Source organism: Sciurus carolinensis, chromosome 4 (genome assembly GCF_902686445.1).
Source record: "Sciurus carolinensis chromosome 4, mSciCar1.2, whole genome shotgun sequence".
In the NCBI taxonomy this organism is placed as follows: domain Eukaryota; kingdom Metazoa; phylum Chordata; class Mammalia; order Rodentia; family Sciuridae; genus Sciurus; species Sciurus carolinensis.
The window spans coordinates 7,572,036-7,714,461 of NC_062216.1; the positions used below are offsets into that span (position 1 = coordinate 7,572,036).

General features: G+C 48.2%; 3 protein-coding genes across 9 annotated transcripts; 1 reads left to right on the top strand and 2 right to left on the bottom strand.

The window, feature by feature from the left end:
- Positions 1-4,477: 4,477 nt before the first annotated feature.
- Neil2 (nei like DNA glycosylase 2) lies at positions 4,478-16,463 on the bottom strand. 2 transcript variants are annotated; one of them, XM_047549023.1, is made up of 5 exons: positions 16,349-16,463; positions 14,480-14,619; positions 9,526-9,878; positions 7,081-7,277; positions 4,478-5,535 (listed from the first exon to the last, which is right to left on the bottom strand). In XM_047549023.1, the coding sequence occupies exons 2-5, from the start codon at positions 14,615-14,617 to the stop codon at positions 5,222-5,224; spliced, it is 1,002 nt and encodes a 333-aa protein (XP_047404979.1). In that variant the 5' UTR covers positions 14,618-14,619; positions 16,349-16,463; the 3' UTR covers positions 4,478-5,221. The 2 variants fall into 2 exon arrangements, with proteins under 2 accessions (XP_047404979.1, XP_047404978.1); XM_047549022.1 differs by having other exon boundaries at positions 16,210-16,442.
- Positions 15,876-22,745, top strand: LOC124982264 (translation initiation factor IF-2-like). The gene is made up of 6 exons (XM_047548588.1): positions 15,876-15,947; positions 16,231-16,501; positions 16,735-16,875; positions 17,216-17,271; positions 19,101-19,182; positions 21,343-22,745. The coding sequence occupies exons 1-6, from the start codon at positions 15,876-15,878 to the stop codon at positions 21,465-21,467; spliced, it is 747 nt and encodes a 248-aa protein (XP_047404544.1). The 3' UTR covers positions 21,468-22,745.
- Positions 22,746-24,818: 2,073 nt separating this feature from the next.
- Positions 24,819-103,511, bottom strand: Gata4 (GATA binding protein 4). Of its 6 annotated transcripts, none has more exons than XM_047549379.1 (7): positions 103,414-103,511; positions 71,243-72,333; positions 35,931-36,100; positions 34,993-35,118; positions 29,063-29,150; positions 27,446-27,591; positions 24,819-26,438 (listed from the first exon to the last, which is right to left on the bottom strand). In XM_047549379.1, exons 2-7 carry the CDS (start codon positions 71,853-71,855, stop codon positions 26,256-26,258), a joined length of 1,326 nt encoding a protein of 441 aa, XP_047405335.1. In that variant the 5' UTR covers positions 71,856-72,333; positions 103,414-103,511; the 3' UTR covers positions 24,819-26,255. The 6 variants fall into 6 exon arrangements, with proteins under 6 accessions (XP_047405335.1, XP_047405333.1, XP_047405332.1 ...); XM_047549377.1 differs by lacking the exon at positions 103,414-103,511 and adding an exon at positions 87,331-87,474; XM_047549376.1 differs by lacking the exon at positions 103,414-103,511 and adding an exon at positions 86,840-87,068.
- Between the last annotated feature and the right edge of the window lie 38,915 nt (positions 103,512-142,426).

Consider the following 142,426-nt stretch of genomic DNA (forward strand, 5'->3'; position numbering starts at 1 on the left):
ACCCTGCCCGGGAGTTGAAGTGCACGCCGCGAGAGAGTTGCTCGGAGACCAACCTAGGCCAAAGCCGCCCCGCTCCTGCTCTGCCCCGCTGTCGTGCTCGCGGGCGCGGAACCCGCCGAGGCCTGAGCAGGAAGCCTGTAGAAGGTGGCCCGCCCCCAAGCTGTCGGGCGTGCACCGCCCGCCGCAGGCCTGGGGGACGCGGCCGGGGCCACCCGCGCACGCGCACGCCCAGCGCGGCTCGCGCCGCTCCTGTAGGCCGGGTCGGGCGCGCGCCGCTCGGGTCCACCTCGCGGCTGGTCCCACTCAGCCCCGGAAAGGCAGCAGGAAGGCAGGCATTGGTCTCTTCCTGGACCTCTCGAGCCCGGACGCCACCGGCTGCCGCAGCCGCCTCCGGTGTCCCAACACCACACCCAGGGGTCCTTTAAAATCTAAGGCCGAGAGGCCGGCAGGTTCGAAGGCGGCCTCCGCAACCTCATGAGGCCCTGCCCGGAATAGGTAAAAAGGGCTGGGGCGTGGCTCGTGGGAAGCGCCCCGGTTCAGCCCTGGCCCGCGACACGCGCACAGGCCAGCCTAATTAACTCAGTGGACTCTGTCCCTTAAAAAATACAAAAAAGGGCTGGAGCGTGGCTCGTGGGAAGCGTGGGAAGCGCTCCTGGGTTCAAACCCGGGTAATGAAAAACATCCTGAGGGCAGCTCAGTCCTCCACCGTCCCTCCCCCATTTCACTCAGCGGAAGGCAACCCTAGGTGGGGTAGCAGGTTCCGCAGGATTAGCCCTCCCCGCCCCTTGTCCACCTCCTGTGACTTGCTCTGGCCCCAGGGCTTTTTGCCTAGCTGTTCCCTCTTAGCAGTGCTTCCCTCCGTGGTGTCCGCTGGGCTGACCACCTCGAGCCTTTGCTCAGACCTCACCTCCTCAAGGCCCACTCCAACCCCGCACCTCGGCCACTGCTGATCCCACTCCCCTGCTGCAGTGTTTGCCAGTGTTACCTCATTCTGATGTGACACATAACTTACGATATTTAGTATGTCTCTCCTTGCGAGACATTTGTTTTTGATACCGGGGATGCAACCCTGGGGGCTCTACCACTGAGTTACATCCCAAGACCTCCCTCACTTGCCGTTAGCTAGCCTTGAGCTTGTGATCCTCCTGCCCCAGCCTCCCAAGTCACCAGAATTGCCGGCATGTGCCATTCTCCCAGTTAGAATGTCATCTTTAGGTGCTGGCATGCCCACTCTCCCTCTCGCTTTTCCCCTCAACTACTCATACACGTCTTCACATTATATGCATCCTTGGAAAAAGTTACTCTTCTCCTTGACCTTCCCTTTTCCCTTTTCCTCCAAGGCTAAACTTCCGGAAGGGAAGACCTCCCTCCACTTTCCGCTTTCTCAGCTCCTATCCAGTTCCCAGCCCCTCTAGACTGGCTACCACTCTGCACAAAGCGCTCTCTTGAAGGTCATCACGACCTCCGATTTGATTAACTGCTAAATCCAAAAGGCCTCTTCTCAGCCATTCTCCTTCATCTCCTCAGATTCACATTACTCTCAGCTTCCACTGGAATTTCTTTTCTCCCCACTCCCTCTTTTGTCTCATTGGTTTCTTTCCCCTCTGGTCCTCCAGTCCTTTAAACAGCCTTTCTCCAAGATTCCACTGTGGTCTCCAACCTTCCTCAAGCTGCATGAGCACCTAGGTGACATCGCCACGCTGACCATCACTGCTGTGAGAAGAGCTGCCAGAGAGCCTTTGGAGAGCCAGGCCTACTTTCTGAGTCCATTATCCCGCCGCACAGGTGGTGCAGGTGCCTGGGGCTAAACACACTTTTGTTGTTGTTGTTGTTGTGCGGAAGGATGGGATTTGTTGTTACCTATTCGTACATGCACACAATACAACACTATCCTCAAACTCAGTCCTACTCCGCCCTTCTGGGTAGCTGGGATTACAGGCATGTGGCTGAGGTCCGATGAAAGCCACCCAGCTCCTGCAGCAGGGGGTGGTTTCTTCCTACTCTCACACGGTGGGCTTTGGCCAGCTTCAGCTCTTGTCATCCATTTCCCGGTCCCCACGTCTGGTTACCCGATGACGATGAAGCCCCTCACTGTGAGGACCCTCTCTTCCAACGCCTACTGCTCTACTGAGCGCTATCGTTTCTCTTCTTACCAGGGGCATCCGTTTTTCTTTTCTGCCCATCATAACTGGGGTCCATGTGTGAAGACCCACCTATGGGCTGCGGCCTCCCACCCCACCTTATATTATGGCCCCACTATCCTGTGGTTGTGGCCCCACAGGAAATGGTCCACTTGGCACCAGCTTTGCCCCACTTGCGCCGGGCAGTTTAGCATCATCTAGTAAGGGTTAGGAATGTGAATTTCAATAACGTTTTTATACATCACACATTTTATATTAATGTGCATAAATTGCTCTTCTGGAATGAAATTATCAAATATTCATATCACTTGGTTCAGAAGTGGGTTTTACAAACTAAATTTAAAAAATGCAGAGGGATGGCCTCAGAAAGGTTAAAGATTTTCTTGAACCCTTCAGTAGCATGTACTGAACTGAACTGTGTCACCCTAAAATTCATGTATTTGGAGACAGGGCCTTTAAAGAGAAAATTCAGTTTGTTTATTTTGAGACAGGGTCTCACTAAGTTGCTTAGGGCCTCAATAACTTGCTGAGGTTGACCTCAAATTTCCAATCCTCCCACCTCAGCCTCCCGAGTCACTGGGATTAAAGGTGTGTGCCACCAGGCCGTGCTGAGGAAATTGTTTAAATGAGGTCACAAGGGTTGGCCCCTGATCCAACAGGGACAGTATTCCTAATATGGAGACAGCAGGTGTATGTATGTACAAAGAAAAGTCCACAAGACAAAGGAAGTGAAAAGGATTTAGATATGGGACTGTTGATTCTAGCTGCAGGCAATGGTCTAAAACACAGAGGCACCTTACTTAGTACAGTGACTGGAGCATCCAGTCAAGTGATGCTTGGAAAGTCTGGGGTCCCATGGGTCATAACAGCTATAGTCTACACTGTGTTCCAAGGAACAGTAGAGAGAAAATGAGTTCATAGTAAAATTGGGTTTGGAAACACCAGGGAGAGCAAATAAGAGCCTGCATTCCTGTGAGGGGATTTCTTGGAGCCCTTATGAGCTTCATGGAGCCCCAAGTGGGAGAGACGGCATGTAGTATTTCTCAAAACTCATTTCACTTTCCATATGTAAGGCATGATTCTTCCTTGGATCACGTTTTCAGAGCTAATGAACAGAGAACCTGGTTATCTGGAAGGGCACACCCCTAAAGTTCTGGTTAATGTGAGCCAGGACTTGTTCTACGCCTGTGATACAACTGAGTTGCCCCACAGAGGGTCTATGATGTGGTGGGCAAAAAAGTGGGTGGCTGTTATGAACTGTGTCTCTCCAAAACTCACTTTGAAGCCTTTGACGTGGCATTTAAAGATGGAGCCTTGGGCTGGGGAGATAGCTCAGTCGGCAGAGTGCTTGCATTATAAGCACAAGTTCCTGGGTTCGATACCCAGCACCGCAAAAAAAAAAAAAAAAAGATGCCTTTGGGAGTTGATTAGGTATTAATGGAGTTGTAGCTGAGGTCATGATATGATCCCATTGTAGGATTAGTGTCCTTCTAGGAGGAGGATGACATCTCGCATTCCCCTCCCACACGTGAGGTCACAGACAGAGCCATCATCTGCAAGCCAGGAGGGGGCTTAGCCAACCTAATCCACTTTGAGCTTGGAGCTGCGGTTTCCAGAGCTGTGAGGAGTAAGTCTATTAAGTCACCCAGTCCATAGTGGTGGTTTTTTGTTTTTATGGCAGCCTGAATGAAAGCAGCAGCTCTGGATCTTAAACTGTGTGATCTCAAGCAAGTTCCTTAACCTCTCCAGACTTCAGTTCTCTCATCCACAAAATAAGGACAAAGGAACAAGTACCTATCTCCATGGGTTGTTGCACAGGAACTATGGTGAGTGGCAAGCAGCCAGTGTGTGGCGGGTACTCAGTGCAGAGTGAGCACGCAGTGGGGGCTGAGCACCCACCCAGGGGAGTGCCTGCCTGGTGCAGGGAGGACTCAGCACCGTTCAGGTCACGTTAACTATCACAGTTTGCTATGATGTGGCTTCCCCTTCCACTGACAGCACGCAATAATTTGAGACAGATGAGGGTAAAGAAAAGCCAGACACACCTGCTACTCTCTTCAGTTTCACTGTCAGGAATCATCTCCCCTGTGCCACAAGCAAAGGTATATCTCTGCTCCCCTGGGGCAGACAGCAGGTGCATACTCACGTCCCTCCCTGTGTTAAGTGGATTCATCAGTGCAACCCAGCAAGCTCTGAGAGGCCACCTTCATAAGCAGATGCTATTTATAGAGTAAAAGACCCTTTACTGGGTCTGGGGTCTAGCTCACTAATGGAGTGCTTGCCCAGCCCAAGGCTCTAAGTTTGATCTCCAATACCGCAGGAAAAGACAAAACACAAAACAAAAAAACAAACCTTTACTGCCAAATAAAGATGACACAGAGAATAGCAATGTTGCTGCCCCAGCTTCATCTAGGTTCCGAACAACCTGAGGGAGTGATTCTCTGCATCCTTTGGTTCCTGAGCTGTTGATGCATGGACAGTTGCAAACACTTCAGCTTAAGGAGTAAACAAGCAGCTTCTCTTCAATGGCCCCTGGAGACCCTGGGAAGGTGGCTGGCCTGCTGCCGGCCCAGCCCCAAGGTCTCCATCAAGTGGGAGGAGGAGGCAGGAGACTGGGCCAGCACTTCTCTCCTGTGGCTCCATCCTCATTCCCAGGACCCTCCACAGCCAACAAGGAAAGAAACTTGTCTTCCTGTTTCTCAGAACCAACAGCCTTAAAATCAACCAAACCTTCCAAAATAGAACACTTGCACAGCAATACTGGGAACACGGTTGCTCCCTCAAGCTGTGGTTTTAGGGCTCCACTGTCCTTCTGGGAGGCTTCCCTCACCTGTCAAGATTGCCCTCCACTTTCACTACAGAAGTAGGCAGGAAGAATTAGAGGAACTAGAAAAGAAAAACCTACCCCTATGAAAGCTGTGCCTCGGACGTGATGCAGTGAGAAGAACATCAACAATACTGCTGTCTCATACCCACACTGTCCTGTGTGGCCACCTACAATCCCTGCCCTCACCTTCCCTTCTGGACACACAGGCACCACAATCCTCAGGGCAAGTTCTGTGAAGAAGGGCCTGAGCGCTTTAGGGGTGCTGGAGCTGCTGGGGCTCCTCAGGGGGCAGCCGGGGCTGGCACTGCGGGCACCACCAGGTGAGCCTCTGGAACCCACCTGGGTGCCCAAGGGCCTCCTTCAGGACCTGGTGGCCAGCAGGACACTGGTCCTTCCGGTAGATCTGCGTGTGCTGCGGCATGCCCTGGAACTTGCCCCGAAGCCAGTCGGTACTGAACTCCACCACGTGGTCCACAAGAGCCTCCAGACAAGAGGCACTCAGGAGCGAACCCAGAGAAAGCGGGTGGATCCCAGCTCTGTACAAGGCTTCGTTCTTAATGATGTTCCCTGAAACAAAGCAGGGAGAGGATGAGGGAGGAAAAGCACAGCCACCACAGTGGAGCCACCCAGAAGTGAGCAAGAACCGGGGCTGGAGTGATGGCGGCCAGGCACCAGCTCTGCCTCCTGGGGGCTCCCGGGCAGGGCACAGTCTGCGTCAGTTCCCTGTCTGTGAAACGCACTTGAAGGTCGTTGTGAAGGCAGAGAAGTGACACTCCTCGTGCGTCCCACGTCATGGCCAAGAGGCCGCAGGAAGGGCCTGACCCCTGACTGCCTGGACTGGAACCCCAGCTCCGTCAGATGCTAGCATGTGGCCCGGCGAGCTCCTTGCTTCTAAGTTCCAGTTTCCTCATCTGTGAACTAGGAAGGCTTTGCCGGTTTTTTGAGCAGTCAGTGGGAGAATCACCCAAATATGCGGCTGGCAGAAACATGAGCTATTCCGATGCCCGCTCCATGGAGAGTTAGGAGGCACTGTTCAGTTACTGTCTATTCCTGCCTCATCTCTGTGACGCCAGCCTCGACCCTTCTTCCAGAATCAGTACAGCTCTTCGAATGCTCCCGCGGTTTCTTTCTTTAACCCTCCTAGGCATTTCCATAACCTACCTCATCCTGCAGGGAACTGAGTCTGGTTGCGGAGCCTTTGAACAATGACTGCGTTAAGCTGCAAGGGCATGTTTACCAGAGGCAGGTGTGCAGTGGGCTTGGGAGGGTGGATGAATGAGGTGACTGCTCTTTCCTGTTAGTGAATGGAGGACTTCCAGCTGCCCGCAGACCCTGACCTTAGACCTTTCAGTGCCAGGACTGCACTAGGCAGTGGAGGACGCCAGGGCCACCTACAGGACCCCCGCCCTTTAGGAGGTCACGCCCTAATGCCCTGTCAGCAGGCACAGGATAAGAATCTAGTTAGGGTGTGAATTCTGAAGCAGAAGTTAGAAACTGCCTATTTAACTCCCTCCTTTTTTGGGAGTGGTACTGGGGATTGAACCCAGGGGTGCTTAACCACAGAGCCACATCCCCAGCCCTTTTATTTATTTATTTACTTACTTATTTTTAGTTGTTGATGGACACAATACCTTTATTTATTTATCTATATGTGGTGCTGTGGATTGAACCCAGTGTCTCACATGTGCTAGACAAGTGCTCTACCACCAAGCTACAACCCCATCCCCTTTATATTTTATTTCGAGACAGGATCTTGCTAAGCAGCTTAGGGCCTTGCTAAATTGCTGAAGCTGGCTTTGAACCTGCGATCCTCCAGCCTCGGCCTTCAGAGTCACTGGGATTACAGGTATGAGTCACCACACCTGGCTCTGAGGACTAAATACTAACTTATGAAAGAAATTTAATGCTAAATGACCAATTATCCATTTTACATCCTGGGATTCTGTATAATTTAAAATACAAGGGAAACTAAAGAGAGAAAGTGCTCACTTCAAGACCAACAGTACTGGCCAATAGGGGAGGGGAGCCTCAGGTCTCAAGAATCCCAGACGAACGACTTCCGTTAAAGGCCTCGGCCAGATTCACCCCTTACCCCTCGCCCATTAGTCATACCTAGCCCTGAGAAGTATCTCTGGTCCAAGAGTGTATAGCACACGGGCTGAGCCTGGCCCAGAGCCTCCAAGGCTTGTCCTCGATGGAACTTTTCAGACAAGATGTCACAGGTAGGTTTGACCACGGGGGAAGGGCTCCAACACATCTGGCAATTATAAAATGCTAGGAAGCCTCCACCACCGAAGTGCAGGACCAACCTGGAAGAAAGAACAAACCACATGCACAAGAGCTACCACTGTGTCCGGTCACACCACACGCCGACTCTGATGAGCCCAGGGGAAACTCAGGCCTCGAAAGAGAAAATGGAGAGCTCTGCAGAAATCAGACATCGCAGGGCTAAATGGAATCATTAACACAAACATACGAGTGTGTTTATTTTTTCTTATTATCACAATATGTGTTCATAGGTAAAAACCTGGAAAACAGAAAAGCTGGAAGTTCAGGGAGTCTGACTACTAGAGCACAAAAAGGGGGCTCAACAGTAAGAAGACTGAGAAATGGCTGCAGTGGAGGCTGCCTCCAGCCCCAGGCTAGATTTGCCAAAAAGACACAATGACCCTGGACTGTCAGGGACAGAGCACAAACTTACAAACACTGATAAAGAAATGATGGTAACCCTAAGGACAGCTAATCAGAGCAGAACGGCCTCCACATTTGAAGAAGATCCCTGAGCCCATGCCTTGGGTGGAGTGAGTGTCCCTGGGGAGAGCTGGGACCAGGAGAACGCACACTCAGTGCCCAGGAAACCACTCCAGGAAAAGATATTACTCAGGGAAAATCACACCAGCAAGGGTCTCCTTATGGGAGATGAGGAGGAGAAGGAGCAAGCCAAGTGGAACTTGCTAACAGGTGCCATGAGATATAAATGGATCTTGATTATGATGTGCACCTGAAAACCCCAGTGTCGGGAAAGAATTCTTGAAACAAAAGATACCCATTTCAATGTTATTTAATGTGTAATTATAATTGCTATGGTTTGGATGTGAGGTGCCCCTCAAAAGCTCACATGTGAGACAGTGTAGGAAGATTCAGAGAAATGATTGGGTTGAAAGAGTCTTAACCCAATCAGTGAATTAATCCCTTTTGGGATTAACTGAAGTGGTAGGGTGTGGCTGAAGGAGGTGGGAATGGGGGCATGGTTATGGGGTATATGTATTTGTATCTAGAGAGTGGAGTCTCTCTCTCTCTCTTTCTCTGCTTCCTGATGTGAGCTGCTTCCTGTGCCACACTCTTCCGCCATGATGTTCAGCCTCACCTCGAGCCCCAAGGAATAGAGCCAGCCTTCTATGGACTAAGACCTCCAGAACCGTAAGCCCTCAAATAAACTTTTCCTCCTCTATAATTGTGCTGGTCAGATTATTTAGTCAGCGAAATAGCTGACTAAAACAAATCATAATATAATGATATTATTTAATAACCTGGAACTGAAAATTCAAATTAGCTCAACAAACTCTGGAGCTGGGGTAAATATGATTAGTAACCAGTAGAAATACTTTAAAAGACTGATCTCAACAGTGGGAAGAGTAAGCAAAATAGTTTTAATTTTGAAGTTATTAAAAATTTGATGAACCACAGAAGGGACCCAGCTCTAGAGAGCCTCCCTCTGACCTTCTAAGGAAGAAGCCTCCTGAGCTACCTGAGCTGCCCAAAGCATCCTGTGGTCCCTACATCATATTGTAAACAAAGACAAAAGTTAGAAACCTAAAAATAAAAATTGAAAATAGAAAAGTCAATGGGGCATGGTGGCACACACCTCTAATCCCAGCCCCTCAGGAGGCTGAGGCAGGAGGATCACAGCCTGGGCAATTTAACATGACCCTGACTCAAAATACAATAAAAGGGGTTGGGCATCATAAACATAGTCAAAGGACACAAGACAGCCTCAAAGCAATAGAGGCCGCTCATGTCACAAAGGCTACCAGACTTAACGTCCAGAAGCTTCAACAAACTGATAAAAAAGTACACAAGGGACCCAATGCTAGTGGGAACACACTAAGCCAGCACTTCTGTACAGCCGTGAAAACGTGCAGTCACAGAACATTCCTTCTCTTCAACCCGCAACTCCTCCTCTGGCACCTAACCCTGAGGAAATAATCCTAAACAGAGTTGGAGGTCATTTTTCTCAACGTTCAGAGATTAAAAACTGGGTAAATCCTGTCTCTAAGTTCAGAGAGCATCTACCCTCAAGTGCCGTGGGTGTTGAAAACTCCCCTTCTGCAGGCCACCCCGGGAGTGACCACTTCCCTCTTGGCTGCAAATCACAGTCTACTTTCTATTATGGGTAAATACTGCAGCATCTTCTGTTTCCTGGACAGCAGGTGCTAGGGTCCCACAGGTTGGACCTCCACCTGAGCATGACACCCCCAACCAGCACCACGGTCTGCCACAGTGGGGGCCACAGGCACACTGCGGACCCTGCAAAGAACCCAACGGCCACACCATTACCTGGGCACAGGATCCCTCCAGTCGCCTCTCTTGTTGGCTTTCTTCGCTCTGGAGAACTCATTCACCCAGACACTGCCAAACAAACCGAAGCTGACCTGCAGCCACCTCTGGGCACCTGTGGCAGGGCTCTCTCCCCACAAACTCTCAGGAACATCCAATCCGTGGGGCTCAAGCTCCGTGGGCTGGGAGGGTTCATCAGAGGTTTTTTGTCTGTTGGGCCCCAAGGCTGGTTCGGGGGCCACAGCCTCTTCCTTCTGTGCTTCTTTTTGTAAAGGCTCTGGCAGTGGGTTGCTGGCAGGGGGCCCCATTTCTTCATCTGGATCAAATCTAAGGAATAATTTTTTTCCATGTACCTAGGAAAAAATGAACATCTAAGTCTTACAGACCCAGAAAGGGGCTGAGGACTACACAGTCATCCAGCTGCCCACTGACTCCTCCTTGCTCTGAAGCTGCCCCGGATTGGATATTTGGGTCCTGCCTTTTGATCTTTTTGCCGTGGCGGTATGGGCAGTTAGTCCATGGTTCTCAAAGTGACTGGACGATCTGGAGGAACTGGGTTAGTAGTAAGACAGATCGTGCCAGACAGCACACCGCCCTAGAGTATCTGAGCGGGACTGTTCCCAGCGTTTTCAGGGACTGACTAAGATATAAACACAAATTACCATTCTTCCACTCAATCCAAACTCATGTCTCCGTTAGGGTTAGTCAACATGCGCACAGCCATGGACTGCAGCTGAAGACAGCACACTGTGGCCCTGCCCAGCCCTCTCCAGCAAGAAAGGCTTGACAGAAGTGATAGCCACAGCTGAACTCACAATATATACATAGATACAAAACCAGCTGCTGTGCTCACCCAGATGCCAGGATGCCTCTTCCACTCAGCCTGAAACCCAGGAGGCCCTTCAGCGACCAAACCAACACATCTGCCTTTAATGCTGGAAGTGCTCATGTTACTTTTTTGACCATCAAAAGTACATAGAGATTTCTGTTCTGATATGACCTACAATCGTCAGTTAGTACAGAAACTACACCTGTAGCCTCTCTGCAAACAGCATTACCTGTCTAAATAGCCCAGAATAATTTATCTGCAAATGTGAGCACAGATTATTTCCTACCACATATTAGAAAAGGCATAACAGGGCATGTGCATACACACATTGAGCAAGGAGTTAAATGGTTGTATTTGAAGTTACTACAGAAAACAATTTCTTGGTGTAAATCTGCCAGTATTAAACTAATTCTGATTAAAATATGTTAGTCATACAGAACTCAGGAGGATGAGGCAGAAGAATGGCAAGTTTGAGGGCGATCCTGGGCAACTTAGTGAGGCTCTGTCTCAAAAAATAAAAAGTGGTGGTGGGGGGAAGGCACAAAAAATAAAATGGCACAATTTAAAAAATAATAAAAAATGAACAGGCTAAGGATGTAGCTTGGCAGCAGAGTGCCTGGATTCAATCACCAGCACCACAAAAATAAATAAACCAAGTGTTTGCTAAATGCCCCTCAAGGTCAAAACACCAGTCAAAAAGGCCTGGTCAGGATGTACTTGTAAACTCTGTGACCAAGCAATTTCTGCTGTCCCTTTTTTAAGTGGTGGGACACTGCTGTCACTTCATCTCTAATCATTAACTGAATCTGCAGTGTGCCAGGCAGTGCAGGAGACTCCAAGGACACACAGGTGACCAAGACTCCTGTCCTCCCTCTAGGGGTTTAACATCTACAGGAAAGATAGCTTAATTCCCAGCTGTGAAAGTGGAAGCAACCCAGGCATCCACCAAGAGATGCATGGATAATATAACACAGTATGTCCATAATGGAACATCATCACCTTAAAAATGAAGGAGATTCTGTGGCTGGAACTGTGGCTCAGTGGCAGAGTGCTTGCCTAGCACATGTGAGGCACTGGGTTCAATACTCAGAACCACTAAAAATTAATAAATAAAATTAAATAAATAAAATAAAGCTGAAGAGTATCTAATTTTTAAAAATAAATGAAAAGCTTTTAAAGTGAAGGAAATGGACGTGCTACAACACGGAGGAACCTTGAAGATGCTATGCAAAGTGAAATAGTCACAAAAGACAAATGCCGCCTAACTCCACTTACATGACGCATCTAAAGTTGTCAAATTCCTAGAGGTGGAAGGCAGAATGGGGATTTCCAGGGGCTGAAGGAGAAGGAATGGGAGGCAGTGTTTAACGGGTTCCAAGTTTCTGCTAGGAAACATTTAAAAAAAAGGTCTAGAAAACTACAACAGCATGAACATAATTAACTGAATTATGAACCATTCACTTATATAAGGTTGGTTAAGATGGTAAATTCTGTCTTGTGTTTTTTTGCCACAATAAAAGAAAAAAAAAAAAAAAAAAAAACCTAAGACACCAACCAAAGGCTAGGAGAACTTGGAGAGAAGTAGAGTGAGGACAAGGCGCCCAAGGTACAGAGGTCCACTCTGTGCGTTACCTGAGGCCCAGCAACTCCACTGCAAGGCACAGCCCCACAGGAAGTGAAAACACACCCACACGAACACTGCACATCAGTGTCCAAGCAGATTACTCCATGAATGGACATCATCAATCATAAAATGTGGCACAGTGGAATGCTACTCGGCAACCGGAAGGAAGAAGTACTGATACCTGCCATGACATACATGAACCTGGCATCATATTCAGAGGCCAGTCATTAAAGAAACACATTACATGATTCCACACATGTACAATGTCCCAAAGAGGCAAATCTACAGAGTAATTAGTGGTTGCTGAAGGCTGAGATAAAACGGGGTGGCTGCTAATGGACACAAGAGTATTTTGGGGGGTAACATAAACATTCTAGGGCTGGGGGTAGAGCTCAGTGGTAGTGCACATACCTAGCATGTGAGAAGCCCCTGGTTTAACCACTAGCACTGCTAAAAAAAGGCAAGATTACAAGAGTCTAAATCAATCATGGTGATGACTGGAAAACTCAGTGAATATATTAAGACACTGATTTAGGAACTTTAATTGAGCAGATTGTGTTTTGCAAACTATATCTCAATAAAGCTGTTAATATTTTTTAATTGAAGGATTGGTTAAAAGTCTAAGTACAGGATGGGAATGTAGCTCTGCAATAGAGTACCTGCCTCTCACGGACAAGAACCTGAGTTGGATCCCCAGCCCACAGAAGAAAAAGTCAAAGTATGTAGTAGCATTTGATTGCTAAGTCCACCTCCAACTCCACCAAAACAAGGGTGGAATATGGACAGCGACGGCCACCCAAGAACCGTCTACCTCTGAACTTCCAACCACATGAGCTGTACGTGTCACGTTCTGCGACCGCTGTGAGCAATCAAAGACAATTCCTGTACAGAAAGCTGAAAGAAAAATTGCTAGCAGAGTAGAACCCGTCTTTTTCCTTGTTTATTCCCTGTCCCCTTTCCTGTATGTGATTGCTTCTCAGACCGAAATGCCAGTTTCCCCCTCGAGTCCGTCTAAACCCTCCAGTCTTCAAAGTTCAACTCAAGTCCCCCCTCCTCCAAGCCGCAGGATGCCCCGGACATTGAGGTCATCACTGGGCCCTTAATCTTGAGCTCCACTCTTCCCCATTAAGTGCGGCTGGACACTTTACCTGTGTAATCTTTCCTCCCTCCTCTGATTCTGCATTCCTCAGGGGCAGGGATGGGACAACAGAGAGGGGTAGGAAAGAGGGTGCCCCTCAGAGCAGCTCCCCAAGGCCACCTTCTTGTGCCTTTCCTGGGTTCCCACACTACAGATTCTGCCTTTGTTTGCTGGGAAACCAGCTCTGCATCCACCTTCAAGTTCCCTTGCCACACAAGCTTCTGTCCACACCGCCATTTGGTAATATTCTCTGAGTCACAGCTCTGTGACAAGTCTTGTGATAAATGCTGGGGGTCCAGAGACAAGGGACCACACCCTGTAGCTGCAAACAATCTGTACAAAGAGACCATAGTCAGGAGGTTGGAAGACCTGGGCTCCAAAACTTGGATCAGTCTCTGAAACATGTAACACATGGGTGAAGATGGAGGGATGACATCTACTCGCCATAGCAGCAAGCAGGTGCCTCATCCCCACTACTGAATCAAACACTCCAGAGCTAAGAGACTTGCTTAAGAGCCCCGGCTAAAGAGCAGCAGAGTCCACTGAGTCAGTCTGCAAACACTTACCCTGTGCCTCCTCTGTGCTAGCTGTCCATCTAAGCACTAAGGGCACAAGGTTGACGAGGGCTTGGCCCCCTCCCTGTTTATCTGTCTCCCTCACACCATAGGCAAGACAAATTCAGCAATGGGTACAACAGGAGGAAGTACAGGCATCCTCCTGGAGAGGAGTCTCACCCAGTGTCGGGCTTCTCAGAGGACAGAATGGCTAGGTAGAATCCAGAAGACAGACTAGGAATTACCATGGTAAAGTGAGGGGGCAGCTGGGAGAAAACCAAAGACCTGCCCATGCAGAGGAGCAGTATGTCGAAACCCTGGGCAAGCACGACCTGAGCTGAGGCAGCTGAGGATGATCAAAGACAGACCTGGGCTGGGTACAGAGGCTAGAGAGGCACGCAGGGGTCAGATTGGAGAGAGCCAGTGAGCCCTTTGGAGGAATTCTGACTCCTGCTCAGGACAACGATGAACAGTGTGAATCCAGATCTGCAGCAATGCTCTTTCCTTGCATCCCCTCTGGCCCATAGGATCAAACACGGTTCCCAGCCCAAAGGTGCACTTCAGACACAGCTTGAGCAGTCAGAATGTCTCCAGACTCTGGGCTCCAGCTCATGCCTCTGTGCTCTTCACAGCCCATAGTCCATGTGATGGCTGAGAAATGACAGACTGAAAGACCAGGAGCCATGTGGAGTCCTAGTGTGGTTGTCCTGGGCCAATGGAAGGGACAGCATGAGACCTCTTGGGGCAGATTCCAAGGGAGGCACAGGATGTGCTAAAGAAGCCTGTCTTCCAGGGGATGCAGAACTCACCTGGGTGTCCTGCAGCCACAGAGAATGAAGGGTGGTGGGGCATAGCTTCTTACTGCTGCCCCCTGTCTTGACCACCTGCTGACCCACAAAGGGGGAGACCAGATGGTGAAATTTCCTCACAGATGGTCCTTCTGGCATCCCTGCAGGCAGAAAAAGGCAAAGGAGGCCTTAGCCCATTCTCTCCAGCATTCTTCATTCTCCAAGTTCTATGCAGCCAGTTTCTGCCACCAACTTTAACAGTAAATATGGTCAAGAAGAGAGCTCAGCAGGCGCAGGGGCAGAGAAGGACCATCCACAGAAGGGTACAGCCCACTTCTCAGGAATGACTCCCAATTCCTCTCACCGCTTTCTCATCTGGCACACATTCATGAAGCACACACAGTGTGCTAGCCATCACATCCTGGGGGCCGCCCACTTCAGAGGGCCTCATTTCTTTTTGCCTGGACTACGTGCTCCTAACTCATTTCCAGTTCTGCCCTCTTCCCCCTCCCCACTTCCCAAAACAATCACTCCAACCCTCTGCTGCTGATGTATCCCCCCCACTTTCAGTGGACAATGGGACCTGGTCCTCCCATGACCAGCCCTCAGGTAGGGGAGATGTGCATGAGGTAACCACAATGCAGACAGAGCCCAGAACCAACAAGTGCAGAACTGGCCAGGCGAGCTGAGAGCAGTGTCCAGTTTAACTATCACAATTATCCCTGACCACTAGGAAGAAGCCGCAGTCCCTTGTAATGGCTAGCAGGCCATCTGTGACCCCCTTCCCCATGAGACCCCAATCATTCATTCACTGAGAGCCCCCCCATGTGAGGCAGTCTGAGGGGTCTGCACACCCCTTCTCTGAGCAGGAGTCCTCTCCACTCCAGCCTTACCCGGGGCACTACTTATCCACCTGTTTCCTCACCAGCACAAGTTAGGTGCTGCACGTTGTGGTGAAAATTATTACTGGAGGTGACAGTTATTACTTCAGTGATTCTTAAAAAAAATCAGGGAGCTGGAGATACAGCTCAGTCGGTAGAGTGCCCGCCTCACAAGCACAAGGCCCTGGGCTCAACCTCCAGCACTGCAAAAAAATAATAAAATTTAAAAAGCCAAAAATGTTTTTTAAATTGCAGAAATAGGGATGCCTCTTACATCCCAGGCATTTTCTTAACTTCCTTAGCAGCACATTGGACAATATGCATCTTCAAATCGATGGCACCTGATATTCTCTGAAAGTGATAATGTTTCCCCTACTCAGACCCTCAAGGGAAAACTGCTGGGTTGGAAGGCGGCTTGCCAGACACAACCGACCTCAACCAGCCCTGAGCGCGGACGCCCCCAGAGGAAGCATCTGCAACTCACTCACATCTTAAACCACTGGTAAGTATTTTGATGGAGAGGGAGGAGTGGCAGCATGATGACAACCGAGGGCCGCCCACCCTGGCTACCCTCCCGCCGGGCAGGACCGCTGAGGTCACGAGGCCGGGTAAGAGAGGTGAGAGTAAATGATCTCACCGCTGTTCTCGTCCAAGGCAAACTGCTCCCCAGGGAGAGTTAAGACAACTGCCTTTCCAACTCTTTACGGGGTTGGGGGGAGTGGGGGGCGCAGACGCGGAGAGTCACTGGAACTCCCAGGACAAAGGCGCAGAGGTCAACACACTAAAAGGAATAAAAATATTCGACCAGGAATGCGGGGTCCTAGAAGACGCTGCGTAATTTTTCTGTAATTGCGTTTCACAATCACGCACCTACGTGGCGCACGAGCGCAGGGAGACAGGACCCGAGGCCTGGGCTCTGGCGGGGGAGGCAGCCCGCTGCGGCGAGGCCGGGTCCCCTACGCCACCCTTCCGGCCGGCGGCGGACCCAGGGGCGGCCGGCCGGACTCACCCGTCTGGGTCGGCGGCCCTTTGACCGGCCGCACCTCCGAGACTCGCAAGTCCAACCCTTCGGTCTCCTTGGACGAGGGCGGGGAGGATCCGGGCCCAGGAACATGGAGCGCCGCCCCGGGGTGGGCGTGGTGTTCTGCGTTCTCCGCCCCGGGTGGGCGTGGAGCTCGGTACTGGGGACGAGGGGCGGGCTCTTCCCCGCAGTGGGCGTGGGGTTCTGAGGTCTCCGCCCCCGGGTGGGCGTGGAGCTCGGTACTGGGGACGAGGGGCGGGCTCTTCCCCGCAGTGGGCGTGAGATTCTGAGGTCTCCGCCCCCGGGGTGGGCGTGGAGCTCGGTCCTGGGGGCGAGGGGCGGGCTCTTCCCCGCAGTGGGCGTGGGGTTCTGAGGTCTCCGCCCCCGGGGTGGGCGTGGAGCTCGGTCCTGGGGGCGCAGGGCGGGCTCTTCCCCGCAGTGGGTGTGGGGTTCTGCTGCGGGACCGCGGAATGGGCGTGGTGTCCTGCGCTTTGGGCCCGGGATCCTCCCTGGAGGTAGGCGTGGAGCGGGTCTCGGTGGTGAGCGCCGGCTCTTCCCGCCGCGCGTGGGCTCTGAACTCTGTGTTAGGGGCCGGGCTTCTTACCCGGGTTGGGGGCGCTGGAGGCAGGACCAGTGGCGGACGGGATGGGAGAGAAACGAATTCTGGGATTGAGAAAGCAGGACACTCTTGGCACGTTTACTGTCTCATGAGGACAGTTACGGAGAAGTCAGGCGCTCCGAATGAGAAGCCTTTGAGTGGTTCAGGCCTTGGCTCAAGCTAATCGGTAATAATGGGGGAAAGGAAACAGATTGTCGAGAAATTCCCATTAAGTTTTTATTTGTGTGTTTTTTCAGTGCTGGAGATTCAACCCACTGCCTCCGCTGTGCTAGGTAAACGCTCTCACAATGAGGTATGCTCCCAGACCCCTTTTTAAAGGATGGGCTATTTTACTTTATATGATTTTAATATTATTTGAATTTTTACTATATGCAATTTTTACTATATGCAATATTAGTGTAAAACTGGGCGCTGGTCCTACTACTTGGGAGTCTGAGGCAGAAAATTATTGAGCCCAGGATTTGGAGGCCATTCTGAATAATATAGGGAGACCCAGTGCCAGCAGTCTTCGTATATAAAAGTGTATTAAATTTGTATTTGAAAGAGAAAAGGCAATTAAATAATAGGGTATTCAAAGAGAAATACATTCTATTGTTAGTTCTCCAAGGAGGATGGGGAACCAACATTTTCCAGGTAGTAACCAAGGAGGTTTGGGAAATGCTGAGCAGGTGTTCAGAAAACAGCCAGGATGGTAGTTCCAGGACCCTAATGGAGGGCCCTGGGAGGCTTTGGCTAGCACAGGACACAGGCCCAGTCCCAGAACACAATATAAATGGCCTCCACGGTGCCACCTGCTGAAGGATCAGGGCAGGTACGGAGAGGAAAGTTGGGAAGGCCTCAGGTCAAGAGGACCCCTGGAGGCAGAAGGGTGAGGTTTGAGGGCATGGGTTTGCAGGACAAGATTTCTAAGTTCCTATATCTGCCTCTTCATGAAAATAGCATCCCCACCACAGGATGCCTCTTACTTTAGATCAGGCTCACTCTTTGGTAGCTTCCAGAGTCCCTTGGTCCCCCTTGTAGACTGGTTGTGCTTGGAAGGGAAGCCATAGCCTCAGTCCTTGTCTCATTTGGTAGAATGAATGCCTCCCATCCGAGATGCTTCTTCTGAAGTCAAGGGACTATGCAGTTGAGAAACTAAATGGTTCACAGCTTGGCTCTATCACTTATAATTATAGCTACTTTTTTTAAGTTGTGGATGGAACTTTATTTATTTATATGCGGTGCTGAGACTCAGACCCAGTGCCTCACATATGCTAGGCAAGTGCTCTACCACTGAGCTACAGCCCCAGCCCTATAGCTATTGTTTATTGAGCAGATTCTATATGCAGGTCAGTTTGTACATTCTTTAGATGTAATACCTCATTATTACCTGTGGGGATGCAAGCAAGTCACAATATCTTTAAATTTATTCATTAAACAGGACATCTATTTCATGGTATTTTAGGCATAAAGCCATACTTCTCAAACTTTAATGAGCATGTGAATCACCTGGAAACCTGTTTAAACACAGATTCTGGCTCAGGTCTGTAGCAGGGCTCAAGGTTTTGTCTTTTCAACAAGTTCCTAGGGATTGATGCTGCTGGTCAAAGGACCACACTTCATGCTTTACATGCCAGGGCCTGAAGAACAGTACTTGGAAGTTGAAAGAATGTTCAAATTTGACGTTAGTTAAGAAACATACATAAGCAGTAAATTGTTTAGAAACAAGCTGTGTAGGGCTCCCCAACTTGTAGGTTTCCACTGTTTACAAGAATCAGGGCGGGTGTTAAAGCCCAGATTCTAGAGTCTAGAGGACATGGTGTGAATCTTGATTCAGCATTTAAAACCTTCAAGTGACTTAAGATCTATGGGTGGGATCATCTTCGTGCTTGTGAGGTTGTGCAATGTGGCTCACAAAGCTACTAGCAGGGTCTAGTATGCAGTAGTGCTCAATAGGCACATGTTCTTTTGGCAGAATTTTTTCAGTTTAATGGCTTGAAAACTGAAATGATACCAGAGGTGGAAAGGGAGGGGCGTGTGCACCCCCACATGGTAAATGCACAAACTGCAAGCACCCTGCAGTGTCAATTTCGGCTTCCTAGTGAGGAGAGATAGTGAGTAAACATGCTTTTCCCCCACCAGGTCTGTGGCTTCAGGCAAGTTCCTGTCATGGTGGCACAAGAGGGTTTGAATCCTCAGACGATCTCTGAAACCCCCATGATCTGTAAGTAAGTCAGGCACGCATCCCAGCACCGGGCTTCCTTTTCCTTAGCAGGATTCAGTTTTCATTGTTTCATTTCACTCTCCCAAGGCAGCTATTGAAGACCTTAGTGATGCTAACCTCCCAAAGCCTTAGTAGCTTGTCTCCTGTAACCCACTGAACTCTCAAGAGTCCAGACCTGTGCTTCCTGGAAGGAAGGTATTGAACAGTCCTCCAGGCCTGTCATTGGACAGCTGCTGCCAACAGGTAGATTTTAGGCTACAGGACAATCCTGGAGCCAAGAGCAGTGTCTTGGCTGCCTTGAGGAGGATCAATTGCTTGACTTCCCAACTAAACAGCAAGATTTATTCTGGGCCTGGCTTATCTCACTAAGCACCAAGGCACCATAGACAAACTCTCAATGGTCAGTGTGACAAACAGGACCTTGCAGCCCTGGACTACACCAGAGCCTCACAGCAGGGCTTCTTAACTAGGGGAATATGGAGAAGCTTCCAGAATTCATAAAACCCTAAAATGTTGAGTGGTGTGCAAACTCCCAAGCTATGTTCACCTTTTGGGGGGAACATGAGCAGTTTTTGCACATGTTAACCCACACAAGTTAAAAACAAAACAAAACAAACCCCACCCCAAATTGCAGAAATGACTAACTCCAAATATTTTGTCCTTGGAATCCTGTGGCAAGCCTCCTTGCTATTCCAGTTCGTAAGCTGCAGCCCTCCCAAACCTGTCAGCAGAGCTGGGAGTGGGGAGCATGCTGAGGTGGTTGTACTAAGCCTCAGCATGCCCCTCTTCAGCACAGTGACTACAGACTGAAAATGTTGCCCGGGGCTCCCTTGGTGAGGATTCCTTTTCAGGGCCTATGGACTTTTCTTCAACAGCTTCTCACTGATGTCAGATTTTTTTCTTATTTGCAGGGCGTTTAGAACAAGGCTGGTGGCAAACATGAGCCAAATGATATAATTCTGTTGGGGCCCCAAACTAAATATGGTTAAGTAGCAAGCAGCCTGGCGCTCTGAGGTCATTTATGGGCAGGTTCTGGCCAGGATCTAAAGGGAGTTCTGACATGAATTTCTGCACACCGAAAGTGCAATTTCCAGGTGACTTCTCTGAGGGACAAGGCTCATTGGTTGTATAATTTCTGAAATCTGTTAGACTCATGAAGGCTAACAATAAAGGTTCTACTTTGTACCTGCAGAGTGCCAACGTCTAGACTCCAGAAGCAGCACATTCAAATCTTAGGCTCTGAGGTTTCCTCTGTACGCCCAAGAGTGTGTGGGACCCACAGGGAGAGGCAAGCCACCTTCCTGTGACTTCTTAGGCATGGATGCTAGGTCTAATCCAGTGTGACTCTGGAGAATATTTCTTTGTCATCTTCTGACCATACCCATAGCATAGCAGGTACCAAAAGGACAGGTGATGCATGCCCCTTGTGCCACAACAGATTTGGCAAGGACAAGTTCATGTCATTTACTGTCACAGATGGATTAGACTCCAAGGGACCTTACAGCATGCCCGGGCAAAACATTTACAGACAAGGAGGCTGAGGTGCCCAAAGCTACATAGCTGGTCTGTGACCACACATGGACTAGAAAGCAGGTTTCAGAATTCCCAGTTTGGGGCACTTACCAGTGCTTCCCTTGCCCTGCTACATGAGGAAGCCACAGCACACAGATGTGTATGGATCAGAAACTGTCCTAGGTGTATGTACCACAGGGATCCAGAGATTCACTCATTAGGAACCCACAAGCCATTTTAAATAATCAAAAAGCCCCTAAGTAACCATCCACAAAAACCTTTTCCTTGAGCGAGAATTCAGCTGTGATTGGGCCTCTGATACCTGTTAGCAGAGATGAACAGTTATGGTTTTGTTCTTTTGAAAATTGAGTATAGTTCATGCGAAGTGATTTTGGATGGATAGAAAATGAGGGAACCCCATGTGATTATGTGGCTAGAACCGTTCAAGACATGAGGACCATGGAGGCGGGGGTGTTGGGCAAAGAAACTGATGAGACTGGAGACCCCTGTAAGGAAATCTCCATGGCAAGGTACACAAGACTGCATTTGAGGAGGTCACAAAGATGGGGACAGAGGCTGACTTCCTGCCATCCAACTGCAGCCACACCTGGGAATTCTTTGACTAATAAAGCAACTCCTTCATTGAAGGTCACGGTAAACAGCAGGACCTACTGCTTTGCTTGACTGAGTCCTGGTCCTCAGCCCGAGTGGACTTCCACCTCTATCTCTTCTCGCCCATCTGTCTTCCATCCCAGATGAATGGCTTCAGATGACCAAGGGCCCTAAAGATGTCAGGTATTTTTTAAATGAGTTTTTTTAAATGAGTTCCAAAGCCAAAGGATAGAAGAGGAAAGATCAATCTCAAAATGCTTACATCTCTAATTACAGTTCATTTCACTTGAGCAAATTCATCTTCTAAACCAAGAGGCAGAGGAGACTCTGGTGTCCTTGTAACAGTCTGCAAGCATGGCCCCCAGTGCAGGGCTAGCCCAATTAACTCCTGAGGATCAGCAATTCACTGACCAGGAAGCAGTGATTTCACAGTTGACCTGAACTGGTTGGAACTTCTGCTGCACCCAGTTACAGACCCTTAGGAATCCAGAGGTTTTGGGTGAGGGTCTCATTCATCACCCACTCCTGCACCTACCTGAAGACCTCTCTACCTGGGTCTGTTTACCAGCAGAGGATGCCTGCAAGCATTTTGTGATCCCGCCCTGTTCTTGTTGACAGAGGGCACAGCTGTGCAGTCACTGCTCTGGAAAACTAAACCCTCCATGGAATACCAGCCAAGGAATGAGGTAGCAAGGCACAGGCCAGGAGAGCTGGACTCAGAAGCCTTAGGTTTGTTCTAATGTCCTCTTGGCTTTGCGTTTTGTTCCCACTCATTTTCAAATCCAGAACCTCTTTGCTGCCGCTATCAAGGAGAAACAAGGAAATCACACGGGAGCCAGTGCTTACAAAGTAAGGGAGAGACACCCCAGTAACTGGATGTGAGCAGCACCACCAGGGCAGGCAGACCAGAGGAGTGGGTGCCTGCAGATTCACTCTCCAAGCTGCACCTGGGTGCTCTTGAGGCTGTTCCTTGTTATGGGACAACACACATTCGCATTGTTGTAGAATGATGGGACATTTGTGTTCTAGATCCAGCAAGGCAAGGGGCAATCTGAAAAGTCCTTCCTGATGTCACAAAATGATAAACAAAACCCTCAAAACATCACTCTCACTCCAACTGGCAGTGTCTCACACACTTAGTACACAAGTCAGTGCTATTGTTTGGATCTTGATTGACACCCAAAGGCTGGGTGTTAAAGGCTGGTCCCCAGGGTGGTGCCATGCCGGGGTAGTGGAACCTTCAGGAACTGGAGCTCTCTGAGAGGTTCTTAGGTCATCTGGGGCCTGTCCTCACAGGGAATAGGGCCCTGGCCTCCCCCTCTCCCCTCTGGCATCCTGGAGATGAATTGAGCTCTTGCTTCGCCATGAGTTCCCTGCCATTGCCATCCAGCACGCCTGCCAGAGGCCGGCGGAATGGGTCTGCCTCATCTTAGACTGGAACCTCCCAAACTGTGGGCCAAAATAAACCTTGACTCTTGATGTTAATGATCGCAGGCATTTTGTCCTAGCGATGCAAGGTGAATTCAGTCAGTACACAGGGCCTGGGGGACGGGTGTGAGTGTCCCCCAGCTCCGCCTGGTGCACAATCACAAGTGAGTTATGGTCTATCCCTTTGAAGGGCATTCAAGTGTCAGGATTCATGCTCCATAACTGGAAATTGACTTAACCTGGGTTTAAAAAGATTCACAGCCAGAGTGTGACCACAGGGTGACATGAGGGATTGCTTACATAGACACACACTTATGGGCTGCCTCATCCCCCACTAGGAGGCCTTTTATCTTAATGATGCTATTTTTGCAATCCCCACTTTTCTCTCCCCTCCCCACCCCATGTCCCAACCATCCGGAAGTGGCTTCTTTTATACTATCCTCATTGGCGGCAGCTCCCCCTGCCCTAGGATGTATTTGATTGGGGAAACAGCCAGTCTGGTAAGCCAAGAGACCAAGTTATCCTGTTTGGGTGGGTACCACTTGTAAACTATATGAGGAACAAGGCAGTCTTCTGCTATCATATGGAATTTTGTTTTGAAAGTCATTGCTGAAGGGAAGTGACACAAATGTCTAAGAAAAGATTTAATTATAGAAAACATGTAGTTTCTGCCACCAACCTAAGTCCTGGTAGCTTTTGGCTTTGAATCTGTCTTATTTTTATTTTTTTGTACTGGGATTTAACCCAGGGGTGCTTTACCACTGTACTGTATTCTCAGGCTTTTTAAAATTTTGAACAGGGTCTCCCTTAAGTTGTTGAGGCTAGCCTCCAACTTGCCATCCTCCTTCCTCAGCCTGGGATTATAGGTGTGTAACATTGCACCCAGTTTAAATCTACCTAGTTACTTATACTAAAGTTATCTGCTACTCATCTTTGGAGTGGAAGCTCACTGGATAGGCCTGACTATTCCACAGCAAGTTTAAAAGCTTTACAGTGTCACACAGAAGAACAGTTGTTGCCAGGTAGTGCATGCCTGTAATCCCAGTGGCTTGGGAGGCTGAGGCAGGAAGATTGCAAGTTAAAAAACAGCCTCAGCAACTTAGCGAGGCCCTAGGCAACTTAAGGAGACCCTGTCTCTAAATACAATAAAAAAAGGGCTGGGGATGTGGGTCAGTGGTTAAGCGTCCCTGGGTTCAATCCCTGGTACAAAAAAAAAAAAAAAAATGTAAGTGGGCTTCTTCTCGTCATTGTTTTGTTTTTGTTTCTTAACCTACTGGAAAATATTTGAGGTGCCATGAAAAGTTAAATGAAGTGGGCTGGGGATATAGCTCAGTTGGTAAAGTGCTTGCCTTGCAAGCCCAGGGCCCTGGGTTCAATCCCAGCAGCAAAAACCAGGTGAGAAGAAGGATCATTCTGAATTCGACGATCTTTTTGGCCACCTCTGCCACCCTATCCCTACGGGGCTGAATCGGGAACATTTCTCCCCTCCCCACATACTGGTAAGATGAAAAAACAATCCCACTGCCAAAGGAGGAGAAGCCACAGGGACAGAGGCGGCAATGCTCCAGTCTCATCTCACTGAGTGGGCATCTTTGCCCCTCTTGGGGCCTGTTTGGATCAAACCACAGAGAAAGATCAGAAGATGGCGGGAGCCCTCAGGGCTACCCTCCAAGACACAGCTCAAGCCGGGGGGAAGGGACTGGGGAGCGTACGTACCCCCAGGTAACTGGAGCCCTGGGGATCCAGGCGAAGCTCTAAAAGTACCCCTACGCTCAGGGTGACAACTGCCATCTCCTAAGAAGACGAAGACGCAGACGCAGGAGCTTGGGTTAGCAGTTGGTCCAGCCCTGTCCTCGGACACGGCAGCCCGGAGGTGCAGCCTGACCTCCCGTTAGTAGCAGGGCTGGGACACCACCTTTTCCACCTGCCACGGCCTACAGAGGGGACTGCCAAGACAGATGAAGAAAACTGGTCAGAAGAAACCTGGGGGTGGATTCCCAGTGAGGCCTTCGTGGCTCCCCTGCAAAAGAAAACAGCACTGGTCCTGCCCGTGAAGACCCCTGAGGGAGGAGAGGGAAGGAGGAATACAGATAAATTTATTAGTTAAATACTGATTTTACAGCCATTTCACCTTAAGACAATGTTAACAGGTTCGTGGGTTGGGGAGGTAATGGAGGGCAGCCGTCAGGGAGGAAACAGTGTAAATGATGATTAAAACAGAATCTTGGTTCAAAGGTACTCTGCTACGGCCAGGAAGGCTGGGGTGGGGCTGGGAGTCTGGGGTAGGATGGAGTAATGCCACAGTCAGCTGCGGCTCTGCTGATAACAAGGACAGGGAGGAAGTCTTTCTGAGCCAGTGTGTAGAGGAGGCGACTCCGAACAGCTGGGAGCTGCATGTCCCCTCCAGTCCTCCCTCCATGTCTTCTCATAGCCCTCGTCCTCCTTTCTGCCAGTTTTGCTGTTTGCTTTGATTTGATCCTGCAAACTCTCTAGCTTTCCATCTCCCAGACAGAGGGACCCTGCCTGGGAAAGAAAGAGTGCAGGTCCAGGCGCTGGCGACTCAGCCACTGTCCGCAGGCTCAGAGAGCAGCCAGCTGGGGTTGGAGCAGGATGTGCCCCCGGGGCCCTCAGGATGAGCGTTCGCAGATGGTTTTAGCAGCAGGAGGTTCTGTCCCTTCTCAGTCCCTCTGCATGTGACCGGGTGAACAGAGGATGCTGGAGGGCACAACAAGGGTGCTCTTCGCCTATAAGACTGAGCTCCCATTTGCTGAGGGAGAGGCATGTTTGGGCTGAAGACAGAGCCGATCACTCAGAACAGCAGAAGGGATTTTTATGGCACAGGCCCTGGTGGGAGAAGAGAAGGAGCAGAGTCCTCATCAGGGAATGGACTGGGGGGCGGCAGCACTGCCAGACTACTGTCTGATGGGGCCCCACTGTGTGGGGTGCAGGCCTTTCCTCCATTTCCGGGACGCGCTCCGTAACATCTGCACGGCACCCAGTGCTGCTGGAGTCAGATCCGCTATGGGGGTGCAGGGATGTGCCGAGCCTTGGGAGTGTTGGGCAAGGGCAGGGGCTGCCCGAAGGGGCCTGTCACATTCAATACACATAAGCAGATGCCCTCTTCAGGCAGCAGTGGGGGCCCAGAGCCCTGCCCCATCAGCCATCCCTAGAGTCCCAGTGCTGGGAACACCGTGGTAAGACCACTGCCTTGGGCCACAGCAGTGGGAAACGGAAGAAGGACACCTTGTCTCTGTCAGGGGCAGCCAGATGGGACAGGGAATGAGAAAGAAGTCACCAGCTCCATGGAAGAGACTTGTGCTTGCAGCAAAGGGTGGGCACGTCTGTCAGAGTGTGGGCTCTCCAGGCCCCACCTTGAAAAGGCATCTGAGAGAATCCAGCTCCCACTTCTCAGAACCAATTGACTTCAAGTTTCTTCCCAGTTGCTCTGGAGTCCTTCCAGGCAGAGGGTGGCTCCCAGGTCCCAGGTCCGTGCAGGAATTTGAGGAGGGTAGGAGGGGAGATTACGCAGTGATTATGTCCCCGTGACTGTCAGCCAAGACCAGGCTGTTCCAAGAGTCCTGCTTGGAGCTGGCCTGTGGTGACTGACTGACAGGAGATGCGTAGCCTTGTGGGGAGAGCTTCAGGGCCGAGAGGACCGGGTGGATGGAGGGTCCGTGACCAGACACCGCACTGACGGAGAATGTCTGTAAGGCAGAGAGCACCCTGAGGCTGGTGGAATGTTCCTGAGGGCTCAGGTGGGGGGCAGTGGTGCGGGGGGAGCCACTGAGCAGAGGCCTAGGAGGACAGGGCAGGACAGGGTTTCCCTGGTCCCTGGGACCTGGATGCAGAGGGTCTACAAGATTCACTGGAGCCTCTGAGCGCTACATAACCAGGCTGTGGCCCAGCAGGTTTGTGAATGCGTGGTTTCGCAGAAGGCTGTGCCAATCCGAGACATTTTCTACTCTCTCATCCCTATCTCTCTGTCAAGAGGCCATCCTCCGGGCCATGAAGTGCTCCTGTTCTATGGGACCAGGTTCCCCCAGGATCACCCTGACAACTGGAGGACGTGGCTTCTCAATGAAGTGCTGGGAAGAGACCAGAGCAGGGACTCGTAAAGGTAGACTGGGACATACTGACCCCATCATGTCATCCAAAGAGAAACCTGGCATGAGTGGCACATGCCTGTGATCCCAGGACTCAAGAGGCTGAGGAGGACTGAAAGCTCTAGGCCAGCCTCAGGAACTGAGCAAGGCTCTAAGCAACTTAGTGAGACCCTGTCTCAAAATAAAAAGGGTTGGGGACGTGGCTCAGTGGTTGAGAACTCCCAGGTTTAATCTCTAGTACCGAAAACCCAGAGGGACCTTGTGAAACGGTGCCCTGCCCGATGTCTGCACCCACCCTGCCTCCGCGGTTTCCCAGCTAGTGCGCAGGCCAGCAGGGCCCTTCCTTTGCTTCTGGGCACCAGCCCCTGGCACCCTCTCCTTGTCTCCAAAGGCCATGGCACAGAGGATCTAAATGTGTACGTCCCAGCTGCATCCAAACCGCTGTGGCTTGATGAGACGCCCCGAGGGCTCAGAGGCAGGGCTTCGTGCCCAGCAAGGGCTGCTCCTGCCTGCCTCTTGCAGGTCTGGCTGCAGCTCCAGCACTAGCCTGGCCACCTGCCGGCTGGAGCTTACTGCCCACGCAGCCTGCCCCCCTGCCCAGGGCGTACCTGGGACATGGAGCTGCTGTGCCCGTAGTGCGACGACAGCCCAGGCTCTGTCTTGATGGGGCGCATCTCGTCGCTGCTGGTGGTGGTGCTGCTGGAGCTGCTGGAAGCACTGCTAGTGGGAGGAAGGCTCTCGCCGCCAGCAGGACCTGGAATAAGGCAGAGTCAGGAGGCCCCGCCCAGGGCAGGGGTGCTTGGAGGGGGGCCCCCCCCGAGAGCGAGCCGGGACAGGTCCCTGCTAATGGCTTTATTTACCTTTGCTGGGGAAAGAAGCAGGGGTCCCTGTCAGACCCCGAGGTGCAGAAGTGTCCTGTTCCAAGGGGACTCCCAAATGACAGGCTGGTCCCCTCCCCTCATGCCTCACACCCTTGAGGCCACATGTTACAGGATTCAAGACCTTCTGGATTTCAAAAAGTGCAAACACTGTATATTATGGAATACCTTCAGAAGCATCTGGGACAACAACCCACAATCAAATTCATAAATATCTCCACAGTAAAATGTGAAGAGCTACACTGACCCGGACAAATGGAGGCTATAAAAGGCTTTGCATGGGTTCAGAGTAGGTTCAACCACCAAGCCCAGCTCCCTGGGTCTGGAATTTGGATAGGGATGGCACAGCTGAACTGAGTGCTTGCACTGCCCGCATGGCTACCTGTGAGAAAGTGAGGTGATACAGGGACAGTGCTGCAGGTACAAGTAGCAGGGAAGAAGAAGGAAGGGGCACTGGTGTGAGCAGGCCATGCTAGCAGGAAGTATTCTGCCAGAAGGAGCCAGCCAATGTTAAACCCAGGGAAGCAGAAATGTGACCACGTCCTTGGAGGTGGAAATGGGCAATTCACTGACCGCCATGCTTTAGATTAGAAGATAAGCTTTCCACCATATGAGCCAATTTACTTCCTCTGCGACTGCAGCACTGGTCAGTCAAATCCCTAATTTGGTAGCCATATGGGGTAGGGAATTCCTGGGCAGGGGACATGAGTAACCCTCATTATTAATCTAGAAGTTAAGAGGCAGAGCAGTATATTGAACAGACTATTAACCCTGGTATCTAAAGACTTGGGTTTTAATTTCAGTTCTACGCATGACTCTGGCTAAGTCAAGGCCCTCTCTGAGTCTCAGAGGGCTCATTAGAAAGACAGGGTTAATAAACACTTTCTCTGGAGTCCTGTGTGCACCACTGAGATGCTATTTACAAAAGAGCTTCCTAAAGTACAAAGCACCATGTGACATTAACGAGAGCTGGTTATAGATCAGTCTGTGGGGAACATGACTAACAGGACCCTTGTCCTTCTCAGACAACTAAAGGGATTGAGTTCTTGGGTGGCCAGAGCGCCGAACGCAAAGGAACCAAGCGATAGGCTCCTGTCTGCCTCAGGCCCTCCGCTGGTCCAGCTGTCCACTGCATTGAGGACAATCAGACCCCAGCTAGAGTTGAGCCAGCTCCGCAAGCTCCCACTGTGTACCATGGCAACATTATTCATTCTGTCCTGCAGAGCTGAGGATGACTAGGGTGGCCACACGCCTCAGCAGCCCAGGCCGCCACTGACCAAGGACAGGTGATTCGCACACACTCCCGGGACTCCTGGCCCCTTCACCCAGCAGAGCTCTGTTCCTCACCTGCTGCTGTCTTAGATTTATTCAGGTTCTTGGGCTTCCGTTTTCTGGTTTGAATCCCCTCTTTCCGCATCGCAAGAGGCCTGGGGACCTAGGGGTCACAAGTCAGCACATGTGGTTTTCCATTTGTACACACCTGCTACAGTGTTGAAACACACACTGCCAGCAAGCAACGCCTAAGCAACCCTCTACAACCCAGGCTGGGCACGGGCGCACAGCCCTGGGGCTCTCCCGAGAAAGAAATCAAGTCTACTTTTAAAAACGTATTGAGGGAAGAGTGCTTGCCTAGCACGCAGGGAGCCCTGGATTTGATCCCAGTATCAGAAAAAAAAAAAAAATTTTTTTTTTAAATTGGGTACCTGTTATGTGGTGGGTATTTTACCAAACCCTGGAGAACTAGAGAATCACACAGTTCCCTCCCACCAGAAGTTCACGTTAGCGGGAAAGAGAGACAAGGAAAAACCATCACACTCCGTTAGATGACATGGGAAAACGGAGAAGAAACAGTCCACGGTGTCCTGGGGGAGAGGAGAGGCAGGAGGTATCAAGACAGGCGTGGCTGAGGTGCCCCCGAGCCATGAGAGCTCTGAGCGCGAGGGGTGGGTGATGCAGGCGGCAGGCTCAGTGGGCACACCAGGCGCTGCAGGAATAGGAAGGCGTGCTGGCGAGGAGGCTGAGCTAGCAGACTCAGACTGGGGTGGTGCTGGCACTGGAGACGCAGGGCACCACCTCACACCTGCTCCACCCTGCCGTCCCGCGGGAGCTGGTGATGGGTGCACAGGTGGAGGGGAGCCCACGGGACGACACCAGAGAGAGAATGCTGTGGCCAGGTCCCCACATGAACTGTGTGAGGACACTCTTCCCAGAGCAAGCAGTGACTGGCAGAGTCGCACCCTTGTGCCATCACAGATGCTAAGCAAGTGTCCTGGGCTTGCAAAGGCCCAGAGCCATGTCTTTAGAGCCTGCGCCTTCCCTGCATCTGCTCTCTCTTAGGCCAGAACCAACCTGCTAGCTCTGCCTATGCCCTGCTTGTCTGTCACATGGAGCTAATAGAGGTCACACTTGCAAGTGTGGAAAGAGAAGCGAGTACTGACGCAAAGATGCGAACAGGGACTGGTAACGAAAGACAACAACTTATGTGAACTTCACTTGCCTCCCATTCAACTCTGGGTCAGAGCAGGCAGACACCCTGCCCATCACCTCCGGGGCCTCTACAGCCACTGCCTTTTCCCACCTTTGGAGGAAGATGTCTTAGCCCAGCCCCAACCCAGCCCCAACCCAGCCCCAGCCCCAGTCCAGCCTCAGTCCTAGTCCTTGCCCCAGCCCCAGTCCAGCCTCAGCCCCAATCCTAGCCCCAGCCTCAGTTGTGGCCCCATCCTCAACCCCAGCCCAGCCCCAGCACAGCCCCAGCCCAAGCCCCAGTCCTAGCCCCAGTCCCAGCCCCAGCCCCAGTCCCAGACCAAGTCCCAGCTCCAGCCCCAGCCCCAGTCCCAGCCCCAGTCCCAGACCAAGTCCCAGCTCCAGCCCCAGCCCCAGTCCCAGACCAAGTCCCAGCCCCAGTCCCAGCCCCAGCCCCAGCCCCAGCCTCAGTCCCAGACCAAGTCCCAGCTCCAGCCCCAGCCCCAGTCCCAGCCCCAGTCCCAGCCCCAGCCCCAGCCCCAGCCCCAGCCCCAGCCTCAGTCCCAGACCAAGTCCCAGCCCCAGCCCCAGTCCCAGCCCTAGTCCCAACCCCAGTCCTAGCCCCAGCCCCAGCTCAACCTCAGCCCCAGCCCAGCCCCAACCCTCCTAAAGCCCACCCAGATTTCAGAAAACTCCCACCCTCACATGTATCTCCATGCATTTCAGAACATTTGTTTTTCAACTGTAGTTAAATTCACATGTGTAGTCATACACAAATATAAATAACAAGAAATTCACGGGCTCAACCTCTTTCAAGTGCTCTGTTCCGCAGTGTTAGGCCCGTTCACACTGCTCTGCACCATCCCCACCCTCCCCCCAGAACACTTCCCGTCTTCCCAGTGAACCTCTACACCCACTGGACACTAACTCCCATTCACCCCCTCCGCTGCTGGTGACCCCCTTCTACTTTCTGTCGCTATGCTTCGGCTACTCTAGGGAACCTCACATAAGAGGGACCATGCGGTATTTCTCTCATGACTGAGGGTGTCACATAGCACAGTGTCTTTGAGGTTCACCCATTCTGTGCCGTGGGCCAGATGGTGCTTCCCTTTCAAGGCTGGGTAATCTGTATGCGTAGCTCACATTGTTTATTCATCAGTCTATAGACACAGGTTGCTTCCGCATTATAACTACTGTGACTTGTGCTGCTATAAACAGGGCTATCGTTTGAATACAGTAGTGTCCCCAAAGGTCCAGGCGGAAAGGCTTGGTCCACAGGGTGGCACACTGGGAGTGCTATGGACCTTTAAGAGGCAGGGCCTAGAAGGAGGGCTTTAGGTCATAGCGGGTGTGACCTCAAAGCAGATTAGGGGACCCCACTCCTGTCTCTCTCAGCTTTCTGGCGGTCTCTCAGAGAGACAAGGGCTCCCGCTGTGAGGTACCACCTTCACCAGAGGTCCCAACCACAGGGCCACCTGATCTTGGAGCTGAACCTCCAGAAACTAACAAAGCTAATCAAGACCTGTTCCTTTATGAAGTTCATTGCCTCAGGCATTGTACTATAGTAGTGTGAGGCTAAAAAACAGGGTGCAAATATCTCTTGGAGACCTAGTCTTTGATTTTTTTGGACACATACCCAGAGTGGTATTGCTGTATCACATGGTGATTCTATTCTTGATTTTCTTGAGGACATGATCTTTTTTTAACCTGTAAATTATTACCCTACCAGTTTCTTTTGCTATTCCCCAGTTAAGGAACAATAGTTTTTTGCGGGGGTTGTTTTGTGGTGTTGCAGTGCTGGGGGTTGAAGGAACAAGTTTCTACAACCATTTTCCTCTTCACAGTTTCCATATTTTCATTATGATAGTGAGTTGACAAACATCCTTGTAAAGAAGTATTTGTTCTACACGTTCATGTCTACATTTCTAGCCACTTGTTTGCTCATTATGACAATAAATTATGAAATTAATAAGCCCTGCCAGCAGTCCTGTCCCCACGAGGCAAGTGAATTATCCTTATATTTTAAAAAATTCTCAAACCTGTATACACATACAAATCTACACAAGTGTGCATGTGTGTGTGTGTTCATCCCTCACTCATCTGATCACCCATCTCTGTCTTCGTGGGCATCTGTGGCCCCCCATCACCTATAGTCTGGGGTCATGCTATACATATTACTTGCAGTGTGCTTTTTCATTTTCTAGATCAAGATACATGGCTTCATTATTTTTAAGTTTCTACCCAATATTGCATATTATGGGGTGTACCATAATTTATTCAGTCATTCCTGGTGGTGCTCTGAAATTTTTAAACAAGTTTTGTCACTATGAACATGACAGCAATGAACGGTTCAAATGTTACCATGTAGTGGTTCTTCGATTTTTTTTTTAACAAGCTATTTTCCCAGCAGTAGAGCAGCTATACGCAAAGGTATGTGTTTCTAACTTGTTAATTTCCTAAAAGAACACACGCAGTAATTCACATATGAATCAACAATACATGAGAGGACCTATTTCCCCAAATCCACACCAGCACTAGATTTTACCATCCACTTACATTTTTGCCAAAAATGGAATTTCAAGATTGCTTTAGTTTACACTGTCTGATTCCAGTGAGGTCTGGCGTGTGTGCATGTTTCACGGCTGTCGAGGTGGTTCCTGTGAGCTTTCTGCACCTTTTGCCCATCTGGTAAGGGAGCAGGAAGACCAACTGTACTATAGGCTCTGTTTTTGATTTTGGTTTGTTTGTTTTGTCTTGTTTTAGTTTAGTTTACCTTTGAACAAGAAATATCTGTATATAGGTCATGTAAAAGGTACAAAGAGGGTACACAGTGAGAACAATGTTCCTCTAATCCTTGTTCCAAAACCCATTTCTTCTTCTTTCCCTCCCCTATCCTCACTCCTCCCCCCCCTTCCTCCTCACGTCTTCCCTCTCCTCTCCCCTTCCTCCTCCTGTGGTGCTGGGGATGGAACCCAGGGCCCTGTGCATGCTATGCAAATGTTCTACCACTGAGCTACCACTTCAGTAACCTGTCCCCCATTTCTGTTCTTGGAGCACCCCTGCTACCAATTTATTTATTTTTCTTTCTTCCTTTTCCTTTCTGTCTTTCTGTTTTTTCTTTCAGTACTGGGGACTGAACCCAGGAGTGCTTCACCACTGAAATACATCCCCAACTCTTTATTTTTAGTTTTGAAACAGGGTCTCACTAAATTGCCCACACTGGCCTTGAATTTCCCATCCTCCTGCCTCAGCCTCCAGAGTCATCAATTTCTTATGTATTTTTCCAGAAATACTGTATGTGTATGAGCACCTACATATAAATTATGTTGTTTCCTCTTCATTTATAAAAATGGTGCCACACTCAGGCTGGGGAGATAGGTCAGTTGGTAGAGTGCTTGCCTCACAAGCACAAGGCCCTGGGTTCAATCCCTAGCATCACACACACACACACACAAAATGGTGCCACACTATGTATAATGTGCCGCACCCTGCCCTAAAAACAACAACAAAATACAACACTATGTAATGGAAATTGTCCCAAATCAGAACATAAAGAGCTTCCCAGGGACTTTTTGTGTTGTGGAACTATTATGTGCATGTCACGAAAGTTTTTACTTTCTTGAGGTGTCATTTTCTACATGAATATTAAAATGTTTAACAATCAAATACATCTAACTTTTCTCATAGGGCTTAAGTGTTTTAAAAGCTTGCTTAAGGAGTTCTTCTCCCAGACCCCATGTTATGTAACACCTCCTCTTTTGTTTCCTGAGTTTTATTATCTGGCATTTTTATTGTACATATTTTATTTTCTAGTATTTTCACTGTAATATTTTATTGTCCAGTATTTTCATCTTCTTATGAAGACATTGTACCTAAATCACCTAAGTTTATTTTTGTTTAAAGCACAGGTGGAGGTCATGTTTTACTTTTGTTTCTAAATGGTCACCCCACCTCCCCAACTGGGGATCCAACCCAGGGCCTTGTGCAGGCCAGGTGATCACTCTACCACGGAGGCACACCTTACCCAAAACACTTGTTCTGTTGTGTTTTATCCTGGGACTGGGGATTGAATCAAAGGCACTCTGCCACTGAGCAACATCCCTAGCCTGTCATTTTATTTGAGACAGGTCTCACCACATTACCCAGGCTGAATTCCAGTTTGCAAACTCCTGCCTCAGTCTCCCCAGTAGCCGGGATTACAGACCTGCTCCTCCACACCCAGCCCCAGATACTTATCTTTAGACAAGCTAACATTTGTATCCATTGAGCAGAAACATTTGTATAGTCTCATCTTTAAAATGGGAATTAAAATGTGAAACCTGAATGAGAGCAGCACAATGGCAAAGATTCCCTTTCAAATATGTATTTTTAAAATTTTAAGAATGGAAAACAAAAATTAAAAAAAAAAACAAAAAAAAACGAATTCTAGCCTGAAGGAAAGAAGCAGATGGGAATGAAAGATCCTGGACACCACCTGGCCCTTCAGGAGTTCCCGCAAGAGGGCATCGTGGGCGGGCGACAGTGCCGGTCGGCGTGGCGAATGGGCGGGGCACGGCGGCAGAGGGTGGGGCCGGGGGGAGGGGCGGGGTGGCGAGTGGGCGGGGCACGGCGGCAGAGGGTGGGGCCGGCGGGAGGGGCACGGCGGCAGAGGGTGGGGCACGGCGGCAGAGGGTGGGGCCGGCGGGAGAGGCGGGGTGGCGAGTGGGCGGGGCACGGCGGCAGAGGGTGGGGCCGGCGGGAGGGGCGGGGTGGCGAGTGGGCGGGGCACGGCGGCAGAGGGTGGGGCCGGCAGGGCAGACTCCAAATCCACTCACCCCGTGGAGCTTCATGTAGAGGCCGCAGGCGTTGCACACCGGCTCACCCTCGGCGTTGCGGCGCCACAACGTGGTGGTCGTCGTCTGGCAGTTGGCACAGGAGAGGCCCACTCGGCGGGAGGCGGACTGCAAACAGGAAACAAACCTTTGTATACAAGTGGAAGACAGGGGAAGGCCACCAGGCCCCGTGCATGACCTCAGACCAGTTGCTGCGCCTGGTTCCAGTTAACTAAGCTACTTCAAGACCTTGGCAGTGCGAGCAGAGTGCACTGTGGCCTGAAATCCTGTCATTCAACATCGCGCCAAAACCACTGGAGGCAGAGAAACTTCTCCCCAAAGTAGAATTAATGTTTGCTTCTGGGTCTGGTAAGGGCGGTGAAGAACCTGATGGACCTCAGAAGCAGGGCTAAGGGTTTATCCCTGCTGTTTCTCCCTCCCCAACATGCAGACAAGAGAGCTGGTGTTGATCAAAATCAAATGACATAAGACGAACACAGATCTGGGAGCAAACACCAGGGCCTCAGCCTTCCTAGGCTCGGGTTTTATTAACTGATCCACTGAAAACAATGAAGCAGGCTCGGGGTCGAACCCAGTGGCGAGGGAGGGTTGGGAGCCAAGCCTATCCGGGTGGAGCCGCCCAGTCTATGAGTGGGCGGGGCCACCCACCACCCCGCTTCACCTCCCAGCTCCACACAGTGAGGGGTCGTGCTCGCTCGTTGGTCTGGTGCATTCTTGGAGCTCAGGCTAATCCCAAAGCTGTGGAAGTTAACAACTACTGTGCTCCCCTCTCCCCACCTAACCCCCCCAACCTACACCCTTGAGTTCCAAAATTCAAAACCAGAGCATTTCCTCCAAGATCAGAGCCCTGGAGCCAGGTGCCAAGGAGGGGACAAGGTGGCTGCCCCAGGCTGGAGGAGGGACTGTTGGCACTTGCTTACCAGGCGGCGCTGGGGCTTGATGAGGGGCCGGTTGATGCCGTTCATCTTGTGGTAAAGGCCGCAGGCGTTACACAGGTAGTGCCCGGTGCCATCCCGCCTCCAGAGCGGGGTGGACATGGCCCCGCAGTTGACACACTCTCTGCCTTCTGAGAAGTCGTCAAACATATCTACTGGTGGGGAAACAGGAAAGAGCACAAGGATTACATCCTCCTTCCTTTCCAGCAGACTTCCATCCCAGAATCTAGCACCCAGAAAGACCAACCTCTTCCTTGGAGGGAGGGGAAGACCACCTGTGGCTGCCCTCCTCTTCCTCACTCTGACCTTTACCTGGGGCAGTGACTCAAGGGCTCCATTACTCCCCAGCCATCCCAGACACAGTAGGGCTTCCTTGACAAAGCAAGAGCCCTGTCCCTGGGCCGGGGCTGGGAGGGGGACATCCTGACCTCAACCCAGCTCTCTCTCTCTCTCTGTCTTTCTGACAAGAAAGACAAGAACCTTCCTGAGGCAGGAAGATCGAACTCAGGGCCAGGCACTTGCGAGGCAAGCACTCTACCAGCTGAGCTATCTTCCCAGCCCCTCATTTTCTTTTTAAAACAGGATCTCACTAAGTTGCCCAAGCTGGCCTCTAACTTGTGATCTTCCTGCCTCAGCCTCCCAAGTCACTGGAATTACAGGTGTGCACCACTATGCTTGACTCCTAGAAGTACAATTTCTAGGTCAAAGGGACTTGATTTCTACTTAAGTTCTTGAATTTTCAAATTTTCCTGCAAAAAAGGACTTCATTTGCTCATTTTCCCTCCTTTAATATATCTGCATGATCTGCTGTGTCCTTGAAATTTTTCCTTGTTTACTGGTACACAAAATAAAGGACCACACTGCCAGGAGTAGCCCCTCAGAGCAAGTCAGACAGGACCAGAAGGCTGCCATCATCTGTCGCTTCACTTACTCAGCCTTCCCTTTCTCTTCCAGTTCTACAGAATTTCACAGCTGGCAAATTCCTCATGAGTCCTTTCTCATTGCCTGGGTGAGAGAGGCTAGGCCAATTTTCTCATTCCTTCATTCTATATAAAGCCTGACTCAGAACTTCCAGAAGTCCCTCTGACTCCATGCTATTTGATTTTCTGTCCCTAAACACAGCCACCGTGGTCTTCAGATCTTGTCCTGCTGCCAGAGGCAAGGTGGATTCTCCAGTGAAAATGGGAAGTCCTTTGCAGGGTGGTGGGTGGTGAAATCCTCTTCCCACTTCAGGCCCTGCCTTGGGGTTTAAGGCTGCACATTTTACTAGTTCTGTGGCCCAGCTACCAGCTGTAAGGGAATGTGACTGAAGGAGAATGAGGGGCCCTTCCCCCAACTCTGGGTACACAAACAGTCATTTGCACCTGCAAACAGGTAGCTGTGTCCCCACCAAGTAAACACTGTGCAGGTGCGAGGGGCTGTTTGCTCAGGCCAGGGAGCTAAGCACAGCCGTCACAGGAGAGGCTATTTTTACACCCGGGTCACACTCAGGGCCCTCCACCAAGGTCACCTGCATTCAGAGGTGACTCCTGTCCATGGTTTGCCCCCACCTGGACACCATCATCACCACCTCCACAGCTTTTGCCTTTGCCCTGTCAGACCTGCTTGATCCAAATCCAAGCCCCGCATGAGGGAACTCAAAGGCCCAGGCAATCACAGAGCTACCTTAGACCAAGCCCATTCCCCACCAGGAGGGACACCAGCAGGCAATGCCAGTGTTTTGCTCACAATAAACACTAGATGGCACTACAATCTCAAAATCGAACCAGGACTCAGGCGGTCAGCTTCAGCCATGCCTGAGGCCTTTTCAGATCACCTTTCCAGCCCAGATCTAGTGCAAACTTTCATTCCATTTTTCTTTATTACAAAGAAATGTAAATATATTCAAAAGTGCAAATAAAATGAACTAGTATTTAACCATCTGGCTTCCAATAATTCTGTGGTCGATCCTGTCTCTTCTAAACCTCTGCCCACTTTCTACCCCATCCTATAATTTTAAAGGAAATCACAGATATTTCATTCATAAGGATCTTAGTCTGTTGCTCTAACAGGAAAAGATTTACACTCAGCTCCTTTTAAAGAAAAGTAGACCAGCTTCTTCCCCGATTCTGCTTCATTTAAACTCTGGTCAAAAAACTCATCATCATCTGTTTCTCTTTCAGGGAGGGAGATCCCCTCTTCTCTGCACACTTACTCTTTTACACTGGAGGACAGGACCTTACCAAGGGACCTAACAATCTTGGGATGTGTCCTTTCTGCTGGTTACTACCTTCCCAGCCTCAAGAACCCAACACCAAGGTTTGCCTCCAAACTCCTGCAAGTGTGCCTCAAAGAATGGGTTACACGTTCGAGAACTATTTACTGGCCGGGTAAGTCACTGGAGGTTGGCAAATATGTATTTGTCACTGACAAATATTTGCTGAACATCTGCTATTTAAGCAGGCTGATAGATGTCACAGGAGCTAAGAGGGCACCCTGCTCTCCGAATGCTAGTATCTAGTTGGGCAAATTGGACCTGAGTATCAATAAAGAGTAACAGGATTACACAATTCGTTTTCAGACCATACCCTCATCTGAGTTGGGGATTGGTGGCAGATGCTGCTGGCCTGGGATAGGAAGTGTGGAAGTCCAGCCCAGGCAGAAGGGCAGGTGTTAAACAGCAGCCAGGCAAGCGAAGGCCATGCTTCCACAAGGCACCAGTCAGATCCTGGGCTCCCCACCCGCCACCACGTACCCCAAACCTGCAGAGGCCTCCATACTTCCTACCACAATATCCAACTTGTTCAATGAAATGTTACATAAAAATTAAATGATTATCACAAAGACAATGTAACCATAGAGGAAAATGCTTGTTTTATAATGTTAAATTGAACAATAGCACATAAAACTCCACAGACGCGTGATGGCAGCCAAGTCTACCACAAAAGAACCTTGACTGATGGATCGCATGGACTCCCCACTTCTTAAAACACACCGTCCTGCAATGTCATAATTGCCTGTTTTTAAAAATTTAATAAAAAAACAGGAAACCAGATGACCCCAAGCTCCCAGTCTACAATGCAGAAGGACAATTTTACCCTCTTACATCTGACACTGACACGAAGATAGTTGCTTCTCTGAAAGAAGAACGAAGAGAATAAAGTTCAAACCTGCTGTGTAGGGGAGGTGAGGTGGCAGGCTGTGAGCCCCGAGCCAGCACTAAGGTCGGCGGAACCTCGGTAATAACCGCGTCTTGGTCCTCAGGAAGGGTGCTGGGAGGAACTTCCCAGAGGGCAAGTGTGCCAGCGCAGCCATCTCTGACTGGGGACAGCCCCACCACCCAGTGCCAGGCATCAGGAGAACTGGTCCAACCACTTGGGAGGCAGTGGGAGCCCAACCCTGGGAAGTGGGTCAGCATCCCCCAGCGGGGAGGAAAGCCTCCTAATGACAGTTGTAAAGCACTTTGCAAATAAGAGGGAAAACGGGCAACAAGGCTGCAGAGTGCTTTGCAAACACCCAATGAGATAACAGTGATGGATCATTGTGAGGAGGCTGGGCCAGAAGGGCAGGAGGCCGGGGAGTCCAGGCAGACGTCCTGGACTTGGGGAGGGCTGAGGACAGGGAAAGGAGCTGGGCGACTTGGGAAGCTGACCTTTTCTCAAACCATCAGGGCCAGGCTAGAATTGTCCGCTGCTCCCAGGCCTGGCCAAGCTTGAGTCTGCAGGCAGAGAGCCAACTGAAGCAAGACTGAGAGTGCAGAGCAGAGGGTCTGCGCTGCTGCTCATGGGGAATATTAACTAGGGGCCATTTTAGCAATCAAAAGCTCAGAGCGAATGAGGGATGGGATTCCAACCCCTCACTGCCATTCCCTGCCCCACTCTAACGTAAGTTTCTAGGGTTGGGGCATAGCTCAGTGGTAGAGTGCTTGCCCAGCACACACAAGGCCCTGGGTTCCATCCCCAGCACTGGAAAAAGGAAAAGAAAAAAATCCGGCTGTTTTTTTCGGGGGGTGGGTACTGGGGATTGAACTCAGGGGCACTAGACTACTGAGCCAAATCCCCAACCCTACTTTGTATTTTATTTAGAGACAGAGTCCCACTGAGTTGCTTGGTGCCTTGATTTGGCTGAGGCTAGCTTTGGACCTGCAATCCTCCTGCCTCAGCCTCCTGAGCTGTTAGGATTACAGGCATGCACCACCACACCCAGCTAAGAAAAAAATCTTTTTAAAGGGGAAATGAATCCAGTCTTCTGATGTGCAATGGATATTCCTAAGAATCAAGACAGACTACTCCACCCAAGAGCCTGAAAGAAAAGTGAAGTCAGAAGGTTGAAGGATCCCAGCCCTGACTTCCCAGAGGATTGACACAATTAAAGGTCACCCTCTCCTTGACCTCCTGCATCCCTCTGGGTGAACCTACTCACCTCAATTCTGCCTGAGGAACTCTCACAAGGACGCAAGTCAAGGTCCCAAGATGGCAAGGCCGAGGAAGAAGGCAAGGAGAAGAGGGGAATTGGGAGTCCAGGCTTTGACTGGCAACACCTCTGGGCACTGCCCACAAGCAGGTTTGTCTCATGACTGCTGGACAGCAAGCTCGGCTGGCAGGTGCTTGTATACCGGTCTGACATACAGGTGCCACGAGCCAGGTCCTGCCCTGTGGCAGATGTGCCACTTGGAAATTCCACTTGTAGGAGAGTTGGATCTTGAGCCAGAGCCACTTTGGAGGGATGGGTTTTGGAACTGATGTGGTTACTGCAGCTCAAACATCTGCTGGTGTCTGCTACACAGGTCTCTGTGACAAGTGCTGGACACATAGGCACGCAGCAAAGTTGGAGCAAAATCTCTGCCCAAAGGTGTACGGGCTGGGAATACACAACTCACAACAAATGATTCTATTCAACGTGACAAGCTGCAGCAGACCTGGGCTTCAGCCCTGCCTCCATGCCTCCTAGGTCACTCTGTAATCTTTTCCGGGAAGGAGAGTACGTACACGCAATGACCACTACCCATGCAGCTATTCTGATGTTACTAAAGAGACCGGGGGGAACCAGGGGGGTCCAAGAGGGCTAACTTCTGGGAAAAGTCAGACCCTGCCTAGTAAGGGGGCCTCCTGCCCAGAGATCTTCCTGCAGAGCTAAGGGGCTTCAGGAACAATATCCCCAGCCCCACCCAAATGTCCCTTGCTGAACCCCAGCCCCACGTCACATCCAAAGTTCACCAGAAATTGGGCCTGGATTTCCTGACAGGCCCAGATCCATTCCTGCAGCTGGCGCCTGGGTCTGGGGCACGAGGTGCAAACAAATCTGAGGTTTTTCTGGCAGCCCTTGAGCCTCACATCTTCTGGGCTTCGTCAGGCTCCGGCAGATGCCTGTGACAGGAGGCTCTGAGGGGAGGGCCCGGCTCCCGCATGTTCAGCACAGCATTAAAGCACCTATTTTGGAAGCTGCAGCGTGCTGAACAGGAGTGGCTGCCCCAGTCAGTCCACGCTGGAGTCTCTCTGCCGAGCCAGGACCCTGCTTCTGGCTGCCAAGGACAGAACGCAGGCATTCACCCCGGAGCCAGCCCAGGCCTGACGCAAGCCACAAAACATGACTCGGGTTCAAAAATAAAACGCCAGGACAATCTGAAAGGAAAGAGAAACATCAAAAGCAAGAAAGGAAAGAGAAGATGGGGGAAGAGGGAAAGAGGCAAACAGAAGAGGAAGAGGAAGAGGTGAAGAACAAATGACCCAGGAAATACCTGTAGTCCATCGCTGGAGCTAACAGCACTGACGTGCAGAGGCCCTTCAAATCACAAGACGAAAGATGCATTTCAAGACTCCAAGGGGCAAGCGCAGCCTGTCCCTGACGGAAGCCGGGCACTGTCTTCCCTCTCTGTGGACCGGCTGCTCCTCCCTTGAAAGGTCTAACAGCTCCCAAACATCTACTTCTGTCCCTACCTGGTCTGTGTCACTGTGGGGTCAGCACGGGGATTGACGCAGGAGAGGAGAGGCAACGGAGGAATGTGGGTAAGCAAAAGAAAGGACCAAGAGATCTTAATCACAGAGCGGAGCTAGGACCGAGGCCAGGCGGGTCAGCCAGTCTCCGCCACACGGGCGGGAGTCCACCCGCTCTGCCTGCCGAAGCCTTGCCTCTTCCCCGGGCCCAGCTCGTCCTCCAGCAGCAGGAGCTGCCTGTAGCTGAGAACTCAGTCCCCACAGGGCACGTGGGCAGCAAGGGCTGAAAGAAGGGCAGCCCCAGGGCACACACACACCCAGCTCCTGTGATCTTAGGAACTTCGCAGGCACATCTACTTTGATGCTCCACAGTCCACCTGTTAGGGGACTGTTTCTCGGACCTCATCATTGTCAAAATTAGATCTTGAGACTGTCAAGAATCCCCACCTGGGGATACAGCACAGCCTAAGGCTCTCCCTGTGAAAAGCGGGGTCAGTCAGGAGCTCCGGGGGACATGTCCTGGGGCTTTAGAACCCACGCTGAGCCTCAGCAATGATTGTGTCATCGGCTGCCTGTGCTCCGCAGAACAAGTCCATGATGGACACAGACTATGGCACTGCTCTGAAAAGCACATGGTGTCCAAGAAGGTGACTTCACTGGCTACAGCTGGGCACCCCGAGACGAGGCGCTGGCAGGATGCCATGGCCAAGGTGCACAAAGGTGCACCAAGTGCTGGGTTCTGCACTGGCGCTGACAGCCCCAGCTCCCAGGGCTTCCGGATGGTAGTCACGGCTGAGCTACGCCAAGAGAGCGCTGAGGGGGTACCAGCTGGTGAGGAGCTGGCCGCCTCCTCCTTGTTCGGCGACAGTCACTGGTCAGCTCTGCACCTCCTCACTCCTCCCCGCGTGGGCTCGAGTTAGTGAAGGCTGTTTGCTTGTGGAGAAGCAACACGTGGTCCTAAAACCTGGAAATGGTGTTGGGGCAATTCCTTGAACATTCAGAAGAGGCCACCAAGGTCCAGAGGGACAAGTGTCTCACCTACACTTCTGTGAAGGTCAGTGACCCATCCCCTGCCCTCCCTGGCACCACGCTGCTCTCGGCTGGGTCACGCCACCCTCGGTGCTATGCACACAACACAGGCCCAGGGCACAATTACCCCTCGATTTCAACCAAACCTTGGGGGTTCTCGGGAGGCAGCAGAAATGACAGGATGGTGCAAACCAGAGCACTCTGCTCCCAACCTGCTTGGTGGCCTGGTCACTGAGAAATCCTACTCTTGGACATACCTAAGCTGCAAAAGTTATCCACACAGAGCCAGAGGTTTGCACACATACACTGTGGCTATGTGTGAATGCCACGTGTGTGTGTAACTGTGTGTACCGGGTGGATGAATAGGGAAAGACATCATGTTACACTGAAACCCAGTCCACGCTTGTTAGCAATCAAAATGCTCTAGCAATTCATTTAAAGGGAAAATGTTTATTCTTAAGACCTTCACAGCAAAATACTGGACACAACCCAAATGCTCAATAATAGGGGAACAGGTAGGAAAAAGAAGTCGAAAAGAGAAATACAGCAATTTGAGCTGATTTTTAAAATGACAATCTTAAGATTTTCTCTTCCTATAACATGCTTTAAATTAATTATACAACAAGGTAATTAAGCAAGTACCTCTGTCTAGAACTGGGAAGATTAAAGATGCCTACTTTATTTTCTTCAATTTCCTGGGATTCTGTCATCTCAAAGCAGACCAAAAAGAAAAACAAAAACAAGCAAGCAAAAAACAGCAACAAAGTACCTTCTCCACCCTGGGCCAGGTGCCTCCCCTCCAGAGTGGTGACCCCATTTGCTTCCAGTATCCACTACCCTGGCACCAACTTCTCTTCCCACCCCACTTCTCTTCTCTGCCACACAGAATGCAGTCCCAGCACCGTGAGAATGGACTTAGGAGCAGCTGCCAACTACACTGTGGACAAAGTCCGGCACTGGTCTTGACTCCTTGAGTCACCGGGTCGTCCATCTCCCAGCCTGCCTCTGTCATCTCACTGTGCCCTGGGAGTGGGGAAGCAAGCACCCTGGGCATAAATGGTGAGTGTGACATGGCACGGCCCATAGGAGGGCAATTTTGCTATACCTTATCAAAAGTACAAATGCACATGCCATCTGATCCAGAAATTACACTTTGTATGTAAAATGGCTTTGGTACAAGAATATTCACTGTGGCATTTTCTGAAGTAGTAAAAGACTGGAAAAACAAGGTCAATGTTCTTCAGTATGGAACTGGTATCAGGGTATACTACATGGCCATAAAGAATGAAAATCTGTTGGAAACCACTAGAAGCAAAGTACAGACCAACATAGAGGACATCTCTTAGGAAAAGAAGGGGAGAAAAAAATCTATGTATGGAGTCGTTGTATACACAATAAATATCTCCAGGAGGACAGACAAGAAACAAATAACACAAGTTGCTTCCAGGGAGGAGGCTTGGTGGCTCTGGGATACTTTCCATTGTACGCATTCAAGTGTCTTTTATACTATGAGAATTTATTTCCCACATGCAATAAATAATTATTTTACATGTACAATAAAGCAAATAAACATGCCGTGGATTAGCGTCTTCCTCGTTTAATGTAGTGATATTTTAAATAAAGTCCGGCAGGTTCCACCTTCTGATTTTCCCAGAAGAGCATCCTAATCTCCTATCTTATTTCCCAAACAGAAAAATGGAACCCATTTTCCAAGTGGGTTCTCCACCCTACTCTGCTCCTAAAGTTGCTAACCGACTGCCACCTCTCACAGCGCCAGGAAGCCCCACACAGCGGCACATGTGGGCAGCGCCGTCTCAGGCTATACAGCTTCCAGCGCTCAGTTATGCTCAGTTACGCCCTCGCATGTGCTCCTGGCTCCTTTTATTTATTGGAAGCCCAGGCGACGTTCCCGGAGGCTGCAGCCAGGCCGCTGTGGCGCTCGCTTCTACACGCCCTGACCATCTTGCCACAGGCTGGCAGGACAGACGGAAACACTGAACAAATTGCCAGGGCAGCTCCCCGGGGGATGAGACAATGGTCTGCAGGGAAAGCCCTTTCCTTCCAGGCCCGCGGCGGCTGTCAGGAGGAAACAACTTCCTGTTGGCCTGGGCAATGGCAGCAGCCAGCCAGCCAGCAGGGAGATTTATGGAGATATAATGTGACCTCTTTATTGCCCCGAAAGCTAGGGAGGGCGTTTCAGGGCAGATTTACGCCTTTCAGAAGGGGAGGGGAGCAAGGGGTCGGAATTTATCCGTGGGGGCTGTTTTCCCCTCTGGGGGTTTCTCGGGGATTACTTAATCAAGCCAGGGTTAAGCTCTAATTGTCCGCTCTTACATCTCCTTCTCTTGCTAATCCGCTCGCTCTGCCACCCTGCAAGCTTTGTGCATGCAACGTGCAGTCTAAGGCAAGTTGGCAAGGCTCTGTGTTCAGCTCTAGGTTCGGTTAACAGAAAACAAAACGAAACAAAAAATGAAGACCACATTCCCAAAGCCGGGAGCCGCCCCTGCTGGCTGGGCTCTGGAGCAGCTCATGATTTGCCTTTCCGGGCCGGTGGTCTTTGAGAATGAGAGTGTTACACAGGGATCAGGGTTACACTGGTGATCAGGGTCCTTCCTAGTTTGAAAATTATCCAGACTAATATCAGATCAAATGCTAAGTCTATCCCTTATTCGCACCAGTGACTTTTCTGTCACTAGCTTTCTCTAAGCTGAAAACGCTTTTTTTTTTTTTTTTTTTGGTGCTGGGAATTGAACCCAGGGCCTTGTGCATACTAGGCAGGCACTCTGCCAGCCGAGCTATAAACCAGCCCCTGAAAATGCTTTCTTAAAATCTTATTGGAGTTAGTAATGACAGAAAATAGAGTAAAGGAAGACCCCGTCCCTTCCCCAACTCCATGTTCCACACATAGGAACGCGCCCTGGAGGAAGGTCCTCCCAGCCCTAGAGGGCACCGTGAGCCGCAGAGTGTCACTCGGGGCTCGCTACCATTGAGGTGAAGAGGTCTATCCAGTTATCAGAAACTTCCTTATCAGAAACCACACTTGCCACACTGAAAGGCAGGCAGGGCCTGGGGAACCAGTTCCACAAGCAGTCAGAGAGGGAAGTTCACGGAGCAATACTTTACTTCTCAGGGGCTACTGTCCCCAACTCAAAGTCTCTGGGAAAGACGACTTCCAGCTTCCTACTTCTAAGTCATCTGATCTGGAACTGCCTCATGACTCTTACTTACATGCTGTTGGGTTTTCCTCCCTTGACTTACAGTTAAATCATATCATTCATAATTGATATAAAAACTCAAAACATTAGAGAAAAATGTCACATGAAAACAAAAAGTCTACCCTCACCATCATCCCTCCCCAGAGGCAATGGTGCTAACAATGTTTCTATTTTTCCAGACATCTGTTTCATCAATTGTAATTTTTATTTCTAGAAATTTTAAAATTACAGGAAAGTGCAAAGCATGATGTAACGATCCCTTTGATTCCCCTTTGCTATTGCCTATCAAATCACTGTTTTGAATTTTGTATATGACTTTCCAATTCACCCTTATACTTTAACACACATAGCCGGGGTTGTGGCTGGGTGGTAGAGCACCTGCCTTGTGCGTGAGAGGCACGGGGCTCAATCCTCAGCACCACATAAAAAGATAAAAAAAAAAAAAAGAGAGAGAATTGGAAATCACAAAATATTAAAAAGAAAAGAAATACACCTCTGAACAATAACATAAGTATTATTTTGTGAGTTTTTAACTTTACATGAATGTCTTCATATTGTATATAAAATTTACAAACTTAATTTTTAAAGAAATATATTAACTATTTTAGTCACTGAGAAAAAGAATATAACAAGCACTCGTGAGCCCACCACCGAGCTTTGCCCAATCTTACCATATTTGCTTCAGTTTTCTTGTTGGTTTTTGGTGTTGGGGGTTCTGCTCTACCACTGAGCTATGCCCTCAGCCCCTGTTTTAGGGTTTTGTGTGTCTGTATGTGTGTGTTGTGCTGCTGGGATTTGCACCCAAGGACGCGCTACCACTGAGCCACATCCCTAGATTTGTTTTGTTTTTGTTTGTTTGTGTTTTTGAGACAGGGTCTCAGTAAGTGGCTGAGGCTGTCCTCAAACTTGTGATCCTCCTGCCTAAGCCCCCCAGAAGTTGGAATTACAGGCATGCACTAGCCATGCCCAGCTGTTTCAGACTTTTTAAACAAACAAAACATTGTAGTAAAGCTGATTCTTCCATGTAACTCACCATTCCAATCTCTTCTTTATTGCCTATTATTATGTTTCTGAGTTTTAATCATGTTGATATGTGGGGACCTACTTTACTGGCCTTAATTTACAGTTTTTTCATATATTAATATACCTTTTATTTATTCATTTTATTATTGTAATGAACTGCATGTTCGTGCCCCCCATTCACATACTGAAATCCTAATCCCCCAATATAATGGCACTTAGAGGTGGAGGTTTTGAAAGATGATTAGGTCATGAGGGTGGAACACTCATGAACGACATTAGTCTTTTTAAGAAGAGATGAGCTATCTCGCTCACCTCATGTGAGGATACAGGAAATCGTCATCTAGAAACCAGGAACAGGTCCCTCACCTGACACCAAATGTGCCAGTGCCTTGATCTTGGACTTCCAGATTCCAGAACTGTTAGAAGTAAATACGTATTGCTAAACTGCTCCATCTCTGGTGTCCTTTTATGGCATTCAAACGGACCAAGACACTGGTGTGTATTCTGGTCATTTTCAACGTTTGCTGTAACAGCAATGCTTCAACAGCCATCCTTGTATGCATGTTTATATATGTGAGAAAAAATCCTCACGAATACATTAGGCTTGCTATAGCTATGTTCAAAATTATATGCATAAAATTCTCCTGCTTGGTTTTGATGCTGTTTAACAATGCATCAGTCGCACAGTCGCTAGTTTATGCTATAACAAACAACTCCCAACTCTCAGTGGATTGCAGTATTAAGGATTTACTATTGTGCTGTTCACATTACATGTCAGCTGTAAGTTGGCTGTAGTTCTGTTCTGTGTGCGTGCTTCATTCTGGGATTTAGGTTGAAAGAGAGACCCGATGTGGGTCATACCAGCTTTGTGATGGGGGCAGAAAATGGTGGCAGAGTGTGACTCTCAAGGCTTCTGCTTGGAGGTTGCACAGTGACTTCAGGTCCATGGGATTGGTCAATAGCCAAGCCAACATCATCAGGGTGGGGGTTATAATCCTCCCCAAGAAGGGAAGAACAGCAATATGTGCTGACCTCAAAGGGGACCATGCCACATGTACTCTTCTGCACACAATTTCTCCATGAAAGCCTATCTACTCGTATACTCTTCCATATCAGCACAGATCTACTTCACTCTTTTAAGAGGATTTATTAGTTTTACATTGTAAAGGTACATAACATTTACATTCTACTCCATAATTCCCACAGTTGTTTAGCTGTTCTTGATAGCTGAAAGGACCCAATGCTAATGCCAGTCTTTTTACCATGGCTTCCCCATTCCTAATGCCTTGGCTGCATTCCAGCAAGCAATTTTTCACGGCTACATACAACAGGGCTATAATGAACATCACTGCATTAGTGTCTGTGCCAGTACCTCTTTAGTTTGTTTTGATTTCTGATAAGGCGCGTTCCCTTTTCTTAAGGTTTCTTTTTAAACATTATCTTGGCTATTTTTATACAATAACTTGTCCACATAAATACTATAATCAACTTGACAAGTTGTATTTAAGAAATCCTGTTGGGTTGTTTCCTGGGACTGCATTAAATTTATAGATTTGTCTGGGAATTTTTGGAACAAACAATAGGGTGAAGCTCTCTAATCCAAGAATATGACATCTTTTCCCATTTATTTAGGCTTTTTTAGTATGCTTCAGTAAAAGCTATAGCTTTCCCCATGGAGATCTTTCATATTTATTTACTGAGTTGACCATTTTTCATCTGCAGTAATTTTTTATTTCATCTGCAGTAATAAAAACGTTGCTACTTCATTTCCAATCACACTTCCTTTCTTGAGAGGGAAGTTTACTCCCAGTTGGAGAGCTAAGAACTACAAATTAGTTCTCAAAGTCTTTCCCTTAATGGAGCCTGAATTTCTATTACACCAGCAGGATTTCCATGATGGGGCCCTGGGGTGTTTCCTAATTTCACTGAAGATGAAATTTTACCTTATTTCTTGGTTCTTTTCACCTGATGCAATAGTCTTCAAGGAGGAAGGGGAGAAAGCACACCTTTCCTTTGCTGTCTTTCCCAAGAAGTCTTCACCCACTTCTCAAATTCCGTTACCTGCTCTTCCTCTGCAGCCTTCATTCCAGACCTTTGGGTGTTTCCATGTTCATATGGCACTTCATCACCTATTTTGTCCTTGCTTTAGAATATCATTTATGTCTTTAGATGGTATCTCACACTTTTTTCCCAAACTGTTTTGGTGCTCATGTTTGAGACAATGCAAGGTGAAATTAGATTATTAGTTGAAACCTAATCAGTGGATTAATCCACTGATACGATTAACTGGATGCTAACTGTAGGCAGGTAGGGTGTGGATGCAGAGGTAAAGTCACTGGGGGCAAGCCTTTGGAGTATATATTTCATCCCTGGTGAGTAAAGGCTCTCTGCTTCCTATTTGCCATGTCCTGGCTGCTTTCCTGCTCCCAAGTCCTTCTGTCATGATGGTCTGCCTCATCTTGGGTCCAGAACAATGGAATTGGCCATCTATGAACTGAGACCTCTGAAACTGTGACCCCAAGTAAACTTTCCATCCTCTGTGTTGTTCTTGTTGGATCTTCTGGTCACAGCGATGCAAAGCTGAGTAATTTGGTGCCCAGAAGTGGGGTAGTTCCTATGACTAACGGCATCATGTGGCTCAGAAACCTTTGGAACTGGTTGATGGGGGAAGGAATTTTGAAAAGTTTAGAAAGGCAAGCTGGAAAAGCTTTAGAATGTTCTAAGTGGAGCTTAGTGGGCAATTCTGGTAGGAGTTTAAAAGAACCAGAATGTTGATAGGACTGTGATAGTAAAGATTGGGCTCATGATGTTTCAGAGGAAAAGAAGAACTCTACTGAAAATGGAGTAGAGGCCATTCATGTTATTTTCTGGCAAAAAAGTTGTCTACATTTTGCCTCATGTCCTGGGACTTTCTGTGAGGCTGAATTTAAAGGTGATGGATTAATTAATCTGGTGGAGGAAATTTCAAGGCAGTACAGCATTCAAGTGATGGAACGGATATTGCCAGCAGCTTTTAACCCCGTTTTCTGTGACAATCAGGAATAGAAAGCAGAACCCAAAGATTCGAAAAACTTGGAATTTGACCAGAAAAGTGCAAGTAAACCTGGAGCTAAGGAAAGTGTGGTTGTTAAACAGATTGTAGTCACTAAAGAAATGCTAAATACTTTACCCAGAAACAATAGGAAAAATGGCTTGAGGGTATCTCAGGGATTGGCAAGACCATTCCCATTTCAGGCTTAAGGGTATAAAAGCAAAAATTCCTTTGAAAAGAGACCATGTGGGAACCCTGCTTGCAATGTGGATCCCAGGAAACTTTTTCACTGGGTTCACCACCCGAGCACTCAGAGGCTGCTGAAGGCATGATCCCAGGAGGTCTGGCTACTGCTGGAGACGGCAGCAGACCTTGGCATCAACTACATGATGCTGGTTCTGCAGGACTACAGGATGCTGGAGTTAGGGGGTTATGGAGGTTTCCACCAAGATTTCAAAGGAAGGCCTGGGAGGCCAGGCGAAGTGTAGCAGGGTTGAAGTTCCTGCAGGCATCCCCTGAAAGGCCAATGCATAAAGATGTGAGACAGAAGCCAAAGGTGAAGTGGAGACCCCCAAGATTGAGATGCTAGTAACACAGAATGTCTATGGAGAAAAGGTGCAGGAACAAGCCAACAGAGAGGCCATGTGGGTGGCAACCAGCAAGGCCATAGGAACAGCACAATACCATGTGCACCGGATGCCGTATGTGAAGCTACAGGATTTCTTTTCCCAGATGAATTTCAGTCTTGTTTGGTTCTATCTCTTCTTTCTATGCCCCTATTTCTCCCTTGTGGAATGGAAATGTTTACTCTGTGCCATTATATATTGGATATATGTGGCTTGCTTTTGGTCTGTATAGATGCTCACAGCTAAGACTTTGCCTTGAGTCTCAGATGAGATTTTGGACTTCGACTTTGTAATGCTGGAACTGTTAAGAATATGGGGACTCTTGAAAATGAACTAAATATATTTTGCATTGTGAGATGGGCATGAGCTTTTGGGGGCCAGGGGCGGAACACTTCAGATGTGAAGTGTTCCCCAAAAGCTTATGTTTAAGACAATGCAAGAAGGTTCAAGCAAAAGCATTAGATTATGAGAATTGTAACCTAATCAGTGGATTAATACACTGATATGGATTAACCAGGCAGTACCTGTAGGCAGGAAGGGTGTGGCTGGAGGAGGGACGTCACTGGGGGCACACTTGGAGTATACATTTTGTGAGTGGAGGGCTCTCTGCTTCCTTGTTGCCATGCCCTGATATGCTTTCCTCCTCCATTCTTTCCATGAGGCATAATGTCCTGCCTCATCTTGGGCCCGAAGTTATAGAGTGGGGCCATCAATAGACTGAGACCTTTGAAATCATGAGCCCTAAGTGAACTTTTCCTCCTCTCTGTTGTTCTTCTCAGGTCTTTTGGTGTGACCAAAAGCTAACCAAAACTGGTGCTAAACCAAATTTCAAGCTAATTGGCATCAGAGTGTATTTCATGCTTTTTAAAAATTTAACTTACTTTCTCCTTTTGGCTCTAGCCGCAGAATGCTCTAGCCCAGCAAGCACGTATAGACTAAATGCAGAGCAGATGGAGCACAGCTTTTCCACCATGGGGCCATATAGCCTGGCTGTCAGTCTCTCCTCCTCTCCCTGAGGCCCCCAGGTTGACCAGCACTCCTGCAGATGTGTGATGAGAAAACATCTCCCAGCTCAACTTGTCCTTTTCCAAATAAAAGTTAACTTACTAGACAGGCATCACAGGAAAAGTGTGAAGCAGATACAGAAAAGCAATCTTTTTCTCCTCACAGGTTGAGATTTTTTTTTTCAATTTGCTTTTCATTCCAAAGGAAATTTTAAAATATATTCACTTCTTCATAAAAAATGATTTAAGATTTTAAAGTGAGGGGCTGGCAATGTGGCTCACCTTGTGTGCAAGAGGCCCTGGTTCCACCTCCAGCACTGCAAGGGGGGACTGGGCAATATTTTAATATGAATTATAAAACATAATAAATTTGCAGATCAAAATTGGGCTAGTTGCCTGGGGTCACAAGTTTCTACATTACCATTTTCCAGTATATGCTAAGGAAAACTCTTTAATTAGTGACCAGCTGTGCTGTGATAACTGAGTCAGGAGGACAGAGAAAAGCTGAAGAGCCAGAAAAGCAATCTTAGAACAAATTCTCAAAGGAGATTTCTACCCACTCTTGGTATTCTTACACTTTGGGGCAGGAAAGAGAATGGGGTCTTGGGGAGTAATAGTCTGCTGTCTCACTAAGCTTTTGCATTCTCTTTTTCTATTAAAATTTTAAAATTATTGCAATATATACATAACAGTTACCAGATCTTAACCATCTTCAAGTGTCAGTTCAGAGGTACCTCGTACATGCTCACTATTCTCCAGAACGCTTTTCACCTTGCAAAACTGCAAACTCTGCATCCACTAACTCTTCATTCCCAGACTCGACATCTGGCAACTCATATTCTTTCTATCTCTATGAATTTGACTCCTGGCCATCCTTCATGAGGGGATCACATAATACTTATCCTTTTGCAACTGGCTTATTTCACTTAACACAATGTCCTCAAGGTCTGCCCATTTTGCAGCATGGGTCAAGAACTTCCTTAATTTCCTCCTTTTTAAAGGCTGAATAATATTTCAGTGTGTGACTATATAACACAACTGTTCATCTATTCATCCACTGATGGATACTTGGGTTGTCTTCTTTTGTCTTCTCTCTCTCTCTTTTCAACCAATAAATCTTTCTTTCCAATTAATAATGTATTCATCCTTTTAAGAAATATTAGGGATAAATAAAGCAGCAAAACAAACCAGTCAAATCTTGACAGTTGTGGCTTCCCTTTGCTGATCCAGCCAGGAACACTCCTGGGGGCAGCTGACACAGGGAGTGAGAGGCATCAGCCCAGGACATCAGGTTGGCCTGGGTCCCACCACATCAGCCCTTCTGTGCACTCAGCAGCTCCTTTTAACCTGGGTTTCCCCATCTGCCAGTGGACACTGCAACTCCCGCCCCAGTGACAGTCTCTGGGAATAAGAGAAAGCAATGCCTGCCGAGGACAGCAGGGAGCACCGTGGGCCTGCAGCAAGCTCGCCGGGGGCCGCTGCCACCACACGCACCCCTCTTGCCAACACCACTGAGCCCAGCAGGCCAGCGAGGAGATCCCACCGGCTTCTCATTTCTGTGCCTGTCCCTCTGCCTGCTTTCTATCTTGGGCCCTTACATATGGCACTGAAAGCTCCTGTTCCTCAAAGTAACAGCACAGATAATTGTCCTTCACTTTCCTTTCCACGCTCTGTCCCTACTCTCAGTAAGGCCATCAGAACATCCCCTGAGTCTACCCTCCTGACTCTCACAGATGCAGGGCTGGGAAGACCCCCAGGCGTAAGAGGCAGCAGGTTCCAATCCATTCATTCTGATCAAGGCCTGAAGGCCTAGACTGGCCCCTGTGCTGCTCCAAGCTGGTCAGCAGGTCCAGACTGCTCCTGCAGGAGACAGGGGCACAAGAAACCTGGATCCTGATTCGAAAACATGGAAAATTTCTGTTGTGTAATTGAAAACCAAAACCACACAACTGATAAGTAACTCCTCCTCATCTTCAGATCTTCCCAATCTGCTCAGAACCCAGCAGGTGCCATGGATCAGGTGCATTTCTGGGAAGAAGTTCACAAGGCAGAAGACTTGCCCCAAACTTTTCAGCAAACAAATTTAGCACCATGATGATACTCGTCATCAGTGCTATTTGATTTGGAGACTGGGAAAGCCTCCCTGAAGTAATTCAAGGTGGAAGGAGGTCTCACTCCTTTTCAGAGTCCCACTCCGATGACCACAGCTCCCCCGCACCGTCCTGCTTCCTTCTGGTTCAGCTCAAGCCGCTTCTACATCTTGTTCAGACCTCACTGGAGGCAGACAACTGGTCCCAGTCCCCTTGGAAGGATCTTTACAAAGTTCTAAAGTTTAACAAAAAGTTACTCTTCAGGCATCTATAATCCCAATTAGCTTCTGCTTACATCCATGTGTCCCCCTATGAAGAAGGAACTATAGACAGGGAGTTGACCACCCTGCCTCTGCATGTGGACTAATTCACAAAAGCAAAAAAAAAAAAAAAAAAAAAAAAAAAAAAAAAAAAAATCCCCTTTCCTGGAGATGGAACCCAGGGATGCTTTACCCCTCACCACTGAGCTACATCTCCAGCCCTGCCCCGCCCTGCCTTTTTTTTTGATAGGGTCTCGCTAAGTTGCTGAGGCTGACCTTGAACTTGCAATTCTCCTGCCTCAGCAGCCATTCCAGTTGTGCACACCCCAGCTGCATGCCTGGTTACAAATTCTAACACACACAAACCCTCACTTAATTTAACTTGGCAACCTCCTCTGCCCCCTCACCCTTCATTAGTGGAACCCAAAAGACCCTATTTTAAAGAACACCTTTAGAGACTGATGGCTGTCATATATAATACTGCATATATAGTCATATGCCTGAGAGCACTATTACAGTAACACCACAAAGCAATTTCTATGTGATTTCTTTCAGCACTGGGGACAGAACCCAGGGTCTCGTGCATGCTAGACAGGTGCTCCACAAATGAGCTATGTCCTCAGCCCTCCATTCAATTTTGCTCATGTGAAAACTGGGGACATTATAAAGAGTAAAGTCAGAATTTTAGATCAGGTGTCTCTCCCTGCACTGGCTCTCTCAGCAACAGATGACTGACTTTCCTTTCTAGCTGCCAAATAATAAAAAGTTGAAGGTCCCAATAAGGAATAGAAGCAAAAGTTCTGAGAATGCGGAGGGGAGCCTGGCTAGTGGGCTCCCCCTTTGGGTGCACAGCTGGTCATAGGGTCCGTTTGGCCAGTGCTCCCTTCCTCTTCTTCCTGCTCCCCACCACCCACCCTGGCCCCACAGCTCTGCCCAGGGACAGGGTCCCCATTATTAATGCCATTCCTGGAGTTGTGTTTATACAGGGCAGGAAACTTAATATCAACATTCCCCAGAGGAAAGTGTCTTGTCACTTCTGTGAAGCACTTCAGGCAGGGAGACTCGCCTCCAACATCAACAGGCACTTACACCCTCTAAACACAGCCTGACGGAGAGTTTGTGTCTGCGGGGATCTCTGCGCTCCCACACGAGTTTGTTATGATGAGGCGGAGGGCAGTGACTCTCTCCCGGCTGAGGACCTGGGGACCATGCTCCAGTGCAGAGGAAGGAAAGCAGTGTCGCAGGCACCCGGCAGTGGGAAAGGTGAAGACGCCAGCTCTCTATAAGCTGGCAGGAAAGCCTGTGTCAGATCTGGCTCGGGCCCAGAATGCGGGCAGGAGGCGGAGGCTCTACAGGGACCCAGGGACGCTCTACCACTGCTCTTTTTATTTTTTATTTTGAGACAGGCTCTTGCTAATTTGCTGAGTCTGACTTCAAACTTGGGATTCTCCTGCCTCAGCCTCCAGAGTCACTGGGCTTACCAGTGTGCACCACTGCCCTTTGAAAGGCTAAGAAGGCACCATCCTGGCTCAGCAGGGCACCCTGGGAAAAAGGAACCGGCCAGGTGGTTTTGACAGTTAAACACAGAGGGCATACAACCCTTCTCTTCAGCTTCCTTTCCTGGCTCCTCTGTCAGCTGGTGTGTTGCTGTTGTCCACACACCTGCAGCCCCAACACCCCTACCTTCATTGGAAGCCAGGCCTGCAGAGTCTGTCCTCTGCCCGCATGGCACCACCCCACTACCCTGGGGGCTCTCTCCCCTTCTTAGGACTTCAGACAGAGGCAGTGATAAGCACATGCCCACGTGCTCCAGATCCATCTCACCCGAAGAGCTGGTGCCACCTCCAGGTGTCAGTTCCCTGGTGGTTCCTTTGAGAAGGTGCTGCGGGAGTCCACCCTCTCCCGTCACCTGGCAGCCTTAGGCTCTGACTGCCTTCACGCAGCTCTCGGCTCCTTCCCTCTGCCTCCCTCTCTCTTCGGGGTTCCTCTCCCTATGAAACTGATCACGAATCCAGACGTCTCCTCTCTGGACTTGCACCTTAGGGGCCCCTTTCACAAGGACAGATCCTCTCCTCCCTTGGAGGTGACTTGGTAGAGTCATTCATGCAGCATACACATGGGACCAAAGCATCTGCTTTAGGATGAGTTCTAGACTTCATCTCTTTAGTTAATGCACATTTATCTGAAGTTTACTAGGCAACTGTATTACAGACCCCCCGAAATAAGGTTTAATCTTGCCCTAGAAACACTTCCAGTCTAGCAGAATGATAATCCGAACAAAAGGACAGCCTCAGTGAAGTGCAGTGAGGACACAGGCCCTGGGCTATTCTCAGGAATTCTGCCTGGAGACGCGTGAAGGCGCCTGCAGAGATACCCACAGAGACTCAGACAAGAGACCCGACCTCAGAGTTCAAGAATTTGTAAGATCCACCTTCTGCCTCCCTCTTAGCTACCAAGGTGTGGTGTGAACTTGTGGGCTTTGATTCATTCCCTTTTGGCTCCCAGTTCTTCTGCAGTCCACTGAGAGAACAAGAGACAGTGAGCCTGCGTTAAGAAGCCATTATGGAATTATCAGGGGAGAAAGAAAAGATTGATAGTCAGGTACAGATGGTCCAGCACTTCCTGGGAGCCAGGGTTCAAGTCCATGCTCCTAACCTGCAGAGTCCAGAACCAGGCTGGGAGGTTCCTCTCATCCTGGCCATCCCAACAAGACCGAGACTTGCCCAGGCCTAACCCCAAGGGACTTACCAGAAATACAGTAGTTTGTTCTTCTCTCAGTAGCAAACCTGTCAAAAAGAGGCCACACTGGCCTCCCTAGAAGGGCCATCTATCCCCAGGCTATGCCATCAACCAAGGGGACTACTGGACAGCAGGTGCTTAATCAGATTCCCTGTCCTTGGGCCAGGAAGGAGGAATGAATCAGACTGTGAAGTGAAAAATTCTTTTGTAATTTCCACAATCTATTAAAAAATTTATTCAACGCCTTGTTCAAAAGTTCCTCCAGACATTTTCAACCCAAGAAGTTAAGCACCTGGGAAAATACGGGTCTGAGTCCCTGAGGGGGCAGTAGAATTCACAGAGTTAGGAGGTGACACTGGCCTTGGCCACAGTGGCCTCCAATCCAGGATACACGATGATCCAGGGCCCATTACTACAGCATAACTCCCCTCCTCACCCCACCCTCCTGGAGGCTAAGTGCAGGGCTCCCCAGTGCCAGGGAGCGACGCTTTCCATGGCAACATGGAAGGACAGCCCAGGACCAAAGGAAAGTCCTCCAAGGCAGGTGCCAGCGCTGGGCAGTAGTGTCAAGATGACCCACCCCAGAACACATAAATGGGGGTGCAGAGGCACAGGAGGGGTCTCTCTCTTGCTGCCACGGCTCATCCTCCCCACCCCAACCATGGTCTTCACCACAGACGGCCATGCCCACTTCGCCTTGGCCATTCCCCTTTGCCTTTCCCTCTATTTCCACCGCATCACTTGCTCATTGCCAGGCTGGACACGCGGCTGCTGCCTCAGCCCCACCAGCGTCTGTCTCACCCCCACGCACATATTCCCACCTGGCTTCTGTTCACAAAGCCCAAACCGCTCTGCCTGATCTTCAAGGGCTTCCCCCTCTGGCTCCAGTTGTATTGTTGACCTTGCTGCCCTACAGGGAGCGGGGTTGCTGGAGAGTGGAGGATAGCTCCAAGGCTTGGGTGACGCTGTCACGATGCCCGCCTGGGGTCCAGCACTGCGTCAAGGCGAGGGGCAGGGGGTGGCCACTTCATGAATGACCTCTGAAGGATGTGATGGTTTGCATCTGGAATCTCCCTGGTGTCTCCCAGTTTCATGAGGTGGGGCTTGGGACGTGGTCATTAGGACTCTGACCCCCTCAGTGGATTAATCCACTGATGGTTGAAAGGACTACTGGGAGGTGGGACCTCTTAGAGGAAGTAGGCCACTAGACCATGCCCGGGATGAGTGCATCTCCTCCCCACCTCTGCTTCTGGGCCACCACCAGCTGACCAGCTTTCCTTGCCATGCTGTTCCTCTCTGATGATCTTCCTTTCCTTTTCTTTTCTTTCTTTTCCTTCCTTGCTCCCTCCCTCCCTCCTCCCTCCCTCCCTCCTTCCTTCCTCTCTCCCTCTTTCCTTCCTCTCTCTCTCTCTCTCTCTCTCTCTCTTTTTCATGTACCAGGGACTGAACCCAGTAGTTCTGAATCACAAAGCCACATCCCCAGCCCTTTATATGTTTATTCTGAGACAGGGTCTTGCTGAGTTGCTTAGGGCCTCGCTAAGTTGCTGAGGCTGGCTTTGAACTCACGATCCTTCTGCCTTGGCCTCTGGGGTCACAGGCCTGTGCCACCATGCCCGGCTCCTTCATCATGCTCTGCCTCACCTTGGGCCCACAGTGATGCAGCCAGATGACCATGGATGAGCCCTCTGAAACCATGAGCCAAAATAGATCTTTCCTACTCCAAGCTGCTCTTGTCAGGTGTTCTGGTCAGAGTGACGAAAAGCTGACCAACTCGGATGCTAGTGAACGAACTCATTCTGAACACTGGAAAGTAAAGTGAAGAGAGCAAGTGTGTCCTGTCCGTTCTGTCCAAACTGTACCCCAGGACCACCAACTATTCTATGAGTTGAAAGTCTTTTTATTGTGAGGAAGAATTCCAGTTAATAAATGAAGCAGGAAAGATAGCTTAGAACAGCACCACCTGTGACCTCACGACACTGTGGATCCAGGTCGGGGCACTCAGCGGCAGTGCAGACCTGCACCTGAGTTACAGGTTTCCATGCAAATGGGACAGAGACACATGTCAAATAAAGAGTGCCATCAACAAGATCCAGTCTGCGGAGGCTCTTCAGGGAAAGCTTTGCTTCTTTGGCAAACATATTGCAAGAAAGTGAAAGGGACCTAGAGATTAAAAGACACTTAAGCATCATTATCAACAGAGACAACTTACGGTGTCACTTAGATACTAATTTTAACAAACTGAGAAAGAAAATTAGACAAATGGAAATTTGTGTACTGGGTATTTAATGATTTTTAAAAGTGACAGTTAATTTGCTTCCAAGTGATAATATGGCACTGGGGCTATATTTTTAAAACCAGTTCATCCATCTTTTAAGAGAGACATACAAGATACAAGGATATGTTGTCTGATTTTTGCTTTAAAATAGTACTGACAGGGGAATAGTGAGTGGGAGTACAGATGAATAGCTGGTCATGAACTAATCTTTGCTGAAGCTGGGGGCTGGATCTTCTATGCTCTACTTTTGCATATGTTTGAATTTTCCATATTAAAAAAAATTGGTTTAAAAGGCAAGAACTGGGGCTAGAGTTGTAGCTTAATGGTAGAGTGTTTACCTAGCATGCACAAGGCCCTGGGTTCAAACCTTGGCACTGCAAAATAAATGGCAAGAATTGAACTTAAAATTAAAGAAGAGTGATAGATTCAACGTGATAGTTTCAAAGTAAGAAAGCCAGGTTCATTGGAGCCCTTTAGCTTCACCTCTAAATACCCTGGGAGGCAGGTACTCTGGTGAATCCACCCCAAGGGCCTGGTGAGGCGTACCTAGTTTTTCTCTGAAATTCTCAATATTCCTATTCAAGGTCATCTCACCATCTGCGCACCCACCCCCCACGCACAGAAGGTACAAGGCAGGGGTTACAAGACACTCAGCAGCCCTGGTCAGACCAAACATACCCCTCCCACATTCCATGGTGGGCATCCAAGTTTGAGGGCTGAAACTGGCCTGGAGTTTTGTCCTCCTTCCCCCTTAGCCTGAACACCAGAGTGCTGCCCCACGTGCCAATCTGTGTGTGTGTGCACTGCTACAAACCACAGAGCTGCCTGTGCCCTACTGCCATGGCGCGTACGCACAACTCCCTCCAAATATGCTTGGAGTATGGGGCTCCATTTGCACCAGTTTTTGCTGTAATGGGGAACAGGGGAGAAGGGAGGGGAAGGCGGCCATTGCCCTGAAGGAGTCAGCAAGAGCCACTCAACATCTCTACCTCATACTCAAGGCGATGCTCCCACATGCTACTGGATCCTGCTTTACTTTTGAGACATCTAACTCTCCTAGGCCAAGGGGGTTATTCCGAAGCCTCTATCTGCTTCCTAGCCTTGAATGCTCCATGGAGGCTGCACAAGAGCCAGTCTCCAGCCCTGTCCTTGGCTGGTACTGCACTTCCCCACACAAATCCCAACTCAGCTCCCAGGAGGACTCCGTTGATCAGGGCCCTTCCCAGCAAGCCTGGCCTCACCTTCCAGCATCAAGACAAGTCGAGGCTTCTAGGGTATCCTGAGGGCTCCAAGGAACCCAAATTTGCCCCCTGCAGACCTTCAGATGCCTTGGGCCTGAACACTTCATCTCCACTGCCAGGTCTACACCACTGTGATTCAGAGACCACCTTGCCCATTTTTTTTTTTTTTTTTTTTTTTTTTTTTTTTTTTATCTCCAAAGCTCAGAGGAAGTGGGCAGAAGGAAAGGATGTGCCTGGCACAGGCGTTGGTAATCCACTCTGCACTCTATGAATCTCCACAGCTTCCTAGAACCTCCTACACAGAATGAGCCTATCCAGAAACCAAAGGAACAATAAAGTGACCACTCTGAGGTCATGATTTTCCAAGGCTGACTTTACATTTTAGTGGATAAAATTAGTCCATCAAGCCCACGATTTCACAGCTATTGTTGCTTAACAGTACCTGTGGTCAGGTAGTCACACAAACCTCTTTGACACAGATGATGTGAAAATATGGGCTTGCTGTCCAGGCAGTACCACAAAGGCCACTGTTAATATAGTGACTGTGGTCTGGGCAAGATGCTGTCAACCTGAGTAGTTCTCCTGAGGGATACTGGATTTTAAATATCTCCAAAGGGTCCTATAGTAGCCTTTCTTGCCATTTCTGAATTGGCCTGCTTTCTTCCTCTTTAAAACACAGAGAAGCAAGCAAAGAGAGGCCTACTGAGTTACCCAAAGTCATACAGCAGGAAAATGAGGGCGTAGGACAGCTTCCAGGGTCCTTTAGCACCAGACAGATGAACCATCATCTCCTGAAACTGTTGGGCTCTTTCAGGTTGCCAGCTACAGCTCCCATTTCCCAGCCAGCACTGCATCCTGAGTCAAACAGCCTGCAACAGGTGACCTCACTTCTAGGGGCACCAACTTAAAACTTATAAACAGGCTGGGGGTGTGGCTCAGAGGTAGAATGCATACTTAGTTTATATGCTTAAGTCTCTGAAACCTAACTGACACCCTAAGTGGGCTATCGAGTATATGCTCTAAGATGAAAAAATATCTTCTCACACATACCTTTCACCTGTTATCGACAGCTCCCTCAATTAATTTCCAATTTCACTTTATTGAAGGGATCAGTCTTCAAGAAACAATCTGGCTCACTAATCTCAGAGAAACTGTCTTTGGTGCTGAGTGACTTTAAACAGTAACTTTTATGACTATTTAAAAATATAGATACACACATGCCTACATGGAAAGCCAAGGATTAATGCCTAGTGTGGTTATCTTGTGATGGTAAGATTACCAACTATTTGCACATTGGTTTACCTGAGTTTTTCATTTTGCCATATTAAACACACACTGAGTTTAATAGAAGAAGGACAACTAAAGTTTTAATGATACTATTCAAAAAAAATACTACTTGTTTTTCTGAAGTCATCTTTGCCTGGAAAACATGTTCCTTTTCAAATAAGCAGTCTTTTCCTATTTACTGTGCACTCCGTGGGAACCACATTCTTTATTTAGGGTCAAGTTAAGTTCTCGCTATATGCTAGGGACAGGTTTTATTTGTTGTTTGTCTTTCCCCGCCTACTCAATTTTGAGGGGCAACTTGTATTATTGCCTCTCTTTACCTGGTGTGATTTATGATCTTAAAAGTCAGGTCATTCTTTCCTAGGTCGAAGAAAAGAAAAGGGAGGGGGGAGAAAAAAAGGTCTACTCCACCTAATACCTGATAAAATATCTAAAAAGGTCATTGCAGACCTTGACAGAGACACATACAACTTCAACCTAACCTGATAAAACAACAACTAGAAAACTTTTATCAGAAGAAAATGTAACTTGCCATTTCCCAGTTCAATTGATGAACTTTTTTTATCTGAAATGACAGACATCGTAAGATAGGAAAAGCTGCAGATAAGAAACCAGGTTGAGCTGTCCTGAATCAGATCCGATTGCCTGCCCCTGGTTCAGACTCCCACACCTGCTTAGACCGGGTCAATGAGTGCCTCTTGGCATGGTCCCACAGGGGTCTGGAAACATTGCAAAGTGGTGAACTTTGAGACTTCAGCGTTTATTCTGTGATTATAATTAACCTGCTCACCAGTTGCTATCGATTAGTTCCAAACAAAGGTGATAAAGTTTGACTGGATTTCTGGAAGTAGAAATGGAGATTTAAAATGGGAGAGAGAGAGAGAAAAGGTAAGTTTTAAAATTAATATAAGAACTCAATTTCAAGAAGCAAAACTGGCTCTGCAATTGGGGGATCCCAAAGACCATGGTTTAATCATCCTTAAAATTTCCCACCAAATTTGGGTGGTGACTTCTTAATTTCTCATCCTCCAAAATAATGTATATTTATCTGCGATCATTCCATACAGAGTGAAAATCAGACTCAAATACCACCTATAGAGGCTTTTTAATGACTGAGCATAAATGGCTTCCCCACCTGGACTAGCTGCATCTTTAAAGGGGAAAAGATATTTTTAAACATCAAGTCAATTATTGGGCTCCTGCAAAATGCAGAAGGCCAGAGAACCAAATTCCCTTCTTTCAGATAAGAAGCGTGACTATCCCAGCCCAATTCTGATTACAGAGCAGTAATAGATAAAACCATAGGCCACCTGCCAGAAAGAAGCAAGCTTCCACTGACTGGCCGCTGGGTTCATGCAGACCAGTTCCCCAGGGCTCAACACGGAGCTTTATTCAGTCTTGAACCATGCCCATGCTCATCTTTGTTTTCATTTTTTTATTTTTTTGGGAAGGTACCAGGGATTGTACTCGACCACCGAGCCCACATTTCCAACCCTATTTTGTATTTTATTTAGAGACAGGATCTCACCAAGTTGCTTAGCTCTTCTCTTTTGCTGAGGCTGGCTTTGAACTCATGATCCTCCTGCCTCAGCCTCCTGAGCCACTGGGATTACAGGCGTACATCACCACATCCAGCTGCTCATCTTTATTAAAATCAGAATTAGCACACTTTTCTTTTCCTTTCTCTGAACTCTTCAGAGAAAAGCAAAAACAAGGAAGGGGATTACAGACTGCTTTCAGGAAGGGCATTTCTGAGAGTGCCACATGGATTTGCTCCTCAAAAGGCAGACAGCCATCTCCCTAGAGATCCCCAGGATCTCCAATCCTCTGCACATCAGGATCCAGAGGCAGAAGAGGAAGTCTGGGCATGGCTGTGATTCCTACCATTCATTCCCACTGCAGGTTCTGGGGGGTCAGAATTAGACTGAGGGTTACTCGGGAAGACCCCACACCTGCGCAGACACCAGATGGAAATCTGTGAGCCACTGGGGGAGAAGCAGTGGGGAGAGACATGCAGTGGAGGGTCAAAGCTTAATGGAGCCTTCAGCCACTTGGTACCTGGTGGTTCTCAAGGATAAGGCCTTCACCTTCAATTTGGCATATGTGAAGTGAGGAAGAGCGGGAGAAACGACCCTAGGGACTGGATTTCCATGACTCTGAGCTGGAGCTGTTGCTAACTCCCCACGGGCAGATCACTTCATCTTTCTGAGTATCAATTTCCTTCCAGCAAAATGGAGATCATCATACCCACCTCTCCAGGAAAGGCTTGGAAGTCCCTGTCATTGACAGTTTCCTCATTGGTAAAAAAAGGATCCAACTTACTACCCACAATGGGCTAGAGTACCAAGTTGTTAGCTGGGATCCAAACTTTAAAGTTCCCAAACTAGATGTTTATTTCATGTAAATTACAACAGATTTGAGGTTATTCCTATTATAACTCCACTCATATTATCTTCCTGTCTTCTTCAGAAGGTGACAAAGGAGTAGCTCTATAGATAGAGAGCCAATAAAATGTTGAGAAATCCATCCATGGAGTACATTACATGAGGCCCTGTCACGGTCTATCAAAGGTCAGTTAGGGGGCTGCGATGGTGGCTCAGTGGTAGAGTGCTTGCCTAATATGTGTGAGGCACTGGGTTTGATTCTCAGCACCGCATACAAATAAATAAATAAAGGTTCATCAAGAACTAATAAAAGTATTTTTTTAAAAAAGGTCAATTAGGTTCCTTCAAGTTCTTAGAGCAGCAGCCCCAGTCTGAAAGAATTGCTTTCTTCTAGAACAAGGCAAGGAAAAACCAGTAGTTCTTTTTCTTTCTTTCTCCTGAAAACAGAAGCAGAGTTGGCAATGACCTTCAGCTCTAAATTCAGTACAAAAGCATTGTTTAAAAGGACAGGATTAAAAGATGGTTTAAAAGAATCATCTTTTGCCCTAAAGGAAGGCAAATAGGCTAGTGGTTTTCCAGCAGGTTGTGACCCCAGAATAGCCCGAGGGACAACTGCCCAACAGGAGAGGTTGCTGAAGCAGAAGGTGAGTGTTGTGTCCGTGACAGGACCTTAAGAAGCTCATCAGTGTAGGGATGGGGGCATCTGACAATCACTGACTTATCTGCTGCTACTACTGAGACCAGGAGATGGAAGTTCCCCCCTTATAAAACAGCATCAAAAGTTAATCAAAATCAAAGCCAAATGCAGGATTGCAGGTAAGGATGGTGTTGATCTGTCTGGAAGGACCTTGAAGACACTTTCAGGACCAAAGATTCCCAAGAAGTTTGCAAAAGAACAGGTAAAAACCAAATTCAATAAACAACAATCTATGTCTTAAAGCACTTTTCCTGTGCATCCATAAACACTAAATAGAAAACTCTTTAAAAACACACACACACACACACAGAGGAGATTACTGGGAAGTTGATTCATGAATAATGCAATAATACCTATTTTTAGAAACTTAATTGGTTTAGTAAGTTTTTAAAAATAGGTAATAACATTCACATCCTTCAAAATTTCAAAAGTTCAGACCAGTCCAGTGGAATACACCTGTCATCTCAGCAGCTCCAGAGGTTGAGGCTGGAGGGCTGCAAGGTTGAGAACAGCCTCAGGAACTTTTCAAAACCCTGCTTCGGCATTCAGTCTTAAAGAGGAAACTGGCGCATACTACAGCATAGATGAGCCTTGAAGACATTCTGTTAATTGAAATAAACCAGACCCAGTTGAACAAATACTGTATGAGTCCATGTGTATGAAGTAGTTAATCAACTTCATGCAGACGGAGAGCAGAATGGGGGTTTCTGGGGGCTGAGGGCCGGGAAGAAATTGGGAGTGATTTTTTTTTTCTTTGTGCAGTATTAGCAATTGAACTGAGGGGAACTATACCACTGAGCTACATCCCCAGACCTTTTTATTTTTGTTTGTTTGTTTAAGACAGGATCTCACTAAATTGTTCATGCTGGTCTCAAATTCACCATCCTCCTGCCTCAACCTCCCAAGTTGCTGGAATTATAGGCATGCAGCACAATGCTCAGTTTGGAACTATTTTTTAATGAGTATGAAATTTCAGTTTTGCAAGATGAGAAAGTTCTGAAGCTCTGTTATACAGCAATATGAACATACTTAGATTGTACACATAGATACACCTACGATGATTAAACATTCTTAAACCAATCTAATTTTAACTTCACTGAATTTTAGATGTATTCTTATTTACTAAATTAATAATGAATCACATAAATGACTACAAAAATAGTTAAAATGATTACAATCTTTTTGAGGTTCAAGGCATGCCAAGGTAAATGCCCTTTCCCCTCCTCAACCCTCACCCATTCCTCATCCTCCCCCCAGACTACCAATGCCACAAATTCGTACTTACAAATTCTTTACAGATTGTTTCTAGAATATCTCCACAGATAATTTGTGTATTTTCAAGCAAAAACTATCTATTCTTCCCTTTTTATAGAGTATGGTGCTCCATGCACCAGAAAAATCCTATTGAATTCCATAACAGCCTTCATGATTGTCTATGACTACATGACATCGTATGGTTTATATGTACCACATGTATACAAACAGTCCCCTAATTATGGGCCTTTAGGTTATTTCCAACTTTTTTTTTGATTATGAACAGTAATGAAATTAATATGTGCTGCTTATTTGTGGAATGAATTCCTAGAAGTCAAAATTTCTGTCAAGACTATCTACCTTGTGATTTGACTGATACCACAAGGGACTCTCCACAAAGGTTGTACCAATTTACACTGCCAACCACAGATATCAGAGTTCCTGTTTCCCCACACCTTAGAGTAGGTTTGTTTTCTTAGTGCATTTAAGAAAGAAAAAAATATAGGGAGGGACACAGAAGAAAGTGTTATCTAAAACGGTCTCCTGTGCATCATTCCACCTGAGTGCTTTGAAAGTGCCTGGCAAATGTGGCCTGACCTTGTGATAGGACACAATTGGGCAAGTGACAGGTCTCACAGGGGGTAGTGACATGCCCCAGGCCACCCAACACACCTTCCTTATTTAATTGGTTCTCCACTTAGCACCACAGACCAGTTCCAACTCTGACTGACCTGCTCAGGGTGGTAACCGGAAAGTTAAACAACTTTGGTTTTCCTGAAGACTGACAAATTGTTCTCTAGTCAAACAGGCTACTTCAGAGTTGATCTCACAAAATAAATGAACTGGCTCTGAAAGCAACTGGCTTAATTGATAAGCAGTCCCCAAAAGGTCCAAAATACACTACAGCATTTTCCACAGATCTCCACCATAAACAAACTCTCTGAACACCTTGAGTGCCCCACCCTGCACCTAATGGAACAAAACTTTTAAAAGAAATCGTTTCAATATTACTGAGTGGTGCAAACGGATTTCATTGTTATTTTCGATGAGCTTTCAAATGACTCAAAATTTTTTAGGTTCTCTGAGAATATTGTAATTGCTTATTTCTCCAGGACACAAAAGAATCACTATTGCTTAGTAAAATACGTCCCTTAGCCTTTCCAGGAACATCTACCACTGCACTATATCCTTCAAAGCATATTGATACATAATTTCCATTTCAGTCTCCTTTTCAGCCTTAAATATACACAAACATTAGCTGTTGCAAGTATCCACTGTCCTGTGGTATGATGTACACATGATAAAAGACTGCATTTCCGTGAGTTTGTCAGATGTATATACCAGTGTAACCATTGCAACTGGTTATTTTATCCTCCTGCAGCTATTGCACAACACACACAGATCCTGGCCCTTGAAACGCAAAAAAGACTGCACAGCTCCACTGGCAGGTGGCCATGCATCCTCCTGCAAACACCTCCAGTGTCCAGGAGTTTGTTGTAAATCAAGCAGTAGTCCATGATGCATTTCTAGAACTACAGTGATGCACAACAGTACTCTGAAACCTGGTATCTGCTCACCTAGAGCAAAACAAGAGGTCACAAGCTTTGAAAGCCCGACTTCCTGCAGAGGTTCCCTAAGGTTTCCAGGACCCGCTCCCACCCGCGCACACCTCTAAGAGGCTCTCAGCTTGCCTCATAATGGACTCAAGCAGCCATTCCCCGTGGTTGGACCAGGGCAGGGTAGAGACTGGGACAATATCTCCTAGATCTCGACTCAAATATTTGCCAAGTGCCAAGCATGTGCCAGGCACTTAAATATGAGTAAGATTCCACACCTGCCCTCAGGAAGGTCACAGAACTCGACTAACGTGCCTAATTAATGGATTTCAACAATTGTTTCAGGGTCATGGTTCATATTGAACTTGGAATGAATTAAAGTTCACATACTTTAGTCAGGACAGAATAATTTTTCCAACCTAAGTGCAAGTCTTTACAGATATCCCTGTTACCATTTATGATTTTGAGTTTTGTCTTATTCCAATAACCAACATAAGAACTCTGGCAAGATGTTAACTATTAATACTAAAGCAGGTAATACTTCATAGAAAAATAAAGGTGTTTCCTTATTTCTCCTAATTGAATTAGTCTGTGTGGTAATACCTGTGATAATAAATATATTTTAAAGCAAAAGATAAGCCATGTTGCATTATTTCATGGTACGACACATATGTCAGTAAATGAGAGCATATCTTCTCTTTTTCTTTCTCTTTTTAACTGCAGGTTCTTTTCCTGGCTAACTCCTACTCACCCTTCAAGACCCAGTGCAGAAGGCACCACTTAGGTGAAGACTTCTAGAGACTCACACAGAGGGAAGAACCTTCTCGACTTTCTCTTCTTTGTTCCCAGCTCATTACCCTGGACCATGTTAAAGGGTCATTTACCTATTTCATGTCTACTTATGACCAACCATTCCATTCATTGGAGACAGTTCCAGGTTCAGCACTAAAAGTTCTAGGAATCCCCTCAGTTCAGAAAAAAAAAAAAAAAAAAAACCCAGAAAAATTGTTCACTGTACATGACAGTGAGTGTGTTTAATAAATACCATGATTTATGAAGGGATGAAGTCAAATGCTATACATCACAAGTGTCACCTAATCTAAGACAACACTGAAAGTAGTCATGATGATCCCATTTTACAGGAAGAAAACAAAAGATGGATTGAGCAAGGTACTTGCCCATGGTCACATGGGGCACCTGGAACCAGACCTAGGTCTGTCCAACTTCAAACACCTGTGGTCTTCCCAGCACACTGTATTGCCACCTCAGAGCTGGGTGGTCACTAGTTCCCCACAGAGCTCTTGGCAAGTGGCAGGGAACCCATTCTTCTCCTTCCGTCATATGGAGTTGGCTAGTAGGTTGTGTTGGTTCACCTAGGCTACCAGGCATTGACCAAAGGACCTTATAAGGGAAGAACATAGTAGAAACACATTGGGGGGGCTGGGGATATGGCTCAGTGGTAACATGCTTGCCTGGGAAGCAGGAGGCCCCAGGTTTGACACGCCCCCCTGCACGCCCTCCCCCCCCCCACAGTCTGAGGGTGTCCTTCAGAGTGGAGAACTCACCTAGCATGTGCTAGGCCCCCACCCTAGGTGCACTCTCCAGAACCCCGGGAAAAAGGAAGGAAAGCACTGCTTTGGGCTGAAAGCAAATACGTTGGTTTATGTAAGCGCAGCACACCTGCTGGACATGCTGAAGATCTGAGAGCCAACATCTCAAGCCTGGCCTTCCCTACAGAGATCACATAGCACCCTCATGACTTGACCACTTAAAACTCTTGGCTATGGCAAAAAAAAAAAAAAAAAAAAAAAAAAAAAAAAAAAGCAGGGACTTCACGAAAGACCATTGGGGTAGAGCCTGAGCCAGAGCCAGGAGCAGAGTGCATGGAGGGGGCAGTCCTGGCCCGACGCTCCTCAAAGGTCAGCTTCCAGCGTTGGCCCTGGAATTGGGAACCATGACTTCAGCACCCACCTGCCCAGAGGGCTTGCCTGATACCCACTTGAGCACTCACACTCAGTTTGTGAGCAACTCAGTGTTGTTCTGACACTGCTGAGGCTGTACCTCTGACTTCCACAAGGTCTCCTCATCTTTGGATCTCCACCTTTCCACTTTTCCTTAACCAAACACCAAATTCTCACTCCAGGACTACCAGGGTCACAAAGGGAACGGCTTGGTTCCCTGAAACCTCTGGGGACCGTTCCTCCTTATTTTAAATCTTATTTTGAACCAAAGGCCAGAGAGGGTTCAGGAGAGACCCCACAGAATGCAGGGCCAAAGTGCCCTGCACACACCCCCTGCCACCATTGTGTGGAGACTTCCCCACACACTATCTCAAAGGTACACCCGCAGAGACCCTTGCGGCGGCCCCTCCTCCCGCAGGGGTGCCGTCTGTTTTCCTTGTGCGGAGGGCGGGGGACGCTGGGAGCCACAGACCCGGCCCGGCGCCACATCCTTGGTTAATCAGTTTACCTGGGATGTGTATTTGGATGCCTAAGCCCCTCCCTGAGAGCTACCCTGGCCACCCAGGGCCAGAGAATAATTTAAAGCTCTTCAAAGCCGGTGCCCCTCTAGGAGCCAGCTCAACACTGGAAATCGGGAGAGACAGACTTTACTCTTCAAAGCGAGAACAAAAGCAAAGGATTTAGCACTTAGTAGGTAGTCAATAAATGTTAACTTTGTTTCTCTCTGGGCTTTCCCTCCCTCCAAAGAGTCAGCTCAATCCAAACCCGATCCTTCACTCCTTGAAATTTCACAAGACCAGAGATCTTTGCATTTTGAATTAGTGGTTGCCACTTCCCTGTCTCTCCCAGCCGGGGTGCCAGGCCCAGGCCCCTACTCAGGGATCAATCCATTCATCCACAAATCTGGCAAGTGGGGCCGATTGCCGCCCCCACCCCGCGGTCTGAAACTCGATTGGAAAACTAAGTTGCGTCCATCATGATTTCTAACCTCTGCCCTCGAGAGAAAAGGAGGTTCGAGGCGTGGAAGCAGCTGCGAAGTCTATTTCACCCGGAAAATATAAAGAACTGACCAGGGATGTCTGCTCCCCGCCGACTCCGGCGACCACACTGTCGGCCTGGGGACCCACGCGGCGCGGGCCCAGTTCACTCCACCCCGGCGGTCTCCTTTGCTCGTCCCTCCTTTGTTTCCGGCGTGAAACTCCCCCCAGGAAAATCATCTGCCACCCGGAGAGATCCTCCAACTGGGCTGCCAAATGGCCCAGATCTCAGGTCCAAGCCAAGGCAATCAAGGCTCCGCAGAGGCCGCTGAGGGCGGGCGGGGAGGAAACCCAGCGATCGCCAGCGCCATCCCCCCAGGCTCCCGGGGCTGCTCCTCCCGGCCCCCAGTCGGGCGACAGACTCGTCGTCTGGGCCTGTGTCGGCCGCACTCAGTCCCCATCACCCTTTTTTTTTTCTTTCTTTTTTTTTTTTTTTTTTTTTTTTGATGTGGCTCTGGTGGGCCTCACCCTGAAGAATCTGGGCCCCTGGAGCTGGGACCTTCACCGCCCAGGGCCCCCAGCCACCAGCTGGTCTTCCAGTCTGCTTCCGTCGGAACTCGAGGGCATCAAGCACCCTCCCCGCCAAAACAGTCTAAAACCACCCGCCCCGAGCAGGGTTCCGACGACCAGCCCGCCGCCGGCCCCACTGCTGCCGAGCTCCTCCAACAGTACTCACCGAGATTGGGGTGTCGGGCGGCGGGGTTGGCCCGGCCGGGCAGGCTGTGCAGGACCGGACTGTCGAAGGGGCCGGCGGAGGCCGCGGCGGCCGCGGCCCAGGACGCGCCCACGTCGGCCATGTAGGCCGGGTAGGGGCTGGAGTAGGAGCCCGCGAAGCCCGCGCGCCCGTACTGCTCGCGGCCCGCCAGGCCCGCGCCCGCCGCCCCGCCGCCACTGCTGTAGGCCGCGGCTTCCCGGGCGGCGGCGGCGGCGGCCGCCGCCAGGGACCCTGTGGTCCCCGGGAAGGAGAAGCGCGGGGACACGGGCGGTGGGGTGTAGGCGGCTCCCTCGGCTCCCGCCTGGCTCCAGCCTGGGCTGCCCTGCTGTGTCCCGGGAGCCGCGCCCGACGGGGCTGCACCCGAGCTGCCGCCCGAGGCGGCTCCGGTGGCAGCGCCCCCGCCACCGCCCTGGAGGTAGGACAGGCCCAGCACCGAGGACGGCACCCGCGGCGTGGGCACGTAGACCGGCGAGGACGCAGTGCCCGCGCCGTGCATGAAGGCGCCCGGGCCGCCCGCCTCGTAGGCCCCCGGCGGCGGCCCGTGGTTGGCGGCCATGGCCAGGCTCGGGTACATGGCCCCGGTGCTCTCGGCGTTCGCCCTTCCCTCGCTGGTCAAAGAGCGGCGCGGGGAGAGAACGCCACACTACCAAGAATGTACGTGCGAGGGACTGTCACGAAAACGATAAAGTCAAAGGGAAAAAACCAAGGCCCTCAAAAATGTAGACATATTAAATCCAGCGTCGAGCAAAGAACTCTGGGCTCTTGTTTACTCAGGAAAGTCAAAACTGGAGTTTTGGTTCCGGAAGGTGGTGCAGGAGGGGCTCTCCACCCCAGGGCCTGGAAGTCTGGAGCGCCCACGGGCGGCACAAAACGCCAGGTGGTGCCTGGGCGCTCGTGCGGGCACCCGCCTTCGGGGCACCCGCTCGCCACGTCCGGAGGCCTCGGTCCCGCGCGGGTCGCTGCGCAACGCCTCCAGAACACCCGCAGCGCGAGTCCGCTGCCTGCAACTCCGAAGGCCAGGAGGACTCTTTCCCCTCGATGCAGCCACGGTCCTAAAGGAGGAACAACAAAATGAGAAAAAGAGGTTCATCCAGAGCTTTCAGAGGTCACCCTCCTCAAGCATGCTTGCTTCTCCCGCACTGCAAACTAAATCGCCCGACTCCGGCTCAGCGTCGAAGGCCGCGGGGTTCGGAGGAAAGCCGAGGCCTTTGTTTTGCCCTGGCGGCGAGGTCAGGCTGCCCGTGGCAAACCTCTGGGAGGGTGCCCTGTGGAAGTGGGGTCTTGGGCGTGCAAGATCTAGACCAGTTGTGGTTGTGATCTAGGTCAATTATTTTTGTATTGCTTATTAGAAAGGACTTTAATTTTACCTTATTCTTCAAGCATATTTTTGTTACAATATTTTATAAGTCCGAGGGTTTGGTTTTGGGATGCCTGCGACCCAAGAAACCTCCCTCCTCTTTTTTCTTCCCCCCATTTCTCCTCGAGCATTCCTGGCCAAGAAAGAACTTTAGATTGTCAGAGGAGAAACAACGACAATCTTTTATAAAAACCAGCAACCTAAGAAAGTTTTGTTTGCAATCTTAAAAACAAAAAGGCTAGAGGTAGAGTCTAAATGTTTATAAATGAGCAACACTGTCTGCTAAATCTCGTAAAAAGGATTGTGAAACCCCTTATCCATACACTGTACCAGGTGGATGTCAAGTCAGACAAGCTACATGTTTCTAACAAATAGTTATGTTTTAGACATTTTACAGATTGCATATGGGGACCAGAAGAGTAAAAAGAATGTACAAGGTCACATTGCAGAACAACTCACTGAACCATTTGATTTCACTGTACAGTTTTTTCCTATGGAATCACTGGTCCACCCATATGCAGAATCAGAATCAGCATACCAATGAGACTGCTTGGGAAAGCACGGTTCATACAGCTTGACTGTATGCTTCCTAGCATCATGTTTTGATACTACCAGGGATTTTTTTTTTTTTTTTTTTTTTTTTGATTCCTGAAAACATAGAGCTCACTTTCTGAAGCACCTGTTGTGCCCCAGGTCTTTACACCCCCACTTTTCCCAGGTCTTTACACCCCCACTTAGTAAAGGCATCTTTCCTCATTTTACAAAAGAGGAAACTGAAGCATTGAAAAGTTTTGAAACTTGTCTAAGATCAAAGTACAATTAGAGGGATAGGGGGGAGTGTCTATAGGATTCCAAGGGTTTGAGGCTGCCCATTACACCCCGCTTCTCCTTCAGAAGACAGACTGCTTCTTACAGTGGTTTCTTTTTATTGCAACAGCAGACTTACAAGGATATAAACTGATATTAAATCTAGGCTGTTACTTACAGAAGGAATAACTTTAGACAAATCACTTAACTTTTCTGGGCCTCAGTTTCCTCACCAGTAAAGTACGAATATTAAAGGGACCTGTCCCATATAACCAATGTGAGAATTAAGAGTATGGATTATAAATGAATGCACACAAAGTATTTATAAGAAGACCTTATAAGACTGTTACAACGGACACACAGAAAGTTCGATATAACTGTCGGCTATTATTACAGATTTTAAAGGAGTCATAAGAAGTACCTGAGACATAATATGTACCACAATAAATGATCACCTTTATTAACGTAGAAACTGTGAAAGTGGAATCTCTACTATATTTACATTATATAATACTTTCTACATTTTCAATATCACTAATAACAATAAAATTAATGGCACTGAATTACATGGACATAAGGTAACTGTGAAATGGTTTCTTATTTGCTTTCAAAACACAATAAACTATTGATTTGATGGACATTTCCTTCCATCAAATTTGGTTAGAAGATGGATACAAAAAAATTGACCTGAGGTCACCAGCATTTGCCTTTGAAAACAAAAGCAAAAAGTTAATGCCGCCTAGTAGTCTCTGGGCTTCAATAAGTAAATACACAGGTTTACCTTAATAAAATATGCAATATTTATTTTTAAATGAAGTAGCTGACCTATTTAATTGCATTTTCTGTAAAAACTCAACTGGTAGTTCTAAAATATAACGTTGTAAATTTTCTTTTCTCATAAAGATGCAAGAAAAGAAGGAAATTCAGGATTTTGTAATCAGACTTCCCGTATATAGGTGCTAAATTTAAAGCTTTCAAATGTAAATGCTAAAAATGTTACAAATCTAACATTTGTCCTTTTAGTACTTCTCTGCCATTCCAAGTGGTTGATACATTACCTCGAAGTTGGATCCTGGAACCACTGAAGATGATAAAACACCCCTCTGCACCCTTTTGGAAAGTCAAGAAACTATTCCCTTAAGACGCTAGCTTGTTTCTGTGGTTGAGCCCTGGTCCTGTCCACCGCAGGGGAAGCCCAGCGAGCTCCTGAGGGTGACCCGCACAAGAGGTCTGGCCTGTGCCCCAGTTTGCCCCCTCTAGATCGCTCATACCTATTCACCTCAAGTTCTGAGGCCCAAAGAAAATACTTTCTCCTTCAACGATTTAGCTGACAGCCCTTTTCGGATTTATGTTTTGAAAATGGGAAAATTGCACGCGCCGGAACGCTCGCGTCCATTTACAGGACTCGGCTCGCGCCGCTGCTCTCGGCCTACCGCGCAGAAAACTGTCAACACGAACTCACCAGACGCAGTAACGCAGCTCGGAAATCCGGAATAAGGAGACTCAGAAGTATGGGGTGCATCACCCCGCCACCCCACGGAAGCTTTTCTTTCTTTCAACTCTGGAAACCTGCTCTGTCCGCCTTCCCTTTCTGAGAAGGACAGGAAATGCTTCCCTGAGGTGCTTCCCCAACTTTCCCAGCAGCGCGGGCCACGCGGCTCCGGGACTTCCACCCGCCACGACTCCCTCACCATCCTCTCCCCCGCAACCAAAGGCCTCTCCTCCCCTCCAACTGGTGGCCGTTCACTACCTCGGCGTCCCCTTCCCAAGGGGAACCGCCCCCCACTCTTCAGGCCAAAGTCGATCGACATATGTGGATCCCGGGAGCCTGCGGTGGCCGGCGGAGGAACGTCACTGCTCCCCGCCTGGGTTCCGGCTCTCCGCCAGTTTCGCCCAGGAGCAGCCAGGGTGGGCGAGTGGTTAGCTCTGTGCGGGTCATTCGGCTCCCCGGACCCCGTATGGAAGAGGAGAAAGCTGGCCGTAAAGGACATAAAATGTCCGGCCCGACCTCTGAGTGCCTCCTGCACCCCCTGGGGGCCAGCTGCGCTGCCCCCACCACTACTGCGCGCCCCGCGGTCGCCAGCGGACGACACCCCTCGACCTACACTCCTCCGTGTGCGAGCTGCTGTGCGGCACGTCCCAGGTCAGTCGGTCAGGGTTATTTCCTACGGCCACCATCACCACCCAGGCCCGGTCAGTGAGGTGCCAAACAGGGCTGGAGAATCTGTACAAGGGGCGGATCAAGTGTTCAAGTTTACACAAAAGAATCCAAACGCATTTCGAATCTCTCTCCGTTTTGCCCCCAGTCTTACTTTGATAAAGAAGTTGCCGTGCCAAAGTCAAAAGCAGAGAAAGCTTTGACCAGCCTGGGAGAGGGGAGTGGAAGACTCCTTCCCACCTACTGGAACCTCTCTATTCCCAGGCAAATAGGGCCGGAGGAGCTCCGAGTTTCGCGATGGCGGCAAACAGCAAGGAGAAGGGAGAAAAACCCCTACCTGCCGAGCCTCGAGCTTCCTGGAGAGCGGGCTCGCGCTCCCCGGGCGCCCCCGGAGCTGCAGCGGCGGCGGCGGAGTCTCTGGCGGCCACTGTGCCTCTTGCAGCTAGTCAGCTCCCAGCGCCGTTCCGCTGGCCCCTGCGCTGGGCTCGCGGACGCTGACTGGCCTGTAGCAGTCACGTGCAAGGACGGGGGGAGGGGGCGCCTCTGCTGCACCTCCGCTGGGCGCCGGCCTGGGAGGCAGTTCAAAAAAGTTCCCCCAGCAGGCAAAGTCCAGGCGCGGGGATCTCTGTGGAAAGCGCCTCTGAGTGCCACTGCCAGGGTGCGGGGCCTTGGCCACCGCCCAGCCTGAGGTCGATGCAGTTTGCTGTTTTGCCCAGGGTCAGCTTTATTAACGAGTTCCTTTTTCACCTCCCCAACCTGCAGACGTCCTCCACAAGCCGCGGTGGGCGAGAGGCGGGGCTAATGGAGGGGAAGGTGACCTCTTCTCCTCGACTCCCGATCTCTCGTAGGGCTCTGGGTCACCCAAGGTTGTCCGGCTGGCTGCAGATTTCTGGGACGGAGTACTGGGAATCTTCTCATCCCCGGACTCCAGAGAGGCTGAGAAGACATCAAGTTCCGGATTGGCCTCTAAAATTAGTGTGGAGACCAAAGCCTCCCTTTTGCCTTCCCAGCAGCCAGGGGAGACAGCAAGGCGCCGCCGAGAACCCCCCAGCCTTGTTTTATGTACTTATGCAAAACTTGCACCCCTTCCCGGCGACGCATCCCATCGGCGGCCTCCTCGCTTCTGATCTCTCTCAGTTTTCTTAGCAGCCTGCAGCGGCCGCTGCACCAATCTAAAGGTCGTTAATGGGGGCTGGGAAGCCGGGCAATCCCGCGGAGCTTCTCTGCGTACAAGGCTCTTCCAGGGGCTGGAGTCTGCTCCCTGGAGTGGGGGCAGGGAGGGTGTCAGACCTGAGTTTGGAGTCGGCGTCAGTGCCTGCAGGCCCTGGCGCAGCGGGACTGTGAGCCGGAGAGTCCCTCAGACAGGTCTAAAGGTTAATAGAGCAATCACAGGGCCCTATTACCGCGTAAAAATAACCCATCGATTACCGCAGCCTTCAGCCCCAGATAACAGCCGGCCGGTGGCTCTCACGCTTTCGGTTAAACTTTTTTTTTTTTTTTTTTTTTCCATCTAAAGGCCGTATCCCCCACCCCCACCCCAATCCCCGGCCCAGGTTTCTCGTACCAGATTAGAGGGATCTGGAGGGGGCTGGGACACCACCCGGCGAGAAACATGTGCTGCTCAGAACGAAGACTAGGGATGACACGCGTTTCCGCAGTTGGAAATTATTGGTGTAACCCGCCCGTGGGGGGACAACCCGGGTGTTGAGACTCAGACTAGGATGCGGGGCTGATTGGAAGGAAACCGCCCCCACCCCCATGGGATCGTGGCCAACTCCTGGGGATTCTCAGGAAAATCCCAGAGGAAGAATTGAGGGCGGCTGCGCGGGGAATTCTCATCCCTGTATGAGAGGTGCGGAGGTTCAGAGCGGCCCTAGCAGGGGACAGAAAATTGAGAACAAGGGGGCTCCAAGCTGCCGAAGGCCTGGGCGCAGACTGGACGACGCCCCGCAGGCGGATGCCAGCTTCCACCCCTCTGCGCCCAGGGAGCTGGGGGCGGCGTGCTTAGAGTCCCTTGTGCTCCCCCAAGTGCCAGCCAGTGCTTCTGCGGTAGTTGGCACCTGAATTAGAGACCTGATAACTTAAGAGTGGGGTGTCCTAGGGATCCCTGGGGCCGACACTGGGGAACAGCCGCCTCTCGGGCACACCCGGATCTGCGAACCTCAGAGAGAAGGGTATATCCTTCCTGCCCTATTTGAAACCGGTCCTCATCATCTTTGGGGCGAGCAAGAGAAGCACCAAGCCAAAAGGCTGCGTTAGGGACCTGCAAAGGCGTTCTGGAGAACTGAAAGTATGCACTCAGGCGACCCGGAATCTGGTCAGGTCTCTCTCTTCTCCGCGGGTATTGTGGCTTCGGCAATTATCTGGGTCCCACCCGGGCGACTTAAGAAGGCAAAAAGGCTGAGCCTGGGAACAGACAGTAGATTTTCTTAGCAACCAGCCAGGGGCTCGGGGCTCAGTGTCTCTGGGAGCATCCGCACGAGAATCCTCCCTATAGCTGAGGCCGCTCCTCTCTGGATTCTTCCAAGTAGTGCGTGATGGACCTCCGCGCGGTATCCCGCTGCTAGCCTTCACCACCCCCACCACTCTACCAACCTCCCGAACTTGAATCTTTTCTGTATACTGGAGGGTTCAAATAGCAGTTTTTGCTGTGTGTGGCTGTTGTGAGACCCCTGTATAGAAGAGCCTGCTTTTGCTAAGCGCTTGCTTATCACAAATTCCCTGGAGGCAGGTCCTAGCCAGGCCCTGGAGTAACCCTTCCCACTGACAGTCAACTGATGAACTGGAAACCGGGAGCTCGTGGCTGGGAATATTCTCTACTTCTGGAAAGAGCCTGGGACAGAGACATTTGTGTCTTTTTTGTGGCTTTTTTCTCTGAAACCAGCGCCCCACATTTCATCCCTAATGTCTGGGCTCAAGATGCCCTAGAGACGGTTGGCAAACGCCTGCTCTTTGGGGGTGTTTTGTTTTTCCTCGCTCCCTCCCTCTTTGCCTCCCTCGGGCGAAGAGGGAGCCGGGCGACCAGTGTGCGTTGCCAGGAGCTGGGAGCATTTCAAGGCCTCCGGGCGGGCTGGAGGAGGTTTATCGGCTGCCTCTTTAGGTTCCCAGGCTTCTCTAACTCAGGAGGCCGCTGGGGGGAGGGGGAACAGGGGGCTGGGTGCTCCGAGGTTCAGACTCTAGGCTATTTTTAAGGAGGATGTTCCTGACCTGGCCCGGCCTGGGGAGGGTGGCCCAACTCCGCTCACGTCCTCTTTCCGCTCTCCTTTCCCATAGTCAATGGGGGAAACTGAACACTGTGGACATCTTCTGTCTCTTTTTTCCTTTAACCTCTTTTTACTAAAGGGCCAATGTTTAATGATCCAGTAGTGTGAAGTCATGAGGCTTTTGACAAATAAGAATTACTTAGTTGTAGTCTTTAAAAAAGAATTTCTCCAGGACACAAGAATAAATTGCATTGTCCTGTTCCCTAAAGACTTCTGGGACCGGAGCCGGTCCTTAGCCTAGTAGAGACAAAACTGGAGACTGAACATGATGTACAGAGGAATCTGACTTCTAATACCCTCCAAAAACTAAATAAGTAAACAGGATGCGGACTTCACAGTGAGATCAGCGAGGGTCTCCCAGCGAGTTCCGAGTGGGCAGTTTTGCCAGGAGCAACTTCAGGGGCCACAATCGTTTTCCAGCGGGGGCGCGGGTTGGCGGGGAAGCACAGAGGCTTCTCAGCACCCGCCGAGAATAAGTTTACAAGGTCGCCCCACCCAGAGAAAAAAGAAAAAGAAATCTAGCGCTCCGGAGGTCTCCGGCGTCTTGAAATGGGAAATGAGAAGCTCCTCCGCCCCACACAGAGAGAGAACCAAATCTAGAGCCGCAGAATAAGACGCCCTGTGAAACGAGTTTCTCCGAGATGCAGATTAACCTCTGTGAACCTGTGCACAAAAGCTCCGGATCCGACGTGCAAAAGTGGCCCGCCCCGAACGAACGAATGCGGCGGTCTGCGCCCGCACGGCTCTCTGACTGGGCCTGGCGCCGCGGGCACGGTTATCCTGTTACCTGTGACTGTCCGCTGCGTCCACCTGGCCGCCCAGCACCCTGCGTAAGCCCCGCGGGCGGAGCGCGGAGAACCGAGGTGCGGAACAGGGCCCGACCTTGCTAGCGCAGACAATGGAGAACGAATTAAGCTGCTGGGCCACGCGGACCTACCTCTCTTTCCTTCCTGAGTCTGGTGCCTCAGAAACCTGGCATTCTTGGGAGAAGAAGGGTAGACCTAGAGAATCCCGTGCGGTCCACCCGGAACTGCGTCTGCACTCGCAGACCTGCGAAGAGGCGAGACGAGGAGGAAACGACGCTTTCGGGTTGTCTCGCTTTAGCACCGCTCAGAGGTGCAGAGCGAAGCCATGCTTTCCCCCACAGACCTCGCGAACGCTCCCCGTGCTTCCGGCCGGCCTGTGCACCCATTCTTATTTTTTATAGTCACTTCCAGATTACAGCTCATTCTCAAATCCCATTTATCTGTAGGAAACAACAATATTGCCAGGTTGGGAGAAGGGAAAGTGTTACCATCCTCATCTTAGAAACAGGAACGAGGAGGCCCAGAGAAGTTAAGGTACCAATCCATGGGGGCAAAGCCCGAGGGGAAGCAAGCCTGAAATCTAGATCTCCAGTCAGTTTTATATATATACATATATTGCCACTGGACCTTTATTTTATTTATATGTGGTGCTGAGGATTGAACCCAGTGCTTCACACATACTAGGCAAGTGCTCTTCCACTGAGTCACAACCCCAGCCCGAGTCAGTTATTTTCTTCCCATTCTACTTAATATCAGCTTTCTACTGTGGAGTACTTTCTGTGACTCTCTTTTTTAAGTCTCTAAATTTCCTTTAATGAGCATGTATGACATTTAAAAATAAAAATAAAATAAAATGGGTTGTGTCTTGTATTCTGAGACCATGGGAAGAGAAAGAAAAAGCAAAAAGTAGTCTTTGAACATTTTTGCCAAACTCGGGAAGGATGCCAAAGGCTTTTTTCAGTGGGGAGGGTGCTCTTCAAATTCTGGGGCAGTAGAGGCCAGGACTGGAACCCCGTCAGGCGCCCTCAAGTCCAAGCCTTGCTGACCCTTCCCTTATGCCCTTTCTTCCTGCTCCCACACTGACCGGCTCACACCCTCTTCATGGAAGGACCTTGGGAAAACAGCAGCTGGAGGAGGGGAAGCTACCTATGCCCTGCAGGCTCTTTAAGCTGTCCACAGGGGCATTTCTCTTCCAGGAGGAAAGCTGCCGCCTCCTGTATTTATTTCTCTTGGTGATCTGGGCCCCAATCATTTAATCTGTAGGTCTTCCCTTCTTCCTAGTCAAAATTTTGAAGTTGTAGTCCTGGCAGCATTGAGGTGAGACCAAGAGCACCGTTAATTTTCTTAGATTAGATAAAACATTCACTTGTTTTATTCACAGGTTTTTGTGTGTTTCCTGATGTTATCATGCGTCTCTGGTCCAGTGTCCCTATCACACAAACTCCAGAAGGTAAGCTTGAGGACAGTGACCATGGCTGACACAGTAGGTGCTCAATAAATGTTACTGAATAATTGACTTTACAAACAGGTTGCTAATAGCATCCCTCTAGATGCTGGAAGGAGAATGGAAGGCTCCCTTTGAAGGACCAGCCCAGGTGCCCAGCTTCACTGCCTTTTCTGAGTAGGATTCTGGGACCCAGGACAGAGGGGAAGAGAGGAGCCCAGCCCTGATTGCCTTCCCTACCTACAAATTGCCAGCAATTGTAAATACAAATTTAGACTGGTGTCCCTGAGATCTGCAGGAAGAAATTGCTGAGCACAGTTAGGATTTGGAAAGTCAAGTTCAGCTCAAGAACCAAGCTAGGTGCTGAGGCAGCAGCGATTGTCAGGAGAGGCAGCAGGGCTCCCAGGGATGGAGGTGATAAAGGGTGCCGAGATGCGCCATCTGGGACATCAAGAAAACCTGGAAGGTCAGAGGGACCAAGTTGGACACTGGGGCAGAGAAAATGAGTGGGGGAGGGGTAGAAACCAGAGGAAGAAGAGAAAAAGAAGAAAGACAGAGGGCAGGCAGATACCAGAACAGAGAGAAAGAAAACTGGAGAGATATGGAGAGTGAGACAGACCCAAGAATGCCAGCGGATTCATTTGTTCATTCAACTGTTCATTCATATATGCTCCAGAGATTGAACCCAGGGATGCTTCACTACTAAGCTCCATCTCCAGCCCTTTTTATTTTTATTTTTGATACAGGGTCTCACTAAATTGCTGAGGCTGGCCTCAAACTTGCAATCCTCCTGCCTCAGCCTCCTGAGCTGCTGGGATTACAGGTTGTGCTACCAGCCTGGTCATTCTATATTTCCTGAGCAGTATTTGGTGCCAGGAACATTTCAGGTGTGGCTACTCAGCACCAAATTTGAGAAAATTTCTGCCCTCGGGTAGCTTACATTCCAAAAGGAAAACAGACAATAAATGTCAAATACATAGAGTTAAGCGGTGAAAAGTGCTATACAGAAAATAAAGGAGTGAGGGGAATGGACAGAGACAAAGAAATGGGAGAGATTGGAAGAGGAGAAAGGAGACAGAGGTATAGACCCTAGGAGAGAAGGCGAGCTCAGAGTTCAGAGACCTGGCGACAGGGACACAGGCCGGTGTCCACAGGAAGACGATGCAAGCAGAAAGAGTCAGAGCGCGGTAGGAGGAAAGAGGACGAGACAGGGCCAAGGTCATCCCGAAGTCGAGGGCTCCCTCGCCTGTCCTGGCGGAGGGCCGCGGTCACCGATGGAGACACTGGTGGCTGGGAACTGCCAGTCGCCGGCCGACGCGCACATCAGGGACTGCGGAGACCCGGGAGACCTGACGTTCCCAGAGCCAGCTCCGGGACAGGAGGCCCCCGCCCTCCCCCAACGTGGCGGTTACGCCCAGCGGCCCCGCACCCTTCGACTCGCCGCCCGCGGAGTCCTAGGTGACCCGGAGCTGGGGAAGACGCCCAGGCAGGCGCCGCGACCTGGCGCGGCGAGCGAGAGACAGGAAAGTGTCAAGGAAGCACGAAGCCCAAGTGCGAAAACAGCGTCTCGCCCCACAAACGTCGCGGCCCAGCATCCACCAAAGCGGGTGGCGGGCACCGAAGTCCTGCTGGCCTCGCTGGCGAGGACCCACTTCAGACAGACCCCGGTCTCCCTGTCCCTGGACCGCGCAGTGCCTCGGGCGGGCGACCCCTCTGCTCCCCCAACTGTAGCAGGTGCCCTCGGAGTGGGCTGCCCGCTGCCTCACACCCAGGCCTGCAGCCTGGAGGCAGTTCTGCTGGGAAATAACTGGTTTCTTGAAACAACGGACGGAAGAGGGGTGCACGGAGCTTGGCTGGTTAGGCCGCCCTTTTATGTCAATTGTGCATCTGCTGTAGCCGAGCTGAGTGAATGAAAGACTGGAGAGCCTCACACCTTGTGCCTGATTTCAAGTTTTCGCTACCTTAGTCAGGTGGGTGAATGTTTGATGGAAGGACCAGGTTGCTCCCGCTTTGAGCCTGAATTATCCTCTAAAGCAGATGTGCTAGGGCACTGCAAATTGCAAGGCCAGGGAACTGAAGGGAGGGCCACCAGAAGCAAAGGTCTGGTCGAAGCCAGACGAGGGAGTCCTCAGGATTGCACTTACCAAGTAGCAGAGCTACCCAGAACCTCCTCCTCCCTTCCCTTTTCACACCCAGAGCAGAGGGACCCGCTAGGGGCTCCCCCACCAGGGAAGTCTCAGGAGAAGCCTACTGCTCCCCTCCCCTCCTGCGGAGGGGCTCAGAACAGTTGAAGCAAAAGACTTATCCATCAAGAGTGATCAGTTCCTGCCAGGTACGGTGGTACCTGTCCAGCGATCCTAGCTACTCCGGAATCAGAGGAGGAGGATCATAAGTTCAAGGCCAGCCTGGGCAACTTAGCAAGACCCCATCTCAAAATAAAATATGAGGGCCGGGGTATGTTCAGTGGTACAGTACTTGCCTAGCCTGCAGACCTGGGTTCCATCCCCAGTACCAAAAAAAATAAATAAATAAAGTCCATTTTTTTTCTTTTTCTTTCTTTCTCCCCCCTCTCCTTTCTTCTCTGTGTGTATGGGGGGTGGGTTCCAGGGATGGAAGCCATTAGTGCCTTACCATAGAACTATGACTGAGCCCTTTTCAGTGATTGATGCAGGATCTGGCTGACTTGCTGAGCCTGGCCTAAATTTGCAGTTCTCCTGCCTCAGCCTTCCATAGGCATACACCACTGAGAAGGGCTTCAGTTTTTCCATATCCGTGCCAATAGTTTGTCTTCACTTCACAAGCTCTGGATTCAGAGTGTGTCTGTCTGTCTGTCTCTCCACACATGCACATACCTCCATGCACTACCTTTGCAGGGACTGTGACATCTTTATTCTTTGAATATGGCCAGCAGATGTATCATTTGCAATATGCCTCAGGATAGGAAGAGGAGAATATAAGCCATGTTTTAATCTACAGGAGTATTGCTGGTATCTTCAAGAGCTATGGCTTTGTTCGTAATTGCCCCAAAGTTGTTCCCCACAAATGATCCTCAAGGGGGAATCAGATGAACAAACTGAAGTCCATGTATGTACACGATGGAATACTATTTAGCCACAAACAGGAATATGCTACAAATTTACCCAAGGACAACAATGACTCACATGTACTCAGCCACAGGGAAGAAGGAGCAAAAGACTCCACACACAAAAAAAGAAAAATCTCAGGACATCCTGAAGAAGGCAAAACCACAGAGATGAAAAATAGGTCAGAGGCTGCTAGGGGCAAGGAATGGGGGAGAGCTGAGTGCAAAGGGAGGAAATTTGGGCAAGTGTTGGGATTATTTCAATATGTGATTATGGTGACAGTTGCTTGATTTCTCAGAACTTATAAAACTACACTAAAAGGAGTGAGCTTACAGTATGTAAATTACCTCAATAAATCTGACTTTGTAAAAGCAGGGGGAAAATATTACTGGGTCGGGATAAGATGCCCCCACTCCACTTCTTTTCACCCTTGACCTCGGTCTTCAGAAAACCTCTGTATCTCTGGTGCATGTTTGACTCCCTCTTTCAGCAAAGAGATTTATGTTCAAGAGAAAGCTTTGCATTTCTTTTTTGAAAACTCAGGTTCCAAGGTTGGTCCTCCCCCATTGTCCATCCTAAGTTAATAGCAATGGCTATAGTGGTCCGTCGCAGGCAGAGCTCCAGTGCCTATCTCCAGCTGGTATGACACAGGCACACTCATATTTCACAGCAGACTACAGGGTGTGACACCAGAGTGAAGGTTATCCTGGTCTGGCATCCTGAGGGTCCTGGAGCCAGACAGCAGAAGCTCAGGAATTGCTAAATCACTCTGAGCAACTCTGCCAGTTCCCAGGCAACCTGCTGTCTGCTGGGGGGTGGGGGGAGGCACTTAGCCCAGAATGGGTAAGTGAAAGTCAAGTCTTAGTCTTCAAAGAGGAACAAATAGCTCCTGAGAGCAGGATTGAATGGACTAAGGAAGAAACATTTGGTGCCGCACTGTACTGGTGACATTTCCAGTACAACCAACTTGCAACCTTCGTGTTGGTTCTGCGGAAGAAGCCACTCTGGCTGTAATTCTTATGTCAATTTTTATCACACTCAGGTGAAGCTATGATGTCCACATGGGTGGGGGACCCTGCAGGTAAGAAAGTGCTCTGTGGCAGATGAAGCCACAGTTGGTATCTGAATTTCAGACATTATCTTCTAGAGGACGTCACATGAGAGCCCCAAATCCACTAACTATCTGGGCTGCAGGATGGTTTGCCTTCTTGATACTCAAAAGGAGAGAGGGGGAGACTGGGATCATTTCTCTGTCTTCCCAGATGTTGATAATATCACTGTTTTAATTTCTGCCAAACCTCTGTGGTAACAGAAGAAACACGCACATTAAAGTTAACAGACTTATCCGTCATCCTGCCATCCCCACCCCCTTCTGTGCTGGGGATCCAAACATGGGCCTCCAGCATGCTAGGCAAACACTCCACCACAGAGCCACATCCCCAGTCCCTTCATGGGTTTTAATCCCATCCTTTACACTTGAATTAAAAAACCACCACCACCACCATGACAAAAGCAAACCCAAACCTCACACATTGTGTTTCCTGTTGGAAACAGAGCAGTAGGCCTGGTCCATTTCTCTGATATAATCATCCTAACCCCGGAGAGCCTGCTAATGAAGCGGAAGCACCAAAGGTGGGAAGGGAAAGAAAGACTGAAAGGACTCAGGATCCACAAGGAGGCAACTCAGTGGCTGGCCAAGTCCTGGGGGAGGGGTGCAGGAAGGAATGCTGGGAGTCCAGCGCTCCCTTACCCAGGATGGCTTTGGGTAAATCAGGTACTTAGTCTCAGTCCCCCTCTTAGGGAAGGAGGCTGGATTCCACAATCTCTGAAATCTCTCGGAGTCCTCTGAATCTGAATTATTGGAATTCCCTCACAAGAGTTCCAGCCCATCAGTGCTTGCTGTGTGTTGGACACCATGTAAACTTTGGAGGCATGAGGACAAACTCACATTTCCACTTTCAAACTGTTGCCATCAGTGGAGATGCAAAGAGTACCAGGAGCAAGTGCTGGAATATACACATGCATGAGTTGAGGCAAGCTGACCTCACCGTCTTAGGGAAGGGTAGGTGGGACAGGAAGTAACCAATGCATTCAAGGAACTAGTACATTAAACGTGTCCGTGTTTCTCTCTGCTCTTACCTTCTCTTCTAGTCTCTCCTCGACACAACACCTATGCACGCTGGGGCGGGGACTCGGACACACACACTGGCGGTGGCCTGAGTTGGAAGCAGGGTTGTGCCAACTCTGTACTGCTCATGCACTGATGAGCATCTAGAATCTAGAACCCGCACAACTTCGTCCATTCCACACATTTGATGCCAATATTGATCACAGGTCAAGCCAAGTGCAAATGCGGACAGCCTAAGCTTCAGTCGCCACCGGGTTGTGAGGCCTCAATCATGCCAGACCCCCACCCTGACCCTCAGTTTCCTCATCTGTGAAATAAATGGGTTGTACTAGATCATTGCTTACATCACTCACAGCTCTCTAAAAACAAAGGAGCACATCTTTAAAAGACACAAGGATTAAGAAGTGGAATTTAAGTCCAATATTTGTGGATGGATAGAGAAATGCTGCCTCAAGTCTGTTAAGGGCCCGCTCCGGGTGAGCAGGGCCTGGAGCACCCACGCAGACGCTCACCTCTCCGCAGGCGCCTCCCGGGCCGGCGGTGCGCTGCCGAGGCTGAGCCGGCCGTGCCGCTCAGGCCGGGCCTGGGGCCGCCGGCTCCCGGGCCCCGCGTGCCCGCCCCGCGGCCGCCCGCCGCCCGCGCCGCCCGGCGTGATGGATGGCCGCGGAGCCGGCGGCCTGTCAGGCCTTATTGATGAGGTGCGCGCTGACGGCCGCCGCGTAACCCGAGGCGGCAGGAGGCGAGCGCGGGGCGGCGGGCGGGCGCAGACTCGGCGGCGCTCGGGGTCAGCCCCCGGCCGGCCGCCCCCGCCCCTGCGGCGCGCCCCGGCCCGGCTCCGCGGAGGGAGGCGGCGCGGAAGCGCCTCGGGGCCTGGCGCCCGGTGCGCCGGCCCCGCTTCCTTCCCGGCCCCCGCGCGCCCTGCGTGCGTCCCGGCGCCGCCAGCCTCGCGGCCCCGGACGGCGACCCCACGCCCCGCTCCGCGCGCGCCTGCCCCCGCTCCTACCCGCCGCGGGCCCCGGGCGCAGAGGCCGCGCCCGCCTCGCGCGCCCGGGCGTGGAGTCCTGCGGCCGGTGAAGGCGCTGCGCCCTTCCAGGGGGACTTCACTGGAGGGTCCGGCTCAACGCAGCTCGGAAGACTGGCCAGTCGCACGGCAGGTTTTCTGCGCGCGACAGCAGAAAAACCAGGACACCAGTGACAGGTCTTTTAGAGTTCGCCGAGTTTTTACATAGGGACAGAGAAGATAGGTAGGTAAATAAAGGGCGTCTACGTAATAAGACGGCGAGTTCCTACAGGGCGGGCTTTCTTCGTCGTGCGCTTCGGATTTTGTCGGGGAGCGAGTGCTGCTTTATTACAGTGAACACACCCTAACTGCCCTGTTGGAGAAGAGGCGGTCGAGTCAACTCCTTCCCGGCCTTTCGCTTGATCTCCCCCGGCTCCACCTTCCTCCATCTTGGTTTCTCCCCATTGCTCTTTCGGAAGAAGAAAGGCCGGTGTTATCTGAGGCCTGACAGACTGGAAAGCAGGTTGCCTCGCTGCTGCCTCCCTTACCTGCCCTTTGTGTTGAAAGCCTCCACAGCCACCGTCTCGGTGGGTAACACTAACTGGAGGGTCATGAACATATTCCCTAGTTCTGGACAGCTAAGAGCCCTAAGTCTACCTTAGATGTGACCATGAGAACTGAGAAACAGTCTTTTCTCTAGAACACAGTAGAAAGAGGAGGGAGGGATCCCGGGTTGCTGTTACCTAAGAGCTTCTATGTAGAAGGTTGCTTAGGTGACTAGGCGGCAGGTGAGGTGAGCTCCTGGATCTCCTCTCAGGATTCCTGGGTCTACTTCTGCCACTGCCACTTGATGAGTCCTATGACCATAGGCAAGTCACTTCTCTAAGCTGTGGTTTTGTTTCAGTAAAATGAAGAGACTAAATCATCTCCCAGTTCCCTTCCTGCACCAACATTTTGTAACTTTAAACTCTCTAAATAGACTTCACCAAATTGTGCCACTCTGTTAGTCAAATGGTTCCTCACCACCAGGCTCATTCCTGGTCCCACACAATGGAAGGGTGGGAGCTTTAGGCCTTTGCATCTGAACTCAGTCTTAGCCACAGATAATGAATATATTCCATGAGGAACTCAAAATGGGAGGCCCATTTGAATATGCAAGATAAAAGACTTGGACTCTAGATGAAAACTTCAATTCGTTTACTAGGCAAACATTTATTGAGCAACAGCTGACATTGGGCATTACTATATACCAGGCATGGTGCCAGATATGTTGCCCAAATTATCTCATTTATCTGCACAATCACTCCATTTCTCCCATTTTCCAGCTAAAGAAACCAAGGCATGAACTATTAAATAACTTGTCTAGTTTAATAGGAGGCTGAGCCAAGATTTAAACACAAGTGATATGATTTCAGAACTTAACAACTACCCACTCCTGTACCCCAGGCATTGGTACTGTGAGAGAAGGGAAGAAGGCAGGAGTTTTATGGAGGGAGCTATCAGTCCCTACAGCAGCATGTTGAGATGGAGAGCAGACTATGACCAGGGCTTAGCACACCTAGAGCACACCTGGTCCTGGCCATGTAAGTACCGCAGACTCTGGATAAGTCTGTAGTCCTCTCTGGGTCCCAGCTGCTGCACCTACAAAATGAGAGGATTGGACCAGAACCCTCCAGGTCCCTTGCAACTCCAGCACACTGCATCAATGTCAAAGAGAGGCTGTCCCACGATTGATAAGTCAGGAGGTGTACCTCAATGGGGGAACACTTGCCTTGTACCACGTGAGGCCCTGGGTTAGATTTCCAGCACTGCCCCCCCTCAAAAAAAAAAAAAAAAAAAAAAGAGAAATATTTACATATGCTTAAAAAAAAAAAAGAAACACTTCCAACCCCATTCCAGAGTCAGTCCCTTTTCCCCTACACCCTTTAACATATTTTATCTCAGTTTAATTTCTCCACAGGTCTGAATGTCTACAGTCTTCTCTCCCCCAAATTTCAATCTCCTGAGGGCAGAAATCCTGTGGTTGACAAATTTGTATTTTCCATAGTTTCTAACATATAGTAGATGTTTAAGAAGATGTGTTGAATTCAGGAAATTTGAGTGTCCCTATCTATCCTCATCCAGTATGCCCCCCTGCCTTGCGTGACTGAGGAGCTAGATGAAGGCTGTGGCAGACACACACACACACACACACACACACACACACACACACGCCATAGTCCCTCCCACTGTGTGTGAGCTAAGAGAGGCTGGTGCAGAAGGTGCCACACAACACCTCATCAGCACTGGAGCCTGGCTCCTGGTGGCAGGGAGACCATGGCCCCAGTACCTTTGGCCCACTTATCAGTCATGGGACAGCCTCTCTTCAACATTGATGTCAAAGGACCTGGAATATTCTGTCCAACTCAGTCATTTTGAAGACGAGGCAGTTAGGACCCAGAGAGGCCTGCAGGTTTGGAGCCCTTCACTCACACAGCCAGGACTAGGTGCTGGGCCCTGGCCCTGGCCTGCAGGAACTGGTATCTTCCTCTGTAAGTCTGAATCCCAAGGTCAAACTTTCCTCACTGTGATGCAATCACTAGGGTGAGAGGATTAGTGATAAGGCAGCCCTGGACTCTTGGGTAAAGCCTGGGAACCTGGGGACATGGGGTAGCTCCCACCCTTTGCAGGGGGCTAGAATTGTGACCCTGGCTCAACCAGGAATGGAGGCAGGTGGGAGCTTGAGGCTGTGGTAAAGAGTCAGGAGTCACCGACACGTAGAATCACAGGTATCACACGCCCTCCTCAGGGGATAAGCCATGCCACAATGGGTAGTAGGCCCATATTACATTTCTAGATTGAGTGCCTTCTCACCTGTCCTGTGGACTCATACATACCCAGTCTTCAAAATAAAGAATATAAGATGGTAAAGTTGTGGGGTGTATAATGGGTAGGGATCTGGTCTTGGCCCTCGTTCTTATTTCCTCCTTGACTACAGTAACCCAATATCCTAGGTTGCCTGAAACAGGCTAGGACAGGTCTAGTAGATGCCAGTTGTCCTGTGCAATTCTTTACTTTGGGAGGATGAGGTACTGGGGATTGAACACAGGGGTGCTTGGCCACTGAGCTACATCTCCAGTCCTTTTTATTTTATTCTGAGACAGGGTCTCACTAAGATGCTGAGCCTGGCCTTGAACTTGTGATCCTCCTGCCTCAGCTGGGATTACTGGTGTGCACCACACACTTGGTTGTCCTGAGTAATTATTAGTGGTATGCATGCACACTCGTAATATCACATAAAACATATCCTTGCCCTATTTATAAGTCACTTGAACTCACCCAGCCTCATTTCCCTGACTACCAAGTAAAGGATTGAGTAAATATCTTCTGTGTTCTCTTTACACTGGACACCGTGTCAGTTTTATGAATGCAGGGCCCACGGCCCAGAGATGAGTGGTTACATGTTGTAACACACAAGGCCAGCCACTGGGGAGGGAAGGGGAACGGAGCCAGGTGCTGTTCCAGGTGGAGTTTCACAGTTTCTTGCCTGGGCAGCTGAGAGCAAAGTCACTTACTGGATTTGTAGCTGTTCTGTTATTGACATTGAACTTTGGGCCTGAGGTCCACCATTGGCAAACTGGGCTTGATAAAAAATAAAATGAAATGAAATAAACCAGCCCATCAGAATGGCACGTGAGATTTTACTAAAGCCTACCTCTCAAATAAGCAAATTGTCTGTGGATTTTATTCATTTTCAACATATATTAGAATACTGCTCTGTCCCCATCCATCTCTCCACCAGTTTGTTTGTGCTTCATGAGTTTTGGGGATTAGGTCCTTAACTGGGGCCATCAATTCAGTCTCATTTTCTGCCTCTGACATTTCCACTTGGATACAGAAGTTTCCTTGGGGATAGGATGATGACAAGGCTATGTCAGTGTGCTCCTGTTCTGGCCACCCTGGCCAGCCCAAGCAGCCACCCCTCCTGCCTACTCCCGCCAGTGCCCTGCCATGTGCTGGGTCTGGGTCTGGGTTTGGGTTTGATACAAAGTGCTCATTCCACAGGCCCATGAGGTTGAGACTGGTGTCTGTGCATGCCTGTGCTCCTGTGCTGTATTTTGTTACCTCATTAAGCTTATGTTTCCTGATAGCTGGAATAGTATTTAATAATACTAGAGCCTCCCTTCCCCACAGTGTTCTGCCCACAGTAGGTGCTCAATACTTACTCAAAGGAATGAATCAGTGATTGAACACAAATCAGTCAAAATGTAGATTTCTGTATCAACCAAATACAGAGTTCTATATAAGAAATATGCCTATTTATGAAATGCAAGCAATTTCCCCAAATACTTCCCTTTTTCACATCTCAGGAGATCTCAGATTCATAAATGTATGGTTTTGAGCTGGGTACAGTGGTACATGCCTATAATCCCAGCAACTCATGAGGCTAAGGTGGGAGGATCACAAGTTTAAGGCCAGCCTCAGCAACTTAGACCCTGTCTTAAAATAATAATAATAATAAAGCTATGGCTTTGTAAACCACTTTATTTTCCCTGTTTTGATCTCACATGTGTGGGGGCACTTGAACTTCTCTTTGCTTCATTTTATAACTTGCACCTTGGAGAGGCTGATGATAAATGAGAGAAGAATAATTCCTTATTGCTACTTATCTGCCTGCCCAATCTATAAACTAGTGTCAGCATTTACTCAGTTGGGTTTAAAGCTGGTATACTCATTAACCTGCTTAAAATAAGCCATAAAAATGGGCTTGGTAGGCAGTTCATTTTAGCTAATTTTTTTAAAATGACATTGGTCATTTTCTACTAACTCATGGAGTGACCTTTGGCAAATCACTTAACCTTCCTGGGTCACACCTGCAAAATGGGGAGGGAGCCTTCGGCAGTTCTAAGAGCCTTTTGCTTTGTTAGTCTTTGATTCCGTGATTTTTGGATGAGTAAACTGAGGAATCCTGAGAATACCTATTGAGCAACTATAAGTCAGCTCATAGGGGCAATCTCATGCATCCTTGGCATGACCCAAGGGTGTCCTAGCAACCCTCTGTAGCTAGGACAGGGTATTTGAGTTTAATTTTGTTCCTTTTTAATTTTTTTTTTAATTTTACAGACTGCATTTTGATTCATTGTACACCAATGGGGTGCAACTTTTCATTTCTCTGGTTGTACATGTAATTCTGTTCCTTATTAGTAGCGTGACCTTTGGCATCTCTGAGTCTTAGTTTTCTCAGCTGTAAAACAGGTGTGATACTCTAAGAGCATCCTCTGGTACCCAGAAGGTTGCCGTGAAGATGAAGTATGATGTGTGGGGGAACACATTAATGCATCATGAATAATATTCATTGTTCCCAGTGTACAGATGAGAGGCTTGAGGTATTGTCTGAGCAGTTCGTAGCAGAGCCAAGAGCATTGTTTGACTTCCCTCACTCTATTTTACGTGAAGATCATTTTTAACTTGTATAAAGACTGAATGCCCAGGATGCTTCTCTGGGCTCTACCAGTGTTTGATGAAAACTGGTGCTGAGGAGACATTTCTGGAAATGTGAAACAGCACAGTGAGGACAAAAGCAGCCAATATAGCAGACCCATAGAGCCAGGGATTGCCAGCTAGAAGAGAATGGAGTATTCGCCTGGGAAATAAGCACCCTTCTGACGCTGTGGAATGCTTTGGGGTGTGTCCCCGCAATATCGAAGGAAAGAATGGTCCACCTGGTTTGCTCCAGGGTTTGGGTTTCATTCTCTCCAGAGATGAGGAGCAGAAAAACTGGTGTGGCTGAGACTTTGATTCCAAAGCTGCCTGAAACTTGGCTCTATGAGAATCATTCTCTGAGATAGTGCTTACCACCATGCCTGTGCTGTACAGAGGGCTAGCAAATGTGGCATAAAGACAACTGTGGCACTCGAGGGGACCCCACTTGCCTTGTCGACTGACAATGGCAAAGATGAGCTGAGGTAGAGCTGACTGACCTAAGTCTCTAATAACTGGAAATTTTGCCGTTTGTAACAATTCTGTTAATATTCCTTTACCAACAACTATCCACCAACCAAGACACAAAGACTGACCTTGAAGTTTTTTGTTTGTTGTGGTTGTTGAATATAGAACTTGGAGAAAGAGGATGGGAACCCTATTTCACATCCACATTCCCTACTGTGTTCAGAATATAATCTATCTGCTAAAAGTTGATTTGCTAATTAACAAACGTGGCTTTGGTCCTTATCTCTGTTACTTGTATCTTTTGTTCACTGGATTCGTTACATTAAGACAAAAAACAGCACAAGATGTTTTGAAGGTTTCCTGGTTGATGTTTGGATTTTGTTACCACTGTCCCTCAGCCCCATGCCACACCCCGCCTGCACAGGGAGAGGAAGACTTCTGTAAACTGCTACTTATTTCTCCACAGGCTAAAAAACGGTTCCGTTCCAAACATGGCCCCTGAGCTTACTAACAGTTGTCTTCCAGCTCACGGGGTCTGCCGTCTCATTCCGGGCTTGGACTCCCTGGCGCTCACCAAGGTCTTCTTTCTGAACACGGGCTTTGGCGCCTTGGCCACCGCCAAGGTCTGCCTTTCCTCTCCCGCCCGGGTTCCCCCTCCTCGCCCTCGGGAATAATCAGCTTGCATTCGCAGCTGGGCCAGCACCTGGCCCTGCGATCCGCATCCTCCTGCCAGCAAAGGGAGTTGTGAGCAGAGGGAAAAGTTACAAAAACTAGCCTATTGTTTTCGGTTTCAGTAACACTCAAGGTTGCAAGTGGGTTACTCTGGAGGGCTGGGAAAACACTCCGCGCAGCCGGAGGGGAGCGGGGCCTCTGCAGGAAACTCCCCCGCCGGCCAGTGGGCGCTTCTCCTGCGCAGAGTCTCCGGCTGGGCTCCAGTGTGAGTCCACTAATGCTGGGGACTCTCATTCTGGATGCCCTCAACCCGACCAGTCTTTGTCATGAAGACACAACAGCTGCACGGATGTTAGGAAGCCTGAGTGGCCTGGATCTGATCTGTCTTCCCTATTCCCATCTCAATATACTTGCCTTTTTTTCTCAGACAAACATGAATTCATTGCAGTTCCTTTGGAAATGCAGAAAAGTATACCAAGGAAAACAAAATCCATTCTTAACCATCCGCTGAGAGAACCACTGAGAACGTTGGGCTTCTTTCTGTTCTCTTAACACAAGTTTTCCAGGTAGAGAGTGTTTTACAATCTAATTTTCATTTTTAAAAAATATATTGTGAGGGGCTGGGAGTGTGGCTCAGGGGTAGAGTGTGTGCTTAGCACGCAGGAGATCCTGTGTTTAATGCCAGCAAAAAAACGAAAAATCCCCAAAATAGCCGGGTGTAGTGGTGCATGCCTGTGATCCCAGCAGCTTGGGAGGCTGAGGTAGGAGAATCATGTTCAGAGCCAGCCTCAGCAACTTAGCAAAGCCCTGAGCACCTCAGCCCAACCCTGTCTCTAAATTAAATATTTTAAAAAGGGCTGGGGGGCTGGGATTGTGGCTCAGTGGTAGAGTGCTTGCATGGTCCATGTGAGGCACCGGGTTCGATCCTTGGCACCACATAAAAAAAATAAATAAAATAAAGGTATTGTGTCCATCTACAACAAAAAAATTATTTAAAAAAAAAAAAAAGGGCTGGAGATGTGGTTAAGCACCCTGGGTTCAATCTGTGGTACCAAAAAAAAAAAAAAAAAAAAAAAAAAAAAAAAAAAAAAAATCCCCAAAATAAATATGAGACTTTCTTATGTCACTAAATGGCTTAAGAAAACATAATTTAATAACCATGTTATGACTTAAGTGTAGCATATTAAATAAATCTAATTGTCTAGAGTCTGGGCTACTTTCTGTTCTTTATTATCATAAATCAATTTTCTATGTGTCATTGTCAAATCATAAATTTTGGTAAGTAAAGCATCTTGTAAATCTTTCATTATTTCCTTAGGGTTAGTTTCATCAAGGCAAAAAGTGGGCCAAAGAATTGAACACTTTTAGGGCTCAGGAGACGTTGTCAAATTGCCTTTCAAAAGGCCACACCCACCAGCAGCACTCAGTTTGGGGTAAGATAATGAAAAATATATTTATCAGCTTGTCAGGTAGATGACTACCTCTTTTTAGACATACTTGATTTCTAGAGAGTTTTGAAGTCATAGGTTAAGGGGGAAAGCCAAACAAAAACAAGGAGGCCATTGATGTCCAGGGGAACACCTTGTACTATGGAGATTCTTTCAGGGATGGGGGAGAGTTGCTGGCCCCCTTAGGATTATAAAGATTTAAAATATAAGAAACAAAGGACAAAAATGTTAAGCAATTTGGTCAAAGGAGTTTAGCTGTTAGTAGTAGGCTGAAACTCAAGGCACATCATTCTAACACTAATGCTAGGAAAATGGCTCTAAAAAACTTCCAGAATATTCTTTGTGATAGGCTCATTGTCTAGAAATTGCTTTTTGTAAGCTCAGATTTTTTTTTTTTTTTTTTTTTTTTCGCGGTGCTGGGGATGAACCCAGGGCCTTGTGCTTGCAAGGCAAGCACTCTACCAACTGAGCTATCTCCCCAGCCCCTCAGATTATTTTTAAAGAACATTTTTTCTTTTATAGAGGTGGCATGCTCAACTATATTGAGGTACATTCCTACATCTTATTTCTAGAATGTGCTAGAAATAGAGTAAAATAACTTGTTAAGGCCACCCACTTGTCTGCGGTTGTGTGGGAACTAGCATCCAGACTGACTATTCTTTAGCTTCTGCCCAGTATCTTCCCTGACCTGGCAACCAATATCTGCTGTGGGCCACTGAGGAAGGTCAGCTTGGCTAAGGCCCATAGCTCCTTCAAGTTTCAAGGGGCTTAGTGTCCAGCAACTCAGCCCTCTACATTTCAACGTAGAGGCTGTAGGAGAGCAGTTGGCCAAGCTGGGTTGAAGGCCAGTGGGCCAGTTTGGGGAGGTGGTGCCCCCAAGTGCAGAGCCCTTTCTCCTGGAGCAGAGCCAAGCCTGACACCTGGGAGTTGCAGCAGCCCCACAGCAGAGGGGGTTTAGGTGTGGGAGGCCAAGATCATCTTCTCCCAGGGAAAGACCTTCCAGGTTGCTGGGCCACTTTCAAATGTGAAGCCCGGGCAGGAACTGCTAATTCCTTGAGTTGGTAGGGGGCAGAAGCAGAGGCCTAGCTGCTGGCCTTCTGGGGAGGGATTCCTGCATTGAATGGAAGGCTGGACCAGATAACCTCTGGGGCCCCTCCCACTCCCAAGTCTCAGCTTTGTATGTCTTGGGGAGAGAAGGGAGCAGTCATGGGACGGGAACAGTTGATTTAGGGTCCCCGCCCTAGCCGCCAGCATAGTTCTCATCTTGGGCAAATAATTTCACCTGTCAGTACAAGGCACAATGCCTGGCGCAGAGTAAAGCTTTGTAAATGTTTGCTGAATGAATGAATGAATGAATGGGTAGATGGATTTAAGTCTCGGGAATCTCAAGGAATACTGGTAAAAACTGGAATCTTCCAACACCCTTTCACTGGTGAGTTGATGAGAGAAGGCACAGCACATTGAACTTTTGACAAGAAAAGTGATCCCTTCAACCCACAATATTCCTTCTCTTTCTTACACTGTAGGTGGGTAGAATTAGGACTGGGGTTGTAGCTCAGTCATACAGCACTTGCCTAGCATGCAAGGCCCTGGGTTCCTCCCAGTATGGCTATTATTATTATTATTATTATTATTATTATTATTATAATACTGGGGATCAAACTCAGGGGCACTCCATCATTGAACTACATCCCCACCCTATTTTTGTATTTTATTTAGAGACAGAGTCTCTCTGAGTTGCTTAGTGCCTTGCAATTGTGGAGGCTGACTTTGAACTCCTTATCCTCCTGCCTCAGTCTCTGGAGCTGCCGGGATTACAGGCCCACCTGTGACCCACAGTATGGCTATTTATAATAATAATAATAACAACAACAACAAAATAATTTACTAGCATTAGGAAGCATAATCTGTCATGGTGAGTTTTGAGTCTTCACAAACTTTCTGGGTTCGTAATTCTCCCTGCAGCCAGTGGGGCAACTCACTGCTTCCCAGGACTGGGTGGGGCACACCAGGCCCTGTCCTTCCCTCCTCCCCGACCCCGGATAAATGCCGAGGTCTAATGGATTGTTCATGCTGCTGTCTAGATTAGATAGCGAGCCCCTCGTTATCGTGGCTGGAGCAACCCCAGTGGCCACCATGCGGAGAGTTTTTGGAGGCAGGCCCGCAGAAAGGGTGAGGAATTGAGGGGACTGGAAGACAGGGTGCCTGCTGAGCAAGCCTGGAGCACGGGAGCGGGGCTCCTTCCACAGAGCCCCTTCCCAGAACTCTCCCTGAATCCTGTCTTCCCTCACCCCATAACCCTTAATGAAGCAGGTCCCCGGTGGTGTCGGTAGCTGCTCGAATTCTGGGGAGTGGTTCTCAACCAGGAACTCTTAGATTCTGCTTGTCAACCTTTAAGAAGCAAGGAATGCTTTGAGACCCGCCCTTCCTTAATAACCCACGTGGGTTTTTAGTTTGTTTGTTTTGTTGTTGTTGGTTGCTTACTTTTCCCCCTAAACAGGGACTACTACATCCCATCTGTGGTAATAACTTCCCTAAATTTAGCCATTCTTGAATCATGGTACAAGAGCCAGAGCTGACTTTCTGGACTCCTTTTGAATTTCCCATGGTCAAAATTTTACCTCTTAATGATCTTGTGTTTTAAATAAAAGTTTGGTTAATGGGTTTTTTTTAAACATTTTCTTTAAGTTTCTTAAAAGAGAAAAAAATCTTGTTTTTGCTTTTTCCTTATAGGTCAATTTTTCAGTCTCCAGTCATTTTCAGAAAGCAAAAACCATCTACTATCTATCAACACCATGATATAAAAAATTCTCATGTGTGATCTAACAACAAATTCTACATAAAACAAACAACAAGCCCTCAAAATCATTATTTATCTACAAGGAAAGTCTAATTGTTCTATCATTATTATGATAGAAGTACTGCGATCTAACAGAAAGCAAACAAAATCCTAGCTGGTGAACAAGGAAAAGTTATCTATTTATGCCATATCAATTTCCTGTTAAATCTTTGGAGTTAGTGGAAAGCCATAATAAATATTGTGGCAGGATAAATCATCTGGCTCGGTTTTATAAGTTTCTGCAGCATTTAAAAAAATCCTATCCCATGGTTTTGAGAGAATGGATCTTGTTAGACATCTACCTAGCTTTTGGAAAATTATTTATAGTGTAACTATGTAGAGGTGGAAATTTAAGAAATTCCTTAAGGGCAACAAAACAACTACTTCTGTAGTTTAATATTCAAAACAAAATAGTTCACCAACAGGAAGGCTTCTGATTCTTTAAACACGATCCAGTAACTTCTATATGTAAGTAGTACACCCAAATTTATAAAACAAATTAATTATGAGCGCCGAAGGGCTCAGGCTGGGGTGGGAAACGACAGTCAGACAGGCAGGGGCTGTATCTGAGAAATTCCGGCAAACCCGCCAGAATGCCGAACGGAAAGGCACACAGGTAGCAAAGAAGAACAAATTAGACGGATAAAGGACAAAGGAAGGGGAAAGTATTTTGATTAATCAGAAAAGGAACACTGAATAAAAGAAAAAGAAAAGGAACACTCTAACAGGGAGAGGAGAGGGACAAACGGGGTTGAGGAAGAAAGGAGAAAAGAAGGAAAGGTTAAGGAGACAATGAAAACCGAAAAATGACCATTCCTAAGAATGGCGGGTGGGCGGATGCAGGAAGAACAACCTTTCTCGGGGGAGGAACGACTGCGCCCACTCCCGCCGGCGTCCGCTCAGGGACTGCAGCTACTGCCCCGGGGTTTAGGACACGTGGTACTGTAAGTGCCCGGAGTGTTGCTAAAACCCAGTTTTTAGAAGACCTGTGCTACGGTCGGAAGTGATTAAAAGGCAGCGCACTCCCCCTGAAACCGGGTGCCAGGCCTGGGAATCGGGTGGCTCCTTAACAAGCTCTACGTCCCCACACTTCAAATAATCTCTAGCTCCTGGTCTCACGCGGGTACGGGATTGTGTCTGAATCTTAAGGCTCTGCAGTCTTAAAATGAGTCCCAGGACTCATTTTCCTTGGCTACTGACCCCATGAGGGTGGGATGTCAACCATGCACCCACAATATCGCTCCAAACCCTGCCAAAGAAAAACGGGTTTGAATCTGCGCCTTGCTGTCCGGAGCCAGAGGGGGCTGGGACGCCGGACTGCGGGGTCCTCCAGGAAGATCTTGGGGTGCAGTACAGCCTAACTGGGAACTCAGCTTTTATTTATTTTTTATTTTTCATTTTCTTACCACTGACTTAGCCCTAACCCTAGTCTCCTCTTTTCTCCTTCTTTCTTTCTTTCGCTGCGCTGGGGATAAACCCAAGGCCTCGCGCAAGCAAAACAGGGGCTCTGTCACCGAGCTCCTTGACCCGTTTAAGAACGTCACATGGGCGGGCGTGACGGGGAGAAAGGGGACAGGGGCTTCGCCGCTGTCTCGCTGCTCAGACCATGGTGCTAGCGGCGCAGGTCAAGCAGGTTCAGGGTCCCGCGAGCGCCCAGCACGTGGCTGGCTGCAGCCTCACGGTTTGGGCAGTCGGTGTGCTCAGCGGTCAAGGTCTCTACGTTCCGGGAGGGGGTCTCCCGCGCTAGGAGCGACCGATACCAGTTCTGAACAGCGTCAGCTCAACTTGGAAGTCAGGCGACTGACAGTGGTTCGAAACTCACTGCCTGCTGTCTGGGCTCCTGGCTCAACAGCCTGCCCTGGGAACGTGGGCCCGCGGAGTCTCCCCGCCGCGACCCTGGCGAACGCAGCCGCGACATCCATCTGAGATGACGGGCCCACGAGGCGCCAGATTGGTTGAAATGCATTACACGAAATCCAGCCTCGGCCCTCCAGAGAGACCTTGAGGGAGAGCTCCTCTACCTTGTGGGCCGAGTGCGGGAAAATGGCAAAAAATCCGAAGGATCTGGTAATTTGCTGACTTTAGAGTGTGTTGTCGCGCTTGTCAGAGGGACCCTCAGGGCCTCGTGTTGCTGAAGGCGCCCACTTCCCCAACCCACTCCACCATCCCACCTCCCACTGCCCACTAGGGCTTTGCACTACAGTTTAGCCGGAGGGTGGGGAGACTCAGGACTTATGCGGCCCAAAGAGGCCCAGGTGGGAGCCGCGTTATTTCCAGCTCCATCGCCCGCTTCCCCCGCGGGCTGCGTACGGGGTATTAGGACTGTCTCTTGGGAGAAGCCTGGACGATTCCGATCTGTTAGCAACCCGACCAGCCCCTTTGCGGGAGACCCCAGCAGCAGGACTTTGGGCAGACTAATTCTCCCAATCGTTCTCTTCAGGCGGGGAGCGGCAGAAGCCGAAGGCTGGTGCGAGAGGAGTTCGCAAACTACCAAGCGCCCTACGAAAGGGATCAAAATTGATGACTAATTAGCAATACTGTCACCCTTTCCGAGTTCACTTCAGGACAGTTCAGTTCTCTCTTTGGGGGTAATGATGAGGCTTCTTATGTGCTCGCATTATGTGCTCCGTTTCCCTCCTCACCCCACGTCTGCCCCTTGGGAAAAAAATGTCATTTTCCCATTTCCTTCTCCAAGCTCGTGGCAGGGGTACAACTGTTCGCCTGGCACCCGGACCCACCAGGGCTCCCATGGGCACTTTGAAAGCCCGGGTTACTCGGCAGAGGCCCCCAGGTGGGGACCCCTCCCAGGCTGCGCGCCCCACACCCTGGCCGAGGGCTCCCTGGGTCTGGAGCGCACCAGTCCTGGCTTCCTTTCCGTTTGCCGACAGCCTTAAGCGCAGCTCTCCTCACTCCCGCCCCCGAGCTTTCCGACCCACCGGCGGAGCCTGACGCCGCCTGGTTTATTGACCTTAGATCGGCTTCTGGGCTTTATCAGACCCGTGGGGGGCGTCCCGGCGTCCTTCCCGTCCCCAGTGGCGCGGCCCGAGCCCCTTTTAAACTTTTCTAGAAACCTGCCTTTCCTTTCCCATTCCCGACTCTGATCCCAGAATCTATAGAAAAGTCGTCTAAATTAGCACAATGGTGAAGAGCCCAGGCGGAGCTTAAAAGACCTGGGACTTTTTCCCGAGTCGCATTTTAATCTAGATAATTTAGGTGAAAGTACCCCCCACCCCGCCAGTTATTCGGATAATTGCCTCGAATCTCCGCTTCGAGCTCTGTTTAGACAATTGGAGATTGATGGCTTGAATTTCTGTAGTCGGGTGTGCTGCCCCAGCCCTAAATCCCTTCCTCCCCACTGTTCCCAGCTCTAAAACATTTATGCCCTTCACACGTGCAAACTGTGATTTTCTATCCTGTAAATCACTCGACAAATATAACCAGGCACTAGAAAGCCATTGGAAATGGGTATTTTATTGCCCTTGAGAAACAGAACATGGATAAAGAGCAATTTATTAACATATCCTCAATACCAACTGTAGAAAACCAATATTTTCCCCCTGCCAATTGACCTCATGAGTGCAAAATCACTTTCAGAGACACATTCTTAGGAGAAAAAGGAAAAGGGTTGCCAATGTCTATGTGGCTAAAAATGAACTCTGTCAAAAAAGTTCATAAAATAGAACTTTAAAATACCCTTTTCTCTGGGCCAAATTGTCCAAATAAAACTAGCAGAAACAAAACATTTGCTACTACAACTACTATTTAAAAAGTAAATCCAATTTTGTGATGAAAAATCACAAGATTCTAGCAGCTGTACCCAGTAAGGTTTCCCTCAATTCAGATTGACCGATTTTTTCCCAGCTAAAACCCTTTCGTTTCCCTTACTTTGGGAAAACATAAGAAGTAAATATATCAGCAGAAGTCGGGGTGGGAGAGAGCCAGGATGAGGAAGTCAAAGAGTTGGGAAAGATGAGTGTAGGTTTTGAGACAGTTTTTTAATTCAGCCTGCTGGAAGTTGGCGGGGCTGCTGAAGAGGGAGAGAGATCCACAGGGAAATATTTTCCATTCTCTTCTTGGCAGAGCTAATATTTGTAGTCATTGCACCAGTGCACCTAATCCTACCCAATGCCAGAAGAGCACTTGCTGAGTCCTCCTACTGCTACAGAGTTTAAAATGCCATTGTTTTCAGCCTTGGAGCAAGCAAGGAGACAGGGGCTGCTGGGTAGGTTGCAGACTCTCCCAGATCTCTCAGGCACTACTTGAATGAAGAGAACTCCGTGCCTCATTCTCCACCTGAGTCCTTGCAAACTTGCTCCTGCCTCTACCTGTGTGTCTCCTTTTCTTCGTTTGCTACACTTTGGTTTTAGAGGAAGCAGAGCTAAGTTTGATGCATCTGCAAAAGCACAGGCAGCTAAAAGCATATTCAAATTCTCGCAAGCACACAGTGGGCTTGGAGAAGAGACACCCTCACCCTCCTTCCCTTCACATCTGGCTCCAGAATAAGTGAAAATTAAACTCTTCTTCAAGCTGACTGACTGATCCTCGCCTACAAATAGGCAAAGAAAACTCTCAGATTCTGAAGGCTGAGACCTATTCATTAACTAAAGCAGCTCACAGGAAACGCCATGGAGACTTTCTGACCGGCAGCACACGGCCAGCTCTGACAAGGGCCAGGAAGGGTTTGCCTGAGCTTTCCAATGGGGTTCTTAAGAGGACCCTGACAGCAGCAGGGAGCCTAGGGAAAGTAGTGAGATTTGGTTTGGGGAAGGGAGCAAAGACTGAGGGTCCAGAGATATCTGGTCAAACCCACTGGGTTTCTGGTGTGGTCTATACTTATTCAATGAGCTTTTTTCTTGAGAAACCAACCCTCCCATCCACTTCCGAATCTTAGAGTGGGGCGTTGGACCAGGAAACAGAGAAACTAAAATGCCAACCAACTGTAAGAAAAAGAAACAACGAAGCAGAGAGAAAGCAACAGGGAGCCCTGCCTCTGTGGCTTGGGCTTGGGGAAGCTCATCCTTTCTCAGCTCAGCAGAGGCCTGAGAGGCTCCCACACACCCCTGTGCTGGCACATGGAGGCCTTGCCCTGCCCTCTCTCCCCACCACCCCTCACCCTGGCCTGTATTCCTGTGATCCCGTTGGCCCGCTGGCCGGCTCCTCCTGGCCTCCTCTGCCAGGGAGGATCGGGAGGGGACTCACCCACAGTGGGAGCAGTGTTCCTGCAGCTCCTCCAGGCCCGGTGGAGCCAGCTTTCAGGGACAGCCTGGCCCCAGCCCAGAGATTCCAGGCTGTCCTCGGCCGGGTGGGAGGGAGACGTTGTGAGCTGCGTCTCCCAGCTCACTCCGAGCTCCCAGCTTTCCTCTCAGAATTAGATAACAGGAAAAATAGATAAGAGAAGTGGTTCATTAATTCAGCAAGCCCTGTGGTTGACTTTTTCTTTTTGGTATGTGTAGAAGTGGAAGGAAACCCTGCTGGGGAAGGACGCCCTGGCTGGACATTTTTTTTAAAGTCGATGTTCACGAGGTTCCAGAGATGCTTCTCAAGGTCACTCCAAAGAACACAAGACCCATGTGCAACAAACCTAGGGACTCGTGACTCATGGGGAAACGCACTTTGTTCACGATATGCCTCTTCCTCCCAACTCCACTAGAACTGCTGGCTGACCAGCGGGAGGACTGCTTATGTCACACCACCGGGGAGAAGTAACAGCAGCAGTGTCCCCCTAGAACGGCAATAAAATCACAGGTTTCTCAGTGCACTGCTCAAAAGCATCTCAGGGGTCCTCACAACAGGGGCAGGTATGTAGACTGTGTGTCATCATCCTGAATGAAGCAACTGAACTCAGGGGTGTTAGAAATGTGCCTGTGGTCAAGTCACATTCAAGGAAGAGGAGGAGCCCATATTGGATTCCAGAGCAATTGATTTCTAATCCAGCAATAAAGAAGTCACTGAATTCCTAGAATAGGGACCTCAGAATTCCACACTTGTACACAAAGCAGGAATCCCCTTCAAGGTGACTGTCTGCACTGTTTGCATGCTTCTGGAGATGGGGAGCTCATTCTCTACATGCCGGGGATATGCAGCTCTGCTGGTCCCCAAGTGACCCAGAATTGTGGGGCCAGGCGCACAAAAAGGCACATACAGAGTGAGGGCTGTGGTGCCATTCAAGGAACCGGGCCAAACAGATCTCTCTTGACCGGCTGGCTGCTGAGATCCCTCCTCACACGCCTGGCTTTATTTAGAGCGGCTGTTCCTGCTGAGGAGTCAGGGTCTCCGCGAGACAGGTCTCACGAATAAACATATTTCTTTTTATTTCAATGTATTTCCCTGTTCATAGCTTCTGGGACCCTTGCAACAATCCCTGAGAACGGGGAGAGACCAGGCCAGTTGCTCCCCATCTCCGAATGCAGGCCAGCGAGGGGGCTGCCAGACACCACAGAGCGAATGTGAGCTGGGAAGCAATGGGAGGTGACGGTCTGGGAGGAGGAAAACAGAAGAGAAACATAAGAATTTTTTCCTTCCAAGAACTTTTAGTTATGAGTGTTTCTAAGTGATGAATAAGGTGTCCATTATTGCTCTGTTTCTGCACTCTTCCCTGGCCAGATGACTTGTAGAAACTATGCCCCAGGAAGATTTTCGTGTAAAACTCCCCGCAGCGTCAGATCATTAAAATTCCTGAAGAGTGAGCTGAACGGGACAAGGCGCAGATGCAGAAGTCAGGGCGGCCTTCTCCACGCAGGGGCCCGCCATCGTCACCGGAGGGGTGCCTGCTGACACGGAGGTTCCGCTTAGGGAGTTGTTATGACTGTAGACTATACGTTGCACAGAACTTACCTTTTATGCTGTGTCCTGTACGTTCAGTGGCATTAGTACGTTCACTAATCCAACCAAGTCACCACCAGCCAGCTGAAACTCCATGTCCATTCAACACGAGCTTCCCAGCCCCCTTTCTCCTCCTACTTCCTGGTTCCCACTGTTGTACTTTCTTTCTTTTCCTTTTTTTTTTTTTTTTTTTTTTTTGGTGCTGGGGATTGAACCCAGGGTGGGGCGTTGTGCGTTGTGCGTGCGGGGCAAGCACTCTACCAACTGAGCTATATCTCCAGCCCCTTGCTCTCTTACTTTCTTGCAGTGCTGGGCATTGAACCAGGGCCTTGCACATGCTAGGCAAGTGCTCTACCACCCAGCTCCCTGCAACCCCAGCTCTGTTCCACTTCTGTCTCTAGGAATCCGCCTGCTGTCAGTGGGCTCACGCCCTGTGACTGCTTATTTCACTAAGCAGCGAGCCCTCAAGGTTCCTCCCTGTTGTACACATGTCCGCATTTCCATCCTTTTTAAGGCAGAATGATGTTCTATTGTATGTGTAGACCACATTTGGCTTCTCCTTTGGACTGTTGATGGATATTTGGGTTGTTGCCCCTCTTGGCTAGTGAGAGTAATGCTGCTATGGACACAGAAGCACAAGTATCTGTTCTAGTTCCTGTTTTCAATTCCTCTGGGTATGTTCCCAGAAGTGGAATTGCTGGATCATATGGTAATCCTGTTTTCCTTTTATTTTATTTTATTTTATTTTTGTACAGGGGATTGAATCCAGGGTCCCTTAACCACTGAGCAACATCCCCAGCCCCTTTTTAAATGTTTTATTCTGAGACAGGATCTCGCTGAGTCCTTAGGGCCTTGCTAAGTTGTTGAGGTTGATCTCAAACTTGTGATCCTCCTGCCTCAGCCTCCTGAGTTGCTGGGATTAGAGGCATGTGCCACTGCACCTGGCCTATGTTCCATTTTTTGGGGTAACTCATTATGTTTTCTGCCAATTTTGGAGCTTTAGTCTAAAACTGAGAGGAAGTCTCTGACCTCTTAAGTAGCAGATACTGTAGACAGCAAAATCCACTTGTCGCAGTTAGCGTTCCACTGAGGGCCAGATTGCCTTGCTTGCTCAGAAGTTTTACCAAAGAGAAGAAGGTGGAACTTGAAGTTCTCAGAGAATTGCATAGGAGTGCACAAAACACTTCTTTACCAAAGTTAGGGAGGAGAACTTCCAACCTCATGGGGCAGTAGCCACGGGATCTGAGGCAGCTCTACCAGTGACCACAAGAACATTATGAAGCCACCAACGTCTAGGAAAGAATGCAAGCAGAGAGAACACATTTCTGTGGTCCAGGATAAAAATAATAGTAATAAAGCAATCGTGAGAGCATTAATGAACCTTGTGTATTTTCATTTTTCTCTATATTTTTGAATTGGTTTTTGAGGTGGAAGGAGATCTTGTTTTTGTGCACCATTTCAGATTTTCCAGAAGTTTTGTATATTTTGGGGACTCTGGGATGACACCTTCCTGGGGTCTAGCTTGACCCAGACAGAATCAAGAGAGTTTTGGGCAAGGGGAAATCAGAACCCTGGGGTCCCTCACAGCCCAGTGTGGGGTCCTTAGATGGGCCCAGGGGACCCAGGCAAACTTTAGACACAGAGTTAGAGAAGCCACCCACCAGCAACTCCTGAGTGTGTCTGTCTTCCCCAAAGACTGGTGGTCCCCTGTGCTCCTACACCTGACCTGTTGAGGTGGAAGGTAAACCAAGGATGAGGACCATGACCGAGACAGCAATGTAGCTACTGGAAACACCAGCCAGGGCTCCAAAAGTCACCAGAAATCCACACCAGCTTTGTGGGCACTGTGGGCACACCTTAATCCCAGTTGCTAGGGATCCTGAAGCAGAAGGATTGCAAATTTGAGGCCAGTCTGGGAAACTTAGTGAGATCCTGTCTCAAAAAAAGAAAATCCACACCATATGAGATCAGCCCAAGTTTTACATACACTATTAGTTCCTCCCTTTTCATTGCTGAACAGAACATGGACGTACCACAGTTTATTTAACCATCCACCCATCCAGGGGCATTTTGGTTGTTTCTAGTTCTTGGTTAACTGCAAATAAAGTTTCTAAGAGCAACTGTGTACAGTTTTATTTTTTTCTGTACATATGTTTTCACTTCTTTGGGACACCTGCTTAGGAGCATAATTGTCAGGTCATATATTAAGTACATATTTAGTTCCATTTTTCTCTTACTGTGGTGCTGGGTGTTGGACACAGTGCCTCACACATGCTAGGTAAGTGCTTTCCCTACCACTCAGCCATGCCCCAGTCTTTCTGTTTCTTAAGAAACTGCCAAGCTTCATTTTAAAGTGGCAATACCATTATACGCTCCAGCATGATGATACGTGAGCGATCCGGTTTTTCCACCTCCTGCTGCTCTTGGTGCTGTTACTTGTATTTACTTTTTTATTGTGCTGGCAGTTGTGTAGTGATATTCCTTATGGTCTTAATTTGCATTTCCCTCTGACTAGTCAGGTTAAATTTTCACATGCTCATTCACCGTTCATATATATTTGATGAAATGTCTCCTTGTTGAGCTGTTTATTATTTTGCTTTTGAGTTTTGAGGGCTCTTTACAAATTCTAGGTGTGAGTCCTTTGTCAGACGTGTGGTTCATAGGTACTCCTTCCCCATCCATAGTGTGTCTTTTCATCCTCTTAAGAGGGTCTTCATAGAGCAGAAGTTTTAAATTTTGATGTACTCTGATTTTTCTCATACGGATGGACTTGACTTTTGGTGTCATGTCTAAGCAGTCTTCACCATGACCCAGGATGTGAAGGTTTTCTCCTGTTTTTCTTCTAAAAGATTTATGCTTATATTTTTATAATAAAATCTTTGGTCCACTCTGAGTTAGTTGCATTTGAGTGTGAGGTTAGTTCAAAGTTCTTTATCTGATTAGCCTGTGGGTGTCCCATTGCCTCAGCACCACTTGTCAGTAAGAGTACCTTTCCTCTACACAACTGCTTTTGCAGGGGCACTTGGCTGTACATGTGGGGGTCTATTTCTGGGTTCTCTGTTTTGTTCCATTGACCTATGTGTCTCTCTCCCCACCACTGCTACTGTGGGGCTTTAACTACTATAACTGCATAATTCCACTTAATTATTCTTTTCCAAAGCCATTTTATAGTTCATTTGCCTTTCTACACAGACTTTACAATAATCTTGATCATATCTACAAAAAAATCCTGCTGAGATTCTTATAGGAATTGCATTAAATCTATACTTGAATTTTGAGGTGAGTGACATTTTTATTATGTCCAGTCTTCTAATCTATGAACATGATATGTCCTTCAATTTATTTAAAATTTTTATTTCTTTCACCAGTGTGTTGTAATTTTCAGCATATAATCATACACGTTTTGTTACATTTACATTTAAGAATCTATTTTGGAGGGCAATTACAAAGGATATTGTGCTTTTAGTTTTAGTTTCTACTCATTCATTACTACCATATAGAAATAAAATTTATTTTTCTTGTTGGTCTTTTTTCTTGCACCCTTACTCATCTTGTTTATTAGCTCTGGGAGTGCTTTTTGTTAATTCCTTGGGGTTTTCTGTGTAGCAGATCATGTTACCTTCAAATAGGCATACTTTCATTTCTTCCTTTCTGATCTGTATTCCTCTTATTATTATTTTTCAACTTGTCTATTGTTCTGGTTAGAATACTAAGTTCTGTGTTGGATAGAACTAGTGAGAATGAAAATCCTTGTCTTATTCTCAATCTTAGAGAAAGCATTCAGTCTTTCACCATTAAATATGTTAGCTTTTTAAAAAATTTGTTCTTTTTAGTTATACATGACAGTAGAATGTATTTTAACATATCACACATACATGAAGTATAACTTCCCATTCTTGTGGTTGTCCATGCTATGGAGTTATGCTGGTGGTGTATTCATAAGCAAACATCCAAAAGTGATGTCTGATTCATTCTACTGTCTTTCCCTTTCCCATCCCCCTTTCCTTCCCCCCATTCCCCTCTGTACAATCCAATGAACCTCCACTCCCCTCCCCTGCCCAGCACATCTATTGTGCTACAGGTCTTTAATAAGTGCTCTTTTTCAAGTAGAGGAAGTCCCTTCTATTCCTACTTTCAGAATTTTTATTATGAATAGATGTCAAATTTTGTCAAAGCCTATATTTTTTGGTTCCAGTTGATATGATCATATGATTTATCTTTCTTAGCCTGTAAATGTGATAAATCACTTAGGTCAATTTTCAGATATGAACCAGCTCTGCATGCTTGGAATAGATCTACTATTTGCTAATATTTTGTTAAGAATATGCATCTATAAAAATAAGAGATATTGGATGTAGTATTCTTTTTTGTGTATTAGTCTCATTTTGGTATTGGTTTCATAAATGCATTGAGAAATGTTACCCTCACTTCTATTTTCTGTAAGAGATAATGTAGGATTGATGTTATTTCTTCCATAAGTGTTTGGTAGAATTCTCGAGTGAAATTATGTAGGCCAGTATATTTATTTTTGGAGATTTTTCATTACATTTACATTTTCTTAAGAATCGTAGAGTTAAGTGGTCCATTTCATATTATGTGAATTGCAATAGCTTGTACTTTTTTTGTTAAAAACAAAATTAGTGATGCTTTATTAAAGCATTAAATAATAGGATCTAGTTGCAGGCTTGACAACCACTTTTTAATTCTGAAGTAGTATTGTATATGCATAACATGTATGCATAATACTTTGAGGTGTAGGTGACAATGTTAAAGTGACAAAGGCTATCTGAGATTTCCTGGGTGGCAAGATTGCAGGTATGGGAGTTGGAATTGTGGCTCAGTGGTAGACCACTTGTCTAGCATGTGTGAGGCCCTGGGTTCGATTCTCAGCACGGCATAAGAATAAATAAATAAAGTTCTATCAACATCTAAAAAAATATTTTTAAAAAAGATTGCAGGTATGGGTGATGGCACAGTGATTGACACTGACACTTGTAATTGAAGAAATGTTACATTTCAGTTAGATTTTAATGAAAATAGAGATGTAACTTTTAAAAGATCATTTTATTTTTATTTATTTTTCGTGTTGTTATTGGTGCATTACAGTTGCACATAATGATGGGATTTGTTATTAGATATTTGTACCTGCACACAATATAACAATAGAATTTGGCCAGTATCACTCCCCAGCACTTCACCCCTCCCTCCCCACCTCCCACCCCTTGGTGATAGTTTGTACTTTTGAGGAATGATCCGTATCATCTGCATCGTCAAATTGATGTGATAGAGTTGATGGTAGTTTTCTCATCCCTTGAAAGGTCTGGAGTGATATCCCATTTCATTCCCAATCATGGTAATTGGTGTTTTCACTCCTAAAGACTTTTTCAGTTTTGCTAGAATTTGTATATTTTACTAATCTTTTCAAAGACCCAGCTTGTTGTTTCATCAATTCTTAAAATTATTTTTCTGCCTTCAGTTTCATTGATATGTGCTCTTGTCTTTATTATTTCCTTCCTTCTAGTTCCTTTGGATTTATTTTCTTCTTATACTTCTACTTGCTTGAGGTCAGAACTTGGATTGTTGTTTTGAGACTCTTGACAGCTTCTGAACTGCTTTAGTCACATCCCTCAGATTTCACTATGTTGTGTTTTCATTTTCATTCAGTTCAGTGTATTTTAGAAATATCCATTGAGACTTGCTGTCAGACCATGGATTATCTAAGAGTGTATCATTTCGTTTCCAAAGTGTGTAGGCATTTTCTGGTTATTTTTCTGCTACTGTTTTTGTTGTTGTTGTTGTTGTTGTTTGTTTGTTTGTTTGATGTCAGTGTGGTCAGAGAAACACTGTATAATTTCAGGTCTTTAAATTTGTCGATGTTTATTTTATGGCCCTGGATGGTTGATATTGGCTTCATGAAATCTGAAAAGAAGGTGTATTCTGCTTTGTTGGGTTAAGTGTTATATAAATGTTATATTGTTTTGGTTGGTGTTCTTTTTAAATTCCTTTATTTGTTTGCCAATTTTTTTTGCTTAGTTGCTCTATCAACTGTTGATAAAGAAGTGTTAAAATTGTGAGTTTATTCATGTCTCCTTTTAGTCTTTACTTCACATGTTTTGAAGTTGTTTTTTGGTGCATGCACATTTAGACTTGCTATGTCTTCTTGATGGAGTGTCCCTTTCCTCAGTATGTCACGTCTTTCTCTATATCTAGTAATTTTCTTTGTTCTGAAGTGGACTTTACTTCGTATTAATATAGCTAATCCTGCTTGCTTTTGATTGGTTTTTGTGTGGTATACTTCTTTCATGCTTTTGCTTTCAAATTGTGTTGTTATATTTGAAGTGAGTTTCTTCTAGACAGCATAGAATTGGGTAATATTTTATTTTTTTATCTGCTCTGCAAAGCCCTGTCTCTCAATCGATGTATTGAGACGATTTATATTTAATGTAATTATGGATATGTTAGGGGTTTAGATGTCCTTTTGTACCCATGTTATTTCTTTTTCTTTTTCATTTTTTTCCCTGCCTTCCTATGAACTACTTTAATATTTTTTAGAATTTATTTTGTTTTTTTCTGTGGTGGATTTGAGCATATCTCTTTGTTCAGCTTTTTAGTGGGTACTATGGGTATGAAATTACACATACACTATCTACTGATACCAACATCTACTAGGTTGAGTGAAGAGCAGAGAATTAATTCTCTTTATGTTCCTTTACCCTCTTTAACTTATGGTATAATTATTTTAAGTATGTCCTGTATGTAAACCAAGAACCATAGTAGTGATATAATTGTTATTTCAACTTCAAATATAATTTTAAAAACCCAAGAAAAGAGAAAAAGAAATCTATTTTATTCACTCCTATTTTCTTGTTTATGTTGTTCTTTCTTCTTTCCTGATGTTCCAAGATTCTCTTTTATTATTCTCTTTCTGTTTAGAAAACATCCTTTAGCCATTTTTAAAGATAGATCTTTTGGCAACAAATTTTCTTTGTTTTCCTTCAACTGAGAATATCTCGATATACCCCTCATTTCTGAAGAATATTTTTGCTGGATATAGAATTTGGGGTTGGCAGTTTTTTTTTTTTTTTTTTTTTTTTTTCCTTTTAAAATTAACTGATCAATGTTTTGTAGTACTGGTGGTGCTCTACCATCGAGCTACATCCCCGCCTTATTCACTTATTAGTTAATTAATTAATTAATTAATTTGCAGTGCTGGGTATTAAACCCAGGGATTGTCTACCACTGAACTGTATTCCCAGCTTTTTAAATATTTTTTCATTCTGAGCCAGGGTTAGGATGACCTTGAACATGCAATCTTCCTTTCTGCCTCAGCCTCCCAAGTAGCTGGGATTACAGGCCTGTGCCACCACACCCTCAGCAACAGTCTTTCCCTTTTAGCACTCAGACAATGTTGTGTTGTTTCTTTCAGGCCTGTCTGGTTTCTTTTGCTCACAGATCTGCTGTTATCCCAGTTGATTGGTCCTTTGCTGTTGTTTCCTCTTAGGTTGTGACCCCTTCCCCTGCTTTTAAGAGTTTTTCTTTCTCCAAAATTTCACTATGATGAGCCTTGGCATGAATTTCCTTGGAATATCCTGTTTGAGGTTTGACTTCACTTGTTTTTTTTTTTTTTCAAAAAGTAAGTGAATTTCTTTTGCTAGATTTGTAGGTGTTCGTTATTCTTCTTCTTTTAAATGCTTTCTCAATTTTCTTCTTTCCCAGTGACATGAAAGCTAAATCTTTTGATATAGTCCCTCACCTCTGAGGGTCTATCATTTTCACATCTGCCCTCTGTCTGTGGTTTGAATCAGGTAATTCCTATTGCTCTATTTCAAGTCCACTGATTTTTACCCAGTCACTTGCATTTGGCTGCTGAGCCCAACCTACTGAATTTTAAATTTTGGTTATAATATTTTTCAGTTTTAAAATATTTGATTCTTCTTTATGTCTTTCTCTCCTTGCTCAAAGTTTCTATATTTTCATTTGCTTAAAGAATGTTTGTAATTGTTTGTTGAGGAATTTCTATAATGACTGCTGTGAAATTCTTCTCACATATATCATCTCAGTCAACTTTCTCTTTACCAGTTGAGTTTTTTCTGGTTCTTGGTATGAAACCAGAACAATTTGTGTACTGTGTTATGAGAATCCAGAATTCATCTAAATATTCTTGAGAGACGGTCTCTGGCACTACTGCAACTGTGGAAGAGGTACCCTGACCTCTTCACTTTTTGGAGGGGGTGGAGGTGGGAGTCAAACCTCTGTTGAGACCTGGGTGGAGGGAGCTGGGGGAAGGGACTGCTTCTTGCTTCCACTGGGTAGCAATGGGTGCCACCCTGCCTGGGAACAGCAGACTCTGCCCATGTCTGTCAGGGTGGTAAAAGTCCTGACTCTCCACTGGCTTCCGCTGACAGCACCCCAGCCGAGCGTCTGGCTGCCTCTGATTGATAGGTGGGGTTGAGTCCAGGCTCCCTCCGTGGTCTTTATCCACAGTGCAGAGTGACAAGTGTCATTGCTGCTTTGTGAAACAAAGGCCTCATTTCTCTAGATGGCCTGATACCACCCATCTGGGAACTTTTTGTCCTACCAACTGGTAGGATGAAAGCCTAGGATCCTCACATCCTGTCCAGGCAAGGCAGGGTGAGGCCACAGGCTTTCTCTCTGGTGTCTGGCTGGGCTAGAGCAATTGCTGTCCATCTTGCTTCTTCGTCTTTCTTCTGGCCAGAGAGAGCAGGACTATTTTGTGGCTGTTTTTTGTGCCAGTTGGTATTTTTGGGTTGTTGGCTTCTCCGTCACCCAGCATAGGCTCCATAGGGCAAAAGGAACCCTTAGCAACTCTCTGTTCTGTCCTTCTTGGGTCCTGAGCTCCCCAGCCCATCTGCCTTCTCCCCACCTTTTGGTCTTCTTATATTTGCTCAGGGTTTTAGCCATACTTATCAGGAGCTATGGATAACATTTCTGTATATTCTTAACTTCTCCAAGTGGCAATTGTATCATTTTTTTTTTAGGTTGAAAAGAGTTGGCTTCCTAATCCAAGGAAATCAGAAACAGCAAATTAAAACTGGGGATGGTGGTGGCTTCTAAGGAGGCAGATAAATGGACAATCCCTAGAATTGACAGCGAGTGGGAAAGGAAGAGCTAGGAACAGTTCATAAAGCAGTCCTAAGAACACAAACAAAACAATATGGGCCCTTCTGACTCAGGGGGAAAAAGTCCTTTACATAACCCAAAGATCTATGGGATAATAACAATCTAGGGTTTGATTTTTAAAACGAAGGACAAAACTGACACAAAGTAGATGTCAAGAAGTTAGGGTTTGATGTTAAGAAGTTATTCTTCTTACTATTGATGTAACAATTCAAAATGGATAGACTATTAGTGAGCTGACATAAACAGTACATAAAAATAAGATGTCCATGTCTATGAAGATAGGTGATTTAATATTAGGAAACAAATTAAGAAAATATATCATAGGACACAGTCAAAAGAGGAAAAGCTATATGATTACATTATACCAATAGTAACAAAAAGACATTTAACAAAAGTCATCATTTCCTGATTAAAATAAATGAACTTCTTAATAAAAATTAGAAAGATATTTTCATAACACAGTAATATTTGACTCAAGTCACCCACTAGCACTTTTAATGGTGAAAAGCCAGAAAAATTCTCATTTGGGGAATAAAAGAAAGATGCACATCATCAGTATTCTGCCAACACAAGCCCATGCAATAGCATAAGAAAAACACAAGACACAAAAACTGGAAGAAGGGAAACAAAAACCTTTTAATCTGCCCGCTGCGGAAGTCTAAGCTACAGTCCTCCAGCTTCACACCCACCTTCCCACATGCCACCCTCTGATGCTAGGCTTGGGACTGCATTCCACACCCAGCCCTTCTGGCTGGCTGCTCTGCCACCAAGGTGTGGAGGGAGACTGGAGCCTGGGGAGGGGGAGGGGCTCTTCTTTCTCTGCTTCTTGTGTCTGTCAGCGTCTGATCCCCGTCTCTGCATCCTGGCAGCAGCAGATCATTCTTCAGCTTTCTTGTCTTTGTAGACACTGCTGAGATGCCAATGCCATCTGCCAGCCACAACTCCTCAGAGGCCTGGGTCCAGCTCTGGGGCCTCGTCACTGAGTGACCACATATTACTCATCTCAATCTTTTCTTTTTGACCGCCCAGCCCTAGGAGTGATATCTGCCTTTGCTGTTTCTGCCTTCATAACACAGAGCTACCTTGTTACTATTTTAGTCTTTCCATACCTACTTCACAATTCCTCTTATTAAATGATCTCTTTCAAAATGACGGATGTAGCTTGTTTCCTCACCGCTCCCTGACAGGCGTGCTAACTCACAAAAGAGTTCAAGATGGCAGCTCATTATGACATAAGCGTCTCAGAAAATCAGCTATCACACCAACAGTAACATTTGTGAATCACAATTTGTTTGTGATATGGAGAAGCTGCCACAAGTGTGTGGAGACCATATGTTGTTGGGGACAGAGCGAGAGCATGGGTATCTATACAGGGCTGCCTGCGTCCTGACACTAATCTGTTCCATGGTTTGGCTTAGTACGTTAGGAGAACCCAGAACTGAAAATAAGCAAATGATTTGTAAATATGGTAGGTGAGTGAATCGTCAGGGATGGGGACTCCCAGGAATACCACACATACACATAACAACATAGCTCCACCCACTACCCCTTAATTCTTGCTTATTATTTGTTTGGTCATGTCACGTGCACTGACTCAGTGGCTGTGTCCATGAGGCCAACGACCCTGAGACTGGGCACAAGCAGGCAGACTGAGTCAGAGTCTTCCTGGGGGTAAAGTCTCCCTGAAGAGCGTGTGAGTTCTGTTCTCAGGCAGCTGCAAGGCACGTTTCCTGGTGGCTTTGTGGAAGGCATCTTCCCCACCTGACAGGCCTGTCTTCACAGTAGAGCTTGTTCTTTGATGCAGAGTGATTCCTGAGAATTTCCACCATCACTCCTTTTATTTATTTTATTATTATTGCTGTGGTGTTGGGGATTGAGCAAGCCCTGTCACTGAGCCTCCCTTTCAAATGAGCAAACACACAAATACAAATACTTAGGTTCAGGTTTGTACCTAAGAGAGGTCTGGAAAGACTGTAAATTTAAATTTAAAGCTCAAGACTACCTGGTGTGGTGATGGCAGGTGGCAATAATTCCAGCAACTCAGGAGGCTGAGACAGGAAGATTGAAAGTTTGAGTCAGCCTCAGCAACTTAGTGAGACCCTGTCTCAAAATAAAAAAGGGCGGTGGTGTAGCTCAATGCTAGAGCGCCCCTGGGTTCAATGCCTAGTATTAAAGGAAGGAAGGAAGGAAGGAAGGAAGGAAGGAAGGTCGGTCTGGAGGGAGGGAGAGAAAGAAAGTAAGGAAGAAAAAAGAAAGAAAGAAAAGGAAGGAAAGAAGGAAGAAAAAGAAGGGAGGGAGGGAGAGAGAGAAGAAAAAGCTCATTGCTGTGGGAGAATATGATTAGGGCTTGGGAGTTGAAAGGAGGGTAGTTTCATTTTTCCTATTTCATACACTTCTCTATTATGTCCAAAAATTTTATAAAGAGAACACAATATTTTTAAACATAATAATAACAAAGCAATAACAGAAACAAAATTTTAAACTCAACCCCCTCCCAAATACAACTAGTTTCATTCATTTTGAAATATCCTTATCCGTGGGGGCTACCATTTCAAGATCAGTGGATGCCTGAAACTGCAGATAGTATAAACTCTGTGTATACTGCTATTTTTCCATATGTACACACCTATGATAAACTATAATTTCTAAATTAGACATAGGAGATTAATGATAATAACAAATAATAGAACAACTATAGCAATGTACTGTAATGAAAGTTATATGGATGTGGCCTGTCTGTCTCTCTCTGAATACTTTACTGAACTCCCCCTTTTGAGATGATGTGAGGTAGCAAAAAGCCTACGTGATGAGATAAAATGAGGTGAAGGACAGAGGTGTGGTGACGCAGTGTTAGGCTCCTACTGAAGGGTTACCTGAGTGAAGGAATGTGGTGCCGTGACGGACAGTTGATCTGATATCCAGGATGGCTACTGAGTTATTCTCAGGCCGGTTGCATACACAGCATGGAAACGCTGGACCAAGGGATGATTCATGCCCAGGTTGCAATGGAGTGGAATGGCACAAGATTTCACCATGCTTCTCAAGCATGAGATTTAAAAAGCACGAATGATTTATTTCTGGAATTTTCCATTTGATATGATCATAGTCTTCCTCTGGTAACTGAAGTGATGGACAGGAAAACTTTGGTTAATGGGGCAGTGCTGTGTTGTTTTTCCCATACAGACCATACTGCACAGTTGCAGTTGTAGGATGTGCACTGTTGTGTATTCATCTATGTGATACCATTTTATCAAAGCTGTTTCTCTATGTTGCTAAAAATTCTTCCCAAGTGTCACTCTTCAGGCTGGAAGAATAGGCTTGAAGTTACCAGTGATTGCAGCCTAGAATTCTTTCCTGAACTCTGACCTAACCAGCAGAGGAAGGGAGGGGAGAGTTTATTTTGGTTAAGTCCCTTTTTGCTTTGGGTCTCAATTTTTTTTTTTTTTTTTTTGGTTTGGAAAATGAGGCACTGGAAGTCAATTCTCCCTGGGGTCCCTTCCAGCTATCATCTAATACCTTCACGAAGCACGTCATAAATAAGGCTCATTTGGACATAATTCTTTGTAAATCTTTATTTAATCCACCAGCCTTCCTGTTTTAAGATCACTTGGCATAATGCAGGTCATTTATCTTCATGATGGATGCATGGTGGTGGATATAATTTTCCCTTTCATGGATGGAGAAACTGAGTCCAGAGGTGTGGGATGATTTACCACAGTTTTGGCCTCTTATCAGGGCAGCCCTGGGTTCAGCTTCCCGGCGTTGGTGCTGATGGAGCGCAGACGAGAGCTCTGTGGAGGAGACAACTGGGGGCGGCCTCAGTCTGATTATCAAGTAGGTCTTCACTTTCCCGCCACCTCCTCTTTCCTCTTTGGACTCCAAGTCACCACTTCTTGTGGCCTTTCTTCAGATCTTGTTCAGGAGCAAATCTTTGGAGCCCCCCACCCCACTCACACACACACACACACACACACACACGCACACACGACGATTTAGTCACACCTAAGACTCAGATAAAGCTGGAGGGAGCCTGCAAAGGGATCTGTAGATAAAAAGTCCGGTATCTGGGCAGGTAACACCCAATTACAACAGAGCAGTGTTGACTTACACTTTTCCTTATCGGGAGAATCAGGTATTCATGTAAATCAGAAAAGGATTTGATGAATGCCAGTTCATTGGCGTCTCCTGCCTACGGACAGGTTTGCTTAAACAAAATATATATTCTCCTTATCTCCAGCAGGGACTATCGCCGCAACTCCCCGTCTCCCCTCGACTCCTCCAAGCTCTATAAAGACGGGGGCCTTATCTAGAGTTTGTAAGAGACTCATGTCTCGCAGGGCTTGTGCTAAAATCACTCTGACAACACTGCAGTGCAGGCCAACCCGAGTCATTTGGGCAGACAGATGATCCTCGCTTATCTCCGATTGTCTTGGCAATAAATGTCTTTTTCTGAAGATGCTTGTTTAGACTACCCCAGGGGAAGCGCAGGTACCATCTCTCTCTCAGAGAGAAGTCCTTGAAGACCTGGAGTCTACAGACTGGTCCGCTCGCCCTATGCCCTGGCTGCCTTGAAGGGGCTGCGGACTCTGGGAGGAGGTTGCTTCTCCTTCACATGGGCTGCAAACATGCAGAGAAGAGTGTGCCAGGACCCATGGAGTACCAAGGGGGCTTTGGGGAAAGTCACAAGTCTTGGTCTGGGTAATAAAGAAATAAGGATGGGAACAGACATGGCAAGGCCAAGGGGGTCAGAGGCGGGCGAGCAGCTGAAACGAGATCCGAGGGAGTTCCTGGAATTCCTGTGCTGCCTCCTGACGAAGATCCTGGACTCTGGGAGACTTTGGCGTCAGGCAAGGACCGCAGGGGACACAGTGAGGCGGAGTCAGGCCTGGGAGGCTCTGCCCCTTACCTGTTGAGAAACTGACCTTGCCCATGCCCTCTTCCTTTCATGACCCACAGCTGGCCTTTGACCAGAGTGGTCCCTGCCCAGCCCGGAGCTGCCCCTGCTGGAGTCGCAGGCAGAGCCCCAGGCAGCTTTGATGGGCCTTTCCTCTTGCTCCTGCGTGCTCCCTTAGGTGTAAGGAAGGAGCTAGAATGCGAGTCCCGGGCGGCCTCCCTGTGACTCAGTGCCGCACCCCATGAGAACCTGCACATCATTTCCACTGCCCCCAAGAGCAGAGGCATCGCCTGCGTCTCCCACCAGGAGAGCAGACGCTGGCCACCCTGGGCCAACCACCTCAGCATTGCGTGTGCTCTCCAGGTTTCCTCTCTGTCTAGCCTCGGCTTCCCTTTATGTTTTGATTTGCGTTCCTCTCGTGATGGGTGACGCTGAGCATCTCCTCATCGCCTTTGGCCACCTGTCTATCTTCTTTGGCAATAGATATGCCAGCCTTCGCCCGATTTTTAACTGGGTTGTTTGTTCTGATTTGTGGTTGAGTTGCAGCGGTTCTTCGTGTGTTCTGGATTGACCCCTTGTTGGATCTGTGGTCTGAAATATCGCCTCCTGTTCCGTAGGATGCGTTTTCACTCTGTCGATTGCGGCTTTGGTTGCACAGAGGTCTGAAGTCGGATGGCGTCCTCCCGCTCATCTCTTTTGTTGTTGCTGTGGCTTGTGCTTTTGGGATCATCCTTTCTTGACTTTGACCTTTTCTTTTCGGTCTGTAAGGCAACCGGGACATGGAAAATGCGCCCTTTTGCATAGCGACAAGCTTGACCAGAGCCCTCTCTCAGCAGCCACGGGCAGCTTTTGAGCTTCCTTCTTGATGTTCCTGTGCTCTCTGCGTGGCCAGCCCGGAACTACTTCAACCATTCGCCTTCACCTTTCTTTGCAAAGCCCACTTTTCTGGATTGTGTGGCCTCTTTTTTTCCTGAGAGGCACTTTTTGGACCACTTCAGTGTTCTTCTGGTGTTGGCTGGAGACTGTGAGACATGGGCTGTTCTGGGGTCCCATGAGTACAGGCTCCAGACGGTAGGAAGAGCGGAGTATTGGAGACCCGTCCTCTCCTCAGAGAGAAAGAGAGGGGGAGATTGAGAGGGCGGACTTTTCTGGGTATGATTGGGTCAGAACTTGCCTTTCTCGTCAAGGCTGGCCCTGGTTTGAAGCACTCCTGAACCTCCAAGCCAACAGTTTGCTTTCACTTCAGATGCCAGCCTGGAAGTCATTTTATTTTTGTCATAAACAGTTCTATTTTAACGTTGATGTGAATTCATGCTCCTGCTCAAGATCTGGAGAATCTCAACCCCCATGAAGAGGAGAGCGGGTGCTGCCACACACTTGTGTTCTGTGTGGCCGCCTGCACCTTGCTAGGACTCTCCCAGCCATGGCAGAGGGAGAGGTGGGTTGGAAATGACAGCTGGACGGGCTGATAGACAGAGCCATCCACATCCACATTAGACGCATATTCTCACGGATGACGTCATCTTGTATTTTACGCCTTTGCTCTTCTCAAACTTCCAACACCCTCTCGCCTCTCTCAGTTCTTACCTCGCTGAGAAGGCAGAAGCCTGTGTCCCCCTGCCCCCAGCTGTGCTGCCCTTGATCTCATGCAAGGCCACTTCCTGTCTCCTGTGACTGGACCCGTGCCTTCCAGCAACCTCACTCTTTCCTGACTCATCCATTCTCTCCTTCTGGATCCTCCCTTCCACCGTTAGAGAAAACATCTCCCTAACTAAATTCCACATTCCCCTAAAGAATGCAAATTCTAGGAAGGGAGAGTGGCACCTCCTGCTGTACCCTAAGGTGATTCTGGGCTGGAGGCTGGGCTGCGGGTGCTAGGGCTCCTCATGCTTTATTCTGAGGGAGACAGGGAACACTTAGGGTGTTTGAGGACATGGAGGTTCCAGTATTGCCTTGCCAGAGTGATTCTGGCAGCAGTGTGTGGGGGCACTGGGAGGTAAACGTCCCAGCCCAGGCAGGAGGTGATGGTGTCCTCAACTAAGAGGCAGCCATGGAGAGAGATTGGATAGAGAAGTGGCAGATGTCTCCAACAGGGGACTGAAGGTCTAGGACTAAGGGGACTCTCCCTCTCTTTCTCTTTTTTAAGGATCTGGGAGGAAGATGAAAGCCATGTGATTCTTAAAATCTGGAGGCGTGAATCTGGTTCTGGAAGTGAGGGTGTCCCCATGGAGGTGCTGGGGGGGGTCAGGCAGGCCTTTCAGAGTTGGCCAGTAGAGCTGCTGGCGGGGTGTATTCATCAGCGTTTTGCCACTGTAGTGAAATACCTGGGGCGGGCTACTTTATCAAGCAAAGAGGTTTCTTTTGGCTTATGGTTCTGGAGGTGCAAGTTTGAGGGCCACATCTGGTGATGGCCTTCTGCTGTTGGAATGCGTGGGCAGCACAGGCCATCACATGGTAAGAGGCAGGCAGCTCCTGTTCATATGTGTCTGATCTCACTTCCTCTTCTTATAAGCCACTGGGACCCAATGGTGGGGGCTCCACCCAGATGACCTAGTCTAATCCCAGTCACCTCCCAGAGGCTGCCCATCCAAAACCGTAGTTGGGTGGAGTCTCCACCCTCTCAGCACCATTGAGTGATGACTTTGGGGGACGGTCATACGCAAACCACGGTGTGATGGTAACAGGTCTGGAAGCCTGAGGACCGGAGCGCAGGTTGACCAGCCACTGTGGAGAGGGCATTTCCTCCAGGCAGCAGCGGGGAAGGGAGTCCCTGGTGCCCCTGAGCTGCAGAGGGGTGAGCAGGGCACTTCTGGGAAAGGGTCCTTAGTTTTCTTTTCCATTTACAAATAAGGCGAGGCATCTCATGGGGGGATTTTGCTGGAAAGCAGGAGAGGGGTGGTTTTGGTGGAGGGAGAAGGATTTGGCCAACTGGGACTGCAGGGAAGGGGCACAGAGGAGGGATCAGGGCAGCTCTGGACAGTGACAGGTAGTGAGGTGGCCCGGAGTCAGCAGGTGGGAGATAGGATGGGGGGTGGTCGTAGAGTCCTGGTGGTGACTTCCCGTGCCAGGGAGTCTTTTCGGGGCCTCTGTGTCTAGTCTCACCCCTGCGACTCAACTGTGAGGGCTCCACTCTGCGGGGAGGCTCACAGGCAAGTCCGTGCTCCTCATATAGGTGAAAGGTGACGTTGTCGTTTCTGAACCTGGTAAGCAGGACCCCTCCCAACCTCTCCTCTGAAAAGGGAGCGCCAACGGCCAATTGGTCATTTATTTATTTCTAATCCTGTCGTTTTATGGGGCCCTAAACGAGGACAGCAGGGAATTAATAAAAAAGGTGGAGCCAAGACAAATAGCAGAGTCCTTGCCCATGTGGCACTTGCAGTCTAAAGGTACACGTGTTGCAATCCCTGGTGGCTGTGCACCACGGGACTGGGTGCAGCTGCCCAGGCAACCCGGGGCTGCTAGAGGTGTGGGCAGGGACTGGCAGGCTCTGCCCTCCCTGAGCGGCTGAGAGAAGATCTTGCAGAGCAGTGAGGCGGCACAGGCCAGGTGACACAGGAGGCCAGAGGCAGCTGCGGGTCACTGGCACAGTTGGAGTGACGCAGAGCAGGAGGTACCAGAGTTGGCTTCCGTGACTTTGCAGAAGTGGAGGAAGGGACCCTCCAGTGAGACCTGGAAGGACATAAATGAAGATAAGGGACATTCCCATAACGAGGCTTTAGTTGGTGGGGAGCGGTCTGCAGGAGGGAGGCGAGAGTGGGCTTATGGGTGGTTATGTGGTTCAGGCCAACTGGCATTAGATTCATTAGGAGAGAAGGAACTCTTGTGACTCACCAGGCCCCAAGACTTTATGTGGGGATTCTTTAAACAATTTTTAAATTTTATTCTTTTTGGTCATACACAACACTGGGCTGTACCCTGACATTATCACAAACGTGGAACACAGCTTGTTCCAGGGCATTCCCAGCACCCCTCCCTTCCTGCATCCCACTGATCCCCCTTCAATCCATTTACAGTTCACTTTTTAAAAAATAGACGTGAAGTAGACCCAAATGCATGAGAACAAAGTTCCTTAACCCAGCATAAAAACAAAAAAATGTGTAAAGCAGTAAAGCAGGCAACATAATTGTTTAGTGAAATTCCAACTAATTAGCAAGGGACTGGGAGTCATCTACAAATTAGACAATTTCAAAAATTCTGTAGCTTGTTTTGTTTTGTTTAAACTCCAGTATGTTTTGACTGACAAGGGTGTGACTTATGGGCCGTATCTTCTGGATGCTCTCTGGCCTAGATTGCTTTGGCAAAATCTGGTTTCTGTATTCATCGTCTACCTCCAAATGCATGACCTTTGAAATAACTTTTCTACTTTACTCACAATTCTGGCAAATTTAAAATCTGAAGTTCCTAGTTCAAAGCAACTGGCTAATAAAACAGAAGAAACCCAGAGAGAGTTGTACTTTCTTTCCCAGCCTTTTGATGCCAAAGAAATGGTCATGTTATTTCATCTTAAAAAGGAAGACACTCAGAAACTTAAACAAATGAAAACATAGGCTGGACCCCATGCCCCGTCCAGCAGAAGAGTGGTCTACCTCTCTGATTGCCCAAGGACAAATAATAAGTGACCTGAGGCTTTGGTGATAGGGTTTCGAGGTCTCAGTCCACAGAGGGCTGACTCCAATGCTCTGGGCCGAGATGAGGCAGAACTTGGGGTAGAAGGGTATGGTGGAGGAAAGCAGCTGGAACATGGCACCAGGAAGGAGAGAGAGCTGTCTGAGGATTCTTGAAACCTCTAAATTCAACCTTGAAGACATCCTGCTAAATGAGATGAGCTACTCACAAAAAGACAAATACTGTGAGATTCCACTCATGTGAGGGTCCTGGATTGCTCACTTCACAGAGACAGAAAGTAGGATGGTGGGTGCTGGGGTGCGGTGGGGGGAGAGTTGTGTAATGGGGACAGACTCTCAGCTGGGGAAGATGAAGAAGTTCTGGAGATGGATGGTGGGATTGTTACACAACATGAAGGCACTAATGCCATAGAACTGTACACTAAAAAGTGGTTATAATAGCAAATTCATGCACATTTTACTATAATAAAAATGCATTAATAAAACTCCTAGATTCACTTTGCATGATTGTGTGTGTGTATCAAACTGGCTCTGACCTCATTTTGGCTTCCTGACCCAGTGGATGGTGGCTGACTGGGAACCAGACACCCTGTCCTAACTGAATGATCCAAAGCCTGTCTCGGAGTCCATCTCCTCTGAATGATGGTCCCACCTCCAGAGCCTGCAAGTCAGAGGCCGGGGGCAGGGGTGGCACAGCACCAGCCCCATAGGGCCTTTCCCTACTCCCCACCCCAACAGAGAGGCAGGAGGCTGTACTTGAGAGTGGTGTGTCTGGGTTCCACAGCCAGACGCTTTGCAGCCCCATCCCTTGGGGGCAAGTTGCTCCACCTCTGAGCACCTTAGCGCCCTTACATGCAAAGAGGCCTCAGCCTTGTGTATGCTGGATTCTGCAAGAGGCTGAGGACCGTGCCATCAGGAGGTCTTGTGGGCGTGCCTCTACCACAAAGCATTGACACAGACCTAGGGGTTGTAGTAGTCAGCTTTGCTGACCAGGCGCCCACCACGACTCCTAGTTTCAGAGTTCAGTCCAGGGCTGGCGGGTTCCCTCACTTTGGGCCTTGGACGGGACAGGATGTGATGATAGCAGGAGTGTGTGGCAGAGGAGGCTGCTCACCTCATGGCAGCTGAGAAGCAGAGGGAGAGAGAGTGAGGAAGGGGTCAGGGTCAAGATGTACCCCTCAGTGACCTCCTTCCTCCAACTGGGCCCTACCCGCTCCAGCTTCCAGCACCTCCCAACAGTCCAGTCCACTACGAACCCAACAGAAAGGTGAGGTATTGCACGCCTGTAATCCCAGGCACTGAGAGTCTGAGGCAGGAGGATTGTAAGTTTGAGCCCAGCCTAGGCAAATGAGCAAGACCCTGTCTCAAAATATCAAACAAAATGGGCCAGGTGTGGTGGCGCATGCCTGTAATCCCAGCAACTGGGCAGGCTGAGGCAGGAGGATCCAAGTTCAAGGCCAACCTCAACAATTTAGCCAGGCCCTCGGCATCTTAGCAAGACCCTGTCTCAAAATAAAAATAAAAAGGATGGGGGTGTAGCTTGGTGGTACAGTGTCCCTAGGTTCAATCCCCAGCACCAAAATAAATAGATAAAAGTAAAAATAAACCCACCACTGGATTAATCCATTGATGAGATTTAATGAGATCAGAGTCCTCACGATCCAATCACTCTTCCAAAACCCCACTTCTGAACATTGCTGCACTGGGGACCAAGCCGTCCACACGTGATCCTTTGGGGAACATTCCAGATTCCAGCTGTATAATGATGTAGGTCAACCCCTCGATATGGCTTCTCAATACTATGGAAACGGGATGAACACAAGGTGTGTAAGGCTCTTGCCGACGTACCTCAGCAAACTATGTTTGCTATTTTTTCAAGAAGTAGAGAAGTACACTCTAAAATAACAATAAAAGTGTAGAGTAAATATGTAAATCAGAAACATGGCCATTCACTATTATCATCAAGTATCATGCACTGTACACAATTGTATCTCTATATTTTTGCTACTGGTGTGCAGCAGGTGGAACATGCACCACCACAAACCTGAAGGATATGTTGCATTATATTATTTTAAAAAATATTTTACTGGTACATTATAATTATACATAACTTGGTTATTGGGAATTGTGCTGCTATAAACACTGGTATGCGTATACTGCTATACCAGTGGACTTTGGTTCTTTGGGCTAAACACCAAGGAGTGGGATAGCTGGGTCACATGGTGGTTCCATTACTAGTCTTTTGAGGAGCCACCATATTGATTTCCATGGTGGTCATACTAATTTATAATCCCATCAACAGTGTTTAAGTGCTCCTTTTCCCTATGCCCCCCCCCAACATTTATAATTTGTATTCATTTTTATATTGAATTTTTTTACTAGAGCATTATAGTTATACACAGTAGCTGGGTTCATAGCATGGAAACTGATCAACTTCATTTCAGTCCTGGTTCCTCCCTCCACACCCCACTGATCCTCCTTCATTTACCCACCATTGATTGGTGCTTCCCATACACACCTATAGGTGAAATTCCCTGTAGTATGTTTATATGTGCATGTAATGTGAGTTTGGTAAATTTATTCTGCTCTACCTCTCCTTTCCTATCCCTCTTCCCTCCCTCTTGATCTCTTTCTACTCCACTGATTTTTCCTATATCTTTATGATATCTAACTCCTCTTCTTGTCCTCATTTTTCTCTAGCTTCCACATGTGAGAAAATATTTGACCCTTCATTTTCTCAATCTGGTTGATTTCACTCAGCATGATGTTCTCCATTTCCATCTACTTACAGGCAAATGCCATAATTTCATTCTTCTTTATGGCTAAGCAAAACCCCAGTGTATATTTTCTTAATCCATTCATCTATTGATGGGCACCTGGGGTTGGTCCCATCATTTGACTATTGTGAATTGCACTACTATGAATATTGATGTGGCTGTATTCCTATAGCATGCTGATTTTAGTTCTTTTGGATAAATACCAAGGAGTGGCATAGCTGGGTCAGTTGGTGGTTCCATTTCTAGTTTTTTGAGGACTTTCCACACTGTTTTCCAGAGTGTTTGTACTAATTTGCAGTTCCACCAATAACGCATGAGTGCACCTTTTACCCACATCCTCACCAGAACTTATTATTATTTGTATTCTTGATAATTGTCATTCTAACTGGAATCAGATGAAATCTCAGGGTAGTTTTGATTTGTATTTCCTTGATTGCTAATGATGTTGAATATATTGTCATTTATTTGCCAGTACTTTGTATTTCTTCTTTTGAGAAATGTCTGTTTAGTTCTTTTCCCATTTATTAATTGGTTACTGGCTTCTTTGGTGTTGAGTTCTTTACATATTCTGGATATTAATCCTCTGTCAGAAGAGTAACCAGTAATGAACCCCACTTGATCATAGTACACTATCTCTTTAACATGTTTTTGCATGTGATTTGCCAGAATTTTAGCATCTATGTTCATCAGGGATATTGGTCTGAAGTTTTCTTTCCTTGATGTGTCTTTGACTGATTTTGGTATCAGGGGGATACTAGCCTCATAGAATGAGTTTGGGAGGGTTTCCTCCTTTTGTATTTCATGGAATACTTTGAGTATTAGTGTTAATTCTTCTTTGAAGGGCTTGTAGAACTCAGCTGAGAATCTGTCTGGTCCTGGGTTTTTCTTGGTTGATAGGCTTTTTATGGTGTCTTCTATTTCATTGCTTGAAATTGATCTGTTTAAATTGTACATGTCTTCCTGATTCAGTTTGGGTAGGTCATATGTCTCTAGAAATTTGTCAATGTCTTCAATATTGTCTATTTTACTGGAGTATAAATTTTCAAAATAGTTTCTAATTATTTTCTGTATTTCAGTTGTGTCTATTGTGATATTTCATTTTTCATAGGCTTTTTATGGTGTCTTCTATTTCATTGCTTGAAATTGATCTGTTTAAATTGTACATGTCCTCCTGATTCAGTTTGGATAGGTCATATGTCTCTAGAAATTTGTCAATGTCTTCAATATTGTCTATTTTACTGGAGTATAAATTTTCAAAATAGTTTCTAATTATTATCTGTATTTCAGCTGTGTCTATTGTGATATTTCATTTTTCATCACATATTTTTATAATTTGGATTTTCTCTTTTTCTCTCTTCTTTAGTGTGGTTAGGGGTTTATCAATTTTATTGATTTTTTTTCAAAGAACCAACTTTTGTCACTTTTTTCAATTATTTCTTTTGTTTCATGTTCATTGATTTCAGTTCTTATTTTAATTATTTCCCATCTATTTTTGGTGTTTTGTTCTTCTTTTTCTAGGGCTTTGAGCTGTAATGTTAGGTCATTTATTTGCTGAATTTTTATTCTTTTAATAAATGAGCTCAATGCAATATACTTTTCTCTTAGTACTGCCTTCATAGTGTCCCAGAGATTTTGATATGTTGTACTGGTATTCTCATCTATCTCTAAGCATTTCTTTTTATTTCATCCTTGATTTCTTCTATTATCCAATCATCATTCAATTGTGTACTATTTAGTCTCCATGTGTTAGAATAGCTTCTATTTTTTATTTTATTATTGATTTCTAATTGCATTCCCATTATAATCTGATAGAATGCAGAGGATTATCTCTGTTGTTTTGTATTTACTAAGAGTTGCCAAGAATAAGATATGGTCTATTTTAGTGAAGGATCCACCTGCTGCTGAGAAAAAAGTGTATTTGCTTGTTGATGGATGAAATATTCTATATATGTTTGTTAAGTAAAAATTGTTGATTGTATTATTTAGTTTTATAGTTTCTTCATTTAGTTTTTGTTTGGAAGATCTGTCCAGTACTGAGAGAGGTGTGTTAAAGTCACCCAGTATTATTGTGTTGTGGTCTATTTGAGTTTTGAAATTGAGAAGGGTTTGTTTGATGTACATAGATGCTCCATTGTTTGGGGTATAAATATTTACAGTTGTTATGTCTTGTTGATGTATAATTCCCTTAAGTAGTATTATATGTAATTCATCATATCAATAGACTAAAAAACAAGAACCATATGAAGATGAAGAAAAGATGAAGAAAAAACATTTGACAAATTACAGCACCCCTTCATGTTCAAAATACTAGAAAAACCAGGGGTAGTAGGAACATACCTCAACATCGTAAAAGTCATATATGCTAAACCCAAGGCCAATGTCATTCTAAATAGAGAAAAATTGAAAGCATTCCCTCTAAAACTTAGAACAAGACAAGGATGCCCTCTTTCACCACTTTTATTTGACACTGTCCTTGAAATTCTAGCCAGAGATATTAGACAGAAAAAAAAAAATTAAAGGGACACAAATAGGTAAAGAAGAACTCAAACTGTCACTATTTGCTGATGATATGATTCTATATTTAGAAGATCCAAAAAATTCCACCAACTTTTAGAACTAATAAATACCTTCAGCAACATAGCAGGATATAGAATCAATACCCATAAATCAAACGCATACCTACACATCAACGATGAATCCACTGAAAGATAAATCAGGAAAACTACTCCATCACAATAGCCTCAAAAAAAAAAAAAAAAAAAAAACTTGGGAATCAATCTAGCAAAAGAGGTGAAAGTGATCTACAATGAAAACTACAGACCACTAAAAAAAGAAACTGAAGAAGACGTTAGAAGATGGAAAGATCTCCCATGCTCTTGGATAGGCAGAATTAACAAGGGCAAATGGCCATATTACCAAAAGCATTATACAGATTTAATGCAATTCTTATTAAAATCCCAATGACATTCTTCATAGAACTAAAAAAAAAAAAAAAAAAAAAAAAAAAAATCATGAAATTCATTTGGAAAAACAGGAGACCCAGAATCACCAAAGCAATCCTTAGCAAGAAAAGTGAAGCAGGAGGCATCACAATACCAGACCTCAAACTACACTACAGAGCTATAATAGCAAAACCAGCATGATATTGGCACAAAACAGACATGTAGACCAATGGTACAGAATAAAAGACCCAGAGACAAACCTACAGAAATACAGGTACCTCATACTAGACAAAGGCGCCAAAAACATCCACTGGAGAAAAGATAGCTCTTCAACAAATGGTGCTGGGAAAAATGGGAAGCACATGTAACAAAACGATAAAACCTCTTTCTCTCACCCTGCATGGAACTGAACTCAAAGTGGATCAAAGGCTGAGGCACTAGAACGGAGACCCTGAGCCTACTAGAAGAAAAAGTAGGCCCAAATGTTCACCATGTCGGCCTAGAACCTGACTTCCTTAACAAGACCACCAAAGCGCAAGAAGGAAAATCAAAAATCAATAAGTGGAATGGATTCAAACTAAAAAGCTTCTTCTCAGCAACAGAAACAATAATGTGAAGAACCTACAGATTGGGAGAAAATCTTTATCACATGCACCTCAGATAAAGCATTAATCTCAAATAATCCAATCAATAAATGGGCTAAGGAATTGAACAGACATTTCTCCCGAGAAGAAATACAATTGATCAACAAATATGTGAAAAAATGTTCAACATCTCTAGCAATTAGAGAAATGCAAATCAAAACTACTCTAAGATTTCATCTCACTCCAGTCAGAATGGCAATTTTCAAGAATATAAACAACAAGAAATGTTGGCGAGGGTGTGGGGAAAAAGGTACACTCATACATTGCTGATGGGAATGCAAATTGTTGCAAACATCATGGAAAGCAGTATGGAGATTCCTCAGAACACTTGGAATAGAACCACCATTTGATCCAATTGTTCCACTCCTTGGTTTATACCCAAAGGACTTAAAATCTGAATATTACAGTGATGCAGCCACATCATTGCTTATAGCAGCTCAACTCACAATAGCCAAACTATGGAACCAACCTTCAACCTTCAACCTTCAACACATGAATAGATAAAGAAAATGTGGTATATACATATATATATATATATATATATATATATATATGTATATATGCAATGGAATATTACTCAGCTTTGAGGAAGAATGAAATTACAGCATTTGATCTCAAATGGATGGAGTTGGAGAACATCATGCTAAGCAAAATAAGCCAATCCCCAAAGGCCAAATGTTTTCTTTGATATGCAGGTGCTAATTCACAATAAGGGGTGGGAGCACTAGGGAAGAATAGAGTTACTTTAGATTAGGTAGAGGGGAGTGAAGAAAGGGGAAGGGAGTATGGGGGTAGAAAGGACAGTAGAATGAAACAGACATTATTACCTTATATACATATATGATTATATGACCAAAGTGCTTCTACAACACGTACAATCAGAAAAATGAGAAATTATACTCCATTTATGATTTTTCAAAATGCATAAATGCATTCTACTGTCATGTATAACTAATTAGAACAAATACAAAAAATTTAACAACAACAACAAAAAAGTAACCGGAGAAGATTTTCTTCCATTCTGTAGGCTCTTTCTTCAAGCTCTTAATTGTTTCCTTGGCTGTGCAGAAGCTTTTTAATTTGATGCCATCCCATTTATTGATTCTCGTATTCTTCCTGAACTTTAGGAGTCCTATTGAGGAAGTGGTTGCCCGTACCCGTATGTTGGAGTGTTGAACCTGTGTTTTTTTCTATCTGTTGCCAAACATTATGACATTGTGATGACTAAGATGTCACTAGGTGGTAGGAATTTTCAGCTTCATTATGATCTCATGGGTCCACGTTGCCCAAAAGCCCAGTCATTAACCTAGAGGTCCTTCTATGACCCAGAACTGCATGTAAATTATGGAGGGTAGCTTTTCAGCAGGCCCTAGTTCTGTCTCTGGCTCCCCTTAGCCTGCCCTTTTTAATGTTATAATTTAGGAAATATGCAGAGAATTCTTTTCCCATCCCTAGGATTTCTAAGAGGAGGGCAATGTCCTTTGGCCTTGGAGTTTTACAGGGAGTGCTCAGCACGGAATACCGTCTGAAGGCCTGTTGTCCCTAAAACCCCAGTTCTCACAGGGAGACCCTTCTTTAGGTGTGAGGTGTCTTCAGGACTGTCTTTCTCTGATTAAGTGGGTGAATGTTGCTGTGAAAGCCACACCGTCTGCCAACGAGCAGAGGGTTTATTTTAACCAGTCGGCTGTAGAAGAGCAGAACTCTCCACAGTCGGTGGCTGGGGCCCTGCCCCTGCAGAGTCCAGGCCAGGGTCGGTGGCCGTCAGTGACTTGCTGGGGCAGGACAGGTGCCCGAGCCCCGCTGCACTCAGGGCAGGGTGACCTCCAACAGCTCTGAGCCAGGAGCCAGGCCAGCTGTGGCAGGAAGTAGAAAGTCATCTGGGTGTTTATTTTCTGTGATGTGAAACATCTGGTCCGAGGAGCCATGCAGAAGTTGAGAGTGCTGGGGAAACACAGGCCGTGTTGAACTGGTGGCATCTGTTGAGATAGACTAGGAGCTTAAGGAGGTGGAAGGAGCTGAGCCTAGGTCCTCAGTGGCTGGGGGACCTGTGGCTTCCACCCTCAGGAGTGACTGAAGGAAGGGTCTTCTCGCAGGCAGTGAGGGGGCAAGTGCTGGCAGACACAGGCAGGGAGCAAGACGTGGGAGTGGCTGCCTTGCAGAAGGCCAGAGGCCGGGTCCTCTCCTCCCTCTGGAGAAGCCAGAGGAGGGGTGTGCATCCGAGGGACGGAGCAAGTGGGCAGAGGCCTTGGCCTCCTTACCCGAGGAACGGGGTTCTCCTGGTCCCTATGACATAAGTCCTCTGGCCCTTTGGGACTGTGACTTAATCTTCTCACTCCAGTACAGGGAGGAGCTCCCCAGGAGAACCCCGAGACTCCTGGGGGACATCACGGGATGTGGGCAGGGTTCCAGGGCTCCGGTTGCTGCCAGTTGATCTGGACTTTCTCTGCAGCTGCGGTAAAGCCCCTGCCACCCTGGGCCTGCGCCGCTACTGCTTCCGGCGGTGTCTGCCTCCGCGGCAGTCCTGCTGAGCCAGGCTCTTCCTTTACATCTCCAAGTTTTCAGGACAGGCCACTTGGAATGTTGGCCAGGGTGTCCCAGGCTTCCGGGAGCATCTGGCACCAAGGGCCTCTCCTGGCTTGGGGTGGGACCGCGGTCCAGCCATGCCCCTCTCCTGGTCCCCCTCCTGCTCTGCCTTTTTATCTCCTCCTTGCTGAGTTGCTTAGAAACTCAAAATTCCTTTCACTTTATTATGTGTGACAAGGCAGCCTGGGGAGTGGGCGTGCCCAGGAGGTGTCTTCCCAGAAGGAAAAAAAGATCACAAAGGTGACACTAGAGAGTGGAGTGGGCTGCTGAGGCCAGGGGTGATCTTGTTCCCCTGCCCAGGGGTCAGCTGCAGGGACAGGTGGGCTGGAGCACTGGGAGCTGGGCACCAGGACCCCCCGGTCCCGGGCAGTCTCTGCAACAGGACAGGAGTGGGGCTCTCTGTCAAGCCTGAGGGTGGTGCTCCAGCAGGGAGCTGCAGTCCTGGGCTGAGAGCCCCACGCTCAGCGTGTAGGTGGACACTGATGGCCTTTGCTGCATGCCAGGTCTGGGATTGGAGGTGAGAAAGTAGACCCTGGTAAGTTGTTGGCACGTTGCTCCTGGTGCTGCCTCATCCAAGCTGGGTGACCTGTGAAGAGGAGTGATAATAGTGGGATACTGGCACAAATGAATTTGGCACATAGCTAGTGTTTAACGAAATGAGGCTGTGGTTGCACTGGCTCCCCGGCTGGGAGAACCCACAGTGGGTAGGAAGGCTAGCCAGGCAATGCCAATAGAGAAGTGGCGCCGGTTGTTCTTCCCGGCACCACTTCTGTTCTGTTCCCAAGAACACTCTGCCCCCATTCTCCTCCATCCTGCCTCCCCTTCTCTCCCCCCTGTTTTCTCCCTGCAGGTGGCTAAGGGTCCAAGGTGGGCACTGGTGGCCTGCTTCCAGAAACACTATGCTCTGGAGTTGGGGTGGCAGGGCCCAGCCAGGAAGACGCAGGCAGAGGATTCGGGGATAGTCAGGCAGGTCTGGGTGTCAGTTTGCAGTGGCCAAAGATCTGGGCATAACTGAGGTCATTAGGCACGGCAGCAGGCATTTGAGAACGTCCCTGGAAGGGTTATAGAAAAGGAGAGAGACATTTGTGTTTGGGGACAAGTTAAAAACCACAGTTCTCGTTGTTGGTTAGTAGCCAGGAGAATGTTCCAAGTCCTCCAATTTTGTTTAATGCTCAGAAGAAGTTGCCCCCAACCAATGGATACCACCTCGAGACAAGATTTTGGGGGGCATGTGGACATAGGGAAACTTCCTGGAGGGAGAGGTGTGTGCTGAGGAAAGAACAGGAGTTTGAAAGCTGGGTGCTGTCAGAGGAATGTGCTCTGGAGGCGGACACGGCGCCTGCTCATGCCCTTGGTGATGCATCCCCTCTCCTCTGTCTGTGGGGCGGCTGTGGTGTGTCTACCTCAGCCTGAGCTCCTCTAGGCCTCCTGAACTTCTTCCCAGACGCTGTTATTTCGGGCAATGTCACCAAGGTGTTTTGCCAACAGTGCTCACCAGGAAAGGGTTCAGATGCCTTTTTTCCTTAAAATCCATGAATTCAGATGCTGAAGATCTTGTGGGAAGGAGAATGCAAGGGCAGAATAAGTGTAGTTTATTATATGTTGGTTTTACCTCAATAAAGTTGTCTAAAAAAAGAATATAGGTGCCTCAAAATTTTTATTTGCTTTGAAATGTCTTTTTTTTTTTTTTTTTTTTTGGTATAAGACGACTACAGGATATGAGAAATTCAGAAAACTTACAGAAAAAATGGAGACATTCCTATCCTTCATTGTGTGTGTGTGTGTGTGTGTGTGTGTGTGAGAGAGAGAGAGAGAGAGAGAGAGAGAGAGAGAGAGAGAGAGAGAGAGAGAGAGAGGTTGTTATTACCAGTACCAAAAAGACGTATATGGGTCCCAGCAGTGGGTAAGGCCCCTGCCCCAGCCCAATGAGCTGGGATGCTCAGTTGAACTGAGTGGATCATTCCTTGTGGGTTCACATCCTACAAATGTCCAGCAGCCTCCACCAGATGATCTGGCCAGCCAGTCTGAGAGGGAGGCCCAGGATCTGATTTACAGTCAGCATCTTGGGTTACTCTGACTTGCACTGCTAGGCTGTGCTGGCTTATGTTGGGTTGTTCTGGTCCAGCCAGTGCATACTCCAATTTTTGAGAAGTTCTAAAATAGGAAATAGACCACAATGGTTTATTGGTGGTCCTTGATCTCTTCTCCTATGGCCACAACCATGCCAATAATTCCCCCATTTACAGTGTTGGGTTTGCAGCTGTGTGCCGGGACAGAACGGTCTGGTCCCAGTCTTGGGAAGCCTTGTGGCAGTAGCAGCAGCTGCAGTGATGTTGACCATGGTTATAACTCACATTTATTGAGCATTTACTGTGTCTGTGGCACTTTCAAGAACTGGAAGCATGTTAACACAGCACCAGTGGTTAAAAGCAAGTTTCTGCAGCTAGATGCTTGGGTGTGAACTTAGCTCTGCCATAGTAAGCGCCACAGCCTTGGCCAAGGTATTTCAAAGCCTTGGGTTTCATATTTCTGCCAAGAAGATATACAAATAGCTAGGAAACAGATGAAGCTACTTGGGATCCTGAATTTAGGGAAATGAAAAGCAACACCACACAAGTACCACCTCACGTCCATGAGGATGACTACTAACAAACACAAACAGAAGATGACTATCGGCAAGGACGAGGAGGAACCAGATCCGTGTGCACGTCAGTGGGAAACCATGGTGCAGCTGCAGTGGACGACAGCAGGGTGGTCCTCAAAACACCAAGGAACTCCCGTGTGACCCAGCTTCCTAACTCTGGGCACACATCCCAGGGAGCTGAAAACGGGGCCTGAGAGAGGTATGTGCAGAACCGAGCTCACAGCACAATAGCCAAGGTCCAAGCAACCCGTGCCCCTCAGTGGACGTCTGGACAAATACACACAGTGTGTCATTCAGCTCTGAGAGGAGGGAAATCCTGATATGCTTCCACGTGGTTGGAACCTGAAGACACTGTGCTAAGGGCAGTAAATCAGAGAGATACAGTAGGATTCCGTTGCTTCGAGGTACCTCGAGACAGAGGCGGAAGTGGGGGCTTCCAGGGTCCCAAGGCAGAAGGCGGGAGGAGTTATGTTTAATGGGTACAGAGGTCAAATTGGGGAAGATGAGAAAGTTCTGGAGAGGGAAAGAGGTGATGTTGGCACAACATGAATGAACTCACTGCCACTGAACCCTATGCTTGGAATGGTTAATATGATGAATTCCATGTTATGTATATTCTACCCTAACTTTTATAAAGGCAGAAAAAGTTCTACTTCAATATCTTCATGTCTGAAATCAGGGGAAAGCTCCCCCGCCCAAGGCTGTGAGTGTCGAATCTGTGGACATGTCCAGCATCCTCAGGAGAGTGCAGGCAGGACTCGTGTCGGCCACTGTGCTGACCGGTACAGTCCTTCTGCAGGCCAGTGCCAGGTCGGCCGACCCTGGGCACATCCCGCCCCTCTGGCCCATTTCCTCACACAGGAAACTGTTGGCAGGACAACTGGGAGGCGGTCTCCATGCTGGCACACACTGGCATTGCGGCTCCCAGAACTGGACATGGCCCAGAGGAGGGGCTGCCTGTGTTCTGGTGTGGGCACACTGCAGTGAGCGACCTGGGCTTCCCCAACGATCAGGCCTGACTTGGGCCCGAGGGAGAAGGCAATGGTCCCCGTGCTGGGGTTCACGTGAGTACGTGTGCATGTGACTTGGTGTGCACACCCACAGGGGCTTATGTCTGTCCATGTGGGGGTCCCTGGTGGTGGGGACGTGTTGCACTGTATACAGAGGGGGAGGCGCTCTGGCTGAGCGTCCCCTTGCCACCCCCTGCTGTTCTGGTCCTCGGGACAATTGAGAATATTCACTGCATTTGGTGATGGCAACATTTTCTCAACAGTGGCGGCTCGCGGGGAACTTTACGGGAATGTTAGTCCCACCTCAGAGGCTCCGATTTAATTGGTCGATAGGTGGCCTCAGCCCAGAGTTTTTCAAAGCACCCTTGGGGGTTTAATGTGCTGCCAGGCCAGGGGCTGCTGCTCCTTGGGCTGAAGAGAAGAGGCCTGATCCCAGACTCACTGGGTCTGGGCCCCGTCCAGGGGCTGAGGAAGCTCTGTGGGGCAAGGGAGGCTACCTGTAAGCTGTTTATTACCTGCTGGAATTACTGGGTAAATATTGACTGGAGGCTCTGGTGTCCCATGAGCTACCTGTTGTTTCCACGGGCACATCCCTGGTGCAAGGAGGGCAGAGTTGTCTGGTTTGGGCTCCGAATGGGCAACACAGAGGCCCGGCCTCTTCCTAGGGCCCCAGTGCCTGGGCCCTTCAGTGGAGGTCTGGGCTTTTCCAACAGGCCTGTCAGTGTGCAGAAGGCCCTATGTGGGGCCTGGCTAGATTTTGGTTGCATGAGCTCTGAGATCTTGGGTAGGCATTTTAGCATTACTGAACCCTGTCGTGAATCTGTAGGAACAGGAGAACGGCAGCTGCCGCAGGGTACTGTGAGGGCCCAGTGGCACGCCACCTGTAAAGCTCCTGCCAGGTAGCAGTGACCTGATAAATGGATGCTCCTTTTTTTTGGGACAAGAGAACCAGCTGGCTGCCTGGTCTTTAGGAAGGTGCTTCTGTCTCCTTGCCTGTGAAGCCAGTGTCTATTACACAGAGGGCGGATCAGGGCAGGGCTGGCAGATGCCGAACTCACCCTCTTCCTGCTGTGGGCACAACTGTGCCTCCCCACCCATGGCAGATGCTGAACTCTAACCCCCAGTACCGCAGAATATGGTGGTATTTGGAGATAAGGTCTTTAAAGAGGTGGTTAAGTTAAAACGAGGTCATTAGGACCAGTCCCAATCCCATAGGACTGGTACCCTCGGAAGAGGAAATGGCGGGCCGGGGTGTAGCTTAGTGGTTGAGCACGTGCCTGGCACATTTGAGGCCCTGGGTGTGGTCCCTACTACTGCAAAGTGGAGGGGAAAGAAGATATTAGGTCATGGACGCACACAGGGAGAGCGTGTGGAGACTCAGAGAGAGGGCAGCCTCTGCAAGCCAAGGAGAGAGGCCTCAGCTCTGCCGACACCTGGATCTTGAACTTCCAGCATCCAGAACGAGGAAGAGAGGGCTTCTGTTGTCTGATCCACGCGGCTGTGCCGTCTGTTCGGGCAGCCCTGGGCGACTAACCACCCCAGCCTCTAGGTCACAGAGCCAGGTCTGCATTCGTCCTCTTCTGCAAGCCCTTCTCCCAATCCTCAGCCTCTCCTTCTACCCTCAGGTCGCGTCAGTCACTATGTCCTCAGTCCCCCAGGGTATCCCACACCCTCCTTTCCCTCAGTCCCTGGGGCTTCAGACTTCACGCACCAAGTTATCTCCACAGCCTCCTCCCTGGACTCCTCCCCAGCTAGACTCCTGCTCCGGACCATCCTCTACCCATAGATAAGGTTGCCGGGTTCGTCTGGGACCTCAGATCCCAGTGACCTCCAGGAGGCTGTGGACTGCTGGCAACCATCAGTCCTCCTGTTGGCTCCTCTCTGTCCTCTACCGCAGGCTGCATCTTGCTGTGCGAAACCCCCCATCGTTTCCAGAACCTGCCAAGCTGCTCCACCACCCCTGGGCCTCTGGGCGAGTTCTCTGCCTGAGTCTTCCTCCTTGGTCTCTGCTGTCAGACTCCTGCTCATCCTTCACAGGCCCGTCTCACCGAGCACTGGCCTGTCCTGCCCTGTGTAATGCTCTGGCTGCTCATTTTCCTTCCCATGCAGAGCATGAGCTGATGCAACCACAGTCCAAGTACCTAGCCCAGTGGGACTCATGGATGGGCTTCAAATAAAGGGAAAGAAAGAGCAGTGTGGGCCAGATCTTTGGAGCAGGTGATCTGAGCGGGGCTGGCTTGTGCATGGCAGAGGCTTGGCAGCGGCAGCTCGGCTGCAACCCACGAGACCTCAACCAAGCTGTGACAACCCAAAAGATCCCCAGATGTTGTCAGTGGCACTCTGGGGACAAGGCCCCTTCTGTCACTGCTGGTAGGCCTGCAGAGATCTCTGAAAGTCTTCAGAAAACACTCCGGGTACATGTAGGGTCAATACGAGGCGGTGCTGATTTTACTGGACCATGAATCAGAGGTAAACAGCAATTTTGGAGGCTTTGTCCTAAGTGGGTTCGACTAGAGAATGGAGGGGATGGGGTTTTGTCTGGTAGTAAGGTTGAAGAGACTTATCTTGAGTTTGACTTATTTTCCCATTAAATTGGGTACAACCCCAGTGGGAGAAAAGACACTTTCCTTACCGATCAAGAGATCCAGTGGCAGCCAGGGTTATTTTTTAGAAGTGCACTGGCACCTGCTCTTACCTCCCAGCAAAGTTGACTCTCATTCTTTACTGATTGACTCTGAGATCATTTTGGCATGGAAGCTTCCAGAACCTCCCCCCCACCAGTAAATATCAGAGCTCTCACTTTGTGTAAACCTCATTTTCCTGGGACTATCCACCAAATGTCCCAGACACTAAATGTCCCTGTCTATGCATCCCTGACATTTATCGCTGACTCTCTGGTGACAGTGTGGCAACTGTGTCCACCCTGAGCATCTCTGGTGGCCCCTCTCCATGGGGTGAAGCTCCCAGCACTCAGTTCCCTTTTGTATCACAGACAGTAAGACCCACCTCCTAGCAAGTGGACATGAGCATCCAGCAACGTCACTGTCACCATTATCCTGGGCCAGGCATGGAGCTGTAGGGGATCCAGAGGCAGATCAGCTGCCCTTCCCAATCTGAAGCAAATGCTTGCACAAGGAAGTTCCCTTACCTGGCACACTGTCCTCCTTTCTACCGTCCACCGTCTACTGTCATCCCTGCTGAAAGTCAAGTTTCCCTGAAGAGTAACCTGACTAGTGGGGCTGCTGGGAAAAATACAGGTTGCTCCATTAAATCTGAATTTTGGATAAACCACAAATAATAAATAAACGTATGTATGCTTCAAATATTGCACAGGATGTACTTTCATTAGAAATTATTTGTCATTTGTCTGAAAATCAAATTTAACTGGGCATCTTGTATTTGATATGCCAAATCTGGCAACCCTGCTCACAAACCATGTACTCCTCAGGGGCATACGTACATTCCTCAGACCCTCTGCAGAGAGTGGCTAACACAGAGTGGACGGGTGTGAGGCTCATGACCTGCTCTCTGTGGGAGCTGGGAGCAGCGCCCCACAGGTCCTCTGTGTGGCTTTGTTCACCAGCTGAGTCTCGTCTGTCGTGAAAGGCAGCACGGTTCCCACTGATCTGTGGCTTTTATATGACACATGCATGTGAGGCTTCTGTGCTGGCCCCCTTTCTCAAAATTTTTGGCAAAGAGGATCAGAAAATAGCTTCTGTGGATATTATTTATTTAGTATTAATGGGGCAAAGCTAGATCTTGGCGAGACGTTTCAAGTAAACAGGGGCACTCTGCATAGAGCTGTTTGAAACCAGAGATTTCCTGTGACCCAGAGTTTTAACAAGAGCCAGAGAAGTTATATTTATAGAAACCCTATTAATTTTATCCCCCTCCCCTCCTTAATCCCAAATACAACAAATCCTGGAATGTCCACAGACAGGGGCCTGCTTGATGAATGAGGGTGAGGTGGGGTGCAGTCCCTGGGTGCTGACGAGCGGAGGGCTGGGCTGGGCTCTTGCAGTGGGGCTGGGGGATGCCAGCAGCCACACGGGGTTTTGAAGAAGCCGCAAACACAATCAATTAATGAAAACATTGAACTCCAACACAGCGTCTTCCCGCCAAGTTTGTTGGAGGGCTCTGCAACCAGCCCTGACCGCAGCGGCTCAAGAGAATTCCCAGGCAGAGTTGCAGGCACTGCGGCTCTTCCCCGTGTGTCTTGAGCAATCCACTGTTTTGTCTAAATCCCAAACACTGGCTCGTGGACTCTGTGGAAGGCAACTCTGGTTGACGCTTATGTCACAGGGGCAACCAGCTGCATGGTCTGATACCAGAAGACCGTTAGAAATTTCCCCTGTTCAGGACCTCCCTGGTCCAGAGCTTGGGGACCAGAAAGGTGGGGAGGGCAAGGGCCGAAGGCTTCCACAGCAGAGGATCATGCACACTTTGTGGAAGTGCGGGGCATGGCAGGAGCATCAGAAGACCCTGGGCTCCCTGCTCTGCTCTGACAACTACCGGCTGCAGTTGACCTGGCACAAGGCACCTGCGGAGCCCAAACTTCACTTTTCTCAGCGTTGGAAGGAAGAACACCCGCTCTTCTGCCTCGTGGCTCTCAGGCTGCGCTGGTGAGTGGGAGTCAGGTAAGTGACTCTGACTGCAAGGCTGAGAGGGCGCTTCGTTGAAGCATGTCTGACGGGCCGAAACCACGATGTCTGGTGGCCCGTGGGAACTGTGGGGACTTCTTGGGTCTCAATTCCAGCCTTCTCAGACAGGCCTGATGAAGACATGTGCAACCCACCAGGGACCTGCCACCTTCACAGAGGGCCCCTTGGGCCACCAGAGCTGTGACTGTCCTTTCAGCCAGTGCTCATTCCGTTCCAAGCTGTGCTTATGTTTTTAACAATGATGGAGGAAGGGAAAGAGGATGCAGTAGGCGCTGGTGACAGAGTGCATTGAGAATTGTCAGAGGGAGCTCAGTGAAGCCTGTTTTAGAGCCTCAGATACCTGACCAGTGTGTGTGTGTGTGTGTGTGTGTGTGTGTGAGAGAGAGAGTGAGAGAGAGAAAAAGAGAGAGAGAGAGAGAGAGAGACAGCGGTTGAACATCTATTTCTCGTAGTGAGTTATGCTGAAAAATACATTTAAAGAGTTGCTTTGTGCAAAGGCAAATCTGACTTCCTCCCTTGGACAGCTTTGAGCCCAAAACCCAGCCAAGGAAACGAGGGCCGCCAGAGTCACTGAGGCGAGGAGCCAGAAATGCCTTCTCGATGGGCGCGGAGGGACGGGTGTCAGGACACCAGCATGGTGCCGTCAGACATGTTCTAATGCCAGCTCTTCACTCGGTGGCTTGAAAGCTCTCTGACCTGGCTTCCTGACTACACAGCAGGCGGGGTCGGCAGCTCCCAGGCGCCTGGCTTTCACGTCCTCCACTGCTCTTAGAGAGCCACTGGGCACTCAGCGTGGGGACGGTGAGCCCCAGGCCAGCATGTCCTCTCGGGATCACTGCTCTGGGGATGACCACACCACACTTCATGCCTCCTCGCTCTGAGGCTGCCCTCGTGTCTCATGCCTTGCAAGTTTCCCAGCATCTCTCTCCTCCGAGAGTAAGATTCTCCCCGTGTGTTGATGGCTTCCACCCATCTGGATGACATGGGGCGTCTGGGACGTTTTTGTCTGGAAATTGATGCCCTGAAAGGGCTCTCTTGTTAGAGTCAACTGTCCCACCGGTACCCAGAGGCCAGTCCTGCAGTGGACCAGCTCAGAGTCAAGGACACACTCTTCCCTGATCTTTCTCTCTCTTCTTCCATTTGTTTCCCTCCCCACTCTTGTTCTTTCCCTTTCCATGTGAATCGAGCTGCTTCTGAAGCGGCTTCCTGAACCACCAACAGACTTACCCCATACACTTTCATTTCATGGAAATGTAAGTAAAGCCAGTCTGCAAACTCTCTGTGACTTTGACCATGGCACTTTGAGGCCTCGCGTGACTCACTGAGACGGGAAACCAACCTGTTCTTTCCCCACCGTGCTCTCTGGCTTCTCATGAACCCTAATCCTGAGGTTCATGCATCTGTGTTTTGGGCAGGAAGAAGATGCTTTTCCTTGCTTGTGGGCTCCAGCAACTGTCCAGCAAGACCTT

What these genes read in the sequence shown, in the direction of transcription:
- Neil2 (XM_047549023.1), bottom strand. Translation starts at nt 14,617, where the DNA reads ATGCCAGAAGGACCATCTGTGAGGAAATTTCACCATCTGGTCTCCCCC. An exon ending in TGTGGCTGCAGGACACCCAG is followed by an intron (nt 9,879 to 14,479) that starts GTGAGTTCTGCA and finishes ATTTTTTCCTAG; the next exon opens with GTACATGGAAAAAAATTATT. An exon ending in TGGAGGGATCCTGTGCCCAG is followed by an intron (nt 7,278 to 9,525) that starts GTAATGGTGTGG and finishes TCTTTCTTCCAG; the next exon opens with GTTGGTCCTGCACTTCGGTG.
- LOC124982264 (XM_047548588.1), top strand. Translation starts at nt 15,876, where the DNA reads ATGATGACAACCGAGGGCCGCCCACCCTGGCTACCCTCCCGCCGGGCA. An exon ending in GCCCGGGATCCTCCCTGGAG is followed by an intron (nt 16,876 to 17,215) that starts GTAGGCGTGGAG and finishes GTGTTTTTTCAG; the next exon opens with TGCTGGAGATTCAACCCACT. An exon ending in GTAAACGCTCTCACAATGAG is followed by an intron (nt 17,272 to 19,100) that starts GTATGCTCCCAG and finishes TTCCCCCACCAG; the next exon opens with GTCTGTGGCTTCAGGCAAGT.
- Gata4 (XM_047549379.1), bottom strand. Translation starts at nt 71,855, where the DNA reads ATGTACCCGAGCCTGGCCATGGCCGCCAACCACGGGCCGCCGCCGGGG. An exon ending in CGCCCGACACCCCAATCTCG is followed by an intron (nt 36,101 to 71,242) that starts GTGAGTACTGTT and finishes TTTCCCCACCAG; the next exon opens with TAGATATGTTTGACGACTTC. An exon ending in ACAGCAGCTCCATGTCCCAG is followed by an intron (nt 26,439 to 27,445) that starts GTACGCCCTGGG and finishes TCTGCCTTACAG; the next exon opens with ACATTCTCCGTCAGTGCGGT.